The sequence below is a fragment of the Girardinichthys multiradiatus genome, chromosome 11 (genome assembly GCF_021462225.1).
Source record: "Girardinichthys multiradiatus isolate DD_20200921_A chromosome 11, DD_fGirMul_XY1, whole genome shotgun sequence".
In the NCBI taxonomy this organism is placed as follows: Eukaryota; Metazoa; Chordata; class Actinopteri; order Cyprinodontiformes; family Goodeidae; genus Girardinichthys; species Girardinichthys multiradiatus.
This window is the reverse complement of record NC_061804.1, coordinates 36420316-36564494: the sequence shown is the minus strand read 5'-3', so window position 1 is coordinate 36564494 and position 144179 is coordinate 36420316. Positions and strand designations below refer to the sequence as shown.

The 144179-nt window shown below is 39.1% G+C and overlaps 6 protein-coding genes and 1 long non-coding RNA gene across 10 annotated transcripts; 3 read left to right on the top strand and 4 right to left on the bottom strand.

Moving 5' to 3' along the window:
* Positions 1 to 7681: 7681 nt before the first annotated feature.
* Positions 7682 to 30598, bottom strand: arhgap31 (Rho GTPase activating protein 31). Of its 2 annotated transcripts, XM_047379742.1 has the most exons (13): positions 30436 to 30598; positions 30096 to 30268; positions 25562 to 25664; positions 23650 to 23794; positions 20121 to 20203; positions 19902 to 20009; positions 18040 to 18182; positions 17730 to 17937; positions 17504 to 17625; positions 16742 to 16798; positions 14893 to 15501; positions 14654 to 14799; positions 7682 to 11791 (listed from the first exon to the last, which is right to left on the bottom strand). In XM_047379742.1, exons 2-13 carry the CDS (start codon positions 30193 to 30195, stop codon positions 9854 to 9856), a joined length of 3762 nt encoding a protein of 1253 aa, XP_047235698.1. In that variant the 5' UTR covers positions 30196 to 30268; positions 30436 to 30598; the 3' UTR covers positions 7682 to 9853. The 2 variants fall into 2 exon arrangements, with proteins under 2 accessions (XP_047235698.1, XP_047235697.1); XM_047379741.1 differs by having other exon boundaries at positions 30096 to 30598.
* Positions 30599 to 41967: 11369 nt separating this feature from the next.
* b4galt4 (UDP-Gal:betaGlcNAc beta 1,4- galactosyltransferase, polypeptide 4) lies at positions 41968 to 53636 on the bottom strand. 2 transcript variants are annotated; one of them, XM_047379994.1, is made up of 8 exons: positions 53498 to 53636; positions 53229 to 53375; positions 48611 to 49081; positions 46990 to 47222; positions 44794 to 44981; positions 44545 to 44667; positions 44324 to 44428; positions 41968 to 43192 (listed from the first exon to the last, which is right to left on the bottom strand). In XM_047379994.1, exons 3-8 carry the CDS (start codon positions 48870 to 48872, stop codon positions 43063 to 43065), a joined length of 1041 nt encoding a protein of 346 aa, XP_047235950.1. In that variant the 5' UTR covers positions 48873 to 49081; positions 53229 to 53375; positions 53498 to 53636; the 3' UTR covers positions 41968 to 43062. The 2 variants fall into 2 exon arrangements, with proteins under 2 accessions (XP_047235950.1, XP_047235951.1); XM_047379995.1 differs by lacking the exon at positions 53229 to 53375 and having other exon boundaries at positions 53498 to 53574.
* A 3281-nt stretch (positions 53637 to 56917) lies between these two features.
* Positions 56918 to 63713, bottom strand: casr (calcium-sensing receptor). Its single transcript, XM_047379732.1, has 6 exons — positions 63529 to 63713; positions 61389 to 61695; positions 60376 to 61215; positions 60056 to 60286; positions 58604 to 58727; positions 56918 to 58521 (listed from the first exon to the last, which is right to left on the bottom strand). Exons 1-6 carry the CDS (start codon positions 63711 to 63713, stop codon positions 57386 to 57388), a joined length of 2823 nt encoding a protein of 940 aa, XP_047235688.1. The 3' UTR covers positions 56918 to 57385.
* A 3834-nt stretch (positions 63714 to 67547) lies between these two features.
* On the top strand, positions 67548 to 76986 carry zgc:175280 (cationic amino acid transporter 2 family protein). The gene is made up of 12 exons (XM_047379453.1): positions 67548 to 67597; positions 68647 to 69016; positions 71666 to 71821; positions 71924 to 72080; positions 72170 to 72303; positions 72476 to 72698; positions 72932 to 73068; positions 73396 to 73498; positions 74865 to 74998; positions 75090 to 75256; positions 75436 to 75544; positions 75644 to 76986. The coding sequence occupies exons 2-12, from the start codon at positions 68647 to 68649 to the stop codon at positions 75751 to 75753; spliced, it is 1800 nt and encodes a 599-aa protein (XP_047235409.1). The 5' UTR covers positions 67548 to 67597; the 3' UTR covers positions 75754 to 76986.
* Positions 76987 to 79172: 2186 nt separating this feature from the next.
* On the top strand, positions 79173 to 93233 carry kif20a (kinesin family member 20A). Its single transcript, XM_047379796.1, has 19 exons — positions 79173 to 79382; positions 82295 to 82465; positions 82675 to 82782; positions 82899 to 83018; positions 83226 to 83364; positions 83453 to 83628; positions 84715 to 84814; positions 85022 to 85234; positions 85399 to 85510; positions 85626 to 85700; positions 85782 to 85925; positions 86015 to 86183; positions 86663 to 86815; positions 87366 to 87505; positions 88426 to 88528; positions 90376 to 90571; positions 90664 to 90755; positions 90854 to 90991; positions 92312 to 93233. Exons 2-19 carry the CDS (start codon positions 82301 to 82303, stop codon positions 92672 to 92674), a joined length of 2706 nt encoding a protein of 901 aa, XP_047235752.1. The 5' UTR covers positions 79173 to 79382; positions 82295 to 82300; the 3' UTR covers positions 92675 to 93233.
* A 383-nt stretch (positions 93234 to 93616) lies between these two features.
* On the bottom strand, positions 93617 to 103632 carry cdc23 (CDC23 (cell division cycle 23, yeast, homolog)). 2 transcript variants are annotated; one of them, XM_047379797.1, is made up of 16 exons: positions 103487 to 103632; positions 103023 to 103095; positions 100349 to 100486; positions 100206 to 100248; positions 100008 to 100113; positions 99777 to 99909; positions 99467 to 99674; positions 99273 to 99370; positions 99053 to 99134; positions 95175 to 95328; positions 94954 to 95073; positions 94783 to 94858; positions 94622 to 94683; positions 94220 to 94298; positions 93938 to 94057; positions 93617 to 93859 (listed from the first exon to the last, which is right to left on the bottom strand). In XM_047379797.1, the coding sequence occupies exons 1-16, from the start codon at positions 103597 to 103599 to the stop codon at positions 93707 to 93709; spliced, it is 1758 nt and encodes a 585-aa protein (XP_047235753.1). In that variant the 5' UTR covers positions 103600 to 103632; the 3' UTR covers positions 93617 to 93706. The 2 variants fall into 2 exon arrangements, with proteins under 2 accessions (XP_047235753.1, XP_047235754.1); XM_047379798.1 differs by having other exon boundaries at positions 99467 to 99644.
* Positions 103633 to 127569: 23937 nt separating this feature from the next.
* Positions 127570 to 128721, top strand: LOC124876949. The gene is made up of 3 exons (XR_007040412.1): positions 127570 to 127721; positions 127797 to 127864; positions 128426 to 128721. It is a non-coding gene; the product is annotated as an uncharacterized LOC124876949 (long non-coding RNA).
* The last annotated feature ends 15458 nt before the right edge of the window (positions 128722 to 144179 follow it).

The window sequence follows — 144179 nt, the reverse complement described above, 5'->3', positions numbered from 1 at the left end:
AACTTCCAACTTCGACTGAAAAAAAAAAATGGACAAAAAGTTGCTTTTTCAAGAGGGGACACATTTTATTTTAGATTTTTTTTAAATAAATCATTTATTCATGAAATTCACATTTGTTTGTTTAGATTTTTGCGCATGAATAGTTTTTTTAGTTTTGCGTAACGCTGTTTTCTGCCATCAAATCTCGCAGAGGGAATGAGTTCAGAGTTAAAATTGTAGAATAAAAGAGGATACTTGTGGCTGCAAAACAACTGTTTAAATTTAGGACCGTCATCAAGAATTCAGCCAGATAATCCGAACAGGCAGGCCCGTGTTTCATCTTCATGTAACCAACTCGACCTTCATAAATGGATTAAAAGCAGGTTCTGTTCTATAAAATGTTTTTGTTCAACAACCGGAGCAGGATCCTGTCTTGGAGAAGCTGCTGTTGCCGACAAAGTGTTGGCTGCAGAGACAGGAAACAGCTCGCCGCTGCCTTGAACTACGGCTGTTTTTCTGCTGCAACATTTGAACCCACTCAACTGTATATAATCTGTTTAACAGCTAATCAGTACTTTAGGATGAAGGACCGGCACGCAGCTCCGCTTTCCCCCGGTCCCCCCGGCTCTAATTGAATATTCAAGGCGCGCACCGCGCACCCTGCTTGCCTTTTTCAGTGTGCTGGAAATACGCCCTTTTTAATTCTCGGCCCATACACAAGCAGTGTCAAAGGTCCAGAAATAATGAACTGCGCAGACATGGAAGAGACGTTTGGAAGAGCTGCCTCTGTTTGGTGTGAAGGAAAGTCCTCAGAAATATACCCAGATAGTTGATTGTCCAGTTGATTTTATTTATTCCAGCAGACTCAGTCTATTTATGATTATTCTAAACACTTCCTTAGAATAAGATAATCAATGCTTGTTTGTACGCCAACTTGTTCAAAAATAAGAACTTTACTGTTTCTTTGTTATTTTGTAAACAAGGTAAGAAAATCCTTTGCAAAAAAGTATATTTTAGCTTTTATCTTAATAAAGGCTGATATCCTGACTTGCAGGTTCTATAGCTCATTACACTATGCAACTGTGCAGGAAATCAAGGAATGTGATTGATGGCATATAACCTACGTCTTCAATGTAATTTCATTGTAGTAATATAAGGAAGGAGCACATAGTTTAAGGCAAAAAACACAAAAAAAGGAAATAAAATAAAATAAAAAGAGAGGGCACAAATAATGTGACTTCATCCAAGAGCGCACAGCAACCCGTACGCCCACATACACACGTACCATAACCCGCTGCAGGCCTGTTACATGAGAGGCGGAGTCTCTGCCGGCACATATACTCAGGACACCTGCTATTTCCATACAGTGGTGTTTGTGTAGCAGATTTCAGACCCCTAAAGTGTCTGAGAACAGGATTACCCGCTGTTAACAGCGTGATCCGCCTGTTTTCTCCACCTTGTAGGGGGGAAATGCGGCGCAGGAGCGGCACCTGGTGGCAAATACTGAGTTCGTTTAGACCAGTCTGGAAAAACCATAGCTTTTCAGTCCGATTGAGATTTTCTTTCCCAAAAAGTTACTATTTCACTGTTTTTAGAGCTTTTTGTACGATGATTCTAGGTTATAATCAGGTTTACTAATAAAATGAAAGCAGGGTTATCTGCTCATCTTCCTGTGCACAATAAGGTCCTCCACAGCTTGAAGGACATCAAAAATAGAAGATGCAGAATAGGACTGGAGTTCATTAATCAACAGGTCAGTGATCCAGTCCTAATCTACATCCTGAAAGTTTAATAATGAACACTTCATATGCTTTTATTGAGAATTACATTACGTTTATGAAAACTGTCAATATAGGGTAGAAATAAGGGAATAATGGAAAACATATAGAGCATAGCAATATCAGTATGTATGTGTGTAGTTGCATGAATTTGTGAGAATATATTTCACTATTTTGGGAAAGAAAATAAGGACAATGATGGTGCAGGACAAGCTAAGCCTATGCATACTTCCATTCCCTTCAACACTCTTTTTCTACTGAGTCTTCTTCTTGTTTGACACTTTTTAATTTGTTTTTGTTTGCTAATTTCCATTGGCTGAAAAAAGGTTGAAAAGATTTAAATCACCTTTGCTGTTAAAAGCAACTAATCTGCTCTATTTTAGTCAGAGTGACCAAATGATATCAGGTTTCCCGTCCTTGATAACACTTTCCTCTGAGCTGACCATGAGATCCTCGAATTCATACTAGCAGGTCATTTTGTGGCAGAACAGAAACACAGAACAAGGGTGCTTTTTGTGATTTATTTACTTTGCTATAGATTGCCTTTCATTTGATCAATCTTCACAGTAACTGCGACTTAATGCAAGACTTTAGCCATGACTGTACAAAGACTGAAAATTGTGGCTCACTGTTCAGTTTCTGAGAAAGCAAAGCATGGCTCATGAGAACTAACAGCCACACCACATGAAGCAAGGGCCCCATCTGTCCTAGGAGCTCCTAATTAGTCCTTAAGTGAGCTTTTTTATAAATAAGAGGGAGGAAATTGTATATTTATTTGAAACTGTAAAGAAATGTCTACATATATATCCACAGTAAAATGTTATGAAGCTTAGGAAATTATTGTTACATGTTAATAGTTATTTCTAATATCTATTTCTAGCATCTTCAGTGTTTCTTGGGTAAAATGCTTTCTTCTAAAAAGACAGACATAGGTCAAAACCTTTAAATGACAGCGTAATGAGGTTATTGCAATCAAAATAGTATAATTAATTATTTCTGCAACACAGCAGTAAAGAATAAAATGAATGCTTGGTGGAATATCAGTGGCTTACTTACTTTGCTGAAATTTGGACCTGCCAGAATAAAACTATAGAAGTAGCTGTATCAAAAGTAGTCAGTGAGTTATTAGACGGTTTATCAAAGCTGCATAATCTCTGAAGAGTCACCTTGGGACTGAAAAACTAACTCAATGTTGAACGGAGCTAACACCATGAAAAGGGTTGTCAGACATCCACCCATAACAGTCCTGGTACCTTAATTTTGTGATTTCTTTTTTATTTTTGGTGATTTGTAATGTTTTGTATTGTGTTGGATCTTAGTTGAGTCTTTTATTGTTGAACTGTAATTTCTGACCTGTTTCAAACCAAGTTTTTAATTTGGGACAATAAATGATGCTGATGATAACTTATAAATAGCTGGCTAAATGTCTGCTCAAGTGACATGCTTATTTTATTCCCATGTTTAGTAATAATTACTTTTGTGCCTATTAAAATAAGGTTAATGTACAATTTCGCTCTGAAAATAAGGGAGAGAAACTTGCAAAAAAAAAGTATTGCAATAACAATGTCCACAATCAACTTATGTACATTCAATCCAAATGAAATATACAGGTCCTTCTCAAAATATTAGCATATTGTGATAAAGTTCATTATTTTCCATAATGTAATGATGAAAATTTAACATTCATATATTTTAGATTCATTGCACACTAACTGAAATATTTCAGGTCTTTTATTGTCTTAATACGGATGATTTTGGCATACAGCTCATGAAAACCCAAAATTCCTATCTCACAAAATTAGCATATCATTAAAAGGGTCTCTAAACGAGCTATGAACCTAATCATCTGAATCAACGAGTTAACTCTAAACACCTGCAAAAGATTCCTGAGGCCTTTAAAACTCCCAGCCTGGTTCATCACTCAAAACCCCAATCATGGGTAAGACTGCCGACCTGACTGCTGTCCAGAAGGCCACTATTGACACCCTCAAGCAAGAGGGTAAGACACAGAAAGACATTTCTGAACGAATAGGCTGTTCCCAGAGTGCTGTATCAAGGCACCTCAGTGGGAAGTCTGTGGGAAGGAAAAAGTGTGGCAGAAAACGCTGCACAACGAGAAGAGGTGACCGGACCCTGAGGAAGATTGTGGAGAAGGGCCGATTCCAGACCTTGGGGGACCTGCGGAAGCAGTGGACTGAGTCTGGAGTAGAAACATCCAGAGCCACCGTGCACAGGCGTGTGCAGGAAATGGGCTACAGGTGCCGCATTCCCCAGGTCAAGCCACTTTTGAACCAGAAACAGCGGCGGAAGCGCCTGACCTGGGCTACAGAGAAGCAGCACTGGACTGTTGCTCAGTGGTCCAAAGTACTTTTTTCGGATGAAAGCAAATTCTGCATGTCATTCGGAAATCAAGGTGCCAGAGTCTGGAGGAAGACTGGGGAGAAGGAAATGCCAAAATGCCAGAAGTCCAGTGTCAAGTACCCACAGTCAGTGATGGTCTGGGGTGCCGTGTCAGCTGCTGGTGTTGGTCCACTGTGTTTTATCAAGGGCAGGGTCAATGCAGCTAACTATCAGGAGATTTTGGAGCACTTCATGCTTCCATCTGCTGAAAAGCTTTATGGAGATGAAGATTTCATTTTTCAGCACGACCTGGCACCTGCTCACAGTGCCAAAACCACTGGTAAATGGTTTACTGACCATGGTATCACTGTGCTCAATTGGCCTGCCAACTCTCCTGACCTGAACCCCATAGAGAATCTGTGGGATATTGTGAAGAAAACGTTGAGAGACTCAAGACCCAACACTCTGGATGAGCTAAAGGCCGCTATCGAAGCATCCTGGGCCTCCATAAGACCTCAGCAGTGCCACAGGCTGATTGCCTCCATGCCACGCCGCATTGAAGCAGTCATTTCTGCAAAAGGATTCCCGACCAAGTATTGAGTGCATAACTGTACATGATTATTTGAAGGTTGACGTTTTTTGTATTAAAAACACTTTTCTTTTATTGGTCGGATGAAATATGCTAATTTTGTGAGATAGGAATTTTGGGTTTTCATGAGCTGTATGCCACAATCATCCGTATTAAGACAATAAAAGACCTGAAATATTTCAGTTAGTGTGCAATGAATCTAAAATATATAAATGTTAAATTTTCATCATGACATTATGAAAAATAATGAACTTTATCACAATATGCTAATATTTTGAGAAGGACCTGTATTATTATGGAGACTTGGTGAGCAGAAGAGGCTGCAGAACGTTGCTGAAATTTACCAGTCGTGAATTCTGGAGGTTTATTTTCCCACCACTCCCTCCTTCACTGTGCGTGGTAACAAGTGAAGGAGTCCTAAGTTTAGGTCCTAATCCAGCCTTGGTCGTTGGAAAAGCTTTATCCATTTTAATAATTGCTCTGGCTCTATAGGAGGAAATTTAGGTGAGTAGCCATTTTCCTGTAGCTATTTCCTAATATCTGAAGATCAACACATACCTACTTGAATGACCTGTTCTCTTGTCTTTTAAATTTTGAAAAGTGGCAAAGACAAAGGGGCTTAAACACAGACTGAAGTAGCTTTTATCAGTAAGCAGTCAAATGTGTGCAACCAAAAAAATGTCTTCTACAGCATATTTAAACTGCATTCAAATTCAAAAATACTTTATTAATAACAAAGGGAAATTAAATGTTGTTGCAGCTAATATTATGCAGGTTTCCTCAAAGAGCCGTTGTAGATGCTGATGGCTGTTTGCAGGAAGGATCTCCTGTAGCGCTCCGTCTTACAGCAGATCTGAAGAAGCCTCTGACTGAAGACACTCTGTTGTTGTATGACAGTCTCATGAAGAAGATGCTCAGGGTTCTTCATAATGTTCTTCATTTTATGAAGAATCCTTTTTTGCACAATCATCTTACAATCATTGTTAATATTTTACATAATTTCAAAACTGTAAACAATATTTTTTTGGAATACATTGTTTTGTCATCTAAATTTGAGTGCTATTAAATGAAGTAGACATTTATTTTCCTATATACCATTCGTTTAAACTGTTAATTGAGACCTTTTCAATTTCTATTCTATTCTACTCTATTCTATTCTATTCTATTCTATTCTATTCTATTCTATTCTATTGCCCCTGGTAAATAGAATGTGCTGGTTTACTAATTAAAAGTTCCTAGACACTTTGTTTTACATAAACAAATTAAATTACATTTAAGTGATTTAAAAACAATTACTAATATAACTAAAAAATATATCGTTCTTCGTCATCTTCCGCTTATCCAGGACCGGGTCGCGGGGGCAGCAGACTCAGCAGAGACGCCCGGACGTCCCTCTCTCCAGACACCTCCTCCAGCTCCTCCGGGTGGAGCCCAAGGCGTTCCCAGGCCAGCCGAGAGACATAGTCCCTCCAGCGTGTCCTGGGCCGTGTCCTGGGCCTCCTCCTGGTGGGACGTGCCTTGAAAACCTCCCGAGGAAGGCGTCCAGGAGGCATCCGGTATAGATGCCCGAGCCACCTCAAATGGCTCCTCTTGATGTGGAGGAGCAGCGGCTCTACTCCAAGACCCTCCCTGAAGGCCGAGCTCCTCACCCTATCTCTAAGGGAGTGCCCGGCCACCCTACGGAGGAAGCTCATTTCAGCCGCTTGTATCCGGGTTCTCGTTCTTTCGGTCATGACCCAAAGTTCATGGCCATAGGTGAGGGTAGGAACGTAGACCGACCGGTAAATTGAGAGCTTCGATTTTCGGCTCAGCTCTCTCTTCACCACAACAGACCGGTACAGCGCCCCCATTACTGCAGCAGCTGCACCGATCCGTCTGTCAATCTCCTGCTCCATTCTTCCCTCACTCGTGAACAAGACCCCGAGATACTTAAACTCCTCCATTTGAAGAGGGCAAGTCATCCTTTTCCGGTCGAGAACCATGGCCTCTGACTTGGAGGAGCTGATCTTCATCCCAGCCGCTTCACACTCGGCTGCGAACCGCCCCAGTGCATGCTGTAGGTCTTGGCTAGAGGGGGCCAGCAGGACCACGTCATCCGCAAAAAGAAGAGACAAAATCCTCTGGTCCCCAAGACCCCCTCCGGGCCTTGGCTGCACCTAAAAATCCTGTCCATAAAAGCTATGAACAGGACCGGTGACAAAGGGCAGCCCCGCCGGAGTCCAACATGCACTGGGAACATGTCCGACTTAGTGCCGGCAATGCGAACCAAACTCCTGCTCCGCTCGTACAGAGACCGGATGGCCCCTAGTAAAGGGCCCCCGACTCCATACTCCTGGAGCACCCCCCACAGGGCATCACGCGGGACACAGTCGAATACTTTCTCCAGGTCTACAAAACATATGTAGATCGGTTGGGCAAACTCCCATGAACCCTCAAGTACCCTGTAGAGGGTGTTGAGCTGGTCCAGTGTTCCACGGCCGGGACAAAAACCACACTGCTTCTCCTGAAGCCGAGGTTCGACTATCGGCCGGACTCTCCTCCCCAATACCCTGGCGTAGGCCTTACCAGGGAGGCTGAGAAGTGTGATCCCTCTGTAGTTGGAACACACCCTTTGGTCCCCCTTCTTATGAAGGGAGACCACCACCCCAGTCTGCCAGTCCAGGGGCACTGTCCCCGACTGCCATGCAATGTTGAAGAGGCGTGTCAACCATGACAGCCCCACAATATCCAGAGACTTGAGGTACTCAGGACGGATCTCATCCACCCCCAAAAATATATATATATATTAAAATAAAATAATTTCTGCATGTGTTTTTTCATTTCTTGAATCATATTAAAGGTTGATTTCTTTCCAAGATTTTAAAAGTGAGATTATGCTACCTATAGGTGAATTTGTTTTAAGGCTTTTTATTTATCTTTAATAGCAGTGCCAAAATAATTTAAAAGAGAGCTGCATTAATATGAGGTGTTGCATAAAAAGTAACAAGTTCTCAGCTAAGTTCTCACAATGCTTTCATATTTTTTATTCTGATGATTTATAACAAAATCTGAAATATGTACATTTCTGTAGGTGCAATCATCAGAATACACTCACCTCAAAGTCAGATACTTTTTCATATGAACCCATACAAGATACTGAATCCTTGTCAGTCTCAACAAGCATACAGGAGTTACAAAAACTAACACACAAAACGTTAGATGCTCAGTTCATAGTTACACTTAACAATCCCGCTCATTCAAACCATGGTATAAAAAGACAATCAGCTTAATAGCATCCAATGTATGTTAAATATAAAACATCTATCCTGTGCATTTACAGGTGATCCGCTAAACACGTCACATAAGAGAGAGAGAAACAAAATCCAGAGATGGCAACATCTGACTTTTACTCAAAACAACTTCAAGCTCTAAAAAAAGTGAATACAGTTTACTGTCTGATAAACAGCTCTTTGCCATCACTTTTCATAACTACTGAACAGAACATTTTTCATAAAAAAAAAAACCCAGAAAACTGTGGAAGTAATTATGACACAATTGAGATATACATTACACTCCCTCACTTGGTAAATACGGTTATTAAAATGTCAAATATGTAGAAATCTGGAGAAAAGAAATATGCCCATGCCATCAGGGCAAAAAACTGTTTTTATTTAAATATCATTTGAACAAATTCATTTTGACATCACCGTGCCACAGATTTGGTTTTAGTATGTGTTTTTACTATAAAGTTATGGTCAGTTGATTGAAAAAAAATCAAACAAATTACCCCATAAAGACAGTTTTCATTGACATTGGAAGTAGTTTCGAGTGATTATCAAAGTTTTCCTTTAGGACTTCATTTGTGCTTCTTCAGCAGATAAATCTTAAGAATGTCATTTTCTTTACATGTTGTTGTCTTGTTGTAGCACTTTATAAAAACAGTACATAAGATTTTTCTTTGATCCTTTTTAAAAAAATCCTGCTCCTTCCTGGGAACCACCAGACTAGACTAAACTGTGGACATTATGGTGAATATGTCTTTTCAAATGATAATTGCTCTATGTGGTTTATAAATTTTGTTAAGAAAGTAAGTGAGCTTAACAACCGTGTGCTGAAAGGCTAACCTCTGAAAAAAGAGCAATGTGTGATATAGTTCAGTCAGTTCAATAAGTCGCTTTTTGGTTCTGAATTAATTTTGTTTAATATGTGCAAAACGTAGGAAACAACCTGAGTTGTATTCTAAATTTTTTCATGCATGTGTCCAATCATGCCATCTCTCAGTAATGGGTCATATTGCCATCAGGTTAATGTGTTACCAAAGGAATAAAAACACATCTCTTTAGCATTAACTTAGTATAGGTTTAGTCATCAATCATGCTAAGTGCTTTCTTGCATTTGATTTGTTATTAAGCAAATAGGTTGAGTAAAAAAATGTTTGAACTATTCATCAAAATGCAAACTCCACATTTCCCAAAAACTGATCAGGCAAAATGTTATAACCATTCGACTTTGATGAACCAGCATTAAAATCTTCAGCAGTTTAATTTACAGCAGCCTGTAAGTTAGCCTGGGACACCCTTTGCCCCCTGCGCGCATCAATGAACCTTGGCCTCCTGTGAGCCTGTTGCTGGTTCACCGTTTTTCCTTCCTTGGACCCTTCCTTGCAGTTTTGACAGATTCTGACCACTTCAGACTGGGAATGCCCCACAAGAACTGTAGTTTTCTAGCTGCTCTGACCCATTCTTCTCTATGGCACAACTTGTCCCTTTTCAACTCACTTCTGTTTGCACAATTATCCTGCTTCTACCACAACCTTGAGGACACAATGTTCACTTGCTTCCTAATATGTCCAGCCCACTAACAAATGTCATAATGAAGAGAAAATTGGTGTCACTCATTTCCTCCCAGGTTCATTTTGTAACTTAATTTGAAACATTTTCTGGAATTAAAATTATAATTTGATTAAAAAGAACTATTATATGCCTAAAAAACAATAAGGATTAACAGAGAATGAATAAAAATATTTATCTTAGCCTCACATATCAGACAAATCTGAATTACGGCTTTCTCTTTTTGATTTTTGGACGATTTAACTTTACTGAAATCCTATAGATTATGCTCATAATCTTCTCGTTTTTCCAAAGACTTTTTATGCTCTGCATCTATTTACATGCGGTTCCACTTGCAGTCATTCTATCTGTCTGTGACTCCTGCTGTCGAATATCATGGACCTTCTCTGAGGCTGGTAGAAGCAGCTGGTTGATGTTTCCAGTCTCTGTCCGCTTTTTGGAATAGTCATTTTATTCTGCAGAGGGAGTCCCTCTTGGGTCCTGAAGTTCTCAGTCATCTCTTTGGAAAAGACATTCAGCGCGGACGTGTCGTTCAGACTCTTGATGGAGGACAACAGCTTTGCATCATCCCCTGTCGTTGGATAGTCCATGAATGGGAAAGGGGGGCTGAGAAGAATGAGGCTCTGAGGTCTCTGCCGGTTTCTAAAGGACGGTCTTTGCAACAACGCCCCTCTGTTAGGCCTGGGGCCATCTACAAACACTTCCAGACTTGGGGCGTGCCTCCTGGTTATGACTGGCAGTTCTGGAGATGGGGTCTTCCCAGCCTCAGGTGATTTCTGAATATTTGAATGCTTTTGGTGTTTAGGAGCAGGCTCTTTGTTCTCCAGCTCTTCCTTTAGGTCCAACATCATTAGAGGCTGCACAGCCGTGCTTGTGTCTGCACTCGTTTTCGGAAATCCAGTTTCTTCATCCTTCACAGGGCCAGAGTCGCTCTCCTGCTTTGTTTGAGGTATCTGGCTATACTGCACCTGTGGAGGGACCACAGGCACAGCTTTGACCTGGCATGTTTTTATCATATAGGCAGTGCGCACCGATGACACGCTGACTGGGGCAGAGTTTCGGCGGAGAGGTGCCTGTCGATCATTTAGAAACATGTCCAACTCAGTGTGTCCTTTATTCACAGTTTCAGACGAGGCCAGTAAGCCTTTCGGACCAGAGGAAAACTCAGACAAGTTCCGGTTTTGCTGATTTGAAATATCTCTTATGCATCGATGGCCAAGGTCTAAGTTAAGGGAGTAGGGTCTGTGTCTGAAAGAGCCGTGCTCCTCTTTTTTCTCTGGCACTTTTGTCTCAAACGACATTTGCCTGTTGAACCTCTGAGATGACACTGTATTTATTGGTTTTGTTGTGCTGCTCTTTGCTGTTTGAGGTTGGGTTGTGTTACTGTTGGTTAAGCTTGTCTGTCTAGGAACCGAAAGCTGATTGGTCCATTTAATTTCTGGATTAGTGCCAACACTATGAGGAAGGTTTTCAGGAGATGAAATCTCGGAGTTAGGAGTTTCTCCCTTTGAACCAAAGGGGGAAAGCTGGTTAAACAGCTCCTCCACATCGGGTGAGTGGAGAGGACTGGTAACCCACTGCTTGGTGGAGCTAAGATCCTCCCAGGACTCCACCAAGTCCAGCTCATCCAGGTTCCTCCCACATACATCTTCATCGTCAAGGTTTGCTAGCTCCGGTGCGTTTCGTCTGACCTCTAAACACACTGAGAGTCTCTGATAGGCTTCCACCTCAGGAATCAGACATTTCTTTAGTTCATCCTGTGATAATTTTGTGTCCTCTTGTTTCTCAGATTTTCTGTCTGAATTGTCTGAGAAGTTTGCAACCTGTGGGGTGTCCTCTATTGTTAAAGGATTTCTAACACAATCTAACCTGGTTTCCCTCCTGAAAACCTGGCACTGCTTGGTGTAAGCTGGTACATTTTTATGTAAAGGTTGCAACTTCTCTTTTGCATCCAGTGCGCCTGGAAGTTGGACATCAAAGTTTTTGTGAACACAAAACAAGAGGTCTGATTCAGAGGGCTGTTTCCTTTTTGAGTCAGATCTATTTGCATTTACACGCTCACCCAAAGCGGCATTCGATGGCGGCTCCTTACAAAGCAAAGATAGCGATGGAGAGCTGCGGCTTCGCTTTGACTTGATGTCCATTGTTAACTTGGTGCTTGTTGAAGCAAAACCTGGTTTAAAAGTCTTATGCAGCAGATTGATTTCAGGCTCAGTAATTATCAACTCTTGATTGAGGTCAGTACAAAGCTGTTTCCCAGGAGCAGGGCCATCATCCTGAAGGATGAAAACAGACATGAACTTATCACACAAAATGACTTCATCTTTGTCTTTTCACTGTATTTGAGGCAAGGGTTTGGATTTTAACATTTAAACATCTCAAGGTAATTTAGTTTCCTATGAAATAGCATAAAATTATTCATACCACTGGCAGATTTAAAGATAATGTAATGTTTCTTCTGCTGGAAATTATATAAATTATATAAATTAAATAAAGTTACATTTAAGTGATTTAAAAACAATTACTAATATAACTAAAAAATATATCGTTCTTCGTCATCTTCCGCTTATCTGGGACCGGGTCGCGGGGGCAGCAGACTCAGCAGAGACGCCCAGACGTCCCTCTCTCCAGACACCTCCTCCAGCTCCTCCAGGGGGAGCCCAAGGCGTTCCCAGGCCAGCCGAGAGACATAGTCCCTCCAGCGTGTCCTGGGCCGTACCCTGGGCCTCCTCCCGGTGGGACGTGCCTGGAACACTCGTCGTCTTCCGCTTCATCCGGGACCGGGTCGCGTGGGCAGCAGACTCAGCAGAGACGCCCAGACGTCCCTCTCCCTAGACACCTCCTCTAGCTCCTCCTGGGCCGTCCCCTGGGTCTCCCGGTGGGACGTGCCTGGAACACCTCCCGTGGAAGGCATCCAGGAGGCATCCGGTATAGATGCCCATGCCACCTTATCTGGCTCCTCTCGATGTGGAGGAGTAGTGGCTCTACCCCGAGCACCTCCCGGATGGCCGAGCTCCTCACCCTATCTCTAAGGGAGTGCCCGGCCACCCTACGCCGCTCGTATCCGGGATCTCGTTCTTTCGGCCATGACCCAAAGTTCATGGCCATAGGTGAGGGTAGGAACGTAGACCGACCGGTAAATCGAACGCTTCGCTTTTCGGGTCAGCTCTCTCCTCACCACAGTGGACCAGCACAGCGCCCCCATTACTGCGGCAGCCGCACCGATCCGTCTGTCGATCTCCCGCTCCATTCTTCCCCCACTCGTGAACAAGACCCCGAGATACTTAAACTCCTCCACTTGAGGCAGGAACTCCCCTCCAACCTGAAGAGGACAAGTCACCCTTTTCCGGTCGAGAACCAAGGCCTCGGACTTGGAGGAGCTGATCCTCATCCCAACCGCTTCACACTCGGCTGCGAACCACTCCAGCGCATGCTGAAGGTTTTGGCTAGAGGGGGCCAGCAGGACCACGTCATCTGCAAAAAGAAGAGACAAAATCCACTGGTTCCCAAACCAGACCCCCTCCGGCCCTTGGCTGCACCTAGAAATCCTGTCCATAAAAGTTATGAACAGGACCGGTGACAAAGGGCAGCCCTGCCGGAGTCCAACATGCACTGGGAATAGGTCCGACTTAGTGCCGGCAATGCGAACCAAACTCCTGCTCTGCTTGTACAGAGACCGAATGGCCCCTAGTAAAGGGCCCTCAATTCCATACTCCTGGAGCACCCCCCACAGGGCATCACGAGGGACACAGTCGAATGCTTTCTCCAGGTCCACAAAACACATGTGGACTAGTTGGGCAAACTCCTATGAACCCTCAAGTACCCTGCAGAGGGTATAGAGCTGGTCCAGTGTTCCACGGCCGGGACAAAAACCACACTGCTTCTCCTGAAGCCGAGGTTCGACTATCGGCCGGACTCTCCTCCCCAATACCCTGGCGTAGGCCTTACCAGGGAGGCTGAGAAGTGTGATCCCTCTGTAGTTGGAACACACCCTTTGGTCCCCCTTCTTATGAAGGGAGACCACCACCCCAGTCTGCCAGTCCAGGGGCACTGTCCCCGACTGCCACGCAATGTTGAAGAGGCATGTCAACCATGACAACCCCACAACATCCAGAGACTTCATGTACTCAGGGCGGATCTCATCCACCCCCGAATCCCTGCCACCGCGGAGCTTTTTAACCACCTCGGTGACTTCAGCCTGGGTGATGAAAGAGTCCAACCCTGAGTCCCCAGCCTCTGTTTCCACCAGGGAATGCGTGATGGCAGGATTGAGGAGATCCTCGAAGTACTCCTCCCACCGCCCAATAATGTCCCCAGTCGAGGTCAGCACCTCCACACCCCCACTGTAAACAGTGTTGGCGAAGCACTGATTCCCCCTCCTTAGGTGCCGGATGGTTAGCCAGAATTGCTTCGAGGCCAACCGGTAGTCCATGGCCTCACTGAACTCCTCCCAGGCCCGAGTTTTTTTCTCTGCCACCGCCCAGAACGTGGCACGCTTGGCCTCACGGTACCCATCAGCCGCCTCAGGAGTCTCACAAGCCAACCACAGCTGATAGGACTCCTTCTTCAGCTTGACAGTGTCTCTTAGTGCCGGTGTCCACCACCGGGTTTGGGGATTGCCGCCGCGACCGGCACTGCAGACCTTACGGCCGCAGCTATGGGTGGCAGCATTGACAATAGATGCAGAGAACATGGTCCACTCGGACTCTATGTCTCCAACATCCCCCGGTATCTGGTCAAAGCTCTCCCGGAGGTGAGAGTTGAATACATCCCTGGCCAAGGGCTCCACCAGACGTTTCCAGCAGACCCTCACTATGCGCTTGGGCCTGCCAAGTCCGTCTGGCTTTCTCCTCCTCCAGCGGATCCAACTCACCACCAGGTGGTGATCAGTGGACAGCTCAGCCCCTCTCTTTACCCGAGTATCCAAACATGAGGCCGAAGGTCTGATGATACAATAACAAAGTCGATCATTGACCTCCTGCCTAGGGTGTCCTTTAAAAAATCTCTTCTGGGCAAAAAGAACTCTTCTGTTTGGTGGTCAGATAAAGCAAAAACGTATTGTTTGGCCATAATGATGTGGCCTTAATTTGGTATAAAAAACGAGAAGCATTCAAATGACATAATAGCAAATAATTTACCAGCTGTGTATCTTTAGTGAGACAGTGCATGTCTTTCCCAGAAGATGGCGCTGTATCTTTGTCTTCACTTCTTTGTGCATTAGGCAGTGCTTCCAGTTTGGAAATATTTTTTCCTTCAGTTTTCTGCAATCCTTTCTTATCTGAATCTGAAAAAAATGCACATGTTCCTTCATACCAAACAACAAATTTAGCTAAAGAGAAGCCATCTTAAAAAGGTATAAAAGAGAAGATGCCCTCACTCTCTGGTGACACTCTGGAGGTCAGGTCTGTTCCTTCCTGTCTTTTTGGTTCCAGCAGAGGGAACGTGTTGCTCTTTTTGAAGCGGTTGCTCTGCTCTGAAGGCTCTCTGCAAGATTTTAAAGTGGCTGCTTTTTCTTTGTTGAGCCCCCTGCACGGTGTGCTGTTAGAGCTGATGACAGCAGACACACGTAAGGGCACAGACACAGCAAAAGGTTCAGATATGTTGACGGCTCTGCGTTGGTGCCTTGGAGAAGACTCCAATGGGAAGAAGCTGCCTGGGAATGAGGGCCTGGAGGAGCCCGAGTACAGCATCCTCCTGTTTTTTGGAGAACTTGGCTTGTAGCTGCTGAGGTCATCCCCTTTGAACACCTTGAGTTGTTCTGGCATTGTTTTTTGAGAGGACAAGGAAGCTGCTTGTGAGTCTCTTTGGTTAAGGCCGGAGCTCCAGCCGGCCATGGCACCACCTTTCTTTGCTTTAATCTCCCACTTTTGGTCTTGTTCGTGCAGATCAAAGAGTGAGTCAGATTCCAGTGTTCTGGATTTCACATCAGGATTAAAAATACTATTGTGTCCATCCGCTGAGATATTGCTTCTTGCTCCGCCGTCATCTGTGCAATAAAAAAATAAATGTCATGTATCCTAGGATTCCCATTGTAAGCAATACAATAGTTGCATAATTATTTTTTTAAAGAGGCAGTGTTTAAGCTATTTGTTTATGCATACAGTGCTTTGCAAAAGTATTCATACCTGTTTAACTTTTTCATTTTACACTGTTTACATGTTGCAACCACAAACATCAATGTATTTTATTTAAATTATATGAAATGGACTAACATCTGCTTTAATTTAAACCATTCCACCATTTCACCTCAGTCCATTCTCTTACGGCCTCTGATGGCTTTCCTTCCAGGATTGCCCTGTGTTTAGGTCCATCCTTCATCCCATTAGCTCTAACCAGCTTTCCTGCCCCATACTGAAGAAACAAACATCCCCACAGCATCATGCTGCCTCAACCATATTTCACTGTGGGGATGGTGTTTTCTGCCAGTGGTGCAGTATTATTTTCTGCCACAAAAAGGGTAATGCACATAAGCCCAAAAGGGTTTTTTCTTCTCATGTAAACAGAGAAACGTCTTCAACATTTCTGGTGTGTCTCCTACATTGATGTGGCCAACTAAAAAACAGTACTTTGCTTTCATTGAATAACACTATCCTTTTTGCCATTAGTAATTGTCCTATTCATATATTCTCTCACCTGAGCTGTGAATGTCTGCAGTTTCTCCAAAGTAAACTTGGGCCTTATTGTCTGCTTCTCTGATTGTAGTTTGTTTTGCCCGGCCTATCAATTTAGGTGGATGAGCATGCCATAATTTGTAGTTGTGCCAAACTATTCCTGTTTTCAGATTTGAAGAGGGCTCACTGAGATTTTCAAAGCTTGGGTCATTGTTTTATAACATCACCCTGCTTTAAACTTCTCAACAACCTTCTCCTTGACCTGTCTGTGTTTCCTGGTCTCCATTGTGCACTAATGTTCTCTAACAAACCTCTGAGGCCTTCACAGAACAGTTGGAGTTTATACGGAGTTTAATTACATACAGATGGACGTTATTTAAGAGTATAGAGTAAAGGAGGGCTGTATACAAAAACATGCCAAACTTTTCAGATTTCTTTTGTAAAGCACTATTTGCTTTTGATTATTTGACTTCACAGTTGTGCGTTACAATGTTCACATCATTCAGTAAAAATACATTTGTATTCGTAATGTGGCAAAATTGGAAAAGGTTTAAGGAATTTCTTTTTTTTTTGCAAGGTGGAGTTGTGATATATATATATTAGACTTCGGTTCACCTGGTGATGAGGAACACAAGGACTCCATGCTTCTGGAAGGACGAATAGCTGCCTTTTCTGTGAAAGAAAAAAAAAAAAGTGTTCCTAGTAACTTTATAAGTAACTCCTTCAGAAAATATGGACTTGAAATCACTTAAACTCTCAATTTCTTAGTTTGTAAGAATTTTATAGGAGATAACATGCTGTTATAGTACTGTATACATGAAAGATTTAAATGAAATATATGTCATCAGAAGTGTAAAAAAAGTTTTGCATGCAGGGTGGATTTTGAGATCTGGGTTAATTAGAAACCTCTAACCTTTCCACACAGATGTCAGACTTCAGGGGAACTTTCTGCTAATTGTTGTAACTTCAGACTTGGAAGTTTCATCTTTTTAATTAAAATGACACAGATTAATAAAGTGCACCCATTAACGAGTCAACCAGGACCAATGGATATGAATGTTTTGGAGGGTTTTTTAGAGTTCATGAGGCCTTTTTTGAGATGGTTTTAAAATGGTGATAGTTCAAAATCTTAGCTTTTACTGTAGTAGTACTACTACTGAATGTTTGAGAACCACTGCTCATACTTCATCAACTCTACTCACTTTCTGAGGTCTATATAACACTGTTGTCTATTTCATTTAAAAAAGTAATCATATTGTCACTGTCCTTTTCTTTTAATATGTAATAAAGTTCAAAGTCTGTCTGTCTGTGCGTTAATAATTAAAACAGTTTCTGTATGTTTACAGTGGGCTTCCTTAGATTGGAGCAAAGCCTGACCTGACGCCCCCTGTGCTCTGATGAACACACTGCCATTGCGACTGAGTTTTCCCTTGGATTCCACAGATCTTCCAAGGTTAAAGATAGACTTCCACTTCTTGGATTTTCCGGAGAACTTCCTCCTAATCGGTAAAAAAAGTGAAATTGAATAAGTATTTATTTTACAGCGCATCCTTATCCTGCAAGACATCTATCTTTGACGTAAAAGCCTGAACTTAGATCTTACTTGCTATCTGATATTTCTATGACAGTGTGATAGAGCGATGCAGTGCTTGTATCAGGTAGGCTGTTCTCTCGCTGACGTTCTTTGTGCACTGGATGGTTTGGACCTAAGGAGCGCGCCTGAGCTTCTTCTAGACTCATCAGTTTCATCGGCCCACTCCCACCACTGATTGGGAGTGTGGCGTATTTCTCCGCACACATCAAACTTGGTCCTGCAAAAGTATATTCTTAGTATTTCACATATGAGTAAAAGTCACCAACTATTTTAGTCTTGTAACAACTGTGTGTTTATGCTATAGTCTAGCATATCATACCTTCTTTGGGTTTTACTTGATCTGAATCACCACTGAAGATCTGCTCTGTGTGGTTTAAGATAAACTCAATCACTGACTGCTGTATGCGCACCTCCTGGAAGGCCATGTCTCCATTACCAGATGAAGTCTCAATATCCTTAGATCTAAGAAAAACAAGGTGTATTAGGAATAAATTGCTGATTACAAGTATTTTTCAAAAGTAGTGAATTTGCAAGTACCTTCCATTTAAATTTGCAGAAGGCGAAGTAAAAGAACTGCAGTTCTGCAAAAAAGTATTTGTCCCCTTAGATGTCGTTTACTGTGTTTTTTTGACACATTTAAATGTTTCAGATCACCTATAGAAATAGAAACCGGAATAAATTTAATATACAGTTTTCAAATGCACACACCTTCTAAAAAGTACCCGTGTTGTTTCGCCAGTCAATTAATGTTTTTCTGATCTTGGTGATCAAAAATATATTTTTGGCTTATGTCTCACAAACAATGAGCTTCGTTTTGGTCATTAGTGGTTTTCCCCTTGTAACTCTACCATTGATGCCATTTGTGCCTCCTCTGAGCTATCTCTGGCAGACAATGATATCCCACACAGCTGGGAGTTTTTAAAATAAAGTCGGCAGTGCAGGACAACAGGAGGTGTTGTGTGGCATCAATGTCAGCACTACACGTAAAATCTCTGTCAAAGGTCTCTCCATACTGTTTTTTTGAAAAACATAATGGTGAACGGCTGCCACAGTAATGGGGACTCTGTGCCGGTCCGTTGTGGTGAAGAGAGAGCTGAGCCGAAAAGCGAAGCTCTCGATTTACCGGTCTACGTTCCTACCCTCACCTATGGCCATGAACTTTGGGTCATGACCGAAAGAACGAGATCCTGGATACAAGCGGCTGAAATGAGCTTCCTCCGTAGGGTGGCCGGGCACTCCCTTAGAGATAGGGTGGGGAGCTCGGCCATCCGGGAGGGGCTCGGAGTAGAGCCGCTGCTCCTCCACATCGAGAGGAATCAGTTGAGGTGGCTCGGGCATCTATACCGGATGCCTCCTGGACGCCTTCCTCGGGAGATGTTCCAGGCACGTCCCACCGGGAGGAGGCCCAGGGGACGGCCCAGGACACGCTGGAGGGACTATGTCTCTCGGCTGGCCTGGGAACGCCTTGGGCTCCCCCTGGAGGAGCTGGAGGAGGTGTGTGGGGAGAGGGACGTCTGGGCGTCTCTGCTGAGTCTGCTGCCCCCACGACCCGGTCCCGGATAAAGCGGAAGACGACGAGTACGAGTACGAGTACATAATGGCGAACAAACTTACTACAGCGATGCTGTTGTTGGTCGAGCAAATACCTCAAATTTAATTTATGTTTCTCACCTTGATACTCTTTCTTTTATCCCGTTGCTGCATTGGATTGGTCCCTTGAAAAATTACATGGGGAAGCCAAAAAAGGTGCCCTAATCCTGCCTTTAAGTGTTTTGTGAAAGGAATTTTGGTTTATTATGTGTTCTTGAATTTCCTTATTTTGGGGTGTGATATGTTACTTTTATAGATTTTTTAACCTACTTCATGTTGTCAAATAGGTTCAATTTATGTAATTTCTGAATTCCACAGGTCTGGCAGTAATCAGGCCTTGGTGTTGCTAATGACGAGGGTATTACTTCTCAGAAAGGGCCAGGATTATTTGGATACCTTTTTTCCCTTAATAAATTTAATCAGCATTTGAAAACTGCATTTTCAATTTACTTATGTTATCTTTGTCTGATTTTTTTTTTTTTTTTTGATGATAAGAAACATTTAAGTGTAGCAAAAAAAAGCAAAAACCGATACTTTTTACAGCACTGTAGGTTTGAAATCTTTCCAGAATATGTGTGGGTTTAAACTCACCTTAACAGATTTGGAGCCCAAACCAAAGCCAGATTGCGTGTGTGCATATTTGTCTGGGCACTTAACGTGGCAAGGTGGGCCAAGTGCTTCGAAAGGTACTCCAGAGTCCTGAGGACAGTGGATAAAAAGCCTTTTATCATATCTTTCACAGCATTAAAGTCAGTTAAAGCAAACTGGACTGCTGTTTCAGGAGAGAAGAGCAAGAGCGGCCTGATTTACCTGAAGTGAGGGGTAGGAAGTTCTCTGATAACTGTCTGAATGTGTAAAAGTCTGTCTTGATCTTCGTGAAATGAGACAACCTCCTGTGTTGGAAACAGAGATATACACAATGACAGTTATATCTTTTTTTTTCACATCATAATTTTTTAATATACCTTTCAACTGTGTAAGAGATTGTAAAATGTTCTGCAAATTTATATCCAATGATGACCAAATATGAAATACATTTTCTAATCACATGCCATTCTAATATCTGATCTTTTCAAAAATAATTTTCTGTTTACAATTTACATAGATTTATTTGTGACTCAATAGCTCAACTGATCTCAGTGCATGGCCTTACAAATTAACTTCTCAATTCAAATGCATTTGTTTACATTGCACCAACAGATAAAATTTCAAGCTACAAATACGTCCAAATTACACTGCTCTAAAAAAAAAAAAGGGAACACTCAAATAACACATCCTAGATCTGAATGAATGTAATATTCTCATTGAATACTTTGTTCTGTACAAAGTTGAATGTGCTGACAACAAAATCACACAAAAATCACCAATGAAAATCAAATTTATTAACCAATGGAGGCCTGGATTTGGAGTCACACACAAAATTAAAGTGGAAAAACACACTACAGGCTGATCCAACTTTGATGTAATGTCCTTAAAACAAGTCAAAATGAGGCTCAGTATTGTGTGTGGCCTCCATGTGCCTGTATGACCTCCCTGCTGGGTTGTTGCCCTCCTGTGTCCTCCTCCACGTCTCCTGGTGTACTGGCCTGTCTCCTGGTAGCGCCTCCAGGCTCTGGACACTACGCTGACAGACACAGCAAACCTTCTTGCCACAGCTCGCATTGATGTGCCATCCTGGATGAGCTGCACTACCTGAGCCACTTGTGTGGGTTGTAGAGTTCGTCTCATGTTACCACGAGTGTGAAAGCACCACCAACATTCAAAAGTGACCAAAACATCAGCCTGAAAGCGTAGGTACTGAGAAGTGGTCTGTGGTCCCCACCTGCAGAACCACTCCTTTATTGAGTGTTTCTTGACAATCACCAAAGATTTCCCCTTGTTGTCTTTTCCATTTGAACCACAGCTGTGAAATTGATTGTCAATCAGTGTTGCTTCCTAAGTGGACAGTTTGATTTCACAGAAGTTTGATTTACTTGGACTTATATTGTGTTGTTTAAGTGTTCCCTTTATTTTTTGAGCAGTGTATATACAAATATATAAATCCATATCAGTCATAATTCAGTTCAAACCAGTCCAATTCATTCCATTAAAATTACATTTAGATCTGTCAACATACAGTTCAATACAAACCTAATTATTGTGAATTACGATCAAAATATGTTGATAATATGAGGACAGCTGATAACATGGTGTTGGTTCAAGAAAGCCCCTCATATTGCATGCAGTCACTGCAGCAATCTCACTTTCTGAGTAAGCATCTGGACAAAATCATTCAAATTTATACTCCTTGAACATTTAAATAGATCTGCTTCAATGAATGCAATTAAACCAACAAGACTGATGTCTTTGTATGTTTTATTGAACTCATAATGGCATGAAAAAAAACATATCTTCTAACAAAAACCCTCCAAGCCAATTTAATTGATGAGAAATAAAAAGGTTGGTTAAAGAGGTTCACAAAAAAGCATCTGTTGATGTCTAAATATGGTTGAGATGTTGTCAGGGTTTATCAAATGGGTGAAACAAGTCTTACTATAAACATCTTTGTTTAGGCTAAATTCAGACAAGATATACAGGCTGAAAATGTCTAAATCTTTCTTTTGACTAAAACAAAGTCACTAGCTGACCTGAAAAAGCCAAATAAATATATCCATGGATGTCCAGTTTTTGGAGGTAAGAGATTTGTGACCAGCCAGATTTCTGTTAGTGCACCAGGAGAAGGAAAAGTTTTTCAAGCATACTCTAGCACTCAGCATACCAGAGTGCTGGAGCTAAAGGCAGAGCCAGCTAGAGATGTATGAAAGCCAAGGTATGTAAATAGCCCCGTCAAAGAACATAGACTGTTCCACAGAAAGCAGTTTTTCCTCTGGTATTTTTGTACCATTTCTCCTTACTGCAGTCTCTTTCATATCTGTATTCACATAGAAAAACTGTCAAAAACCTTTCTTTACTACCAAATATACAAATTATACAACCTTTACTTTATCTTAAGAGGTTATCAGCTACATTTTGAGTATAATGTCGGGTCTGATAGCATTTTAATGTTTTGAAATGTATCCAATGGTACTGAAGTCATAAGATTTTGCCGTTTAATTTAGGCCTATTGATTTGATGTTTTATTTGTACGAAGACTAAGATGATATCCCTCAAAGCAGTTCTAAATACACAAACAAAAAACTGATCTTAAACATGTCCTGTAAGAATCTGAAACTACAGTATAATAGCCCCGTGTTTTCAGATGCACTGAAAATACCTCTGTTGCTTTGCAAAATTATTGATGTTGCAAACTTCAGTGTGTTTTGGGGAGATTTCATGCAATATACCAACACAAAGTAGTGTATAAGTGTGACTTGGAAGGAAATTATTTTTGTGTTCTTTCTTTCACAAATAAAAATCGGAAAAGTATGCCGTGCATTTTTATTCCACCCGCCTAAATTAATACTTAAAAGAACTTCCTTTTGTTGCAACTTTTTAGAGTCTATCTACCAGATTTGTACATCTAGTGATGGACATTTCTGCCCATTCTCTTTTTCAAAATAGCTAAAGTTCACTCAGACTGAATGGAAGAATTTATTCTAATGCATAAATATGCCTTGATGTAAACCATTCCATTGTAGCTCTGATTGTGTTTTTAGGGTTATTGCCCTACTGGAAGGTGAACCGATGTCCATGTCTCTAATAGGTTTTCTTTCATGTTTGCCCTTTATTCAGCTTCACCGGTCTTCCCATCAACTCTAACCAGATTCTCTGTCTCTGCTGTAGAAAGGCCTCCCAAAACCATGATGCAGCCATCGCCATGTTTTATGGTGAGAATGATAGGTTATGGTCAAGGTGATGTGCAGGGATATGTTCTGCCAAAAATCTAATGGAGGCCAAAGCTTAGAATTTGCCTTGACAAAGGCCAAATCTGGGGAGTGCACTACTAATAGTTGTTCTGTTTACAGTCTTTTCCACTTGAGCTGTGAATCTCTGCAGCTCCTCTAGAGAACATCCACCTTTTGGGTACTTCCCTAATCACTGATCCTCTTGCCCTTGTGATTGCCAATTGACAAAATTGGAAGAAGTTCAAAGGGTACTAAATATGAAGAAATGTAGTAGGCTAATTAATGTTTGTCAAAACAACAAAATGCTGAACAAACAACCAAATGAACTCTGAAGAAATCCTATGACAGACTTATTTTTAGGTTAACATTAAAAACAAAAACAAGGGACCATCTGAAGTTCAGGAATGTCCGTCCCTCTATAGTACATGCAGGATGAATGTTGTACTAATCTGCAGCCATACTATCATAATCAGACAAGATTTCTACATTCTGCAGATGGATCTAAACATACTCACAGTGAATTTGCTGTAGAGCTCGTATGTGAGCAGAGGATTGGGCAGCTCCCTGAAGTAGAGCTTACATAAGGAACCCACACAGTGGATGTCCTGGAGGTACACTTCCTTTGTAAGGTCAGGGCACGCCTCGGAGCAGAATTCCTGCCTACACGCAAACATCCACAGACAAACACACTCAGTTAGCTGAATGGCTGGACAATTTAGCACCTGAGCTCACTTCGGCTGATCCCTGCGGCTCGTCAGATTGAAGTTCATTCGTCTGGTCAATGTTGTTGCAAATGGGGAAAAACAAAAGTAGACAATCTTATTTATCTTGTTTTAAGGATGCCTAATTTTGTTTTTATCTGCAAAATGTACCCAAAGGTCAGAGATTCCAACATTTAGGAAATATCTGCTCATATTTTATCTGACATTTGTTTTTCTATGACTAACAGTGCTGTAAAAAATATTTGTCCCTTACAGATTTCTCTTTGTTTCATTTTTTTCTTGACACATAAATGCTTATGATGGTCAAGCAAATATATAATCAGACAAAAATAAATTGGGAAAAATACAAAATAAATTTTTCAAATGATGATTTTATTTGTTAAGGAAAAAAAGACAGCTGTCCAAACCAACCTGGCAATATGTGAAAAAGTAATTCTTACATAAACTTAATAAACAATTGCAACAATTGTCATGAAGCAGTTATGTTAACTGGCAACGAGTCTTTTGCATCACTGTGGAGTAATTTTAATGACATTTGAATTTAAATCTGGACTTTGACTTTGTCTCTCTTCAAAACCTCCATTTGTTCTTTTTTGTGTCACTCAGAGTTGGACTTGCTGCAATACTTTGGATCATTGTCCTGCTGCATAACCTAAGCTCCCTTGATCTGATGGCCAGACATTATTCTTCAGGATTATTCTTATCAGCCAGAATTTTTGATTTTATTAAGCTAAAGCAAATTGTCCCTGTCCCTGAAGAAGCAAAGCTCACAGACCATCACACTGCCACCACCTTGTTTGACTGTCAGCATAATGTTCTTTTCTGGAATGCTGGAGTAATTTTACACCAGATGTAAAAGGACAGACACGTTACAAAATATCCAAAGAATAGTTGTTTTCCCAAAAGTCCTGGAGATCAACAGTGGTTTTGGCCCTGGAACTCTCCCGTGGATTTAATATAAGCCCAGTCTCATTCTTATTGTTGAATCATGAACAACCATAACTGAGCCAACTGATGTCTGTTCTTTTGTGACCTCCTAGATGAGTCTTTGATGCAATTTTAGAATGATTTTGGTAGGCTGACCAATCCTGGGAAGGTTCCCTACTATTTCATGTTTTCTCCATTTGTGTGTGATGGAAAACAAATCTGAATTTATATTGCGCTTTTCCAGTCAAACTGACAACTCAAAGTACTTTACATTAGAACCACATTCACCTAATCACACTAACAAACATGCACACATTCATACAGGATGCACAGATCAGTAGGCAACTTGAGGTTAGGTACCTAATAGACATATAGCAGGAGAGAGCTGGAATTAAACCCACAACTTTCAGAATGCAAGATGACCACTCTCCACTGAACCACAGTTGTGGTGGTTAATGATTTTTTTTTTCTCATCTGTTCTGGAATTTCTTTAGATCAACCATGAATTATCAGCCATATGATTCATAATTCAACCAGGGGAGGCGTTTACTTTTTCACATACTTGGCTGGTTTCGTTCGATTTTCTTACACAATAAATTAAATCATCATTTTAAAACTGCATTTTACAAAGGTTCTCTTTGTCTGATATAAAATTGTTTGAATGATCTGGAACATTTTACTGTGGGAACAAAGGCTGAAACAGAAGAAAAAAACAACTGTAGGTAGGTAAATACTTTTTCAAAAACTGTATGTTGTCAGCTTAAAGAAAAGTGAGTACCTGAGACGCTGAATGTTTGAGGTGACCCCTGAAAGTCTGTAGATCCCATCCACAATCCCATATCTCTCAATAAACTCTGCACACTTCTGGAGGACCTGCGGAACTTCAGGAAGGAAATCATATGATATTAAAGAGACTTGATTACATGTCTCAATTTTGGCTCTTTGTTGCACTACACATCTGCAGAACGTAGTAAAAATAAACAGCTTTAAAATTCACACAATAACTGTAACAATGCACAGAGGATTGATTCCAAGGTATGTGGTTTGTTTCACCACACGCCTGCTTTCTGCTCCTCAGGGTCGATGACTGTAGGTGGATTTAGGCAGGAAGTTAAAAATGGTTTGTTTGTTTCAGAGGAAAGTTGACACACCCAGTCCTTGTGGCTGGTATTACTTACGACGTTTCCTCTAATAGAAATAGGCTTTTGTAATGTTACCAATGACCTACACACTGCTTTCCTAACAACAGCCCATCTCCCCAGTAAACAACTTCGCAGAAGCCTGCAACAGCTTTAGCTGTGGTTTTTAAAGTGTCTGTTAAATCACATGTCTGATTCACTCTGACCACAGCTTCACTTTTACTAATACCAACTCTAATACCACTGCAGCTCAGTTTGTTAGACTGAATGTGGTTTTGGTGTAGTTGATGAAACAGACCGCTGAGCTTTGTATTAAAGAATCGTACAGTGTTGCATGTGGTTTTTTTGACCGTTTCGAACAGAATAATCAATTTTATCATTAGTTAGTGAAAGGTATGCAAATAAGAAACCGAAAGGTTTGATTTAAAGCCTTGTTATTTGGAGATGCAGTAAAAAAGTTAATCAGAAATCTGAGTTTTTGTCCTGTATTACTGCTGTATGAATGAGTACTAACCTATTTTCTAATAAAAATTAAACGGCATTTCCTTTAAATTGGAAAAAAACAGAAAACATGTACTTTTTTCAATATGAGCTTCAGATTCAGGCAAAGCTAATTATATTGGCTCATTCTTCATATTTTGAAGCATTTCTGTGAAATTTTCAATATTTACTGGTGTTAACTTACATTACATTGGAAACGAACATGCAGAACCCTCCTCCACAAAAATGAACAGCCAAATATTTTTGGCAACAGTAAATTTCTCACAGCTCACCGCAGAAAGCAACAGATATTTAAATTCTCATCTTTCTGACCTAAGTAATTGGATTTCTAATTGCCTGCCTGTGGTCAGACCCTAAAGACGAGCAACCTCCAGGTTGTCATTTAGCCGTTTATGCACTGAGGGAACGTTTCTCATAGACAGGCAACAAATATAGTTGGAAGTTTGGACAGATTTCTGAAGATACAGCAGGACATGTAATAATTTGTGGAGAGCTTTTAAACTTGAAAAAAAGAATTGGCCTCTGGGATCATGTAAAAAATTTCATTTTTCTACAGAATTTGTAGCCGTTTCTTCAACCTTTTAAATCACTCAACAGCTTTACAGTTTAAAACTTTTTGGAATGCCTTAAAAAACACATTTCACAGTACCATACTTGTGTGTTACATTAAGTGACATTTTAGGGCCCGGGACAAACAAAAGTTTAACCTTTAAAACATTTTAATGTAATTAAAGAAAACCAATTTAGGACATTTTCTATTTTGACTGGAAAACCTTTGCATGTGTCTCTTTTTATAACTACAAAGTAACAAAAATGTAATAATAATAAACACAAAGTAATACTATACAATAAAACTAGTTAGAAAATGGAGCTACAACAAACGTTATATTCAATCAAACAGATTTTCCAGGGTAAAGCAAAAATGTTTAAGAGGTTGATATAACTGATTTGTAGTGAAAGTCAAAACAAAATGTTCTTTAATGCATCTATATATCTATCTATATATATATATCTATATCATATATGTGTGTGTGTCTTTCTTATATTCACGTATATGTGTATATAGGAAACACATACACAGATACACATCTCTTTGACCCAAAACTTGATCTGAACATGAGAGATGTCTGCAGCAGCAAAGAACAGGGCAGAAGATCTAATTTTGGTAAAAAATCTTTTGGAAATAAATGTAGATTTAGTTCACAACAACAATTTTTTTATGTCTGAAAAATAACCTTTTTCCTACTATTGTGAATTTACTCTAATCTGTGCCTTAGATCTTTGTTTGATAGAGAACATTATAGATAGCTATTTTTATGTGTGTTTATCTACATTCATCAAGAAAACTTGTGGTTAAACACCCTGGCTGTGCTGTTTCTCTGGTAGAAATAAACTTATCAAAACATACTTCACAGATAATGTCAGCTTGGCTCAGTAGGGAGAAAGTGTGCTGCAAAAGAGCATTGTCTAAGGGCAAACCATTTGGATTACAAGGATTTATCTTTATGTTGCCTTTACATGTTTAAATAATTACATTAAACATATTAGATAGTGTGTTTTCTTTTGAATATGGCTACACACGAACATTTTTAAAAAGGATAGGTAAGATGTTTGGGTTCTGGTTCATTTCAGACCGTTGTCATACCCAAATGTTATCATTTTGTCCCAATCAATGGCTATTTGGTACCAATGTACTTAATCATTTCATATTAGTTTACTTTTCTTGCTAGTAACGTATCTTGATGAGATGTGTAGATATATAATCAACACAACACTTAAATTTCATGTTTGATTTTAATCAGTTTTACAGCTTTTTAAGAAGAGTTTAGAGTGTTACTGTCTATTCCACTAATTGAGTTTCGATCCCTGTTTGGGTCATTTGACTTCTAAAACATGAGACATTATGACCCCTAACCATAGTGCACTGCATGCCAAACACAACCTCAAGTTTCTCTTCACAGTGCTCCTATGTTTACTACAGGATCAGACTTTCATTTTTATTTTGTTTTGCCTTTAGGTAGACATTGATGTTGCCAATTTATTACTGAATAAATCTTGAGAATAGAAACAACAGACTTATCTTTAGTGTTGAGAGGATTTGCAAGTCACAATTTCAAAGCAAAAGTTAGAAAGATATAAACAGATCCACATATTTTGTATATATGCCATGATTTTTAAAAAACAAAATAAGATTACTTTCAATAAAGCAAAGTCTAAGCATTAAAAACCCAAATATCTGATAATTGTAGTAAAATATATTCTCATAAGTGAATATATAATAAGCCCTTCTATTTTGATTAAAGTACACCAATGAAACTGCTTTTTTTAATGGAAATTGGATCTTTTTCCCAAACTTTTGTCCAGTCATCTAACTCTGAGCAACTTCCTGCTGGTGGGCATTTATTGGATTCTCTATAACATCATTTCTTTACAGTAGACTACAGCTGATTGCATAAAAAAGGTGCGTAAAGTAGAGTATAGAAAATATCTTCAAGTGTTGTCAAAGCAGGCATGTAACATCCCAAAGGTGGGTACAAACTAATGTATGGTTGCCCCGTGGTTAAAACTGCAATAGTATTTAATGTTAAGGGGCAGCTTCTTTCTGGTTTTCTCGAAGTATGCACATTTTCAACAATCCCTCTCTCAAATGTTAGATGGTTTTTCCTGAAAATGTTGGCTGTTATATCAAGACTTTGATTGTTGTCAGTGACGGCAATAAGAAATGTTAGTCTCAGCTTCTTTTTTCAATGGGTATATTAGAATAAGGACCATTCTTCACTGCTGTTTATTGTTTAAGATACTTGAAAGTTTATCCTAAAGTTGTAAATTATTAGATTATTTTCTCAAACAATATAGCCACTGAAATTTAAGCAAGCAAGAAAGAACATCCTAGAAAATTAACTTTGTTCTCTAAAGTGACTCCTTTGATCCTTATTTGACCTATAGGTTTTCCACATCCCACCAACAGCTTAAGAAGACAATATGTCGCTGCTTCCATGACACAGGACTTCGACCCACACCTCCTCCCTCACTTCCTCTCTGGACACCCCGCCTCGCACTATAGGACCATCTAACAGGTCTTTCTCAAACATACCTTTAGAGCTTCTGTTCATGTGATTTCTGTTCACTCATTTCCCAAAATATTATAGCTGGACACTTTTAAATATAGGCTGTGGGAACAGGAAGTCAGAAAAAAAGAAACAAAAACTAACTTTTTTCAATTAATTTGATCACATTTCTGTGTTTCTTTTGTATTTCTTCTTTATTTTTGGTTATGTAAAAGCAGTGGTACTATCCAGTCTTTTGTTATGTCAGAAACCTTGTAGTAGGAGCTATATTCAACAGGAAATTTACACAAAAAATCTAAGAGCCCCACCCAAGGTTCATTAAATGCAGCCAATGGGTGAAAGAATGTTCATAATAAATGAAAACACATGTATTCTGATGAAATGCATTTGTAATCAAAAACTGTTTTTTACTTATAACACATATCTTCTGTGTTTTAAAAAAAATAGCATTTGTGTATAAAAGGTTAAAATAGCCAAAGTAGTTTAAAAGGTTTACTGTAAATCTTCTCCTTTGTGTCTGAGTAAAGCAACCAGCAGAGGACATGTTGTTTGGTTTGGTAAGTGCTAATTTTACAATAGCATTGGATTTCAAAGGAAGGGTTACCATCTTGTGCTGAACCCTGGAGATGTTCTGTCAGGTCACAGCCGAACACATTGTCACTTCCTTTCTTTTTGGTCTTCTGCTTGTTTCCTTTATTCTTCATGTGGGCTCCAGTTAGTAGTCCAGGCGATTAAAACAAAAAGTTCCTTGAAAGCACCGAGATTGATCCATATGACCTCAAAAAAAAAGAGATGGCAGGTCAAAAGGCAGCCGCACAAAAAATCCCAGCACACAGCTCCCAAATGCCTGCATCCGCTCGTACCCTGACAGACCACACGTTTGGTGGCTGAGAGCAGCGCTGACGTCACTTTTCAAACTTCAACTTCTTTTAAATTGCCAGTACCTCATCAGATGAGCTGAGAAAAGATGTGGTTGGACTGTCCCTCTGCTGGGACAAGGCACTTGGCTGTATTATGTGGGCTGATTTGCAGAAACGGCATTAGAATTGGTTGGTTTCCTGTTGTTTTTTCCCCCCGTCATACTCTCTCTCTCTCCCTCTCCCTGCTCTTTTTATCTCCTCCTCTTTTCCTTCATTCCACAGTCTCCTCTTCTCACTGGCTTGTTCTGCAGCTGAGACACACATGCATTAGGAACAGAAACTCCCATCACTATAGCTGGTTTTAGTAAAAGAGGCTATCTCAGAATTTTCTGAATTCAGACACAGCCTTGTGGTAGTGATATGGCAGGGATTTTTCAAACGTTCAGACTATGTAAGAGGGAGGGAGGCGAAGTTATGGGAGGCGGAGGAGAACAGCTGACATCTGTTTCTCTCCCAGTTTAGGAATTACTGACTTCTTTTATACTTCATTTCCCAACTATGTTCCCAAAGTTGGAGCAAACGGGGAAACTTTTCCCTGCCTTTCCTGAATGTTCCCAATGTACACACAGTTTCCTGTGCAAAGAGCCCAGGCTCGAAAACAAAAACAGACAGGCTCTGAAGGAAGAGGAAAGTGGGAGGTGACTCAAGTGAGGGCCTAAAGGGCACAGATGGGAAATGAGAGGGGGGTGGGGGGTTGTTGCTCCAAGATGGACAACACGTGGTTCTCGTTACTAACTGGCTTGTATTTTATTGTTTTCCTTTTAAATTAGACTCCAGCTTCAATGAGAACACACCATTAATCAGTGCAATTAGTTGATTTTAAATGCAGGGAGTTGATCATGGTTTCCTCCACAGCTGCCCTCCATGTCTCCAGTAAATCTATTTCAGTTACATCCCTGCACTGGAATGCAGAGCCTGATAAGTTTCATGTAATACTACAGGATATTCCATACATTCATAGCTGTAGAAATGATTCATCTTGGATAAGAAGTGAGGCTTTTCCATGAATCTAAAATTTTAAGGTCTTATTTTCAAGGCACAGCAGTTCCACATTCTGTTCATTAGACTCACCAGTTCCTCACGCCAGCAATCAGTCCTCCTCGTCATTTAAGCTTCTTCTTGTCAGTCACTCCTTGCTGGATTATTTTGCTGTACCAGGTCCTGGTTCTGTTTTTGGGCTTAGTTTTCAATATCCAAATGATCATTTTCTGTTAGAATAAAACCTCTTGACTGAATAAAAATTGTTTCAAATCTAATTCTGCCAGGAGTAAAAAATAGTTTTAATGCTTAACTGTACATGCCTGAAGAATGAAGAAGTTAAGAAGCTCAAAAGGATATTCTCCACATGCTTAGTGGTGTGGTATATTTTATCAAAGAGTGTTCAGATGTCAGTCTGTTTTGATAAATAAGAACACATACACAGTACAGAACAGAACCTCCAGCCTCTCAGATCAAGACTCAATGGTTCATCTAGATCTCAAGGACAAGGGACAATCTTTTGAGGACACTAATGTGCTCACGTTTTAGATACATCTTTCCCATTTGTTTCAGGCCCTTGACGGTTTGGAGTTTGAGACCCCTGATCTATGGAAGGCATGAGATAAGGAGTTGACTCGTCTTTCCAGATAAATGTGACGGAGATGGAATGGACGGCTGAGTCAACAACTGATGTCACCTTAATGGATACGTTTGATTGCCCCGGCATCCTAAAGGCTTTAAAGCCTAGAACTCCCAAATCATGATGAGAAATGACAAAGGCATATAAATGAGAGGTGTAACAACTTGAATCAAGAAAGGAAATCAATTTTCCTCCTATTTTAGCACTTAGAAACACAGTAGACATTGGGCAACATCAACATTAGTTCAAAAAAAGGGATTTCTAGCCCGAGTTGTGTCTAAATCTTAGATCTGGTTTACTTTTACCTACTGGTAATTCCCAGCTCCTCTGAAAAATGTAAAATTTTAGCTTTAAAATGAACATCGGTGACTACCAACAAATTGGTATCATTGATCTGTTTAAAATTAACTATTTTCATTGGTTCTATTCCCTAAAGTCCAAGTTAAACCAACCAGGAAGCAGTGGCTGAAAGCAAACTTAGTTTGAGAGACCTGCAGCTCAGAGAACCTCTGAAGAGATAGCACTGAAGTTACTATAGTGGGCAGAAATGTTGCAATAGAGTTATTTTACATTGTTTACTTTGCTTGTACATTTTACAAGTAATTGCAAAGGTGAACACATTGCTGTCACTACAGGCATTCTTTTCAAGTGCAGTAATGGAAATGGCTGGTTTGTGCCCTCAGCCTTGGAGAGGTTTTGATGCTAAAAGTGTTTTGTGAATGTCACATGGTAGAGCAATGACCAGGCCTACCCTCTGCAAAACAAAGGTTTCTTTCTGCACCATAGGAAGAGGACATGACATCATCCAGCTCATACAAAGCGTCAATATCCCGCTCTTTCTTTGGGCTTGTAAATTAAAAAGATAAAAGAAGACACAGTATTGTAAGGGAATAATAGGGTTTACCTGTGTCTTTATTTTTAGTGTTTGAGAACATGTCTGAGATGTTCTATGTGTGATGCTTTGCCTTTTAGGTTTGCAGCTCATCTGGTGTTCAGTAAAGGTCGTTGTGTGAAAATGATACAAGGAAAGGAGAAAAGAAAATCACTCACCAATACCAAAAACAAAAGAATGAAACTGAGACATAAATGAATAATAATTACAAAACATAAATTTTGCTGTACACAGATGCTCAGTAAATTAGAATATGCATCCAGACAAGGTTCGTTTGTCAGATTTAAAGGAACATTTTGAAAATGACAATCTTTAAGCCGATATTAAACATACATTTTATTAAGCCCACATTTCTGTATTAAAAAGTGTTTAATTGGTCTGATGTAATATACTAATCTTAAACATCATTAGCTGTAAGCAGAAAATCAATATAATTAACAGAAATAAAGGCTTGAAAACATCAGTCTGTGTGTAATTAATCTAAATAATGTGTTTTACTTAGTAAACTGAGTTACTGAAATAAATTAACTTTTCAATAATATTCTAACTTGTTAATATTCACCTGTAAATGGTAGACTGTGCACAACACCCTGGTGAGAAAATATAGAATTGCTACTTTTGGAGAATGTTTCATCAGTTTGTTTTGTTTGTTTTTACTTTCTTTTGGTTTTTAAATTCTTAAAGGGTTAGTAGATCTCACACAAGCATGGATTTATTAATAGTTTTTAATTTCTTAGATTCTTGTTGTTGTAACTGCTGTATTGTATTAGTTTTCCTGTATATGTTATATTTAATTCTTTTTTATGTTTTTATTTCTTTTATTTTATGGACCTGTACAGCGCTTTGGTCACTATGTAAGGAGCCCGTGAGGGGACATGGGGGAATTTTTTTTATTTTCCGTCCCCACGCAATACTTTTGCGTTCGCTCGCAAAAGTTGTTAATCACCTTGAGAAAGCTGTGCATTTTGGAACAGCAGCACATTTGACAAACTGCTCACAAAACAAACAGCACTGATATGGCATTGGTATGGTTTATTTGTCATATGCAGGTTAACACGCAGTCAACAATGCGATTAAATGCTTACGATAAGACGAACCGTTCAAATCACTATAAAAACAAAAGTGGCGTGCAAAAAACGTATACATCATGCAGCAGTAATTAGCAAATAATGTGTCAGATGTGGTTTCGTGCAGTATTATTGTCCAGAGTTCATCAGTTTGACAGCATGTGGATAATAACTGTCCTTAAGTCTGATTGAAGATCCTTTTATTTAAGGCCGATATCAAAATAAAACTCAATAAATCTCAAAAACGGGTCTCCCACAAAGTATTGCAAGACATCGCAAAGTAGCTTCTCCCGCATTGCGTGGGAACGCAAAACTATTGCGTGGGGATGCAAAAGAAAAACATGTCCCCTCGCGGGCTCCGTAACTTTGGATGTTTAAAGCACTTGATAAATAAAGCTTGACTGACTGAGTGACTAATTCATTTAACGCTGCTTGGTGGCAAGGTTAATTATCATCTTGGAAAATGACTTGAACCAAACCTACTTATGGATTGAAGGGGGCATTAAAACTGTCAACAATTTTTAAATTCAACTGCATTTCCTAAAGAGATAAAAACTGGCATCGACTCTGCTCCTTCACCTCACATGTTGGAGAAGTGGAGACTGGAGGAGCTAGTTTTATTCAGGATGTCATATTTATTTATTAATCATTATATGTTTCAATGATTTGGCACCAAACCAACCTTCCAGGATCATTGCCTTGGCTAAGGCAGATTCGGGATTCATAAAGGAGTTATCAATAGTATTTAGCTGTTTTGTCTGCATTTATTTTCTTCTTTAGCCTTCCAAGATGGAGAGCTACAAGTCAAATGGTTGTCATGAGTAATGCTACAACTTTTAATGCTTTGCTGAGGAACTACATGTATAAATTGATGTGCCATTTTAATGAGTCAAGAATCTCCATACCAAGAGCTTTGAATGTTGTAACACGTGATAACACAACGTACACGTCAAGCTTCTATAAACATTGGAACAAGTATCTTTATATATTGATAGTTTCTTCTGCTTGAAGATTGATTTTTACATGTGTGTGTGGACCAGTCCATTGCAGAGTCAGAAAGACTTAGCCAGGACCTTCAGCCTATTTAACATTGTTGTGCGTTTGACAGTATGCAGTGCTGAGATCAAGTAGGACCAAGACAGACCATTTTCCTGCATCAGCAGCCATTAAAACATCATTGTACACTTTAGAAAGCCGGACTTAAAGGGTCAGAGATCTGTAACCTACACAAGGATCTGAGCTGAGTTTCTACAACTGTTCAAATAAAAGAACTACAAAGACTTTCTGTTGCTTTTCAGGTTGGACAGAACCTGGGAATAATTGAGTCAGTAAGGGACAGGAAGACACTGCTTTCTACAATGGACAACCCATTTCAGCCCCTTCATTACACTCTGCAGAGATAACGGACCTCTGTCTCCAACACACTCACTCACCTCTGTTGCCACAAAGAACATAATAGGAAATCCTTCATTCCCATTTACCATCTCAAAGTAAAACAGATCTTCTTTCTGTGACAGGTGATTATTATCCACTGCAATTTATATCTGTAGATATTGTTTTTTAATATGTAAAACCATATTTTCTATAATTATCCTGCATACATTTCTTTAACCTCTACATTGTAAACGTTCTACTGCACTACATTATGCACACACTGTTGTCACCACTTGATCTGAAAAAAAAAAGATTTACCTTACATTACAACAGTGTCACAAAAACGTTATGAGGTATATTTAACAAAGATATAATATTCAGCGGCTAAATAAAATAATTTTTGCATAGCTAACTGAACATCCTCCTCAAGTCATTTTACCCAGAGGCTGTAAAATAAATTTGCATGGTCATAACATTGGCAGGTGCCAAAACACACCTACAAATTCAGTTTTAGACCCATACTGCCAACTGCATGGAAGGTTGTTAATTTCCTCTCCAAATTATTATTTTCATTTGCACAATGTGCGGTTCATGGCCACTTTTTTAATTTTGAAGGACAATTTAAGGAAATGTCCTTTTAGTGTGGTTGTTGAAGGAAATACAAAACTAACAACAGAGTTTTAAGTCTGTAGGATGACACACATGTGATTGTTTCTTTGTGTTTGAGGAACAGAACTGACTGGCACGACAAATTTTATACACCTGATCTCTGCAATTGATTGCGCAAAACAGAGGAACCACAAACATGTTAAATCAGTAATGGTGAAGAACATTATCATTCTTGCTTTGAATATTGCAGCATTAGAATTTGTGGGATAGAACTATTTAGTTTCTTTCATAACAGAACGGGTCTCTCAGCCAACCACCTGTGAGGAATTTTTGTTATGAATAGGGAATGCAAAAGAGAGTAGCTTTATCACATTTTACAAAATATGTTTAAAGGTACAATACTTTCTTCCATTTTTATTGTTCATTTATATTATTTAAATGTATCAATGGTGTTATAATTGATTTTTAATATCTATATGTCCAAATATGTAAAACACACACTCACACACAGGCTAGTGCAGGGGGCTGTAATCTTTACAATCCAAAGACTGCTCCCTCAACCTCAATAAAACTCACTTAGATCTGCAAATATTACATGGTCTCTTGAACATTTTGAAGTCATAATCTTTGATAAATATCTACTGAAGAAAATTGTTTTAATTTTTAGGAACCTCTATTTTATTATTATAAGGTTTTAAAATAAAGAAAAACGTTGGACACATTATCTTCGATGGGATGTTGATATATGTGGAAAACGATGTAAAGTACATAGTTCGCAACCAAGTGACAAGAAAAACAAAATATAACATAAAATATAATACTGGTGCTTTTAGTGTCATTATGCTGTAGAGATTCAATGCAATTATTTCATGAAAACTGAAAATTGCTAAAACCTGCGCTTTTATTATATTTGAAAAAAAAAAAAATGTTCTCCGGAGCCTCAAGTTGCTAGGGTGTCCTAATCTTTTAAGACTGCTTGTTGCTCATGTCAAATTTTGAGACAAAGACCAATAACAAATTATGGGTTTTTTTCAGTTTTAACATTTGGTCCTTTATGCTGGCTTGTACAGACATTAATTAAATATGAGAAAATTAAATAAAATTATTTATTTATTTCAACGCACACTGAAATTCTTATGAAAACATGTCAGATCAACTACAGCATTTATTCAAATATTACTTTTCTAATTTATCATGGACAAAAATAATATTGTTGGTTTCCTTAGCTCACATTTTAGCATTCCGTTAATAAGTGTGGCATTTTTCCACAAATGAAGAAGATTTAAGGACGTTCTGAGCATTTAGCTAGTGTGAAAATGCTTAGTAGTAAAGGTAATTAATCCTAATACAGTAAATAAGGACCTATTTTAAATATTTGTCTACGAGGACATTGTGTCCTCAGTGATCACTCATACACTGCCCCCTGGTGGTAGCACTAGCTCTGTCACAATCTTTAGCAGCTACTATCATATTTACACATTTATAATTACCTAGAAAAATCTGTAATTAAGCATGTCATTTTTGTAATGAGGGACATTTTAACCTATAAATAACTAGTGACACATCGGGAGCACAATTTTAATGGCAGTCAAAATGTTACCCCTGACGAACACACATTTTTAACAAGCCCAGGGGACACTTCCAAGATATGCTGGAAACACTTTGGGTCACATATATTGTAAGTTATGTCAGTAAATCTCAAATACCACAAAAACACAGGTCCCAGTCTCTCCATCCCTATAATGATTAGAGGGTGGGTCACCTGGAATGTGAATGGGGCAAATAAAATAACTTTGCAACCAATGGTCTTGTATTTGCCCCCCTTACTGATTTTATTTTATTTTTTTGCTGTTTTGTCACACTTACAGTTTTAAATAATCAAATTAATTTTAATACCAGTGATAAATATAAAATGCAGTTTTCAAATGATGATTTTATTTATTTTTTATTTAAGAGACAAAACTATCCAAACCAACCTGGCGCTATATGAAAAAGTAATTGCCCCCTTATTAAATAATGATTTAACCACACTTTTTTAAAAGCTAGGTTCAATTTCAATAGCCACATTCAGGTCTGATTACTGCCAGAACTTTACTTAGACAGAACCCGTCACACAACATGAAGTAGGACATCTCAAAAAGACAAATCATAGCCCCATCTAAAGAAATTCAATAACAGACTGGAAACATTGTGACTGACATCCAAAAGCATGGGAAGGAGTACAAAGCTATTTCTAAGGTTGACTCCAGAGTGAGAGCCATTATCATCAATTGGAGAAAACATGGAGCAGTGGTAAACCTTCCCAGGAGAATCCGGCCTACTGAAATTATCCCAGAAAAATCCTAGAAAAATAACTTTATAGATACATTCAAGCACATTGGTGGTGGTGTGATGTTCTGCAGGACCTAGACGACTTGCTGTAATTAGAGGAACCATGAATTCTGCTAAGTACCAGAAAATCCTGAAGCAGAATGTCCTGCTATCAGTTCCTGATTTAAGTCTACAAGTATATGGGTTATGCAGCAGGACAATGATCCAAAACACACCAGTAAGTGTACCTCTGAATTGTTAAAAAACAGATTAGATTTTGGAGTGGCCTAAGGTCCGACTTAAATCCGTTTGAGATGGTGAAGGGTGACCTAATTGTAAAACTCTCCAGTGCAGCTGAATTAAAACTATTCTGCAAAGAAGACTGGACCAGAATGACTTTAGGTTTAGGGGGGAGTAAAATGTTTCACAATGGGCAGGTTGGTTTGTTACTAAATTTTTTGATAATCTGAAACATTAAAATTTGTCAAAAAAGGAAGAAAAAACTGTGTGAGTGTGTGTGTGGAGGGGATGGGTACTGTACAATGTTAGAACTATCTTCATTAAAACAATATCAACAACAAAATAAAACATCAGTAGACCCAAATAAATAAACTACAGTTTTTATTCTTAGCTTGTAAAAACCTATAGATCAGCGTAACAATAGTTTCATTTTTTAAATATCCACCCAAAATCATCAAGCTTTGAAAATAAATGGTTTTAGTTACAATTTTCATGTAGCATCGCTTTAAAATTTAAAATGTCACGTAATCTTGCTAAATGGTTTTCTTTACCATCTTCACATTAATTCTTAAGAAAAAAAAAACAAAGGCGTTCAAGTAACGAGATACTGAAAAAAATCAGAACTTGTTTAGATGGAAAATATGTTGTAAACTTCTAGCTCTAAAGCAGACTGCTGATTTCTGAAGAGTGCAAAACAATTTCTCACACACATATTGTTTATAGCGTAATTAGAGCATAATAATTTTTGGTGATTCTGATACATTACTCCGAAACAAACATAAATGGAGTCATCTGTTAACAACAGTGTTAGCACAGCTACACCTCTTAGTCTTGAAAGTAAAAAACTTTAAAACTTTATAAAAATAACAAAAAAATCATTCAATCAATTTGATGCATTCATCAAAAGCATGAAACAATAGGTCCAAATATTAGAATTTTCCTTCAGTAACTTTTCTTTATATCGATACACTACTTTACTGATTTTCTTTAAAGGTTAGAAAGTTGTATACAATACATAATGGATTAAATCCCACAAATTAAACAGCATTTCAGTCTCTAATAATTATAAATAATTATTAAAATTTTGGCTCACTAAACCCGCTTCCTATAGAAACGTCTTAATGTGATTGGAATCATCACCTAAATTGGTACTCGTACTCGTCGTCTTCCGCTTTATCCGGGACCGGGTCGCGGGGGCAGCAGACTCAACAGAGACACCTAGACGTCCCTCTCCCCAGACATCTCCTCCAGCTCCTCCGGGGGGAGCCCAAGGTGCTCCCAGGCCAGCCGAGAGACATAGTCCCTCCAGCGTGTCTTGGGCAGTCCCCTGGGCCTCCTCCCGGTGGGACGTGCCTGGAACAGCGTCCAGGAGGCATCCGGTATAGATGCCCGAGCCACCTCAACTGGCTCCTCTCGATGTGGAGGAGCAGCAGCTCTACGACGAGCCCCTCCCGGATGGCCGAGCTCCTCACCCTATCTCTAAGGGAGTGCTCGGGGGATGTTGGAGACAGAGTCCGAGTGGACCATGTTCTCCGAGTCTATTGTCGATGCTGCTGCCCATAGCTGCGGCAGTAAGGTCTGCTGTGCCTGTTGCGGCGACAATCCCAGAACCCGGTGGTGGACACCGGCAGTAAGGGATGCTGTCAAGCTGAAGAAGGAGTCCTATCGGCTGTAGTTGGCTTGTGGGACTCCTGAGGCGGCTGACGGGTACCGTGAGGCCAAGCGTGCTGCGGCCCGGGCTGTGGCAGAGGCAAAAACTCGGGCCTGGAAGGAGTTCGGTGAGGCCATGGAGAAGGACTACCGTTGGCCTCGAAGTGATTCGGGCAAACCGTCCGGCACCTCAGGAGGGGGAAGCAGTGCTTCGCCAACACTGTTTATAGTGGGGGTGGCAGGCTGCTGACCTCGACTGAGGACATTATCGGGCGGTGGAAGGAGTACTTCGAGGATCTCCTCAATCCTGCCATCACACATTCCCTGGTCGAAACAGAGGCAGGGGACTCGGGGTTGGACTCTTTCATCACCCAGGCTGAAGTCACCGAGGTGGTTAAAAAGCTTCTCGGTGGCAAGGCTTCGGGGGTGGATGAGATCCGCCCTGAGTACCTCAAATCTCTGGATATTGTGGGGCTGTCATGGTTGACATGCCTCTTCAACGTGGCGTGGCGGTCGTGGACAGTGCCTCTGGATTGGCAGACAGTGGTGGTGGTCCCCCTTCATAAGAAGGGGGGACCGGAAGGTGTGTTCCAACTACAGGGGGATCACACTCCTCACCCTCCCTGGTAAGGCCTACGCCAGGGTATTGGAGAGGAGAGTCCGACCGATAGTCAAACCTTGGCTTCAGGAGGAGCAGTGTGGTTTTCGTCCCGGCCGTGGAACACTGGACCAGCTCTATACCCTCTACAGGGTACTTGAGGGTACATGGGAGTTTGCCCAACCGGTCCGCATCACTTAAATTATTAAAGCTTTTTTTTTTTATAATGCCAAAAGGTATAGATATTTTTGGATGACTTTGGAGTGGTAAAACGTAAAATGGCAACTTATTGTAACCCTATATTAAGACTGTAAGCACAAGAAGTATTTGGAACAACTTAATGGGTTTTCTCAAACATTGGTTTATAAAACCTGCACTTCTTAAACAAGACAGGACAGTATGTCATTAAATTGGTCATGCTCTAATTAGTCATAAATCTACAATATAAAATGACTCTGTTGGTGTTATTTTTAGGGCTTCCCCAACACAGGACCTTCCAAAAGTATTGATACCCCATCTTTAATGTATTTGGTATTTTATGTGATAGACAGAATGCATTATTATAAAGTGGAAGGAAAAAGACACATGCCTTTCTATTTTTTTGACAAGTGAGTTTCTAAAATGTGTGTCATGCATATGTATCCAGCTCCTTTCACTCTGTTACCCCTAAATAAAATCTAGTGCAACCAACTGCTTTCGGAAGTCCCCTAAATTAATAAATCAAGCTCACATGTCTCTAATGCAAACTCACTATATACCCAGCTGTTCTGTGATGGCTTCAGAGATTTGTTGGAAAACATTAGTGAACAACATTAGCGCTGGTATTCTGCATGTTTTAGAGTATTCCCTGATTTAACACACTTATATCAAATAACTGGATCATTAGCAAGGCTTTTGCAGAATTTGATTTTGCTGTGTTGCAGGTACCTATCAAAGGCATACAGGATTAAATTCAACTCAAAAATACCTTATTCATCCCAAAGGGAAAGTAATTGAATAAGGATGATGGCCCTTGAGGACTGGAGTTGGACTGGACACGTCTGGTGTAAAAGAAGGACCTCCAGTCAGATGAGACCAACATTGAACTTATTGTCCAATATGCAAGACATTAGGTGCACCAGAAAACAACCCCCCTTTTTCCAGCAGGGAAATATAATCTTGTCAGAGTTGATGGGAAGCTGGGTGGAGCTAAATACAGGGCAGAATGAAAACCTGGAAGAAAACATGTCAGAGGCTGCATAAGGCTTGAGTCTGGAGCGGGGGATCCCCTTCCAGCAAAAAAACAACTATAAAAATACTGCCAGAGCTACAATGGAATGGTAAAGATTAAAGCATATTCAGGTATTAGGTTGGTCAACACCTAAATCTTCTTAAGAAGCTGTGGCAACACTTGATAATTGATCTTCACAGACAATCCCCATCCGATACGACTAAACTTCAGCTATTTTACACAAAAAAAGGAACACAATTTTTTGTCTGTAGACACACAGCCCAGAAAATCTTGAAGCTCAGGAAATATAAATGCAGGACGCAATTACCAAAACACTTTGAAAATCATTCCACTGCAGAATCATGCACTGCTTTGTGTTGTTCTATCACAGAAAATCCTCCCAGAAACCTTTTAACTCTGCGCTTGTCACTTGATAAAACGTGAAAAGGTTCAAAGGGGAATTTTTACCTTTGTATGGCACTGTAAACTGTCCGGTTAGGTGATGAATGTGTGGTACTTTTTGTATAAGATATTAAGGGCATCAATTCATCCAAAAAAGGATGCATAAACATAAACTAGTCCAATCATTATGACATTGTAAGGTAATCTGTTCAACAATGCTTGCCTCACAGTGTAATCTCGTTCTAACAAAAATGGCATCCTGGCATCTTGATCTATTTATCGTCCTGTTACCAGAGAAACAAATTTAGACTTTGTTTGCTCATACCCCAACTAGTCAAAGCTTCTTAGCTGATGAAACAAGGACTAAGTCAGTATAAAGTGGTAGTGGGAATACAGGCAATTAATAAGGCTTATGTGCCTGACAGGTAGTAACGATGATTCAGAAAAAAACATTTAGACAACTAAAATGACTTCTAAAGGTAATCATTCGTTAAATGTAGATTAAATTCCTAACAACATCTACAAATAAAGCATGGAATGATATGCAAAACTATGTAAAATATCTGGAATTTCACCTGAACGTACTAACAAAGGACATTTAGTTTGTTTGGCAAAAAGTTTCAGCACACGGTGGTCTTGACTTCATCGAGAAGGACTTGTTCCCTTTCTGAGACCTCAACTTTACAGCCGACCGATGTCCACAGTAATATTCACATAGAGAGGATACCTCGCAACTGATAAAGTCTCATATTTGCAGCTGTTGAGTCCATCAGTTCTCCACATCTTTGTCGTTTGTCCTAATAAATTCATCCTAAAACAAAAGGAAGAAATATTGAAAATCAAAATCAAGATAAGCATATTTCAACTGACTGAACAGACTGGATGAAACGCTAAAGTTAAATAAAAAAAATCCTTAAAACCACCATCCCAATTACTCATTGTTACAGGTGAGAATTATTGTTATTGATATTATTATTAATAATAGACAAAAAAATCGATGGAAATGTTTTAGCTGTAATACAAGTGCTTTTCAATCTTAGGGGTAATTATTGTTTGTGATATGATCACTAAAAGGCTTACCAAGTGTAAATAAAATACTAGCAAGTACTTTAATTACACTAAAAAATCCACAAAAATGTATTTAATAGTTTCCCAGGGTTCACACCTCTCATTTTCCGTTGTACCTTCATCACATTGTGGATGAAGTTATGCAGCTTTAAATGAAGAAAGAAATGCTCCATCATCACATCTCTTCACATACTCAAATACTGTAGCAATAGCCCCATAATAATACATAATTCCATGCTATGCTATGCAGTTGCTCTGTATGCAGTGATGAAGGTTAACCCACGTGGGCATGCCGAATGCTCGGAGCGTTTCACACTTCTGAGTAATTCAGCTAGTTATTTAACCATCATTGACTGTGTATGAAGTCTTTCATCCCAAGATGGTCAGGCAAATAAATACGAAAAAAAAAAAAGATGGTGACACCATTTCAAAAAATAACTTACTCAGACCTCATCGATAAATTATAAATAAAAGGTCTGAATTCACAAGTTGTAGTTCCAGAGGGAGAGTTTTTCCCTTTTGAAATAGGCAAGATGTCCTTGACTAACTTGATTAAAAGGTCCTGCTTTTTTCCCTCTTTTGCTATTTTTATCTCTCATCTATTTTATTTAACTCATAAAGTCAAATTTATTAGGTGGATTGGTAAAACACAGCAGGAAACCATGACATAAAGTGAGATTGTCAGATGCAAAAGCTATTAGCTTGACTTACTAGCATAGAATTAAACTGTAGCCATATGTTTTATTTCAGTATTAAACTCCTATTTGAGATTGGAAAACTTCTAAAACCTTCTGTCCCTGTTCATTTTTTTTAGGTGCAAACGAAACTACAGGAATGAAAAAAAAACAACAAATCAAATATAATATGCACTGACCTGTTTCTGTTAACCTGATTTCCACTGTCTCGTTTGTGAAACACCATGGTATAGCGTGCTACATCAGCAGGGGGGCGCAAAATCTTCATTTTCTGAAGTTCAACCCTGTAAAGCAGATCCTCATTAATCAAAGAATAAGTGATTGTAATGGAATATTATCTGCTTCAGATGTAATAGCACACAGATAATCTGTCTTAGTCTAATATTGTAAGATTTCTCACCTAACCCTAAGGTCGTCATCTTCCCCACCCCATCCCCAGTAGCTGTTAGAGAATCCATTTACTTGAAAGAACTGGTCTTTCGTCATGGCAGTGACTCCACCAAAGTAGCCTTTGTAACGGAGCCTGTGGAGAAAAACAAAGATGGTTTACTTGGTAGTAAACCAAGCGAGAAGCAACTCACCAGTCAATACACAACATTGTTTCTTATTAGAAGGTAAGCAGAATGAATATTCGCATTCATGTACGTACTTGTAACCTGTAACATTGCGGCCGACCACCAAGTGTTTGGGCTGCTGGTCACAGATGTATAAATTGTGATCATTCTCAGGAACCAGGTCCACATCATGGAAAATAAAGCATTCCCAGCTAAAGTCCTTAATTGCCTCCAAATATCCAACATTAAGTAACTTTGCTCGGTTAAAAGTTGCATCACCAGCCTTTAACAAAAAAAAGAAGGAAAGAAAAATGAAAAGCCTAAATTTGCTATGTACGTTTTGGGACTTTAAGGTATAGTTTGGACTGAAAATGTCCATTTCTATTACTGTAATCCTCTTTACTTGTCTATATTACAGTTGGATATGACTAAATAACCACGATTATAGGTAGGAACCTACACAGCCCTTATTAAAACAAACCAAACACAGGAAACATAAATGCATTTAGCAAGTGAATTTGAAGAAAATTTAAGTTCCTTTTATTAGGCTAGATTTAAAGTATTTCAGATCCAGTTTTAACAACATATGCATAAATTGAAACAGACCAAACGCTTTAGAAAATTACAGGAAAAACAACACCAAAAATCTGATAGGAAAAAATCATTTAGACCATCCATTCATAAATGCAAAACGATTCCACTCAGTTCATTGAACCTGAACTTCAGGGGAATTTCTCCACCTTTATTTTTTTAAAACACATTTTCATAAAACCACAAATTCATCAATAGCATTTTCATGTTTTCCAGTTTCTAGTATCTGTGAATTTAAAGAACTATATTCACAGTCAGAGTGTTTGACTGTATTGTGTCAGACTTACATATTTGTTTATGGATAATTTGCCTTTAGCAGGTGATGTTGATCTTTTTCGCTTCAACGTTTCCCAACTAAATATCAGTATTGTGTCAGAAACACATATCATGTCAGGCAAGTTTTAAGAGTGATCTGCAGGGTTCCTACACAATTTACATGCAAAAATGCCATACTTAGAAAGAAAGAAAGAAAGAAAGAGATACAACATTTAGACAATGGCATACGGAAAAAAAGTCTGAAAATATTTTTTTCCAGACCAAGAAGACCTAGAAAATATTCAAATCAAATGTCATCTTTTTCCAGACTGCATAGGAACCCTGGATCCAGAGGAGGAACATCTTAATAAGTAGAATACATGTTGATTTAAGTACAATGTCAGGATCTCTCTGTGTGTCCGTTCCACTTTTTTTTTTTTTTTCAGCGGGTTCAGGTGGAGGCTGGAGCAGCGCGCTGCCTCTCACACCTATGAGTCGTTAGGCTCGTTATGGCAGCTTCTTAAGGAGAGGGTCGCTGAGCATTTGACGACTGAGTGTCGTCCTTTGTGGTACCTCAAGCCCTGTATCCTGTTCTTGTTTTACAAGCTCTCTAAGATCTTCTTGTGACCTAGCTCTGTTCCATTTTAAGGTGCCTTCCTGGATCCTTTTGGTATTTCCTGGGCAACCTGTTCTCACTCTCCTTTTGAAGTTCCCCGTCTGGATCGCAGGCTTACCATCACCGGGTTCTAGACACTCAGCTGCCTAACCTGTCCGCCCTCCAACGAACTGCTTACCTTTTGGAAACACGGACCTTCTATCCAGAACTGACCTCCCCTCCCGGACTCCATTCCTGCCAGCAACAGTAAGCCTTCATCACTCAATCTTTCCCTCCTCACTCTGAAACAATACTCACTGTTCTACTTTCCCTCATCAGAGGACGTTTCACCGGAGCTGCCCTGAATTCCTCATTCATGTCATATCCCTTCTGAATAAATTTCTTAAAACTTCATTTGTCTCCTGAAAGTTTCTGCATGTGGGTCAAGAAGCTCGGTAAAACGATGACATACAATCACAATAAATATTGTCAATAAAATATTTTGTCCATAGATTTGGTTAACCTCCATTGTGATCTTTTGTCCAACATATTGGCTGGTTCTCCATCATCTTTAACAAGTGACAGTAAAACCTGAGGGTGATTTTATTTAGAGTGATGTTATTGCATCATTTCGATCCACTGTGCACTTACCCTAATTTTTTCCTTAAAAGACCTCACTGAGGCCAGTTTTCAAATCAAGCAACGTTTTCCTTTAGTTTGTGATGAGACCTCAAATCAATTACGAGGAGAACCTGTAGGTGATGTTGAGGCTTTGAATGCAACCACAACAAACGAACCTCCAAGCATGAACTTACTTCACGCAAGAGCTGCACCATATGCAGAAACGCACCTGATGGATGACGTAGATGGCGTAGTGAAGTTGCTGCCGCTGCAGAAAGGGGTGCAGGTTTTGCAGGAGGTAGAGGAGGTGTTTCTCCCGGTTGCGATGTGGGATGAGGATGGCTACACTGTGCATGGCTTTACAGTCTGAGGGCTCATACTCTCCTTTAGTCAATCCTTTGTTTTCATTCTCTACATCCTTAAGATTCAGCGAAGATTCAAAGGACAGCTTCGAAGCTCCCACTGAAGAAACAAGGTTCACAAGTTTAGGCAGATACTAACGTCTGCTGTGAGCTCTGTTCAGTTCCTGTAGATCGGAAACATTCACAGAAATCAGAACGAATCAGAACGACAAGTAAAAAGTAAGTTGTTACATTTACAGTCATATTCAATAAATTAGAATATGAGGTCCGATGAGGCTCGTTTGTCAGATTAAGAACAACTTTTGAAAATAACATTTAAACAGGTATTAAACATAAAACAACAACACAAATGTTTTTTTAATTTATTGGTGTGATTTAATATTTTAATCCTAAATGTCGCGTTTTCATTAGCTGTCAGCAGAAAATCATCCTGTGTGTAATTAATGGATATAATGTGTTTCACATAAGAAATTGAGTTTCTAAAATAAATGATCTTTTCAATAATATTCTAATTTATTGAATATGACTGTATAATGGGATCATATTTAAACAAAAGACTCTGGTTTTTCAATGTTGTTTCACTTAGTTCTTTTATAGCTTTAAAAAAATCCAACCGGGAAAATAGATGCCATGTTTTACTCATTTCCTACTTGAGATCTTTAAAAATAATTTTATATGTTTTATTCTTTTCCAAGCCTATACAGAAACTCTGGACGACACGGAATCCGCAACTGAAATTCACAAAGGTTTCAATGTTGCAAAGGAAATAATCTAAAGCTGTAGATTTATTTATTAAATGTAGTTTGGAAACTTGTGTTTTTATCAAAAAAACTAAAATAACTGGCGCCATAACAACAGACAGAACTAAATTACATTAAAACAGAATAAATACTGAAATTACTTATTAACATTAGACCCAGTTAGAAAAAAAAATCCAAACCTTTTTGACATTTATTGTGACATATATCCTACACAATTCAATGAAAAATAAACAATTCTAAAAAAAATAAAAATGCTGCAATAATCTAAATATGTTTGCATCTGCTTTGTTGTGACAAGAAAACTACGGTTTACTATTTTCATGATGCTATATATACAATGCTTGGAATGTTTTGTACCCTTTCCCAGACTAATATCTTTCATTATTTATAACTTTGGTACAAACTATGGAGCCAAAACCGAAATCCTCATAGGATAGCTGGACGTTTGTTTTAGGTTAATCAGACATCTTATAACTTAGTGAACTTAACACTCAGTGCTGAAGATAACATTTTTAGTAATAGCTTTTTTTCATTTTCAGTGGAAATGTACATGGAACCCCTGGAATTTTAACAGGGATGGAGACACTTTTTAGAGGCGTGTTATATGACTTTGATCTAGATATAAATAAATAGCCAAGATAAATGGCACAAATCCATTTAGTCAAGTGAAGATGTAGAAAACAAGACATTCATCACTATCCTGAATATCACTTTGGAATATACTTACCTAGCAATGGAGATTCCTCTGGACAATCGACTTTTTCTGCCAAAATGTTTGAGTAACTGGGTGCTACAGTCCATGTGTTGAGTTTCTCCCTCAGTTTTTCTTCTCTAACAAGAGTTTGAGTGGAAGCAGAGTTAACATGAACAGTTGTATCAGTCTCTCCAGAAATGGTGGCTTTCCAAGCCAGCACCGACAACAGGAGACCAACCAGCACAACAATTTTGCCCCTTCGTGAAACCTTTTTGAGGGCTGTACACAAACCCATGACTCTGCCGACGTGACCACAGCAGCAGCAAGTGCAGATGCTGTTACGTGTGGTTTAGGAGATTTCCATGCAGGTGAAACATGCTGAATAATTATAAAGTCAATAAACTGAAGGACTAATCACATTCGCTCATGTCTTTCAAGATAAAAATCCAATAAAAAACAAATCTGTCCCCAGATCTGAAGCCAAACTCAGGAACTCTTTGACAACTGCGGAGAGGTTAAAAGGGAGAAAAATGTTACTAGAGAAGGTTATTTTACATCACAATGAAGTACTGGCATAAAAACTACCAGCTGAAAACTTATTTTGTTAGTCTTCATTTCTGAAAGTAACAAAGAATCATATTTTCAAAAGAAATACAGTTGAAAATGACACATTGGCTGCCTTACTGATTTTTTTCTGCTTTTGTTTTGGATCATCAACAAATTAGAATATCAGACATAAACTGAGTAGATACAAAAGACAGTTTTAAAAGTAATATTAAATTTACTAAAAAGAAATATCTAAAACAACCTGGCTCTGTATATGTAAAAAAGTATTTACCTCCAAACATAACTGGTTGAGCTACACTTGGCAAAAACTGCCACCAAGCTTTTGTGTCCAAAACTGTTATTTTGTCTTTTTTTTTTTTTCTACCCATTTGTAGCTAATTAGTGTGGCTTTTCTTTGAAGTTTATAGCTATTTTTTATTTTCCATGGTTTATTATTTTATTTCAGTTTCAGTTATTACCAATTTTAGCAACTTTAACTTTATGTTCACCTTATATTGCTATATAAGTTGTTAATAATTGTGCAAGTACTGTCATAAGTTTTTATATTATTTGTTTTTCAGATTTTATGGTTTATCATATATGTTTTTTATGTTTCTCTTCATGGTTTTAGGTTTCTATGACTTTAAGTTGTATTTTTTACTTTTTAATTCCTTTTTTATATTAATAATAACACAGTGGTGTGAAAAAGTGTTTGCTCCCTTACTGATTTCTTTTTTTTTTTTTTTTGCATGTTTGTCACACTTACAGGTCCTTCTCAAAATATTGGCATATTGTGATAAAGTTCATTATTTTCCATAATGTAATGATGAAAATTTAACATTCATATATTTTAGATTCATTGCACACTAACTGAAATATTTCAGGTCTTTTATTGTCTTAATACGGATGATTTTGGCATACAGCTCATGAAAACCCAAAATTCCTATCTCACAAAATTAGCATATCATTAAAAGGGTCTCTAAACGAGCTATGAACCTAATCATCTGAATCAACGAGTTAACTCTAAACACCTGCAAAAGATTCCTGAGGCCTTTAAAACTCCCAGCCTGGTTCATCACTCAAAACCCCAATCATGGGTAAGACTGCCGACCTGACTGCTGTCCAGAAGGCCACTATTGACACCCTCAAGCAAGAGGGTAAGACACAGAAAGAAATTTCTGAACGAATAGGCTGTTCCCAGAGCGCTGTATCAAGGCACCTCAGTGGGAAGTCTGTGGGAAGGAAAAAGTGTGGCAGAAAACGCTGCACAACGAGAAGAGGTGACCGGAACCTGAGGAAGATTGTGGAGAAGGGCCGATTCCAGACCTTGGGGGACCTGCGGAAGCAGTGGACTGAGTCTGGAGTAGAAACATCCAGAGCCACCGTGCACAGGTGTGTGCAGGAAATGGGCTACAGGTGCCGCATTCCCCAGACCTGGGCTACAGAGAAGCAGCACTGGACTGTTGCTCAGTGGTCCAAAGTACTTTTTTCGGATGAAAGCAAATTCTGCATGTCATTCGGAAATCAAGGTGCCAGAGTCTGGAGGAAGACTGGGGAGAAGGAAATGCCAAAATGCCAGAAGTCCAGTGTCAAGTACCCACAGTCAGTGATGGTCTGGGGTGCCGTGTCAGCTGCTGGTGTTGGTCCACTGTGTTTTATCAAGGGCAGGGTCAATGCAGCTAGCTATCAGGAGATTTTGGAGCACTTCATGCTTCCATCTGCTGAAAAGCTTTATGGAGATGAAGATTTCATTTTTCAGCACGACCTGGCACCTGCTCACAGTGCCAAAACCACTGGTAAATGGTTTACTGACCATGGTATCACTGTGCTCAATTGGCCTGCCAACTCTCCTGACCTGAACCCCATAGAGAATCTGTGGGATATTGTGAAGAGAACGTTGAGAGACTCAAGACCCAACTCTCTGGATGAGCTAAAGGCCGCTATCGAAGCATCCTGGGCCTCCATAAGACCTCAGCAGTGCCACAGGCTGATTGCCTCCATGCCACGCCGCATTGAAGCAGTCATTTCTGCCAAAGGATTCCCGACCAAGTATTGAGTGCATAACTGTACATGATTATTTGAAGGTTGACGTTTTTTGTATTAAAAACACTTTTCTTTTATTGGTCGGATGAAATATGCTAATTTTGTGAGATAGGAATTTTGGGTTTTCATGAGCTGTATGCCACAATCATCCGTATTAAGACAATAAAAGACCTGAAATATTTCAGTTAGTGTGCAATGAATCTAAAATATATGAATGTTAAATTTTCATCATTACATTATGGAAAATAATTAACTTTATCACAATATGCTAATATTTTGAGAAGGACCTGTACGTGTTTCAGATCATCAAACAAATTTAAACATTTTTCCAAGACAACACATGTAAGCACATGAAGTTTTTAAATTAAAGATTTTATTATTAGGGGGAGAAAAGACAACCTAACCTACTGACCCTGTGTGAAAAAGTGATCCCCGCCAGCATTAAACATAACTTAATGGTGGTTAATCACTCCTGAGTTCACTGTCTCTCACAACACCCAGGCCTGATTGCTGTCACACCTGCTCTGAATCAAGAAATCACTTAAATAGGACCTGCCTGTCTCAATTTTTCCAGAAAACATCTTGATAATGCCCAAGACGTTTGGGAAAATACTCTGTTGACTGACGAGACAAAAGTTGGACTTTTTGGAAGGTGTGTCCCATTACATCTGCTGTAAAAGTAACACAGCATTTCAGAAAAAAGAACATCGTACCAACAGTAAAACATAGCTTCGGTAATGTGATGGTCTGGGGCTGTTTGCTGCTTCAGGACCTGGAAGACTTGCTGTGATAAATAGTACCATAAATTCTGCTGTCTAACCAAAACATCCCGAAGGTGAATGTCCAGCCATCTGTTCGTGACCTCAAGCTGGAACAAACTGCAGTTCTGCAGCTGGACAATGATCCAAAACACACCAGCAAGTCCAGCTGTTCATACTCAAAAACCCTCCAATGTTGCTGAATTACAGCAATTCTGCAAAGATGAGTGGGCCGAAATTCCTCCGCAGCGCTGGAAAAGACTTATTGCAAGTTATCACAATCGCTTGATTGCAGTTGTTGCTGCTAAGGTGGCTCAGGGGGCAATCAGTTTTTCACACATGGCCATGTAGGTTTGGATTTTTCTTCTCCCTTAACAATAAAAACCTTTATTTAAAAACAGCATTATGCGTTTACTTGTGTTGTCTTTTTCCTCGTGTTTTTCATTTATTCCGGCACTCAGGCACATTTTCCTTTGAGCACGTATCTGAACCCGTTTGTCATATTTCCATATTTAGGTTAACTGTCCTCATTCTATGTAAGCCACCTAGAAGACACACAACATGATAGATGACTCATACATGGGTTCATGTTAAAAGTCTTTCATTTTCAGATTTTCAAGTCAATTTTTGGGCCACTTTTGATGTCAAAATATAACAACTTCATTATAAATTACCTAAAAGCAGTTAAGTACATACTCTGAACACAGAAATTAGATAACTGATAACTTATTCTTCCTCTTCTAAATTTCAATTAATATATAACTACATTATAAAAAGATGAACATGGATCCTTGGATTATTATTCAGTAACTTCTAAACTAAGATACTATTACGGCGCAAAACACAACACCTTTATTACAGTCTATAATCTTTTTACCTCGTAATTATCCAAACATGGGAAATACTAAAACCAAATTTCAGTCAATTAAGGACTCTGTGGGAAACACTGGATACAACACTGAGGTTAACCCTAAACCATCAGCTGACGGGACTGATATTCATGTTTTAAAACGACAGTTTAATAAATGATCACAAAGGTATTTCAAAATCGGAGCATATGTCTGTTTCTATCTGATGTCACTCCTTAAACTTGGGCCTTTAAAAACAAATATATAACAGCTAAATACGATTAATCACGCCGTTACTACTACTGCTACTGTTATTGCCGCTGTTACTAAGCCTATATTTAACACACCTTTACCCCAATCTTCTCTCAGGTATCCTCGGTTTTCTTTATTGACAACAGAGACATGCTAGCCTCAGTTAGCTTGTCATGAATGCAAAGACTAAAGCTAGAACATTACCTTTACATCGCAGGTGCCGGGTGTGTGTGTCGTCAGTATTAGTGTTTTAATAGTTCAGCCAGATGAGCTCCGAGGTAGGCTAGCAGAAGAGGGCGGATGTAACATCCTCTACACTCCACTAAGTGCTTCATAAGTTAACATTTAAACCTAATAATGAGAATACAAATAATAAACAGCCGCGGGACCCAAACATATGTTAGCTTACTTAAAGGGTATAAAGCATTTTTGATACAGATATTATTGTTACAGGCTAAAACAGCACGCCTTACCTTCCAAACAACTTTAAACGCAAGTTATCATTAGCAAACAAATACGTGTCCAGTCAACATAGCTACAAGGACTTCCGCTTAGAATATTTTCAAAGTAAAACTAACACTGTTTGTCATTTGAAAACGTTGAAAATGATCGACTTTTTGAGTGTGTTCTACTGTTGTTGTGGTTATTTCTTTATTGCAAAACGTTAGCCGAAATGTTAGCTTTTAAATGTATCCATACGTTTCATATTACATAATCAATTTAGTGTATTGAGATATTTTAAGAGAATTCCCGGTAAAAAGTCACATATTTATGTTCCTGCTTCGTATTTCTTTACTTACACATTCATGTAAATTTTGTTTACGTGACCCACATGTGTTGCTTTAAAATTTAAAGCGTCATTTAAAAATAGAAAACATTTATGTTGCCCTCTGGTGGAGTTGCCCTTGTGTTTCTTTATGTACTTCCGGTTCATCTTTTCCAAAATACGATACTGTCAAAGTTGGCTAAATTTTGTCCCGAACTAATGTCTGCTAGTACATAACATGTTTAAAAAGATTCTGGATCTTTTATTATTTTTATTTTTTATCTGAGCACCCTGAAGTACGTTTGTTTTCATTTTATTTATTTTCTTTGTTGTAGTGTTGTTAATCAGTCAGTACGTGGCCATTTAATGAGATTGGACACCGTTCCACTTTGTTGTAGCTAATCTATTTATAATTGATTTTAGTTAAGAAATATTTATGTAAATTTTAAGATCTGTTTGACAATAAATAAATGCAACTCTATACACTATAAACAGACAGTAGCTTATAACCAATTTATAATGCAAGAAAAAAAATCACGATTACCGTAAGCTAATTAGTAAAATTTAAATGTACAACTGTTATCAGTGTTTCTATAACTCGATGCTCTATCAATCAATCTATCTATCTATCTATCTATCTATCTATCTATCTATCTATCTATCTATCTGTCTATCTATCTGTCTATCTGTCTATATCTATTCGCTTACAGCTAATAAAAATTATACAATAAAGATTAGAATATTACATCAGACAAATACATTTTTTTATGCAGAAATGTAGGCTTAATGAAATGTATCTTTCATGCCTGCTTAAAGGTAGCTATTTTAGAAAGGTACTTTTAATTTAACAAATGAGCCTCATCATTTCGTTTTTCTTCTTCACGTCCTTAAATGTTTGGATGTTAAATTTACGAAATTAGGCAAAAATTATCCACTAAACGCAGTATGTTGCCTTTGTCACACAAACAAATAAATACAGGTCCATCTCAATAAATTAGAATATGATCAAAAAGTAAAATTTTCTGAACACCATACAACTGAACACTATACAATATTTGAGTTTCACTTGAATGAATTGTTAAAATAAATGTGCCCTTCAATATAATTGTAAATTACAAAGATGCACATGTGATGAAGTAAAATTTGATTGAATCATTGTGAGTTTATAACTGATTATGGCACCCCAGAAAGAAATAACCTCAACTAAGAATTAGAAGTACTAATTTGTTTCAAATTTTTACATTACTATTTAAATGTTCATTCATTAGAATGGCCTGTAGCATCACCCAAGCACTGATGGCCTTCTACTCTTGAACATGCAATCTCAAAACAACACCCAGTATTAAACCTTGATAACTAAGATATTTATTTTCTCTGCTCTGATTGTGATAGGCCTTGAGACTGCATGCACGAGTAAGTCACAATAGTGCCATCATTTCTCTGAATATTATGTTTCTCATGCTGGCTCCCATACCGTTCATATGAACTAAAAACTACAGAAAGCTGTCTCTGTGAAGTCTTAGAATCTTTAAATGTTTTTTAGATCTGACTTAAACTGCATAGACCAACATGTACTCACCTGTTCAAGACGAAATTCGACAAATGCTTCTCAGAAAAAACAAGACAGACAAATACCCAACTTTTTTCAGTGTTTGTTGTGAAAATATAAGAAATAAAAAGTGCAGACAAGAGATTAGCGTTTTACAAGAAAGGACTGAGAGAAAGAGCCCATTGGAGCAGTTTTATGTCCTTCCTTATCTTGTTACTTGAAACTATGAACACTCACGCACCACATAACTTGTAAAACTGGCTTCTAACCAGAGCATCAGTGAGAATTTTTGTGATTATCTTCATGTCACAGTAACACATAAATAACAAAACCTCCGATCAAATTTCTAAAACATGACTGAAATGTCAAATGCTACAACAGTGGAAATTAGAAAGTCCTTTTTATGTATATTTGTTGAGACTGATATACCTAAATAATTTCGGTATGTCGTTTTTGTTTCAACCTTTTATAACAAATCATTACTTATCTGTCAGAAAACACCACTTGGAGTTTATTATTATACCCACTTTATGTTCTGAGCCACAGCTTCTCTTCCTCTTGCCTCAGGAATTAGTTACAAACTTGTTTCTCCTTTCTTTCTGTTGGAAATACATGACTGTAGGCTCACTGGAAGAATGACATTCACATGTGAGGTTGACGTTCACTGTTTGCACTCGGCAGAGACTTGTGGTTAGCAAGTGGCAGACAGAAAACACTCCTTGAAAGATCCACACCAAAACAGCACCTTGATATGTGGCATTCATAAATCCCTAAAACCCTTTCCACATTTTGTCACCACAGTACCACAAACTTCAGTGTACTTTATTTGAGTACCATGTGATTGGCCAACACAAAGTAGTGCATACTTGTGAAGTGGAAGGAAAAAATACATGTTGTTTTTACAAACAAATCTGATCTTTCATGTTTCAGTTCATTGTCATGCAGGAAGGCCTTTGCCACCTTGAACAGGTTTTCTTAAAGGAAAGTCCTGAATTTAGATCCATCCATCTTCCCATCAACACTAATCAGCTTTCCTGTCTGTGTTGAAGAAAGGTGTCTCTAGAGCACAATGCTGCCACTGACATGTTTCACAATAGGAATGGTGTGACCAGGGTAATATGCAGTGTTTTCTACCACACACAGGGTTTTGTAAGTGGGCCAAAGAACTGAACTTTGGTTTCTGCTGACCTGAACACCTCCTTCCAGATGTTTGCTAAGTGTTCTCTATGGATTGTGGCAAACTATAAACAAGGCTTTTTAAGACTTCCTTTCAACAATAGTTTTCTCATTCTCCATCTTCCATAGCAAGCAAATCTGTGTGGTTTACAACTTGTCTTGTCAATAGATTGTCCCACCTGAGCTGTGGATCTCTGAGGCTCCGCCAGAGTTTTCATTGACCTGTTGGCTGCTTCTCTGATTAATGCCCTCCTTTCCCAGTCTTTGTCTGTCTCTCGTGAGAGTTCTGGTTTGTACACAAGCTTCTTGTTCTCATGTTATTTTCTGAGCTGAGTCTGTTGCACCATGTGGAGGTCAAGTGAATATACAGTAAACAGTAGTAATGCAAAGAAAATCCACATATAAAAGTCTTTTTTTATTATTTAATCCCACATACATCTTATATTTTGGCTGATTAACAGGGTTTTAAGAAGCTGTGTGATTCAGGTAAAAATTAGTTAAGTGGTTCTGCAGTGAATCTTTGAGGTACCACTGTAAATCATCCATCATTGAGTTCACTTTGTTCAGTGTACACCTGACTCATATAGCTCCAGGTTTTACATCAGTTATTATGTGGACTTCATGGATTATTCTTGAGAACCCACTGTTGCCATCTCTGTGCATGCTTCTGATCCTTATCAGCTGAACAAAAAACTGAAAATTCCACTCTTATGCTTATTGTGGGATGCACTTAAGTTTTCCCAAAACAAACAATCATCCTCTCATCTATAAGTTGCATAAATCATCAGTGTTAGCATTTGTATGAATAACCCATTGTCTTATTTATTGACATTGACAAGGGTCAGGTTATAAATGCTTGTAAGTTCTCGATTACATTAGAGAACTCCTTCTTGACTCCTCAAAGCTCAACGACAGAGTAACTGTTCCACTGCCGAAGCTCACCCTTGGCCTGTGCTTCCCTGAAGTTTCATCACAGTTGTTTCCATTGGTCTTGAGGCTTATGGATGAGGATGGAGTTGAGGCAGATGACCCACCAATGCTGCCTGACTTTTTTCTTGAAGCTGTGTTGTGTTTTAGCGTAGCTTTGGCAGCCACTTTGAAAGCATGTGCAGCGGTGCTGCATCGTACCTCCTCGATGGTGTTCCTAGATGGTTTGAAAAGGATGATGTACACCTTGTTAAAGAAAATGCAAGCCAGCAGTCCAAAGCTGGATGCCAGAATAGCAATAACCTCCACAGCTGATACAAATTTGCCATAGGTACTGAAGTAGGCAGGGATAAAAGAGATCCAAACAATGAAGAATATGAGCATGCTAAAGGTGATGAACTTGGCTTCTGTGAAGTTTTCTGGAAGCTTTCTGGATTTAAATGCAAAAAAGAAACAAATGGCTGCAAGGAGGCATGTATAGCCAATGAGAAACCCAAGACCCATCACTGAACCTTCATTGCATGTGATGAAAATGATCTCATCGATGTCATGGTTCCTGTAGCTTGAAGGAGGGGCATTGTAAAGCCAAACCACACATATCATGACCTGGACAAATGTGAATAGAAACACCAGAAGAAACTGCAGATTCAATCCCCACCATTTACGATGGAGACTTGTAGGGATTTTTGCCTCAAATACCAAAAGCACTCTGTTTGTTTTCACAAGGATGCAGGAGATGCAGAGAACAAAGCTAATCCCAAAGGCGGGCTGCCGTAAGCGACATGTCCAGTCCTGTGGTTCTCCGATGAAAATTAAAGAACTGGAGAAGCAGCAGATAAGCGAGAACAGGAGGACATAGGACAGTTCGCGGTTAGTGGCCTTCACTATTGGGGTATTACGAAATCTGACAAAGACTCCCATCACAAAGGCTGTCAAGACGACGCCAACAACAGCACATATGGCTAAAGCTATCCCAAAAGGTTCTGTCCAAGAGAGAAACTCTATTTCTTTCAGGAAACAGAATGTATGGTTCTCATTGGACCAGGAATTGTTTGGGCACTTGGTGCAGACGCTGGCATCTGTGTAAACCCAAAAACACAATCTGTGTTAAAACCTAAAACAGTTATAGGGATTATCATCAGTGGCATTGCATTATTATACCTCTGTGATTACTGTACTCTCCATCTGAACACTCAGTGCATTCAAAGCAGCATGTAGGCATGCTGTCAATGATTCCTTTTCTTGTGCCAGGTTCACAGTCCTCACTGCAGTTGGAGAACGGCACCTGAAGAAAATGAATAGGTTGCGTGAGAGGGGCAGAAAAATAGAACCCCAGATACAGTGCAGCGAAAACATGGACACACTTCCTCATTAAAAATTATTAGGTGATTGTTTAAACATTTGACTAGTGATGTTATGAATGCAAATATTTTCAAGTTTGACTGCTCTTGTCATTGAGATCAAAACTTTGGTTTGTTCGCATATCCAAGCTTAATATAAGTATGCAATTATTTTTCATTGGTTCATTTATCTTGATTTAATGGTTTCTTCTTCTCTTCCTGGTTGTGTTTGTTTTGGCCCTTTCAATCCCATCGCTATCTACTCAAAGTGACTGATGGATCACAGACAATCCATTACACTGATGATTGTGGAGAATAAGGGGTGACAGAAAAAAAAGGGATCTGCTCATTTAAGTTGTGTTCTCATTAATATCTCACAAAATGTAGATGTTCTGTTGTGTTTTAACCTCTACTTCACTGTCGTGTTTTTGGACAAATAAACTGAGATTATAAAAAACACTTTCCAAAATGGAGCTTGGTTTGTGATATAGACTGGAAATACAAAGGTCAACCTAGTAACCATGAGATTGTCGGAGCTGTTTTTATAGATTATTCCATATCTGTCTGGCTTCATCTTGATTTTCATTAAATCAAAAAGTGCAAGCTAAAGAAGCAAATGGCTGAGAACAAGGTAAAACGTTGCAAAAGAAAATGCATGCTAATGTTATTTTGGAGTCTTTAGCCTTATATTGCATTAGCAAAGTCATATGGACAGCTGCCCAGAGTGGCATTAGAAGAGAGGATAAACAAGAAGCATATTTAAAAAAAAAAAAAATTCATCTGTCATTTGCACCCGGAACAAATTTTAGATTGTTTGAATTGATGCCGAGGCAACCTTTTTCCTGCTTGCTGCAAAGAGTAGAGAGCCCAAGCTCTGTTTGCTGTCACACCAAGCTTAGGCTGACTGAGGTGCAACTAGGAAATTTAAATAAACCATGTTTGCTCAATGTGTGCTTTAGTAAGGGTTAAAGAAGGGGCAGAAGAAAATAATGAGACAAATTGATTAATCAAAAGTTTTGCTCTTCTTTTCAGGTCTTTCGTCTCCACTGCAGATCAGAGCAGCACCCACATTTAGTTAATGAGTTACAGACGCTAACAGAACCACATCATCTGCAAAAACCAACAATGTAAAAAGCAAAGACACCCTCCTTTCCATGACCACACCTTGAAATCATGTTCATGAACACCACAAACAGGATCGAGGACAAGGGGCAGTCCTGGCGGAGTACAAGGTAAGACATAAGTCTACAATAACAATATCTTTATGACTGACCTCTCTACTGTATCCATTCCACAGAATCTTTGTCTTGTCAACGGACAGTTTGGCTCCTCTCTTCGCATGAATATTGTAGTATCCAACTTCCTCAAAGATCACAGAACCGTCTTCAGTAGATCTCTGCCAGTTTATAATGGTATAGTTTGCTACCAAGTCTGCATTTTCATCAAAGTGCATTTTTTCACCCATGCTGTTAGTGTAGTTCAAATGTCTGAGCTGCTTCAGTACCTATGATAGAGACCAACATAATTAGATGACTTACACATCTGAAAAGAAGTTTTTATAAAACTGCCTTAATCATTTACAAAACATTTTACCTGCCATGCTTCAATTTTCTTGATATCTGCACAGGAATTGTTAGCAAATAGTCCATGTCCAGGTGTGCAAGTAAATATGTCCTGCAGGGCCTGTGCAATAGAATAAACTGCTACATATGCATTATAGGAAATACGAAGGTGTGTGTAGTCCAAGTACGGTGTCTCAACACTTGTAATATCTTCTTCCCCAGTACACAATGGCCTGAAACTAGTGCTGCCATTATCACTTTCTTGAAGTCTTGGGCTGTCTTTCAGGTAACAGTTGAAGGTTTCTTCCCAAAACTCTCTGACAAATTCATTATGGCTGTCTTTCTTTGGCTGGACCTGCTGTAGGAACTCTCTAAAGCCGGGTATATGACCTGCTTTTAATGCAAAACCAATAGTTCCTCCAACAACATCTAAATATTCGGGCTTAGCAACAAGAGAGGAGCTTGCCCATGCTTCACTAGCTAGCCAGGTGCGATCTGTGATGTTTCTCCTGACCATTTCTTTGATCAGAGGCTCAATGTCTGGGCCACCAGCAAAAACAACAATTACTTTGGCCGTGGAGTTTTCAATCCTGTCGGCCAGAGCACGGATTTCATGATCCTCAAAGTACTGTGAAATAAGTTCATTCAAGTGAATGCAGATGTCTCGCTCTTCCATTTCCTTTTCAAACTTTTCAATTCCTGGCCGCCCATAGTCATCATCCGAAGCAACAGCAATCACCCAGTTCCACTGGAAGTACTCTATAATGTCTGCCATGCCTGTGGCCTGGTATTCATCTGTTGGAATGGTTCTCATGAAAGACTTGTACTGGTTCTTGTTGCTCAGGAGACGACTAGAAGAGGCATAGCTGATCTGAAACAGAAAGATTTTGACTGTCAGGTTTATATTGTTCAGCCACAGTAACCTTTGTTCTGCAATTCAAATATTCCATATAACTGTATCAATTCTACATTGATTTTTAATTTAAACTCACAGATGAGTTGGATCAATACATTTTGTTTCAAACCTACTGACCAGATACTGACCTGAGGGATATAGAAGAGACCAAGTAGGTTTGCAACTGCAGTGGAGACCGCAGATCCAGCAGCCCCTACAACTGCAATGGTTGATGGGATGTGATCAGTGCAGTTGCAAAACTCATCTAAATTCAGGGAGTCAATCTTGTTTTGAGCCACAAAACTGAGGGTAGCTTCCAAGGCTTTTGACACGGTGTTGCATGTGTCAAATATCCTGTAGCCCAGGGTGATGTTGGGTAATAAATTGCTGCTGTTGTTAATCTCCTCAATGGCAAAAACCATGGCCTGCAGCCAGCGGAAACCCCGGAAATTAAACCTGTAAAATTAAACCAGATGAGTACAACCAACAATAAATTCAGTGTTGAAAAACATTTGAGTAAACCTATATACAGCGCACTTGGTCATTCTGACCCTTTGCCATTTTTATCATTTCATACTTCTGTAGTTTTGATTACGTTGTACCTGACTTTTTTGTTGGCAGCAGCATCTACATTAAATGGGACATTTAATTTTGACGATGTTTCAATTTGAAATTAGATCAAATGTGGGATGTGTTATAATTCCTTTGACAACCTGATTAAAAATAGTTTTCTATTATATACTTATAGTTTACTGCAAAGGAATATTGTTTTGTGACCACAGATAATGATATGTAATTGCTCACGCTCGCTGAGAGTTTTTGGTACAAAAGGCTGAAATTTCTTGGAAGCCAAGTGACCTAAATGGTAATCAGAAATTAGGTGTAATAGACCATATTCAAAAATAATATCTAACTCCATGATATCATGCATGAGATTGGAATATTTCCATAATTATTTGTGAACATTGTTTTTTAAAATACAAAAATAAAGCTAACCAAAAAATTATCCATACTCCAGAAGATTTTAGGGTTGAAGTGATACTTTATGACTGTTATATTATTGTTTTGGAGTGCCTCAACCAAAATCCTGACTTTAATCTGACAGAGAATCTGTGTAGGGAGCTAAAGATTAGGGTGATAGGAGGCATTCCAACCTGAAAGACTTTGAGCTCTTTAACAAAGGAAAACTGTCAAAATACCAGTGGAAACACTGCTCCCCAGCAATTATAAGAAAATTGCTGTAAAGCCAGTCAAGATTTAGCAGATTGCTGAAAAGAGAATAAATAATTTTCCACATTCAATTTTTTTATGAAAAATGTAAATAGGAACTAATACAACTGATACCCCTTTTACAGTTTTTTTTAACCAACGTTTGAGAGAGTCTTGTCTCACTTCCTATCAAAAAATAATTTTTTTTAATTTTGCTTCGTGGCACTAGTGGCCTTTATTTTTTGTTTTTTCCTGAGAGTAGGCAGACACGAAATGGGGTGGAGGGAGGGGGAAGATATGCGGCAAACGTCACTGGGCCAGGACTCGAACCCAAGACAGCCGCATCAAAAGACTAAGGCTTTCATACATGGGGCATGCGCATACATGGTTGGATGAAAATAATTTCAAATCTAAATCTGCCAGGTGTATAAATAATTTGGGGATTAACTGTAATAAAATTGATATGCAACTGTTAGGTACATGGGAACAAAATGTTTTTTTTAAGGGTATAAAATGAAAGTGGGTTCGGACATAATGGCAACACAGAATTTAATAAATGCATTTGTTCATCACAATAAATAAAAAAATATCAACAGACTAAAAAACGTGTGAGGGGGTGAATTAAATACTTAAATGGTTGCTTTTTGAAGGACAGCATTCACATTAAATTAATTCCTTCATATCTTAACCTAACCAATCACTCAAGATTGCTTGTAATAGCACAAGTGTATTTTTCCTCACTCAATATCCTCAGTGCTTTTTGTGGTTAGGTAATGAGATTCGTCTTAAAATCTTTACAAATGTTTCTGTGTGTATGAAATGTGTCTGAATTTTATTAATTTTGCATAAATCTAAATATGGGGAGTGGATGTTGTATGGTTTTCAACTCTTGACATCCTACCTTTTAAAAAGAAATGTGAAGATGTTTTAAGTTTTTTTCAGAATTTGAGGTTTGTTTTAAAGATTTTTGCATTTTTCAAACAAGTGTCAGTCATATCCTACATTTGAAGCACATTCATTAAGTCTTTGTATTTAAGCCAGCATGTTTGGTGTGTTAGTTATAAGCATCAAAAATCTTACCTAACACATAGTGTAGATTCGGGTCGAGCTGCCAGGTCTTGGTCTTTGGATGCAACACCAAAGTGTATGGGGAAAAGACCTCCAAGTAAAATGTCTCCAGTCATCTGTGCTCTCTGGTTGGGCCCATATGTTGAAGTCACATAACTGGACCCCAATATTATTAGGTAATGCAGGAACAGCCTCATCTTCAATTGGGTAGTATTTTTTTCTGTGATTTGCCAGGACCAAGATGTTATTATGCTCTTCTTCCTCCAGTCCCTTTGACCCACTGATTTGTTTTATTCATGTTTAACATGGTAAAAGTGTTCACCTGTGGGAGATGCAGAAATGGGGAAGGCATGTATTACAATGAAATATTTGACAATAAACAAGATCAGTTTAGCCCATATAAATGTCTGGTGCATACAAAATAGAGAGGACAGTAACAAGAAGCCAGTATAACTAAAGACACGTGCAGCAACATGGCCAACAGCTGTATATTTAAGAGCTGGTTGGATAATCAGTCTAGATAGGGACAAAACTGAACATTCCCCTTTTTACTAACAGGGTTAGCAAACTACTTAAAATACATTGAACAGATGCCCAATTTCCACGAGCTGAGTCACACCATAACGACCCTCCTTCCTGCAGACCTCTTGTCTAAAAGCTGTGGCCAGTGAACTGCAGTCACCATGGAGAAAATCTATGGCCGCTCCCCCAAAACCAGTTAATACTGCTGGAAAAATGCTGGAGCAGAGCTCTGATAATGAAGTCCCTCCCGTTACTGAAACTTTTTTTAAAAGTATGGAAGGGTAGAAGAGCTTTTGTAGCATCAAAAGAAATCGTTAATTTAAAATTACTATAGCATTTTAGCTATAACAGTGAATTATGTCCTTTTTTTGTTTGATGTAAAATTTTAATAAAACACAAAAGATTTCATTATTGCTTCCTCACTAACCTGAAGGATATAATTCACTTAATATCTAGTTAAATTCACTGCCTTGCAAGCTACAATATTATTCTCTGACTTAGGCTAAAGGCAGCCTTTGCTGCAGCATTTTTTTGTAATTTTAAGTAATTTTCAAATTTAAAAACAAAAAAACTGAAATATGCATCATGAGGACAAAAAGACTTACCAGCTGAAGTACATTAAAGCAGATAAACCTTGAACAGTCAGTCTGCAGCTTTTCCCAGACTTGAAGCACTTTCTGTGAAATATCCGGGATGCTGAGAGAATTTAAAGCATGACGCTGTTGCTGTCCAAACCACCTTCTGTTGGATAAATCATTAACGGAAAGAGGGATTGTCCATTTCCTTCTGCTAATAAAGTCTGCTCATGGTTAAATCCTTCTAAACGAGTCACAATGTAAAGTGGTCTTTTAATTTTTTATGTTACTGCAACCGTGGATTATTTTTAGGCACTTTTCAAACAGGTAAAGTATATGTATGGGTTAAGGCAAAGATGCAAATAAAGACATTGGTATCTCTGGTAAAGGCTTGAAATAAAGTCATGTTTTATTGCAGAATGACAATATTACATTAAAGTACAAAACTTTAATACATTTATTTGGTGGATAAAAATTTTTAATACATATAACCTTTAACAAAATGTCTGGTAGAACAATTGTTGGTACCCTTACTGCAAATTTTCTGTGCAAGCCACTTTTGCCAAAAGAAAGGCATTATTCCCTCTACCATTTCACATGGTTGGGGAATACAAAGAGGGATTTTTAAGTAACCCCCTTTACACAATCTCTCTAGGTGATCCAGAGTCCTGGCTTCTCTCTTATGCTAATATCCTGGTGTTTCATATACTTCATGATGTCATGCACCGTAATACGGTTCTCCAGGACTTTGGAAGAGAAACAGGCCCACAGCATCACAGATCCTGCATCAAAGAACTGTGGCCATTAAGTGGCTTTGCCACATATTTAATCTCACCTGCAGTGTCTGTTACAGAAATACTAAACCTTACCTCATCTGGTCAAATTACATGGTTTCATTAAAAGTCCCAGTAAGGCAAAGCAAGTTTATTTGTGTAGCACCATTCATGCACAGGTTGATTCAATGTGCTACAGGAAAACAAAGGAAACTAGACAAAATTATATAAAAACACCACCTCGCACATCAAAAAGACATTAAAAAAAATAATACTTTTTTACATAAAAGAAATAAACGTTAAAATGTATACCTGGCCAGCAACTCTGAAATGTATTTAGGCCTAAGACCATTCAGTTCTTTATAAGAAACAAGATTTTAAATGATACCCTTTTAAGAACGGGAAGCCAGGGCAGTAAATTAAGAACTGGTGTAATTTCATCCATTTTCTATTGTTGGTTCGTGCTCTGGCAGCATCATTTTCAATGGGCTCCAGCTGCATGACTGATTTTCTAAAGAGATCTGAACATACCCTATTAAAATAATGTAAGCTACTGAAAATAAGAGCATGCACCACTGTTTTGGTGTAGAGTTTAGCAAACTCCACATGCTGACATTTGTGGTGGTAGGACACAAAGGGCTTTTACCTGGCATCACTCCGAAGCAATTTGTTAGCATATTGATAGTGAGTACATTCTCTCTAGGTTTTTAAAGAGATTCGGTGACCCCAGGATGCCGCTCTTTTGTGCAGCTTTCTATCAGCCAGCTTTTGAGATTATTTTTTGCCCCTTGATCTCCATCCCTCTAACTCTGACCATCATGATCCTTAGGTGTTGTGTTTTGGTTTTTATTTGTGTTTGTGTTCTCATTGTCTCCCTGTTGTTTATTATGTTCTACAGGGTCTTGTTGTATCTTGTTCATTTCTCTGTTATCATCATTGTCTCTAAGGTCCTGCCATATTAGTTTATTCCTTTGTGTTTAGTTTCTTGTGTATTTATATGTTTTGTTCCCTATGTGTTCTAGTTTATTTCCTTAGGTTAGTAATTTTTTCTTTTCACTTTGGTTAAGTGTATACTTATGTTCAGCTCCCTCTGTGTTAATAAGTCGTCCTCCCTCAGTCTTCCTGCTTAACTTCTGCCCAAGCTGAATTTAAAACAGTTCAGGTTTGATAAAAGAAATGAGTTATTATTTTCATTACATTGTTATGGTCACAGTAAGTATTTGATAGAAAACTATTTTATCCTAAATAAGATTTTTCTTTCTCTACCAAAGGAAATTACAAAAATCGTAAGGTCAGCTTACTTACTTTTCAGAGTAAGATTATTGCTCTGCAATTTAAAAAAAAAAGATTTATTTTAAGGCTTTTTCAGGGATTACAATAAATGTGGTCAGCACTGTGAATAGAAAGATCCGGAATCTTAAAGCAAACGTTTTTCTTTCATGATTGCCTTTGCTTGTGTTTGACTTCAAGTGAGCAATATTGAAATCAGGTTTTTCTTCGTAACTTAACCTGGACCATGGTTAGAGGAACCCATGGACGCATTGGATTGCACCACAATGTTCTTCAAACAATGGGCTAGCTCCTTCTGTTCTGCTCTGATGAACCAGTCTTCAAGTTGTTGCTGAGCACACGTACCCAGTGAAAACCATTTCACTTTACAGCATGTTGACTCTTCTGTGTTCCAAACCAGCTTACTATCCATCCAGCACAAGAAACAAAAAATATACCTTAAGCGACTTAAACTTCTTTCTATAACTGCAAAGTACTTACCATTTTATGAATGTATTATTATTGAAAGGTAATACAGACAGCATGTTTTTAATTAAAATAATAACAAATTATGTTAATAATAAATTTCTAATTACAAATTTCACACAAACCAAAGATAATCAGCAATTTTAGACCTAAAGAAAACCTGAACAAAACAAATGAATAAACACATTCCCACTTTAAACAGAGAAACAGGTACATTTAACATTCCGCAAACTGCTTTCTGCTTCATGAAGTGTATCTCATCGCCTGTTGTGTTCTCAAATAAATATTTCAGATCCTGTCCTTTTCCCAGAAATGACACATAAGTTTGAAATGTAGCATGATGTGTAAAAAATGTTGGGCAGTGGAGACTTCACAGCAGATAGATTTATCCTCACACATGGTGAGGACCTGAATGCATCAAAACACAGTCACACTCTGCAAGATTCAGCTGAAAAGGTAAGATCTATTACTCAGAATAATAAATGTAGGAATATACATTATGTTGTATTCACATAAAACATTTGCAACTGAATGTGAATATACCTGGGTAGTTTAGATTATGTAAAACAGTCAAATTAATTAAAATGAAAATGATGAGTATTCTTTAATTGTTATAATGGTGTCAATGGGACAATATTATTAGAAATCTTTGTACCCCTATCTAATTGTTTTAGCAAATCAAAATTTGCTTTGAAGACACTAAAATTTATAATAATCAGTGCTGAATAATGAAGTTCAGGTTTGACCAGTCTATATATTGCAGTTTTCATGTTTGTCTCATTGTAAGCTTGTCCTAGTGTCAAACAAAATAAAAAAATGCAGTTACAAACTTTGCTCTAAAGAATATTTTTTCCATATAAAATAATCCAATCTAAGGTATTTTAAACATTGAAGTAGACATGATAAAATGCAGTCCAGATACCTTAAAGAACTGTGAAATAGCCCTTTAGTACCAAATTGAAGACCTTTAGTCAGATATCAGATGTTTAAAACACTAGCAAGCTATAATATACTGCCATATTTTTTGATTGTGCACTGTGTGAAGCACCAGGGGGTACCTTCTCACAACTGGACATGCAAATAAGAAGCAAAAAAAATATTTTGTGGTGCAACCGACAGCTGACTTTTTAAAGCCCACACGCCACCCCTGATGGGGTGTTGCCCGGTGCAATGAACCATACCAAAAACCAGAAACAATACTTAAACTTTAGAGCACACAGTGTAAAATAATGTTTCTTTTTCTATTATTACATTTCCTGACAATTCTAGTTTCTTTTTGTCTGAAGATACATAATAAATTCAGAAAGAAATTTCTGGTTAAAAAAAGCTGAATTTACTTTATTTGACTGACAAATTTGTGGCAACATGTGCAATTAGATAAAATTAAAAAAGTTTGACCAGTTGAGTGCAATAAAAACTGATCCTTTAATTCTAGGGTAAGTGTTTTAGATGATGCATCATCTTGAAAAATCTTCACTATTAACACAACATTTCTGGATCAACAGATGTCTGGGGCAAAGGTGCTGCTGTTCCTGCAAAGCCTTTCCCGTAGGAAACCTTTGGAGCCTGAAGGCGAAGTGTCCAACTTTCGGCGCTGCCTGACCACCCTCGACCTTGTGGCTCTTGGGGTCGGCAGCACCCTGGGGGCCGGTGTTTATGTGCTCACAGGGGAAGTGGCCAGAGCCGTAGCTGGTCCCAGTATAATTATCTCCTTCCTGATAGCAGCTGTAGCCTCCATCTTTGCAGGATTGTGTTATGCTGAATTTGGAGCTCGGGCTCCTAAAACAGGATCTGCCTATCTCTACAGCTATGTGACTGTGGGGGAGATATGGGCTTTTGTTACTGGCTGGAACTTGCTGCTTTCTTATGTCATTGGTATGTCACAGAAGTAATAGATAATGCATTTATGAAAATGTTTTCATTTTAATAGTCAGTCAGTCATTTTCTACCACTTATTCCATAGTGGGTCATGGGGGAGCAGGTGCCTATCTCCAGCAGTCTATGGGCGAGAGGCATGGTACACCCTGGACAGGTCACCAGTCCATCGCAGGGCAACACACAAACAACCATGCACACACTCATTCATACACCTAAGGGCAATTTAGAGTGACCAATTAACCTAACTGGCATGTCTTTGGACTGTGGGAGGAAGCCAGAGTACCCGGTGAGAACCCACGCATGCATGGGGAGAACATGCAAACTCCATGCAGAAAGACCCCTGTCTGGGAATTGAACCCAGGACCTTCTTGCTGCAAGGCAACAGTGCTACCAACTGCACCACCGTGCAGACCATTTTAATAGTTGTTTTTCTAAAAGACCATTTATTGGAGCGCTTCAAAAAAGTGTTTACACCCATTAACTTTTTTGCACAGTTACAATCCCAAACCTTAAAGCTTAAAGTTAAAGTTTTCAAAATTTGGGCGAAGCCTGACCTTCCTGATGGAAGCTGCACTCACTTGTTTATTAGAGGGCGGGGCTAAAATGATGTCATCAATTGACTGTGGCAACATGTTCAGCATTGATCCCTGACGATGTATACTACAGTTGAAGTGGATCCAATGATGTATGAGGGAGATAGAGCACTTAAAATGTCCTAGGGGGCCTTGTTGATCCAAATTACAATGTAATCCAATAGAGCTGTTTGGGGGCTGATCAACCATATTTATTTTGGAGTGAATCAGACCATGCATGTGCAATTTAGAGCCAAACATATGGCCGTGGCGTGACATCAGAATTCGCCACGCAACCACAGCCACAGCCACACCCTCCAGCCAAACCAGTCAGTACTGGAGACTGTCTTAGACCATCATGTTATCTGTCACTTGGGACAGTTTTACATTGATTAGGTGAAGGACACCAAATATGGACGATCAAAATGAAAAAATGACACTTCCTGTTCTCAGGGGGCGGGGCTTCAATGATGTCAGGATCTGATCAGTGAATATTGTTCAGGGCCAGAGGCAGATCAATCTTAGAAGGTTTCAGGTCTCTGTGACTTTCCTTGTAGGAGCTATATCAATTTTGTCTTTTATGGCGAGAAGTCATATTTTGAGGCTTAGCCACGCCCACATACTTTCATGTATCAAAAACGTTTTGATAACTTTTGATCCCCAATGCCTTAAGAGTATACTGAGTGATTTTCAAGTCTCTAAGTCAAAAGCTGTAGGAGGAGTTCGCTCAGATATGCGGGCTAGAAAGGGCAATACCAGGGTCAAAATGGCAACTTCAATTCAAAATGGCCGTCTTCCTGTTGGGTTTGTACCAATGCTCCAAGAGACTTTTTTGTAGATCCTGAGAAGGTACATATGTGTACCAAATTTCACAATCCTCAATCAAAGCATGGCTTGGGGCAGATTTTTTAAAATGTTCTAGGAGGCACTGTGGACGAATTAGGCCACACCCACCAAATATGTCATCAGATCTCTATTGGGGACTGGACTAGTATCAATCATATTGAATTTGGTGCAGATCAGATGATCTATGTGGAAATTAGAGCCAAACATATGGCCTTGGCGTGATGTCCAACTTTGCCTCACCACCACTGCCACGACCTTTTATGAAAAGTCACTGTGCTTCAAATGAAGTTAGACCCACTAGTTATCAGTCACCTGAAACAGTTTAAAGCAGATTGAGTGTAGACAGCCAGATAACGACCTTTCCCAGTAAAAAAAGTGACTTCCTGTTCTCAGGGCCGGGGCTTAGATGATGTCAGCATATGACCCCATAGGGTCGTCGGTAACCCAAATGTCCTCCTTGCCAACTTTGGTGTGATTTGGCGTTTCTTTGGGGAAGTTATTGCATTTTTTTTACTTTTAGTGGCGCATGCCAAGTTCATGCTCCGGGCACGCCCCCTAAACATGGCCGAAAACTCACGATGATAACTTTTAATACCCCGTGCCTTAACTGCATATTGACCAAATATGAAGCCAATAGCTCAAAATCCCTAGGAGGAGTTTGTCAAAGTTCGAGGTGAGTAAAAGTGAATAACAGCCAAAAATTAGCCTTTGATCCAAAATGGCTGACTTCCTGTCTGCCATTTTGGGCATTTGGGCATTTAGGGCATCCCCTAAGAGACTTTTTTTCTTGTTTTGAGGAGCTCTAGCAGCGTGCCAAATTTCAGATCTCTACGACTTACGGTTTGCTAAGAGGTTTGGCCACGCCAACTGATTAAAGAACAAAAATTTCACGAGGGGGACAATTTTGAGTAAAGTCATACGTGTTTTGGTGTATGGCAAAGTCCCCAAATTGCCCCGCAAAGAGGCACCGGAATAATAATAAGAATAATAATAATAAGAAGAAACCTTACGATTACAATAGGGCTCGAGCCTAATTAGTTTTATGAACAGGTCCGCTTTAAGTAGTGTTGAGTCCTTTGTGTTGGTCTGTCCAAAAATAATTTGTTCTCGTAAATAAGGCAAACTTTAAGGGGTATAAATGTGTTTTCAAGGCACTATATATTGTTTGGAGTTTTCTCCTTGTAGGTACTTTGTTCTTATAAATAGTTTGCCTGTTTCTTTGTTAAAGGAACATCAAGTGTCGCCAGAGCATGGAGTGGGAACTTTGATGAACTCATTGGAAATGTTATTGCCAACTCTCTATACAAACAGGCTGCAATGGATTTACCTGGATTAGCTCCCTACCCAGATTTCTTTGCAGCTGGCCTCATAATGCTCTTGGCAGGTAAATTTCATGATCTATGCTATCATACATCCACATTTTCAACATAAAGTATTCACTGTGAATGTGTTTGAACTGATTACTTCATTGTTTTTCTTTTTACAGGGATTCTTGCATTTGGTGTTAAAGAGTCTGCTCTAGTAAATAAGGTGTTTACAGCCATTAACATTGGGGTGTTGCTACTTGTTATCCTTTCTGGTTTCATCAAGGGCGACATCAAAAACTGGTACACCGATAGAGATACTCTCCAAAGAGCATATGAGTATGGACAACCTTTGGTTTAACATTGTATTTGGGTTGCTCCTGTGTTCTTTAAGCTGCCTGAATGATGGCATGTCCTTTGCTTTTTAGAAACTACACGTTCCTGAATGAAACCAGTCAATGTGGAACTGGGGGATTTTTCCCCTTTGGCTTTGAGGGAACATTAGCTGGAGCAGCCACTTGCTTTTATGCATTTGTTGGATTTGACTGCATTGCAACAACAGGTCATTTCTTTGTTCCCAGATTGCAAAGCTTTGATTATGACTATTTGCACAGAAACATCAGAGCAAAGAGATTGATCTCTGTGTGTATTGCAAATTATACAAAGGAACAACAATAGCTTTGTATTTCTGTGTATTTATGAAGAGATAATATTCATTCTGGTTGTATCCTCAGGAGAAGAAGTTCAGAACCCTCAAAAATCAATCCCACTCAGCATAGTGGCGTCCCTCCTCATCTGCTTCCTGGCTTACTCTGGTGTGTCTGCTGCCTTGACTCTGATGATGCCATACTATTTGCTCAGTGTTAATAGCCCGCTGCCCGTGGCTTTCACATATATTGGTTGGGGTCCTGCAAAGTATGCAGTGGCCGTTGGATCCCTCTGTGCGCTTTCAACAAGGTAGAAATCCCAAGATTCACGTGAGAAACCCACTAATATACCATAATTTAGAACAGCATGTTTAGCTGCAGAAATTCTTTTTTTTTTTTTAAGATTTGGAGAATATGTCACTGTTCTTGGTGGATAAATATAGATGACATTTCTGCGGATATTAACGTAGCAAGAATGCTGCTAGACATTTAAGCACAGGTAAATAATGTTTAGTTAGGTGATGTCTGAGTTTTTTCATTTAGCTTGTTGGGGTCAATGTTCCCGATGCCCCGAGTTCTGTTTGCCATGGCCAGAGATGGGCTTCTCTTCAAGCCTCTCAGTAAAATGAGCTCCAGACAAAGTCCTGTCATTGCTACACTGGCTTCTGGGATTGTTGCAGGTAAATTCATCAGTAATCTAAGGTCTTTGAATGCCTTGTTTCTGAAAACCGCTTTATAAATAAACTTGACTTGACCTGACTTGACTTGACTTGACTTTTCGGCACCGCATAGTCTTTACATGATTTTTCAGTGAAAAATATTTTTTCTAATATTTTTTTCTCAATGCTGATTTTGTCATTTTGCATTATTATTGAAATAAAATGTTTTATAAAAATAGTGAAAACGCATTACAACTTTAATGCTCAAATATTGAACTATATGGATTGGTGGTTAATTCATGCTGAAACTGATGTTACATATAATTTATGTAAATTATGTCTTTGCAGCTATCATGGCATTATTGTTTAACTTGAAGGCGCTGGTTGACATGATGTCTACTGGAACACTTTTTGCCTACACACTTGTTGCCATTTGTGTTATCATACTAAGGTGAAAATCTTTGCACATTTGATGCCTTTTTGTTATATTTTTTGGATTTAAAAATACAAAGATTATTGGAAAAACTGTGTGAAACATCAGGTACACCAGAAGTATATGTAAACCAGGAAATGCAACAATAATAAGAGAATATGGATATGAAATGTTTAAAAATTATTAAACACCATACAAGAACCTGATCAGTGTCCACACCAAAAACAAATTTAGTGATTATATTAGAGTCTCTGACTAAACTTAACACCTAAACTCTGTTGTTAGTGTACTGGGTTTGTGATGCTATGTAGCTACAAAAAACTGTGCGTTCAGGTTTTGACTCTTAGATTTTGAAATATCACGCCCATTTTCATGTGCACTGCCTTCGAAACTTTATTTTTGGGGGGAAGTGGCAGATTTCAGGGAATGGGGGCCCCTGGGATTGGAATGGTTTTGGTGCCCCACCCACATAGGTTTATATTTGGCCTGCAACTTACAATAGATCCATACTGAGGAACACATCCGCTTCAAGATTTTTAGGTCCACAAAGAAGAAGGTATTGAGTGCCTACTTAAAGCTTGTGTGTTTAGGGTCAAGGGGTAGGCGAGAGTTCAGACTATGGCGCGATCATTTTAGAACAGCTGTGCATGGTTCTCCATGGAAAAGTATAAAATATAGTGTTTAGAAAAATATCCATTCATTACAACCTTGGTCTTGCCATGGGCTGCTGTGCCCTTTACTGTGAATGTCCATGTGAAAGTAAAAGCTGTGCTCGGATTTCAACAGACAGATGTTGCTGTTGGGGGGAACATCTCAGAGCACAGCTGAAATACCTATTTTTCTATGTTACAATGTTAAAAGTAAAACGCCAACTTTGTGAAGCAGGAGCACATTTTTTATAGATTTCTCCACACACCATTAACTCAAACTGTCCTGGAATATGCTGCGAGTCGCATTGTGAAGGAGTTGTATCAAAACCAAAAAGAAATGTTGTTAAATTAACAGTACAGCAAACTCTCCTTGAAAACATCAGTAAGAGTCAGATGGTTTCTAAAAACTGGCTGCAAAAACATTGCAACACGTCTCGTTCTCGCTGTAAGGCAATATATATATATAGATAGTTAGTAAACAGGTACTGAAGTAAATTTTAGTCAGGGACTCCCTTGATCAGGACACCAATGCAAGACTTAGACCATTCCAAGTCTAAGTATTACTGTAGAGCATATAATGCTGATTAAATGTAGGGTTGTTTAACTACACTTTAAAGCTATTAACTTTTCAGCGATACACAAGGAATTGATTTAAATAACTTAGCATTGAAATGGCAAAACTACAGACCTGATTGGAACATCCCTAGCTTACTTGCATTTCTTTACTTATACAGGTACCAAGCTGAGCTCAGTGAGGATTCAAGTTTAGGCAAGGCAGAACCTTTCACAGTAGGAGGTGTATTGTGTCCTCCCTTCCAAGCAACCCCACGGACATCAAAAAACGTCTCTATTTTAACTGTTGCTATTGGTAATTCCCTTTTTTGTTATTCTTGCATATACCATACAGATACTTTTTATTGTTAAAGATTGCTTAATCTTCCATCACTTCTCCTTCCCAGTTTTAATGGCTGTAATCCTGAGCATCATAATATCCGAAGGTATAGACTCCCTGCAGGCACTTCATTGGTGGAGTTCACTTTGTGTCTCTGTGTTTGTGCTGATGTTCACCATTACTGTTCTGCTCATCTGGAGACAGCCACAGAGTACAGCCAAAGCTGCTTTCATGGTATGTCATGTTTTCTAATGATGCATGGTTAGCATGCAATATTATTTTTTGTATTTTCAGTTATTGAAAGATCCTAATAAAGTGTTTACATTTTAATATTTATGTTATTAACTTGCATTGCAAACTGATTTTGGCACTTGCTGAGATTTATTTTTCCAATCACTGCTTTGTGTCTACAGGTTCCTTTTGTGCCTTGGCTTCCCACTTTTAGCATTTTTGTCAATATCTATCTCATGGTTCAGTTTGGATCAGACACCTGGATTCGTTATGTAGTCTGGATGGCAATAGGTATGACAAGATGAAATAACATTTTTAGGAGAAGACACGTGAAATGTGAAGATCCTCTCACAATGTCAGCTTGATCACAGGTGTAACCTTTTTTAACAGGTTTAATCACCTACTTTTGTTATGGTGTTCAGCACAGTGTGCAGAAACAAAGGATGGAGAATTCACAGAACAGAGGCAGTTTTCAAACTATCACCACCATGATTGGGTAAAGGCTTTTAACTTTTAAATATTAAAGGACCTTTTATGCAAGACTTGATGCAGTTCAAAGCAAATGTGTTCATTTAATAAACATACTGATGTTGTCTATGAATATTTTATGGATTTTAAATGGATTGTCAATAGGCAACAGGGATTTAAATAAGTTAATGCTTAGTAATATATACATATGCAATGAAATTACTCTGTTTAAGCATGCTTTGCTGTCTCTTTGTGGTTGATAATTATTATTGTTACTTAAAAATGCATTTGTTTCAAAGCTTTTATATGTACATGCAAAATTAAAATAGTCTTTTCAAATGTTTATATAGTAAAAACCATTTCCTTCTAATATAGTAGAGTGCTGTGAAGGAGTTTTCATACACCTTGAACTTTGATACAATTTGTCATGCTAATCAAACATCACTGTTGTTTTTGAAATTCTACATGATAGACCAACACAAGGCATAATTGTGAAGTGGAAGGAAAAAAAATAAAAAGTATAATGTGTATTAAGCTTCCCCGAATAAATAGTTAGTGGAACCACTTTTAGCTGCAATTGCTGTTGATGATCTTTTGGTCCTTTTAGGCTTTGTAAAATATGTTCAGTCAGATTGGACTGTTAACACCAATTTTATAGTTCTGCTACTGCTTTTCAGCTGGATTTAGATCTGGACCTTGGTCAGTTGTTCTCCACACATAAAGCTTTTGCATTTTGGCCAAAAACTGCAATTTTGCTTTCATCTGAAAAACATCTATTTTTACATGTTTGCTGAGTACTCAACATGATTCATGGCAAACTGCAAAAAGGACTTTTTGTATTTTTGTTTTAACAATGACTTTCTTCTTGCCGATTTTCCATATAGGCCAGATTTCTGGAGTGTCTGACAGTTGCACTGTTGACAGATTCTCCCATTGGAGCTGTGGATCTCTACAGCTCTTGGATCCTCCTCTAAAGTAAAACATGGAGATACCTAATAATTAATTATCTCCTGTTCGCCAATTTCAGTTCAGGTAAAAGACCATCTCTTTGTAGGTTTGCAGTTGTAACACACTGTACTCTTTCCATTTTTGAAAGATGGATTGAAAAGTTCTCTAGGAGACGTTAGGGTTTTGGAGATTGTATATACTGCTCAAAAAAATAAAGGGAACACTTAAACAACACAATATAACTCCACTCGTGGTAGCATGAGACGGACTCTACAACCCACACAAGTGGCTCAGGTAGTGCAGCTCATCCAGGATGGCACATCAATGCGAGCTGTGGCAAGAAGGTTTGCTGTGTCTGTCAGCATAGTGTCCAGAGCCAGGAGGCGCTACCAGGAGACAGGCCAGTACACCAGGAGACATGGAGGAGGCCGTAGGAGGGCAACAACCCAGCAGCAGGACCACTATTTCCGACTTTGTGCAAGGAGGAACAGGAGGAGCACTGCCAGAGCCCTGCAAAATGACCTCCAGCAGACCACAAATGTGCATGTGTCTGCACAAACGGTTAGAACCCGACTCCATGAGGATGGTATGAGGGCCCGACGTCCACAAATAGGGGTTGTGTTCACACCCCAACAGCATGCAGGATGCTTGGCATTTCCCAGAGAACACCAGGATTGGCAAATTCACCACTGGCGCCCTGTGCTCTTCACAGATGAAAGCAGGTTCACACTGAGCACATGTGACAGACGTGACAGAGTCTGGAGACACCGTGGAGAGCGATCTGCAGCCTGCAACATCCTTCAGCATGACTAGTTTGGCAGTGGGTCAGTAATGGTGTGGGGTGGCATTTCTTTGGAGGGCCGCACAGTCCTCCATGAGCTCGCCAGAGGTAGCCTGACTGCCATTAGGTACCGAGATGAGATCCTCAGACCCTTGTGAGACCATATGCTGGTGCGGTTGGCCCTGGGTTCCTCCTAATGCAGGACAATGCTAGACCTCATGTGGCTGGAGTGTGTCAGCAGTTCCTGCAAGATGAAGACATTGAAGCTATGGACTGGCCCGCCTGTTTCCCAGACCTAAATCCGATTGAGCACATCTGGGACATCATGTCTCGCTTCATCCACCAACGTCACGTTGCACCACACACTGTCCAGGAGTTGGCGGATTCTTAGTCCAGGTCTGGGGGGTGATCCCTCAGGAGACCATCCACCGTCTCATCAGGAGCATGTCCAGGCGTTGTAGGGAGGTCATACAGGAACGTGGAGGCCACACACAATACTGATCCTCATTTTGACTTGTTTTAAGGACATAACATCAAAGTTGGATCAGCCTGTAGTGTGTTTTTCCACTTTGATTTTGTGTGTGACTCCAAATCCAGGCCTCCATTGGTTAATAAATTTGATTTCCATTGATGATTTTTGTGTGATTTTGTTTTCAGCACATTCAACTTTGTACAGAACAAAGTATCCAATGAGAATATTTCATTCATTCAGATCTAGGATGTGTTATTTGAGTGTTCCCTTTATTTTTTTGAGCAGTGTATATTGAGATAAAATTCCACATGAATAGGTTCTATTAACTAATTAGATGACTTCGAAGGCAATTGGTTTCCATATGTTTTATTTAGGTGTGTCATATTAAAAGGTCAGTCAGTCAGTCATTTTCTACCGCTTATTCCATAGTGGGTCACGGGGGAGCTGGTGCCTATCTCCAGCAGTCTATGGGCGAGAGGCGGGGTACATCCTGGACAGGTTGCCGGTCCACCACAGGGCCATATTAAAAGGTTTTGTGTATAAAATACAAAAAAAAAAATGTATGCATTACACACTTTTTAGATAGTTATCTGTAAAAAAAAAAAATAGAAGTTGGAAGATCCTATATCGCTTCACTTCACTGTTATGCACAACTTTGTGTTGGTCAATCACACAAATTTCTAATAAAATACACTGAACTTTGTGGTGATTGAAACGTTTAATAAGTGACAAAATGTGAAAAGTTCAAGGGATACAAATAATTGTGCAAGGCATTGTATAATTAATGCCATGAAATGTATTGTCATGACATTAGAAACAGAAATAAATTAAGTCTTTCATAAAATCTAGTGTGCTGAGTTGTTGCAATCTTTTTAGTTTATCAAAAACTTTTCCATTTTGTTTGTATAGTTAGTAAAGTCACTAATAGATATTAATAAATATCAAATCAATGATGTGTGTTTTTAAACGTTGGAAGTTACAGTTGGGGTAAATCATTTTTGAGTATTTTAAGGCCAGTTCATCAATACGTTAAAATCCTTTTTTTCAATCTTGTCTGTACCTGAGCACCCCGTCATATAAAAGTAAAACTCAACGTAATGGAGTAGGAACTCAAAAAAGCCGCCTGATTTCATGTAGGCACATTTTAAGTAGCGTACAATGCTTGACAGTATTAGCCAATGAGATGGCAGTACGTCATAAGTCTTAGCCAGTCAGAGAGTCGCTGAGCAGGGGAAGCGCATTGTTCAAAAAACCAAACGTCTTCGGGTAGAACCAGTCAGATGGAGCACTGAAAGGTGAAGACAGGGAACGTGGTTTGCTGTAGGCGCAGACATACCAGACTTAAAGCCAGTGATACACTTTTTATGTAGAAGATAGAGGACATTTAGTGAACTGTTTTTCTAGAATCTAGTCGCTATTTTTTTTTCAACTCTCAAGGCAGACGGACCTTTGCTTTAAAGGTGGGTCATTCATAAATATTAATAAATTATTCAGTCACCTTGGAGATTTAGCTCTGTATGTATGCCATTTTGATTTAATATATTTTAGAAACTTGTTAAACAACCTGAAGAATATATTGTTTGTATTCTTTTTGTTTGTTTTGGTACGGTCGTCAGGGGCGTCTCACTACCCACAAATTTTTGGGAAATGTGAGCGGGGTATTTGTGTTTAATTCATTCAAATGGACGGTTACATTGCACAAATCCGCAGTGTTCTGGACCTATTAATTCCCCTTTCGGATTAATAAAGTATTTTTGAATTGTTCCACATGTTTCATGAAAACCAATGTGAGGTTAGCCATATCTCGAGGCTCACTGGTTAACGTGTTTAAACAGTTCCCAGTGTAATGTTTGTAAACCTACGAGACCAACATGGCCCTTATAATTGTCTCCGATTGCTGACCATTAACATTAGACATGTTATTATAATAGTAATAGTTCTATTTCATCCCCACTCTCCGCCAGAGGCAGTGCTGTAAGCACAGAATGATTATTCTTGCACATGCGCAGGTGGAGTATTTTATGTCAACAAGGTCACGTGTTATCCCAGGTGATACAGGTGTTGCGCTTTAAAGTCACCGATGAGTATTATAACCACGTGACACCGAAAGTGTGCGGCTCCCATGTGTGTATCTGAATACTATTGGGTTTGAAGGCCCTTGTGTATAATCTGCAGCCGTGTTTAGGTTCTGTTATATTATTAGTTCTGTTCAGTCAACATACGTTGTCAGATCGCCATAGGCGTAGCACAGACTGACCACAATTTACCTGTCAGATCAGCCTTACAGAGCTCATGCACCATGAAAATAAAAAACAAAAATATGAAAATAAACTTGGTCACAAATAGCACATTTATTGTAAATGAACAGCCTTTACAACAATAATGTTAAGATAAAGCACAGAGTATACATTATATAAAAACTATATATGTATTATACATTACCACCTTTTAAAACTATGGTTAAAAAAAACGAATTGACATTTTGTGCATTTGAAGACTCAACGAAGTGCCTATAGGGGTCCATCTTGGACAGATGTCACATTGGAGTGGAAAGAAACAAAAACATTAATAAGGACAAATGTGTAATGTTGTAGAAGTATCAAATGCTATAATTGTGTTTTTACCACATCAGTAAGGCTTGGTTCGGCATCATATTGCAACATGTTGCAGGTGAAACAGTCCTCCACGTTCTCTGGAATAAAAAAAAAAAAAGAAAGTTCAATTAAGCATTCATAATCTTCATTACTTTTCTAAATATTGAACAGGAATGAAAGGCTATTCCATCCCTATCTATGTTGTCCTACATAGCTACCTTCATGAAGTAACGGCACGTGCATTTGTCTTTCTGCAGAAAAATGACTCAAAGTATATGGTAAAACTGCAAACCATGCATATGCTCTGCAAATCATGAAGCTTTACAGTTATCTGTACAAAAAAATTATATATATATATATTCCTAAACATATGTTCTCGCTGTTTTTCTTTTTGTCTGCATGCTGAACTGACGCATCACATTCAAATGGGAGAATTATTCTTTGTTGAGCATGTGTGTGCATTCGTATTAACACAATGTGTGCTACTCGGATTTGTATGCTGAGATGATGGAACACTGGCATCAACAAGCAGCTTCCAGACCTGGCTTGTGTGGAACCACTAGTGGCGTGTCCACTAGACCTGGTTCATCGGCCCAATTTGACTCTTTCAGTTGCTGGAGCAAGAGAATGCTGGGAACTCCCTGTAGCCGAGCCTGTTTGGTTTGTCTCCGGCTTGAGGAAGGGCATGGTCGAGGATCTTACAGTAGCAGCCTGCCCCGACTGCTGGGCTCTGCAGGCAATAAAATGTTCTTGGAGTCCCAAGAAAGAGGTCCAAGAGGAGCTTCGATGGTCTGTCTGTGAAGGTGGACCATCTCACCTCAGAGTGTGCCCATATGAAGGCACTCTTTCAGATCCTCCGGAAAGCAGATGGCCGCATTTTGGCCAGGGATCCTGAATCAGGGTGGGCCACGTGTTCAGGGACCTCTGCTTTTGGGGAAGATGCAATTTTCCTGGCAGTATCTGTGACTTATTTCCAGGAACAATTTGATACTAGCTTGCGTGTGTCATACAAGTGTGGGGCTCGACTGGGAGGAATACTGCAATTGCTCTTTTGTCGAGAGATTGGCACCTATTGTCTACTCTGGTCCAGGCGTGTCGTTAGGTCTGGCTGGCACAGTCCCCCACCGATGGAAGGCTGTAGAAGGACACTGACCCCTTCAGCTCCAAGGTGTTTGTATCTTTCCCTCTCTGCTGTGGAGACCATGTTCCCCGTGCAATCTGTCATTACCATAACGGCCCACACTGTGGTGGATGCATCGGTGTAAAATACCTCTCTCTGAGACATCAGAGAGCCTAGAGGGGACCCTTTTCATCATTTATGCCTTGTCTTTTCAGTGGGTCAAGGATACCCTGGATGAGGGGAAACCTGTTACTTTAGTCAGTACATCATATATTAACACATATTTGTCTCTTAAAGCAAATGATAGAGACAAGCTATTTAATGTCATTAGGAGTTTGACTGTTTTATTTTGCATATTTCAGAACGCTGACAAGGATTAGTCTGGCAACTTTGGTCTTTGGAATAAAAAGCTAGTTTTGCCCTTTTTGTCATCTCTCACTTTGCATCACGAGGAACCATATTATGTGCTCATTGTTTTTACAGTAAGATGGTGCCTGATTAGAACATATTCTCTCTCTAAATCTGCTTTAATACCTAAAATGAATTAAGTGTTTTTAACATTAGTCGTCAAACAAAATAAAAAATTATTATTTCAGATGAGCTTCTATTTGCACATCACTGTAATTCCAAACAAACTCATGATGATTTTCTGTCACAGGAAAGCATGGCGCTGTCATTGTCCCCATATGGGTGCCGCTCTGATGAGGAGGAGGATATGGCTGTGTTTGAGTCCACAGCAGCAGAGCACGGAGGCATGGCCAGACCACGTCTACCTGAGATCTCTGTTATTTCCCCGGGACTCGAAGCCAGGCTGACTTTTTTGCAGCCGGTGAGACTCCAACAAAAGCATGTTGCTGTTTTTTCTTCTATTAGTCACAATGTTGCTGGTCTGTCCTTAAGCTGTACCAATTTCCCCAATAATGTTAAAGCAAACCTTTATTTTAACCTTTATCTATTTTACCTTTATCTAAACGTTGTCCTGGTGGCAAACAAAGATAAAGCATCAAATCGGTGAATCATATTTATTTTTCCGTTTAGAAAGTTGCTGTGAAACCTGGTGGGGGAGAACCTGGGGGGACCTCAGAAAGGGTGAAAGTTTTTTTGCGCATTCGCCCGCTTACTGACTCAGAAAGAGGAGAGGAGCAGGTAGGAAAGTCTAGTGTTTGTAACTGTTAGCATTTGAGTTTTGGTTTTTCATAAATGCACATTTAGTACTTATGAATCACCTATTATAGTAGTAATTTTTTTTACTTTTCTTCTAGGGCTGTGTGGCTATCCAGGATGAAGAGACGTTGCTGCTCAAAGCTCCGAATGAGTCTCAGAACATGAGGACAGCAGAGAGAGGCATCACCCAGAGCATTCACAAGTTCAGTTTCTCAAAGGTAGGAGAGACAGGTTTGCCTGCTTTTCTTAAGCAAACTGTGAGAGAGTGAAACCAGGTGGACTGGTTTGGACAATGAGGTTGGACACAGTGCTCTTTTGACCTGAGATCTAGGTCTGGGTCAGTAATGCACCAAAAAGAATAAGAAAATCATCATAATTTAAAAAGAGGGTGATCTAAATGTTTTTCTATCTACTTCCTTTCATAGATATTTGGTCCAGAAACGACTCAGCAACAGTTCTATGAGGGCACAATGAAGAAGATGGTGACTGATGTCCTCAAGGGAGAAAATAGGCTCCTCTACACTTACGGCGTCACCAACTCTGGGAAGACTTACACCATTCAAGGTACATTTGTTCACTTATGTAGATGTGTTGTGTTGGCTGATCATATAACTAATCAGTTAAACATTAAAACTGAAACTTTTCTCTTCAGGCAGTGGTCGAGAGACAGGCCTGTTGCCGAGGGCTTTGGTGTCTCTGTTCAGGAAGGTACAGGGTCGTCTCTATGGTGCTATGGACCTGAAGCCAGTTATGTCTCAGGATGTGAGACAGCTTGACACCGGTGAAATCGAGGCGGAGGAAATCCGGAGAAACTCCCTCCTCAAGGAGGTAACAGACATTTTCACCACACGAAGAACAGTTGTTGGCACTCCTGGTGAAATGTCCTAAAAGCTTAAGGAAATGTGTCTTTTATTTGTTGTACGCTATAAATGTTGGTATGTTTTCTGTGTAAACGTTTTTACATCCTGTAACCATCCTGCTTACTGTGTGTTGGAGGAAGACGTGGGTCCTTGTCCTGCCTCGTCACCGTTTCAGTCGTTTAGTATTACTGTTCTTACTGTAGACATGGGCAGATTCAGCAGAAGAGCTGTTTTCTTGAAGGCATTACTAAACTTATGAAAATAAACATATAAGGGCTGCACCTAACGATTATTTTTGCCAATCAATTAATAAGTTGACAATTTTTTTGATTAACTGATTAAAAGTTGGATAGCAAAAGGTGCTTAGTAGGAGATTTTTTGCTAAATTTGAACCAGGTGAAGCTAAAGCTAAGCCACTTGAGGATTTCTGGATAGAGCATATTTATAGATAAAACGTTTTTCATCTTAAATGTAAAATGTGTATATATATTTTTGTACAGTTTTGGCCTAATTACAGCTTTGAGTGGGTTCTTTCAGCAAATGGCAAATCCTTTTAGAGTTTATACTCTAGTTAACTATTACTCCATTGCAAAATTAGTTGACAATTATTTCAATAATCAATTAATCACAGTTAATCTGATTAATTGTTTCAGCCCTAAAACAAACATCTGGCTTACTTGAATTGCATGTTTTCATGTCTTTCCCATTTTGAAGAAAACCCCTGATTAGAACTTCCAAGGTGCTCTAAGCAATTTAAAAATGTTAAGTCTAAATAAAAAGATGCTATAGTTTCCTTTTTTAGGAAGCCTTTGGCACTGGTAAATTTTGAAAAAAACAACTACTTGTTAACTCTTTTACGACTGTACTATAATTAAATGCTAAAGTTCCATTATCCGACTTCAATGAGGTTAATATACTTAGTTTTTTTACACATCTTTATGAGGCAAGCCAGTGTATGTAGGGTGCACTGAATTTGTGGCATAGTTTAGACTCACAGCTCTTTTAAATGAAAAGGTTTGGCAGATATGAACTCATAAACCACTCTGTGTTACAGGATGAAAATCAAACCTCTCGTCGAGCTGGTACCACCACAGTCTGGGACAGTGGCATTGGAGGGCTTTCCTCCACCACACACACTGCCACTCAGCTTGAAGGTGAGAAATAAAGATACCTTAGTTGTGTTTTCTTTTGAACTTTTGTAGATTTTTTATTTATTTTTTTATCAAGTGCAATGCATATTAAGTAAAAAAGCAGTTTCTACATTAAATAAAACTGTCAGCTATGTTTTTTTTAATCTGCAAAATCAGCTGTTCTAATGCACCAAAAAGGCTCATTAATTCATGCTTCTCCTCCATCTACAGACACTGACAGCGTGTGCCTGGATCCCGACAGCCTTTCGCTCAGCGGAGGCAGCGACCTGGAGGAAGGGGTGCAGTTTTCCATCTGGGTCTCCTTCTATGAGATCTACAACGAGTTCCTGTATGACCTGCTGGATGCTTCGCCCTCCCAGCAACCCCGAAAAAGAGTTACTCTGCGGCTCAGTGATGACAAGCAGGGCAATCCCTATGTCAAAGGTCATTCTGATTTATTCGCCATAATATTACTTATATTTAAAGTATTTAAAGTAAATATTTAAATATGTGTTAGACTTTAGGCCTTCCCCAAGCTTGTTCTGTGATTTACCTCCAATATTTCTGTTTAAATGAGGTAATTTTTTTCTCCTCTGTTGTCGCATCAGATCTCACTTGGATCCAGATCCGCAGTGCTGAGGAAGCTTGGAGAATCCTGAAGGCTGGGCACCGTAACCAAAGCTTCGCCAGCACTCATCTAAACCAAAACTCCAGCAGGAGGTTGGACTACGTTACACTTTTCTCTCAAGTTTTCTTTTGACATGTTTCCACAATTTAATTTAAATTTCACTTGATGCTTTTTTTGTTTCTTATCAAAACTTGATCCCTTATTTAGCCACAGCATCTTCTCCATCCGTGTCCTTCATGTTCACGCAGAAGCCACTTCAGGCCAGGCTATGCACATTAGCGAGTACGTATTAACCTAATTTTTGAAACTGGCTTGCTTTAGAGTTTTTAAAAGTAGTAAAACCAAGCGTTGTCTCTTTTGTAGACTGACTGTGTGCGATCTGGCCGGGTCTGAGCGCTGTAAAGAGCAGCGTAACGGTGAGAGGATGAAGGAGGCCAACAACATCAACACCTCCCTCCTAACGCTGGGACGCTGCATCGCTGCTTTGAGACACAACCAGAACAACAAGTATGACATTAGTGAGGAAAACAACATATGAGTGCCAAAATGGTCAAGAGTGTTTTTGACTTTAGTGATGATATAAAATGCGTTAATAGGTCAAGACCCCCTCAGGTGGTGCCCTTCAGGGACAGCAAACTGACCCGCGTCCTGCAGGGCTTCTTCTGCGGCAGAGGAACCTCCTGCATGGTGGTCAACATCAACCCATGCACCTCCATCTATGATGAGACCCTTCAGGCACTAAAATTCTCAGCCATAGCTACACAGGTGATAAAAATCTCTTGTATTTGTAACCATAAACATCCTGAGATAAAAGTGTGGCTCCACATTCAAAGAGATGAAAGTAAAAAAAAAAATAGATGTAGATTTTCAGCTTTAATAGCCCTGATTTGTGAACAGCATGTAGAAAACTAACAACTTGGATTGTTTACTGATCAGTGAGGGCACCGTGCTAAACTCTTACCAGGACTCACTGACAGTAACACTCTTTGGTGTGGAACTTGTTACCGAGTGAAGACTCGAAGCTGGCTTGTTTCACAATTAGAAGGTGTTTAAAAATGAATCCAGGGGAAGTGCAGACATGTAAGAAGCTCCTTCAAAGCCAACTGCATTTTCAACAATCCGTTGACCTCTGCACTTCATTGCAGCTGTGCAAAGCTATAAAAAATCTTTTTCATGAATGTTCATATATCTTTTTTTACTTCTTAAAGAGAAATCTGAATTTGGTCAAATTGGTTTCATTTCAGCTTGTCCACGGCCCGTCCACAAAGACCAGAGTGGCCTACATTCTGTCCCTGCTCCGAGAGCCAGCAGCGAACAACGCTGAAGGCTCCCTGATAGAGGAGGAGGAGGATGAAAGTGATGTCGAAGATGGAGATATCACCTTGTTGAATACAGAGGTAATGTCCTTCCTCTTTTTTACTCTTTTGGATCGAAAAACAAATTAGATTTCTGGGAAAAATATTGCCAACTAAAGAATAGAGCATAAAGTGCCACAAAGTAACAAATATATCATTAACAATTATTTATTATCTCCATTATTGTTTGAATGTGTGAAGAAATGAATAATTGGTTAAACTGTATTTTACACCATATATGTTGACCAGAGCAGTGTTAGCTCTGCCCCCTGAAGGGGGTTAGACTGACAAATGAAATAAATCCATAAACTTCAACAGGGCTTGACCATAACATTTTTATTTTTATTTTTTTTTTATCAAAGACTGGTTGTTTTACAACAAAGCTTAATCCAGGTTTTACAATAAGAAAAATGTCTTTATTAATTATATATTTGTTTATTTTTTATTATTAAGTCTAGATTTTTTATTTATTATACATTTAAGGATATGTTTAATTTGGGCAGTTCTGGGAATCCATAAACAAATTAAAATGGTATAATGTGAAAGAGACCCTCACAGACCCTAATCTACCAGTCATCTGTGTGTTATTAAGTCTCTACTGCAGGCCATCGATGTCCTGAAGAGAGAAGTGTGGCGCCAGCGGGAAGAAAAAGAAGTCCTCGAGGCAAATGTGAGAGAGCAGGTCGTCTCGGAAATGATGGAAGTCATCAAAGGAATGCAAGAGGGATTCACGTATGTATGCTTGGTCTATGTAAGAGTTTTTGTTTGAGTTTTAAAATTCCAACAAGTCCATCGTTTTACCTTTTTCTGAACAGATGGGGAACATCTGTTCAGAAAGCTTCTGCTTTGACACACATGCGCTATAGAAACCCTTGAAATATAAGCGATTATTTACCTACACTGTCTTGTAATGTTTAATATGATCATCTTTACCATTTTACTTGAATGAGTATAGAACGTTGCTTAAGTTACTAGACTTTCCAATTTTGGAGTTTATATTCCATTGTCTGTCTAAAAAAAATTTATGTAAAACAATTGGCTTTTTAGATTTATTTTATGTGCAAGTGCCATCCTTTCACACTTTAGCTTCCCGTTCAAACCTTTGTTGTTTTTGAGTCATTGATAGAACCCCCAGATAAATATGCACTCATTAAAAGGACCTTTTGACAACTTTTTGTCCTTTTGCTCCTCTTAGATTAGGGTTTTGAACTGGCCCTGCACTGTCTACTTCACATGCATAAAAAAACAAAAAATTAACATTAAAATTTCTTTATGAAGGCATCCCAAACACACAAACCGTCTTTAATAATGATTTGAACCCAGATTTCACAAATCTGTTAAAGATTTTGAGAGATTCTGAGTTTGTATTGTTTTTTAATGGATGAATAAGCCCAACATGTTAAATGTTTTTGTACTAAAATGTATAGCTAAAGGTATAAAAACTGATTTGGAGTCTGGAAAATGAATTAACTTTTAAGTGGAAAATTCAAAGGATCCTACCTTTTGATACAATTAAACTTTCCACTACTAATGTAGTACAGTAGAACTAAAATGATCAGAATTTACATTAAAGAGTAACATTAGGATAGAAAATGCTGAACTGGAATGTGATGGACATAGACGATGAGTTGTGGCGTCTTCATGTCTGACAGTGAGACCTTGGAGGCCGAGAGGGCTCTGATTGAAGAGAGGTATGAGGACAAAATAAGTAACCTGCAGAAACATCTCAAGAAGTTCTACAACCAGGAGCTGAAGGTAAGAGGTGCTTTGCTATATTTTCAGGAAGTTTAGAGTGTCAAGGTAAAGTTTTCATAGGCCCGGACGTTTTTCACCACAAACAAAATGTATTTTATGTGATAAATGAAGTCAAAGCCAGGCACGATTGTGCAGTGGAAGCACAATGATGCGTGGTTTTTAAAATCATTTTTATTAATAAAAATGTTTGGTGAATTTGTCTTCCCTGCCTGCCCGAGTCAATACTTTGTAGAACCACATTTCACTGCAATTGCACATGCAGCTCCTTTGGGGTACGTCTCTGCCAGCTTTGCCCATCTAGAAGGTGACATTTTTGCCAATCATGTGTGTGAAGAGCAATTTTAAAATCTTGCCACAGATTCTCCATTGGATTTTGGTCTGGATCTTTTTAATGTTTTGGTGTAACCCATTCCATTGTAGGTCTGGCTCTGGATGGTGTGTTTTGGGTCAAGTGTTATATGGATTTATTTCCCCTGTAGGTCAAATTGTTTTCGGTCTCAGTTTCTTCCGCATGTTAACACTGTCCTTTGAATGGCTTGTGGAAAACTTTAACCTCGTTTCTTATTGTTTTCCTTTTGCCAATACTCCATGAAGGTCAAAATTGAGGAATTCATAACTAATAGTTTCACAATATATTGAGCTGCATTATATATTGAATCACAGTTGTCATCGTATTATTTGGTGTGGGCAATATTACAATTGCAAATGGCTGTTTAAACACAATATTTGGTTGACTATTACATTTCAAGTGTCAGGCATTCATGTTCTACATATCAATAATATATTTGACAAGTAGTATGGACTTGAACTGTTCTTATTTTCCACACCTGATCTACAGACCCATTATTGAAATCAGAATATTATTGAAAAGTCCATTTATTTCAGCAACTCCATCAATAAGTAAAACTCATTTTATAGATTATTTACACACTGACAGATTTTTTTAAGCTTTTATTTCTGTTAATATTGTTGACTTTTCCGCTTACAACTAATAAAAATACATTTTAAAATTAGAATATTACATCAGATCAATAAAAAATATATATATTTTAATACAGAAATGTGGGCTTAAAGAAAGTATGTTTAATACCTGCTTAAAGGTTATTTTTAAAACGTACTTTTAATTTGTCAAACGAACCTCATTGGAAGTTGTATTCCAATTTATTGAATATGAGTATTTATCTTGAATTCCGACTATACTAAAGCACTCAGAGAGAGGTGGGTAAAAAAAACAAAACAAAAACGTGTAAGAATAATGTGGGTTAGCGGTAATCAATATCGTCTTCACTATTTTTAGCAATAGCTGCTTTTCAGATCAATGTTCCCCTCAGTTCGGTATCAGTTTGGGTGGACGGCCATGTCTGGGTAGGTTTGTGTCGTACACGCCAGCTTCGAATAATTGATCAAACTGCTCTTTGAAGTGTTTAAAGCAGGACTAGCTTGTAAAACAATTACCAAGGTTTTAACTTCTCCCTGACCTCTCTGCTGTGCTTCTTGGTCTTCGTGATGTTCACTAATGTTCTCTAACAAATCTCTGAGGTGAGGATTTGTACTGAGATTAAATTGGCTCCATTTACTAATTAGGTAACTTCTGAAGGCAGTTGGTTGGACTGGTTTTGGGGTTTCACGGTAAAGAATAAATAGGCACCATACACTTTTCAGATCATTAAGAAAAATTAAAACCATGTATTCTTTGTCTTCCACTTCACAAATACTACTACTTTTAATATAACTTTTTATCTATCACATAAAATCCCAATAAAATACATTGGGGTTTGTGGTTGTGATGTATGTAGCACAGGATCATTCAAATGTTTGAAAAGTGCCGACCGCGGTGTGTTTCATAGGAGCGTGATCAGGAGATTGAAGCTTTGGCTGCTGCCCTTGAAGAAAAGAGGAAGGAAGATGGCCAGCCCACAACGGCACCACTTGTAGAGTCGGAGGGGCCTCGGCGTTCTCACCGTATCTCGTCCCAGACAGAACTGAACAGGCTGCAGGCTGAACTTGACCAGTCTCGCGCTGAGCTTCTCACCAAGACCCAAGGTACAGTCTGACGGCAACAATGCTCCATTTATGTGTTGATGTTAGGTTGTTGTTAGCAGCCATTGAGGGCGTTGCTCTGTTTGCCTGTGCAGAGCTGGTAAACCTGAGGATGAAGCTAGAAGTGCCGGGTTCAGCTGGCGTCCTCACCACCGCAGCTGATCGCAAGCTGCAGGAGGGTCAGCGGGTCAGTTACAGCTACATCACTACAAAAGCACTTTTTCTTTTTGCTACTTCTGTTCCCTTTAACCCCTAACAGAGACTAGGCATATATTTCCTCAACAGAACCTGCGCCAGCTTCGACTGGATCTGCAGAAGCTGGGAGTGGATCTGCAGTCTGGTGAAAGAGCTTGTTGCCGCAATACTGGAGGGAATAAACTGCGCCACACACTTACCGCTGCAGATGAGACACTCGCCAAACAGGTAAAACCATGTAGAGTGTAAAAGAATTGATTTATAAAATAAGTCAACCACTTAATAGTTTAAGTACAGGTGCATCTAAATAACTAAGAATATAATAGAAAAGTTACCTTATTTTGGTGAAATTTGTAAATTATTAAGATGTATTACACACACAGTAACACATTTCAAGCATTTATTTCAATTCATTTAGAGGTTTGTGGCTTACAGCTGATAAAAACACAAAAAGTTCCTGTAAAGTAGAATCTTGCATAAGACCAATAAATACTTTAATTAAAGCAGTGTTGGCCTACTGAAAAGTTAGCTGCTCTAACTGTGGACCTGATAAACTCAGTGAACCGACACCAGCAGATGAGGTAAAATCCTCACAGTGGAAGTTTCATGCATGATCTCCAGCAACATGGATTCTGTGAATCCATTCTTCCTCTGGACTAAGATTTCCGAATGAAATGCAACATTTACTTTAATTTGAAGAAAGGACTTTGGACCACTGAGACACAGTCCAGTCCTTTTTTTTTCCTCAGCCTAGTTAAAACATTTCTAAGCATATCTCTGGTTTCAGGAGTGACTGAAAACAAGGAAAGCGACAGTTGAAGTCCATGACCTGGATTCAGCTTGTGTGTCTGAAATAGGTTTTGCCTCACAATACTATCTAGACTGTGTGTGAACCTTTTCTTTTTACATTTTGTATCAAACTTCTTCATTCCACTCAACTTTCCATCAGTAGTGCTACAGCACTGCATGAACAGCCAGCTTCTTTAGCGATTACATTTTGTGGTTTCCCAACATCAACTGAAAAACTAAATTCAGCTGTCTTTCTCATAAGTGAATAGGCCCAAACACAAAATTTCTGCATTAAAAACCTTTTTTTCCCCTTAATATTACATACAACCAATTAACATTTTTTAAGAAAAATAGCTTTTATTAGCTGTAAGCCATAATTGTCTTAACTAAACACTTGAAATCTATAATTGTAAAATTATAGTTATATTTTGAGTTAAAACCCTGTAATAAGGTTTTGATGATGATCTGATTTTTTAATATCCACCTGTACAAGCAGTAATAAATGCTTAGTTTGATATGTTTTATATTTTCATTTCTCATATTGAAATACATTTTTTCTCTCCTTCTCCTCACATTCTTGTTGCACAGCCAGCTTTAAAACTGACTTCAGGTTTCTAACATCCTCACCAGGTGATAACTGGGCTGGAGCACGTTGCATTGTACCTCACTCTGTCTCTCTACCTCTAATCATCACCAGTCTCATCCTCCACCTCTCCCTCTGTGATTGCTGTCTAACCCTCTCCACTGACTTCTTCTCAGAGCCAGATCCTGCTGGAGCTTCAGAACGACCTGACGCTGGTCAAAGCAGACTTAAGGCGAAAAGCGGAGACCCTGGCAGGGCGCGCCCAGCTGCCCACTACATTCGCTACACCCACTACTCCAGGCTCTTGCACAAAGAGGGGCTGCGTGGGCACCACGGCGACCAACAGCGAAAACCGGCCGCCACAGAAACGCCCCTTTTTCCATTCTTTGTTCCCGACGCGTACCCCATCGAGTAAATACAACAGTCGTGCAGCCGAAGAAACGAGTCTGACTCCGTACTCACGGATCTTGCGATCTCGCCAGCCCTCCCCACCCCCCAGCCCCATCCCAACCCCACGGAGTATCAGAGGAAAATACTGAGGTTTTAAGGCATCAAGCTTTCTGATATGCAAAAACTAATTGCTGCCTACCTTTATATTTTTATACTGTTTTCTTTTTATATTTACTTTTTGCAGTGCAGTTCACTCACCAGCATCCAAAATATGGTTTTACAATTATTACCAGTTAAATAAATGATTTTAAGATTTTTCTCAGTGGCTATAGGACGGTAAGGTCAGATTTGTGCATGTTTGTAAACTGGCTTTTTGTGATGCCTTGGCTATACATATTTCACCTAACACCACAATAAATTTGTAATGTTTAAACTGTACCTCATTACAATGGGAAAACTCATGCACAGCAAACACAACTAAACTGCTAAAAGTGTTCCCTTGCTGCTTCTATCTATATTTGTCTTCTTGTCAATCTGTTTTAAAATCATTCTAGAAATGATTCTTCTGTCTTGTCCCAGTTGTCTGGGCTTCATGCCAGAAGTTTTCTGTGTTCACTTTAAGTTTGTGGATTTTATGTTCCGTTTCAGATCGTAAGCTGAAGGGAATTTTTGTTTAAAAAATAAAATGCCATACACTGGTACTTTAAATTGGTGTATTTTTTTCCCAGCACTAAATGTACAAAGAAATTAACAGTGCACTGAAAGGAAAAAAAGAAGTCATGACTTTCTAATCTGGGTTGATATCATGTGCCACAAGAATGAAGATGGTCAGTTAGGTTTTGTAAATGCTAGCAGGTGCCTTTTAATTGTACAGCATATAAGAAATGTAAAAAACAAAGGGGGATTGTTGATTTCTATTTATTCTATCTATTTAAAAATAGCACTAGCAAGTTGTGGCCAATAACTTTTATATGTGCAAGTAATGAAAATGTGCTTAAACAATTTTTACATAAAACTGAAACAATCGATTATTTAATAATAGATAAAATAACAAAGAATGTTTCACTTTTCTTATAAACTGACGAAAAACATTCAAGTCTGAAACAAATTTATTTTCTGTTTCCTTTCAGTATAGTCAAGCTTTTCTGTCACCATATTGTCCATTTTCAGTCCAGTGAATATCATGGTGTGAAGGAGATCAGGTTCAGAGGAGACACCCTCCTGACGGGTGTGTTGTTGTTTGAGAGCGGAGTGTACAGATCTGCTGAAGGCGTCTCGACTTGATCTCTGACCTGTGAGATCTGCCTAAGTAGAGCCTTCCCCTCTGCTCGTGCCTACGGAGCGATCAAACAAAAAGTCAGTATAATAATTGTCTTCACAGAAGTATGATCACCGATTCCATGAACACTTACATCATTGTAGTCGCAGCAGCGCTGAGCGCAAAGGGAAGCCTCATCGTAGAGCTTGTTCTTGAAATAGTACTGACCCAGGTACCGCAGCGCTGTGCTCACCTCGGCATGCTCCAGTTGTTCCTGACAATATTTTAGTTGGAAAGACTCAGAATGTGTTCCACAGTTATTCAGTGTAAAACAAACTGATTCTAACACTAAATGAAATCCTTTTAAGAACAAAGCTGAAAGCATTACATGGTACAGATCTTTGTGTACTATACATGTACTTAAAAACACGCTTACCCCACAAGAGAAAATGTCTTGAATGTAAAGCATGTAGCACTGAGCAGCATCGTCTGACTCGTTCAGCTGTTCGTGGAGCCTGTGGAGGGACAAGATTACACTTAAAAAGCTGAAAATCAGCCTAAAGGTCTATATCCGGGATTCTTACATCACATTTTTGCCCAATATAAATGAAAATTATCCGTAAAGTTACAGGCCTTACAACAACCAAGTCTGTGAGGAGGGGGATAGGGACAGATGCAACAGTATAAAAATGGGAAAGGGAATAATGCTGTTTCCATAAATATCCACCTTGAAAAACTTTTAAAATTCCAGACTTTTCCAAACTAGACAGGAACTCTGAAGCTAAATTAAAACAATAGCAACAAAATGCCTCTTTTTGGAAGGTTGAGAAAAACTTACTTTGCCAGTTTGAGTAGAGCCATTTTTTCCACATCGCCAACAGAATAAGCCCTCCAGTAGCACTGCAAGAAAAAACAAGTGTTTCATACAAAAACCCATAAAAAAACAGTCAAATATTTACAAAAGAAATTCAAAGTTGCTGATAGCAGCAAGATGTCTACCTTCTTGGCTTCAACTTGCTGTGACAGTTTTTCATAGCTTTCACCCAGTGCAACCAACATGCGTGAGTCGTTGGGTCTAAGAAACAAATGCAATCAAATCAGTAACTCGCAGTATAATGTGTTTAGTTTTAAAACACATAAAAAAAAATAGTTTTTGTTTTTAATCCAAACCTGAGCTGATGAGCCTTTCGGTAATAATACAAACAGTAAAAAGGCATCTTGAGGATCTCGTATGTCTGACCTAACCCATACCAGGCACGATAATCCCGCTTGTTCACTTCAATTGCATGCCTGTGGGGGGTCGAATAAACAACAACAAAGGAAACATTTAAAGCTCTACACCTGCTAGACAAGTTCCACACTCAGCTAATCGGTGAGACACGATGTCTGACCTGTAGGCCTGGATGGCAGCTGAAGTGTTCTTCATTTCCATGTACTCATGGCCCATGAGGGTCCAGGCTCCGAGACAACGAGGGTTCAGTTTAAGAGCGCGCTGGAAGTACAGAGCTGCCTTTTCATGCTGAGAGCGTAAGCTGTAATAGTTTCCTATAAATGAGACATGGTTCTCATCAGAAACCCCCAGGGGTTTAGGTCTTTAGTGAACAAACGGCTCAAGAAGAAGGAATGTTTTTTCAGAATCATGTTTAAACTTACAGTCTTAAGTCTGATGACTTTGAACCTCAAGAAAAATGCAGTGCCTTGCAAAAGTATTTACACCCCTTGAAATGTGTTACATTTTGTCACACTGCAACCATGAGCCTGACTAGAGTTTAATAGGATTTTATGTAATAGACCAACAGTACTCCTTGAACCGCTACCTTAACGTGTTTGAGTGCTCGAATAATCCTAGAGGCTATGTTGTCTGGGGCTTAAATGCTCCTGGTAGGGTCTGCACTGGGTGATGGGTCAGACAAAGAGTGACACCTTCATGAGGACCACACAATCAAGGTACGCAACGTCGCCCGGTACGGCGGAGCCAGGGTCCTACCCTGTAGCCAGGCCTGGGGTCGGGACTCGTCGGAGAGTGCCTGGTGGCCGGGTTGCTCCTCGCGGGACCAGGCCAGGCCAAGCCTCCATGAAAGACGTGAGGCCATCCCTCAGTGGGCCCACCACCTGCAGGGGGAACAATGCAAAGAGGATCGGGCGGGAGACGATGGTGGAGACCATGGCGGCCCGATCTCCGGATGCTTAGGCTCTAGGGATGTGGAATGTCACCACGCTGAGCGGGGAGGAGCCTGAGCTTATGCGGAGATTGAGAGATATTGACTAGAAATAGTCAGGCTCACCTCCACGCACAGGGTGGGCTTTGGAACCCATCTCCTCGAGAGAGGCTGGGGGAAGAACTGCTTCCCCCCTCAGGAGGGAGAACCAGTGCTTCGCCAGCACTGTTTACAGTGGGGGTGGGGAGCTGCTGGCCTCGACTGGGGACATTACTGGGAGGTGGAAGGAGCACTTTGAGGATCTCCTCAATCCTGGGGTCACGCATTCCCTGATGGAAGCAGAGGCTGGTGATTCGGGGTTGGACTCCTTCATCACCCAGGCTGAAGTCACCGAGGTGGTTAAAAAGCTCCACGGTGGCAGGGCTTCGGGAGTGGATGAGATCCGCCCTGAGTACCTCAAGTCTCTGGATGTTGTAGGGCCGTCATGGTTGACACGCCTCTTCAACATTGTGTGGCGGTCAGGGACAGTGCCTCTGGACTGGCAGACCAGGGTGGTGGTCCCCCTTCATAAGAAGGGTGACTGGAGGGTGTGTTCCAACTCTAGGGGGATCACACTCCTCAGCCTCCCTGGTAAGGCCTATGGCAGGGTATTAGAGAGGAGAGTCTGACAGTCAAACCTCGGCTTCAGGAGGAGCAGTGTGGTTTTCGTCCCGGCCATGGAACACTGGACCAGCTCTACACCCTTTACAGGGTACTCGAGGGTTCATGGGATTTGCCAAACCGGTCCACATGTGTTTTGTAGAGCTGGAGAAGGCATTTGACTGTGTTCCTCATGGTGCTCTGTGGGGTGTACTTCAGGAGTACGGAGTCGGGGCCCTTTATTAGGGGGCCATCCGGTCTCTGTACAAGCGGAGCAGGAGTTTGGTCCGCATTGCCGGCACTAAGTCAGACCTGTTCCCGGTGCATGTTGGACTCCGGCAGGGCTGCCCTTTGTCACCGGCCCTGTTCTACCTTTTATGGACAGGATTTCTAGACGCAGCCAAGGGCCAGAGGGAGTCTGGTTTGGGGACCACTGGATTTTGTCTCTTCTTTTTGCAGATGCGAAGCATCTGGGATAAAGATCAGCTCCTCCAAGTCTGAGTCCATGGTTCCTGACCGGAAAAGGGTGGCTTGTCCTCTTCAGGTTGAAGGGGAGGAGTGGAGGAGTTATAATATCTATGGGTCTTGTTCACGAGTGAGGGAAGAATGGAGCGGGAGATCGATAGACGGATCGGTGCGGCTGCCGCAGTAATGGGGGCGCTTTGTCGGTCCGCTGTGGTGAAGAGAGAGCTGAGCCGGAAAGCGAAGCTCTCAATTTACCGGTCGGTCTACGTTCCTACCCTCACCTATGGCCATGAACTTTGGGTCATGACCAAAAGAACAAGATCCCGGATACCATCGGCACAAATGAGTTTTCTCCGTAGGGTGGCCGGGCACTCCCTTAGAGATAGGGTGAGGAGCTCGGCCATCCGGCAGGGGTTCGGAGTAGAGCCGCTGCTCCTCCACATCAAGAGGAGCCAGTAGAGATGATTGGAGCATCTATACCAAATGCCTCCTGGACGTCCGCTGGACTTCCTCGGGAGGTGTTCCAGGCACGTCCCACCGGGAGGAGGCCCAGGAGACGGCCCAGGACAAGCTGGAGGGACTATGTCTCTCGGCTGGCCAGGGAACGCCTTGGGCTCCTTCCGGAGGAGCTGGAGGAGGTGTCTAGGGAGAGGGACGTCTGGGTGTCTCTGCTGAGTCTGCTGCCCCCACGACCCCTTCCCGGATGAAGCGGAAGACGACGAGTACGAGACCAACAGAAAGTACTGCATGATGGTGAAGTGGAAAGAAAATGAAATATGGTTTTCTGAATTTCTCAAAAATAGAAATATGAAAAGTGTGGCATTAATTTCAATTTAGCTCACTGTGTTAATATTTTGGAGAAACATTTTCCAGCTCTAAGTCTTTCTCAGGTATGTCTTCACCAACTTTGCACAAGTAGTCACCTAAAACCTGCCCTTTTGTTTTTTGCAAAATAGCTAAAGCTCAGTCAGACTGGATGGAGAGTATCTACAAACAACAATTTCAAGTCTTAGGACTTTGAATGAGCCATTTTAACATCGATATGCTTTGATCTCAACCATTCCACTTTAGCTCCTGCAGTTTTTGAGTTGTCACCATGCTGCAAGGCGAAACTGTTCAGCCTCCAACGTGTTTTCGTCCAGGGTTTCTCTGTATTCCATCCAACTTCCCATCAACTCTGATCAGTTTCCCTGCCCCTGCTGCAGAAATGAATCACCACAGCATGATGCTGCTACTACCATATTTCACTGAGGTGATAGTATGTCCAGGGTAATGGACAGTGTGGTTTCTGCTACACATAGTAATTGCTTGAATAATCAATATTGGTCTCAACAAACCATAACACCTTCTTCCGCATGTCTGCTGGTGCTTCTTCTTGCCTCATTTCCTAAAGAATAGATTAGTTTATAACTCATGTTGTCTGGTTGAAAGACATTCCCACCTGAGCTGCAGCTCCTCTAGAGTTACCATGGGCCTCTTGGCTTCTTCTCTGATAATGCCAACACTGCCCGGCCTGTTTAGGTGGATGGCCATGTTTTGGTAGGATTGCAGTTGTGTCCTACTCTTTACATTTTCAGATGACTGACTGAACAGCGTTGTGTGAGATGTTCACAGTTAAGGTACTAATATACACCGATGGACTCCATTTACCAATTAATGGGACGCCTGAAGGGTTCTAGCTAGCTGAATTTTATTTAGGGGTATCAGAATTAGGGAGACTGCATACAAATGCACGGTATAGTTTTCAGATTACTAGTAAAAATGAAATAAATACTGCATATAATTTTCTTTCCATTTCACAATCATGCATTATTTGTGTTGGCCTATAGCATAAAATGTCAAAATAAATTGACTTGTGGTTGTACGGTGACAAAATGAAAAAAGTGTTTTGCAAGGCCCTGTATTTTTCTCAAGGACTAAAATGTTAAAACTCAAGACTATAAGTCTGAAGTTCATAATGTCCTGATGTTCCTTTATATTCTCAATGGAATTAAATTATTGCTTACCAATAACACAGCATGTCTCCACTCTATACTTATCAATCTCAACCAGGTTATGGGCCAGATAACTTAATTCAGGTTTCATACTCTGTAAGGACACAAAGCACTGACTCAATACACAAAGGGACCCCTGGATGTTCATGAAATCCACTTCAATCTCTATTGATCACGTTTTTGTACTGTTTAATCTCAAATCTGAGGCGACACGTACAAACTGCTAACTTACTTTGACATATAGCAAATTAGAGAAGGTGTCCATGTTGTCGATGCGATACGGATCGTGCTCCCTCAGCTCATTAAACAGCGCCAAAGCTTGGTCGATATCTTTAACAAACAGAGACAGGTTGCTTTTAGATACTTCCTGCCCACACAGCATTATCTAGACATTTAAAACTGTCCCGAAAAGAAGGTTGGAAAAACCTCTTATGTTGTGGTAGGCCACGGCGATCTGCGAGATGATGTAGGTGCTCTTGGAGAAGCCGGCCTCAATGAGGTTTTGGTACTTCTGCAGTGCCTCTTTGATCATCTGGAGCTCGGTGTACATGTGGGCCATGAAGAAATCTTTAATCCAGCAGTCGGGGAGAGACAGGGACTTCAGCTGTAAAAGAGACAAGAGGCCAGAAAATCCCTATAAAATAGATTAAAGTTTGTGATTATAACGTGACAAAATGTGCTGGAAATTATTTAGCTGTAGATTTACAATATCCTGTGTTGCCAAAAGGCTTGTTACCATTTCGATATTCGTGATGAGGTTGCTAAGCTCGAGCCATGCACCCCAGTGAAGAGGAAGGGCTTGAATTGCCTCCACAAACACTTCCACCGCCTCCTTCAGCAGATCAAGTTTTCGTAAAACTACCCCATACCTGTTTTCACACACACACAAAATCCTAATTATTTTTAGTCCACTCTTTCCTTTATAAAATGCCCAACGAGTGAACGTTTTTCCAAAGGAAGCATTTACAAATATAGAGTGAAGCCATCCAGCTCTCTTGCAGTGTGCTTCTTACTGAGCTCAACTCTCAGTTCTCGCAAAGCTTCGTTCCGGACCTGACCCTTTTCCAGAGGACCTAAAACCACGCAGAAACAAACAAATGGTTCGCAGAAAACTGGGAAATTAACTCCTATGTTCTCTCATTGCTGTTAACTAGAAGATCCTTACCCAAGCTGTCCACAGTCTCATCATCCTTCTTTTTCTCGCCCGACTAAAGACAGGACAAGCATCATTTAATGAAAAAGCCTCCAGAACAGAGCGATCTAATTGACACATTAATCAGAGACAGCCAAGTGTTTACAGAATCTTACCAGATAGCGAGAATACATGTAGAGGAAATAAGCCTTCTGACTGCAGCAGCCTTTCAGAAAGTAAGCAGCACGGTCATACTCTTTCAGGTCAAAGTAAGATTTGGCCAGCGTGAGCGCATCTAGGTCTTGAGCATCTTCCTGTATGTGAGGTAGACAACAATAGCCAATCATACTGATTACATGAATTCATCAAAATTTACAATTGTAAATGAGTTTTTTATTGTTAAATCAGATTTGATGTTCACTGTTGTTTCAAAAATCTGTCAACAGGGGCAGCATATATTTTAAGAGGATATTCTATACAGCCTTATTGAGCAACCGTGCATCAGTAAAAGTTTTTTTTTATTTTGTTGCAGGTTAAAGACCTATTGATATTAAATGCAAGAATGTTTTTCTTATCTTTCCTACTGCCAACAAAGCCTACAGACAGTCATAACTAATTTTTAAATAATCTTAAAAACAAAAACTGCCTTTAAAGGAACATGTCAAGAGACACTAAATATAGGTGAACATATTGTCTCTGGCAATCGACTTTTAGAGCTGAACAATATATTCAATCACAGATATCGTCATGGCAATACTCAAAAATCAAACGGCAATGACATGTTTTTCTAATATCGTGCAACCCCAATAACCTGGTATAGTAACTTATTGAGTAGGAAGACTACACAGTAGTACCTGCTACTACATAGTAGTCAATAGGAGGTTGTGAGCTTGATTCCCCACTTGGATGAACTTGACTTTGGTATAAAAAGCGATTTTACTGGTTGATAAAACTAGAAAGAGCTATATGGGTTCAGTTTATTCTCTATGCTTTATCCCTGTCTTTCAGTGTTTAACCCTTTCTCTCTCCTAGACATGGCGATTGACTGAGCTTTTACTGTAACTAATTATATGTGCTCTCTTTCAGACTCTAACCTTGAAAACTGGCTCAGAGTTTATCTGTTCTTTCTTTCTAGGTGAAACGACTAAAGGAGCTACATCCATTAACATTTACTTTTCTTTCCTATAGAAAGGACTCCTGGATCAGTGCTTCTTTGTTCTCTTTGTGTCTCTGCTCTGTTCTCTCAAACCCCCAGTCGGTCGTGGCAGATGGCCGCTCACACTGAGCCTGGTTCTGCTGGAGGTTTCTTCCTGTTAAAAGGGAGTTTTTCCTCTCCACTGTCGCTACATGCATGCTCAGTATGAGGGATTGCTGCAAAGTCAACATCAGTGACTGCCCACTGTCTCTACATTCTCATCCAGGAGGAGGGAATGCTACAAGTCACTGACTGGATGCAATCTGCTGGGTTTCCTTAGATAGAAAAACTTTTTATCCAATTTGAATAAATAACTGAATCTGACTGCACTGTTCAATGATTAGGATTAATTGGAATGTATGTACCTGACTTTTGTGAAGTGCCTTGAGACGACGTGTGTTGTGAATTGGCGCTATATAAATAAAACTGAATTGAATTGAATTTATTTACAAGTGCATCACTAAGCGAATCAAATGGTGCTTATCATTTGGTACTTTAGCAGTTTGGGTCTTTTTATATCTGAGCTATTTTCGGTCCGATGATGACACAGGATATTTTATAATGATCTTTCAATACGGACTTGCAATGCAGATGCTTCTTTTGATGCTGAAAGTAATTTCTACAATCTAGTAATAGATCACTGTAAGAAGCTGATTATTTGACTCTAATAAAACAATCTATCTACAGACAGGAAATCACTCAGGGTTGAGTAACCAGGCGTCCTAATCTGTCATATTTAAAAAGGTTCATTGGCAAATCCACTGATCAGAACCACCATCAATTAAAATATAGTGTTAATATATAACCTTAAAGTTTTATACAACTAGATTAAAGCCTGGCAATTGTGTGCATTTTTCTGATTATTTCTCTTTAAAATTCCTCAAAAGGGGATACAAACTAATATGTGACGCAGAGGTATGAATATGGCTATGAAATGGTTTGCATACAGGTTTAAAATGGAAGCACATAGACCTAAAATGATACAAACTGAGAAAAGAAGTACAAAATGCCAATAAAGCCGTTTACACTTAATGTGATTTAAAAGAAGGAAAAATAAAAATCATAAAAACTACAACTTGTTGACTAATGAAAATCTTCAGTAGAACCTAAAGGCTAAAAGGTGAGACTTTTTTTTTTTCTAAATCTAGAGCAAGAATATTTATTGCTTGCAACCGAGATGCAATATATATAATAACAATTGATATTGCAAACCCACAAGGCTGCTTTGATGCAATATGTCCAGTGCATCGCATAACAGTGACATATTTGGCCTGTTGCATGGACTCTCACAGTCCTCAAAGGCCACATCACTGCTAGAGATTTTACCAGCTCAGATGATACAGCTCATATAAAATCTAATGACAGAAAAGGCAGAGAAGAGAGAAAATGTGGTTCAACTGCAACCAATACAATCATCGCATCACATCATTCTAGCAATTGTAAAACGTTTTTGTATTGTTCAGACCTGACTGGTGGCTGCTGTGACCAAAGCAGAAATACAACCAGGAAGTTTCTGTGTGGCAGATGCCTTAAAAGCTGGAATTATTAAATTGATGTGGCAGTTGCTAACCTCTTAATACAAAATACTTCCAGCATAAAGTTACTCAAAATTAAAACAAATATTCTGCAATCACAGTTCCTGGCCTTTAACTAACCTCGGTGAATGGTGGTGTTGGGGGTAAATCATCCTTGGGGAGAGGATCCAAAGAAAACGCCAACTCAGAAGCCCTGAAATGTAAAACCAGCTGGCGTTAGTTTGTATCCCGCTTATTTACTCATCGACAGAAATATATAGAAAGATAAATTAGGATAATAACTGACTGACAAACACCGATAGAGTTAACCTGAACAGTTCCCTTGAATCTATGTAGTGCTTTCGTTTTAGCTTCAGCTAAAATTATTATTAAAGATCTTGACTGCAACATTGCAAACAGACAGTCTCCTCCTCAGTGTAATCACTACACAAATATCTAAGATGCTGCGTTAAAACAAAACAATGTTTATCAACAGGGCTAATTTAGCCAACACCAGATGCCTGGCGTTTATTCAGGTTATTTTTTCCGAGTCAAACTGCAAGAAGTCACACATTTGACGGCATAGTATCACCTCCCAGTCTTACCACTTCGCGCTATGTAAAAGTCCTCTTTCTTTACACAACGAGATGACAGATATTAGATGTTTCTTGATTTGTGCTAGATCTCCGAACTCACTACACAGAGCCGCCATTTTCATATTTCACCAATCAAACAGGTGATTGGTGGAAGAAAGAAGTTATGACGCTCAACTTCCTCTTTCCTGTTCCTTTCAGAATAAAAGCATAGCTTTCTGACAATGAAATAAACTTTTTTGTTTCTATCTATGGAAGCAAATCGTTACCATATTTCAAATGAAAAAGCATTTTCAGAAATGCTTTTTCATTTTAAGAATGTGGCTGCATTGTTTGACTCATAAATGAAATTAGTTATCAATAATCCTATTTGCATTTTAATTTTCTTCTTCGAGACTGCTCATTCTTTCACTTAATTAAAATGAAAAAGAAAAAGACATTTGAGATTTATTTTTCAAAATGTACCCCAGCAAATAGATACCAAAATTCAATTTGAAATGTAAAATTTAAAAATGAAAAAGCATTTCTGAAAATGCTTTTTCATTTGAAATATGGTAACGATTTGCTTCCATATCTATCTGTAGGTATTGACTGACTGTCTAAAGGTTTTGCGTTACTTCTACCTTTTTTATGGTACTTTGTGATTTGTGTTTCAAAAGGTGCTATATAAATAACTATTTACTTGTTTATTCATTCATCTTATCATGAGAACAATAACAATTTACTAATTCGATCATCTAACAAGTAAGAAAACATACATAGTTGTGATAATAAATGTATTTAGAATTAATTAAAAAAACAGCAAACTGGTATGAATAAAAAACATGATCAGATCAACACACATAATACCTCACACATACAACAAAGTTTCGAGTTCTGTTCTTGCTTGTATTCTCAGTATCAGGATGTCTTTATGGTTGTATTAGAATGGATTTAATTTATTCAGAGAGGAATCCTCATTGATCAAAGGTTATTCGGAGTACTTGGAGGTTCAAGTCCATGTGTGAACAACTGCAGAGATTCTTCAAGGGACACAGGCAGGTCCTGACTCAGACTGACTCCTGTTTGCCTTGGGCTCAGAGCTCTTTTAGCTCTGAGCTTACAGTTATTTCACACTCACTTCAAAAGCACTACCATAAACCAAGGCTTGACCCAGTCCTGCTGCAGGGTTAAGCCCAGGCTTTTTGAGGATGGCAAGTGTCTGAGTAATAATAACTGATGATGAAGAATGAAGTTAGAGCAAGGCAACAAATGCTCTCTGTCCAATGAAATCCTTTCAATTTAACCAAGCTGAAGAGTGTGGGATTTTTAATGACACTATTTTTAACTTACTGTGTCCTATGCTTTTTATCAACCGGGGGTCAATTTCAGGTGAAAAGTGTTTTTTTTAAATATGTAAACACTTACCTACATCCCGATTTATTAACCCGATTCGGCACCATACTTTAAACAGTTTGGCACCATACAATAATACATGCATTCCTGTGACAAAGTTAACATAACAAAGAAGACAAGTAAATGTTAACAAAGGTTTTGTGGAGTTTTCTACCAGAGGCTCAATGACAATTATGACAAATCTTTCCCAAATGCAAAAGTTCAAACCTTAGGAGTGAGAGGAATTCTAAGTCAATCCCTGTCCTTTCAAACTGATACAGTGACAAAGTGCTGAGCATATTAAATCCAGGACCTGCCTGTGTCCTTGAAGCAGCTCAGCAGGTGTTCACACAAAGTTGCCTCTAGAACCTGCGTGATGACTGCAAATCCCCTTTGATCAATGACGATTTTTATCCAAATAATATTTGGATAAGATCCAAACTTTCTTTCCGGACACAGGGATCAAACTAAGTAAAATTATTCCCATGACTAAAGACCTAATTTTAATGCTTGAATTTTAGTAAGTGAAATATAAACAGACAACAATGAATCAGCAGTTACTTTGTTATTTTATTTTATGTTATTTTATATTTGTTAAGCTTGAATTTGTTGACATACTACCAGTCTTTTTGAATATGCCTTCAGATCATACATTGTCTTGAACTTCATACCCCTTGAACTTTTTTACATTTTATCATGTTTGAACCAAAAACTTTGGTGTCTTTTGGGGGGACATTTTATGTGATAGACTAACACAAACTAGTGCACAGTTGTGAAATGAAAAGCAAAGGAATTCACATTTTTGAGCATTTGTTACATATAGATTTTTTTAAACGGTGCCGTGCATTTATTTTCAACCCCCTGAGTCAATGCTTTTTAGAATGTGAATCTTCTACTCAACTCTGACCGGTTTCCTTAAAGCATGATGCTGCCACCACCATATTTTGTTGTAAATATATTGTAGTCAGGGTGGTTTGCAACGATAGTTTTCTGACATGCAAAACAGGGTTTATGGCTTTCTTCTGAATGAATATGGTTTTATTTATTTAGGGATATCAGTGTAGAGGAGGCTGAAAATGAATGCACACCACACTTTCTAGATATTTATTTGAAGATAATTATTGGAAACTATGTTTTATTTTTCTTTCACAGCTCTTTGAGCGCCTTGTTGCTGAAAAGCGTTATATAAATAAACTTGACTTGACTTGACTTTCACTTCACAGATACTACACGGTGTTGTTCTATCACATAAAATCCCCAATATACACCGTCTGTAGTTGTAAAGTGACAAAATGTGAAAAAGTTCAATGTATATTAATACTGCAAGCACCGTATGTAAATATATAATTTGGGAAGAAAAATAATAATGGCTAGCGGTATTGAAAATAAAGATGCATTTACATTCTGGTCAAAGAGAAGGAAACAAAAAACGTATTTGGGGTGAAGCTATAACAATGTAAGCAAAAGCTCTATGAAATAAGTGAGTACTGAATTTTGCCAGGGGATGGCGCTATATAACTTGATCAATAAATCAAAAAAGTCAGACCTTGATTACATGTTTTTGCTAATTTTACAATAATTTTTAAATACTCTCATTGAACAACATCAATTTTTGTGCCATCTTCCAGAAATGATAGGGCCTCTAGGATTAATAATAGTCTATAAACAAGTTGAAGGTGACTATCCTCATCATTCTGCAGGCTACTTTTACTGAAAAAACCTCATTTGGTAGCTTGTTTGAAACGTCATTTTTAATTGCTGGAATTGGAGATCTACGCTTGGATTCATAAGACGAGCTAAATTGTCTTCGGTCCCTGATGACTCCTTAAGCGGATGAACGGATGACACAGTTGGAAATATATAGACAGTGAAGGAAGAACAAGTCTGCAATATGAAGTTTTGCATGACACCGAGGCTCTGTTTGGGAGGTCTGATATATGTCATGTAAATTAAAAAGAAACTTGACATGTCTGATGATACTGTAATTGAATATTCACTCAGAAGACAGCAAAATATAATTCCCCTTCATTTTGATGCGAAGCAGTGTCATTGTCTGCCACTGACTCACTGTTGGACACCATCTGTCAGAGGTGCTGCTTATTTTCTTCAAAGAGCAAAACTCACTTAGAGAGACAGACAAAGTTATCAAGGAGGGCTGTGGTTTGCAACACTAAGCACACAGCCCACTGAGCAGGTTGGAAAATGTGGAGAAAGTGGACATGTGGTCCATCCCTTCTCACTAGTTCTTTCTCACATTCACATATACAGTTAAGTGGAGGTCACATTTTTCCAAACATGGAGCTGAACAATGCCATTCGAATGAAATATGAAATATGAAAGATTTAATTTGTGGTTTTACATTCAAACTTTAGGTATTTTATGTTGAAAGAGCCACAGCATTATTTTCTCGGGCTGAACTGGTTGATAGCTCTCTCTGTGTGTGTGTGTGTGTGTGTGTGTGTGTGCTTCCCAGCAGCTGAGATGATGTTTAGCTGTCAGCGCACATGCGGGCAGTTTTTGCTGTCTTTGTGAGGACCCATGTGGGTAATGTATGCTTTGCTTTATATGGATGGATCTTAATTGAAAGCTCAAGCACTAATACTTAAAACCAGTGGGTTAAACTACAAGGTTTTTTTTTTGTTTGTTTATGGATGTGGACGTGAATTCTTCTGAAGGATGATCTGGTGCAACACTGGCGGCTCAGCTATTAAAGATGTATAAGAAGGCTAATTATAAATGTATCTTTGTTTTCGTTAGCATGATTTCACTCAAAATTATTTTTGAAAAATTCCTATTTTATTTGAGTTCATTTATTCAGTTAGGACAAATTTCCGATGCTGAGGAAGAAGAGTTTAACAAAAATATTGACACCAGTACAATCACTTTTATGTTTATTTATACTTTCCTTTTTGAAGTTATTCTTGTGATGTTAGACCCTACAGCTACCTTTGACACTGTACAACATGCAGTTCTCATTTCCTGTTTGGAACATTGTGTCGACCTGCGTAGTCCAGTGCTTAAATGGTTTGTTTCATATCTGACCAATAGATCTTTTTCATTGATGATCGATAACTTCCCCTCTACAATAGCCCCTCTGCCCTCTGGCGTCCCACCAGGCTCAACAAATTCAGTTCTCTCTCTACCTGCTGTTGACTTTTTATTTTTACACTGATGATGTACAGATTTACATACCAGTGAAACAGAATGTCAGGAATGTTCTTGGCTCTTTGCAAATTGTCTGTCTGATATCAGACAACGATTTTCAAAGAATTTTCTGCACCTAAATGAAGGGAAAACTAAATACATTGTCTTTAGTCCTAAGCTACCTTGACATGGCCCTAGTTTTGGCTTCTTTTTCCCTCTATTCCCTAATAACCTAGGGGTAATATTTGACGGTGCCCTTCAGTTGGACAAACAGGTTAACCCAGTGGTCAGGGCAAGCTTTTTTGAGTTAAGGCTCTTATCAAAACTCAATCCCTTTCTATCTTGGGCAGATCCTGAAAAAGTTATTCATGCCTTTGTTAGCTCAAGGCTGGACTACTGTAATGCCCTCTTTACTGGAACCAGTCAGTCCATTCTCCACAAGCTTCAACTGGCACAAAATGCAGCTGCCCGAATTCTCCCCAGTGGTCCTAAACACGACCATATCACCCCCTCTTTGTCTTCTCTCCACTCGCTTCCAGTATGCTTTAGGGTTGAATTTAAGATCCTGCTGTTTGTTTTTAAGACGATCAATCACCTTGGCCCAGCTTACTTGTCTGAACGTTCAACTGTTCGGCACTACATCATGGCTTTGCGCTCATCTGAGCATACAACTTTACATGTCCCCAGAACAGGATGTAAAAAATGGGGGGGATAGTTCATTTGCTATTTTTGCTCCTAAACTGTAAAATTCTTGACCAACAGAGCTGTGTTCCAACACTGAGATAGGAGTTTTTAAATCACAGCTAAAAACGCACCTCTTTAGAAGGGCATTTCACTCATAGTGTTACTTAGGTGTGGTTGATGTTGTATATATCACTCATCTAGATGTTTCCATCACTACATCTTTTACAGTTACTTTATATATTTTCTAAAATCTTTTCTAAAATCTTTTTATCTCTTAATCACTTTTACCTCTTTTTGTCTGTTGATGTTTAAAGCACTTTAAGCACCGGCTGGACTGTTGAAAAGTGCCTTTTAAATAAATTTTGATTGAATGATTGATTCTCACAAACATGGTTCATCCAATTAGTAATTCATAACTGCCAAATCAACAGTAATTCATATAGCCAAATCGACACAAAAATGGTTTGCCAAACACAAAATCAACCAAAATCACCATCTTTCAAGGTATTCCCGAAGACTACGATCTATTCTATTGCCAAAAAGGTGGTTATACTAGGTATAAACCATTTGGTGAACCAATAATTGTGCCACTAGTTATATAAAAATTTTTTATGTGTTTATGGCTTCATGTAAAAATCTCTTCCCACACACTTCACCTGCAGGTAAGGGGCAACAAAGAGCGATACAGTTGCTTTGTAACTCAAAAAGAGGACATACAAATGAACTTGACTGAACTTCACTATACTGAGAGTGCCTGTACCTTTATCCACAAATACTGTTTTTACCTTTTATAATAAGCAGTGTCTACCCATGTAAGAAGTCATACAGTGGAGTTCTTATGCTCCACTAATCTGGAATGAAAACTTTGTTATTCACAGTTGACTGTGCTATCTAAACATTATTAGTCAAGTTTTCCATCCAGCTTTCCTTTCATTTTCTTATCCATTATTTTATCATTAGTTTTTTATTTTTCATCTTTTTGATTATCATCTTATCATTTTAATTATAAATTTTTTATCTCTTTACTTATTTGTGTTCGTTAATTATATAATTACCTTTATGCCACTGTAATGTACTTTTCCTATTATGTCTCCTTTTCTTTTTTTTGTGTACAGCACTTTGAATTGTCTGGCTACTGAAATATGCTATATAAATAAACTTGCCTTGCCATACATTCATTCTCCATCTGTAAAAATATAAACGATCATCCTCCTCTTCAAAGATTAAGATCGAAGCTTCAAATAAGCAAGATTTTGATGTTTCACATTCATAAAATAAACACTATAACCTTCAGAAAAAAGAAAAACAGTTTTCTTTCTAGTCTCCCCTTGATATTTTTCACTGCAGCTGTATATAAAATAGCACTAGAAGGAATAAAATGAAACAAGCAAATGTCTGGGTCAAACTGAGAAATATTTGCAAAAATTATGCAATATTTTTCTGCAGTACATCTGTTCTGTTTGTGTAAATAAGCATGAAAAAAGCCTTTACAGGCATGCCTTGTCCCAGTGGTTTTGATCTTTAGGGCCCTGTACAGGAGCCTGTGATTGGTCACTGATGATGTTGTTTAGTTGGCTTGAGAACAGCCGACGGCCACGTGTCATTAGGGCAGCCACCACCTGAGCACTGGGCATCGGATCACATTGCCTGCAAGGGGACTCAGCCTCGCACTGCTTTTCAATGGGCTTCTGTGCAATCACGCAACAGTGAAGTATACATCTCATAGACAGAAAAACATGCTATTCAGGTAATGACACTGAGGCAATTTCAAGGTTTTAAGTCTTCTTTCCACCTCACAGTCCACAGATAGGTTGTCAACCGCAGAGTAATCTGACATTTGTTCTCCTTTTTTTCCTGTTCCCGACCGTGACAAAAGCATTTTGATTGAGGTGGTATGAGGAGATAGGAAAGGAAGACCGGGTGAGGGAAAAAGAGAAGTATTATAAACTCTATACTGTCCATCACTGAGAATAAATTATGCAAAAAACACAGTCTCCAAGTCAAAGGGCTGTGTGATTTGCTCCAGAAGCATGTCAGGCCGTGGATAATGGTTGAGACAGATGTGTCATGTCTGTGCACAGAAGTGGAGAGGGGGGGATATGTGTTGCTTATGAGATTAATTTGTCTTTTGGGACAGGTGCTGTGGGGAGCGGGAAAAGACACAATGAGTCTAAGGTTACATGGAGTCTGCTATCAACTTCTAACCCCAGCCATAAAGCTCCACGAGACACTGGTTGCATACAGTCCTATGAAACAGAATTTGCAGACTTCTAGATTTCTTCTTTTTTGGTCACACTTACCGGTAAATGTCTCAGATCGCCAAACAAATGATAAGATCAGACAAAGATGACCTGATTAAATACAAATGCAGGAAAAATGCATGGAAAAATTCAGTAAGGGAAACCTATCTAAAACAAACAGGTTCTATGTGAAAAATTAAACATTTGTCCTCTTGTTAAATCATGAATGAACCGATTAACTATATTTTTTAGAAGGCTTACTTCAGCTTTATTTGCCACACCTAGACATGATTACTGCCAGCTTGTAGAATCAATAAAACCCTTAAACCAGAACCTGTCAAACAACATGAAGTAGGATAAAATGTCTCAGCCCCTATCTAAAGAAATTCAAGAACACACCAGATATAAAGTCATTGACAAACACCAAGAGCCATTATTCACTAATGGAGAAAACATGGAGTAGTAGGGAAGCTTCAGAGGAGTGGCTGCCTACCTAAATTACTCCAAGAGCACATCAACAAATTATCCAGGAGGTCACATATGAACCCAGAACAACATCTAATGCACTGCTCATTTGCTTTACTTAAGGTAAGTGATTCATGTTTCAATAATAGGGAAGAGAATGGGCAAAAAAGGCATCAATGGCAGAGTTCAAAGTTGAAATCAATTTTGCTCTTTTAGGATCTAGACGAGTTGCCGTAATTGATGGAACCATGAAGGACAATTTCTGGCCATCAGTTTGTGACCATATGCAGAAGTGACAATGATCCAAAGAAGACCAGCAATCTACATTTTAATGAGTCAGTAAAATAAATTATGGTTTTGGGGTGGCATAGTCAAAGTCTGAACCTAAATGCAATTGAAATAATGGCCTTAAGCCCCTCTTCCACACAGACCCCGAATAACATTGAATCGGCACTAGTTTAATCGTAATAATTTCCCATATTCGTAACTGGTTCATTTTTCATTCTTAGACAGTTCTTACAATTTGTGAAGTGTAAAAAATCCACATTAAATTGTACCTGTTTTTGAGTGGTATTCAACATATTGTTATCTGATTCTTAACAGATGACATTTGTGCAGTTCTCTAAAAAGATTTTTATGATCGTACTGAATTCTTGGCAATCTTCATGCAAATCAAGCCGAATCTCATGATTTATCTGTCATACCTGTGTCATAGCTGAATATTATGACGTCACAGATAGGACCAGAAAATTCCAGAAATCCTCACGAATGACACAATTTCGTAATTCTTGGCGATTTGTGTTATTCGTGGTCTATGTGGAATAGTAGCCTTAAACAGCCTGTCCATGTTCAAAAACCATCCAATGAGGTGAATTAAAACATTTCTGCAAGAAAGGGTGGGCAAAATGTCTCAAAGTGATGTAAATTGCCAGTTATTGCGAACACTTGATGGCAGCTGTTGCTGCCAAAGGTGCTACAGCCAATTATTAGGTTTAGGGGGCAATTCCTTTTTATACCGGCTTGGTGTAATTTTTCTCCTTAATAAATACAATCATCATTTGTAAATTGTATTTTGTATTTACACGGGTTATGTTTGTCCAATATTAAAATTTGCTAGATGATCTGAAACATTTAGGTGTGACAAAAAAAAAACAGAAACAGAAGAAATCTGTAAGCAGTCGAATACTTTTTCAGCACTATGTAGCTTGCTAATTCATCCGGAAAATCTCTGTCAGCAGTATGCTTTTACACCACTCTTATTACATCCTGTAATGCAACACCGTTCTAGATTTTGGTCTTGGCAGATTTTGGCTGGCTCAGCTAATGCAGCCAGCTGGTCAAAACAAATTATACAGAGTCACTCTGAATCACCCTTGATCAAAACCAGACGCTCCATCATAATTTAACTGACACACAAAAAGGAACCACCTGTCAGATTTCACTGAGCACAGGTCTTATAAATTCAAGTTGTAATGATTTCACATCAAAGCTCCTGTGGTCTGCTCCAGGAGTTATGTTGCAAGGATTAATATGGACAAGGAAAAAAATAAAGTCGTATGTAATTATAAACAGATGTAATTCAGGTCAGAAATGACAGCGAAGAGTGTGGATGGGGATGATGGGTTGCTGCACCCAGGGCTACATAAATACATTATTTAATATTGAAGGAATCATGGTTTTATCTATGAATTCTGATATAAATTCTGCTTCCTCCATGAAACCTTGAAGAAATATTACTAATTCATGCCGGGACATTGTGTTCTCTGTTCTCTCCAACTATTGTGCACCACTTGCTAATAATTAGCAAGAAAGGACTGTTTTGTGCTGAAATCGCTTGTCATGTTAAAATTTGATGTGTGCTTTTTACCCATGACTGCATTGACAGTGCTTTGCAAAATCATTCATACTCCTTGTAGTTTTTCACATTTTGTTATTCTATACATCAACAAACTTCTATGTGATTTTCTGTTATAGATCAAAGTACCACATAACTGTCAGGTACTTTAACTTTTTTACCACTAATACATGGGGTCCATGTGTATTCAGTCCCTACTGAGTCACTACTTTGCAGAACCACCTTTTGCTGTAATTACAGCTTAAAGACTATTGTGGAATGTCTCTACCAGCTTTAGAAATCCAGAAAGTTAATATCATGTTATTTTGTCTTTGCAAAATAGCTTAAGCTCTGTCAGATTGGACAGAGAGTGTATGTGGAAATCAGTTTTTAGGTCTCCGGTAGAAGGCCTAGACTTCTGTCTTTATATTCGTGATTTTCTTACTAAAAGATAAACCTCTTCTTTAGTCTTAAGCCTTTTGCAGTCTCCAACAGGTTTTCTTCCAGGACTACCCTGTATTTAGCTCCATCCATTTTCCCAACATCTTTAACCAGTTGAAGAAAAACATCCCCACAGCATGATTCTGCTGCAGCTGCATTGTTTCTCTATGTAGATTCAGGCTGATGATATGGCCAGGGTCTGATCATGTGACCAAATAGCATTTTTCCAAATGTCTCTGGTTTCTCCTACATGTCTTGTGACAAACTACAAACAATACTTCTTGGCTTTGTTCTAAAATTTGTTTCAGTGGATTTTATCAATCCATATCTAATGTTATGAATGTAATAGAACATGTAATAGGACAAACTGTGAAAAAGGTTAAAGGGGATTAAATATTTTTTTACAAAGCCTTTTATGCAATTTTTCCTTCACTATTTGGAAAAACACAGTAGAATGTATGTCTAATCTGTACAAAGATCCAGCAGCATGAATGTCAAATCAGTTCATACCCCTTACTATTTCTCTTAGTAGAGATTCTCTTTATCTAGCCTCTGCAGCAAGCATTGCTTATTTTGCTCTTCATAATTCAGTGACATGCTGGTGCCCAACTCTTGGGATCTGCAGCGAAACATTATTCATCTTCCATTCACTATTTATATTTGCTCATATAACCAACATTTAATTTAAAGTTTATGATTCCATTTTTGTAAGTCTAGAAGTGGTTTTTGGCTTTCTGCCTTCGTGATAAAATAAAAACTCAATAAAACTCAATAAAAACTCAGAGCCTGTTTTTCTTTTAGCTTACAAAGAACTAAAGTTGCCAAACTACATGCATTTGAACATGCAGCTTCTCAGGTTTTAGAATGAATTATGAAGTTATTTAACTGGAAACACCTGTGCCTGAGATCAAACTCACTCCCACACTCCACTATTTTTCATGCTGACAGGTGACCCACAGCAACCATTAATTCTAAAGGAGAGGTCCTTGGCGCCTGTTGTTATGCACTGCTGCTGCCGTATCTCCACACTGCATTTTCCAGTTTGTTTGTTACCCTCACTGGAAGCTCAAACTGAGCCCTATTGTTCCTTTGTGAAGAGTTCACATCCATTGCTTCGACCATGTTTACTTGGACCTGAAGGTCCTACCTTCTCTTTGAAGTGGCTCACCTTGTGTCATCAGTGGAAGCGTTCCCACGCCTAGCATTGCTGCTATGTTTGGTAACAATAACCCACACCAATCTGCCTTATGAGCTCCCTACTGACAAGTAGCAGGTGACGTGTTTCAGTGGACAAAACATTTGAGCAGTGTTTCAGGCCAAAAATCGTTGCTGACTCTGTTGGGACCAGCTGACTCTCCCAGCTGACTCGTGTAGCTCCCTCTCTGGGAGTGTTTTACTTGTGCAGACTGGTTTGTGTTCACTGCACCATGCTTCAGACACATGAATTCTCTCACAGTCGCTCAGCAGAAAAAAAAACCCTGCAAAGCTCCCATTTGGTCACATATTCATTCTGTTCAGATAGTCCTTGGCATTTTTTGACACAGATTCATGGTTTGATCCCCTAACAGTTGAAAAACATGAAACGTTCAGTCAGAAACCAAAAGAAAATCCATCTCTCTTGCCTCCCTCTGTCTCTGCCTAACACTTCATGCTTTTACAGAAACAAAGTAGACTTGAAACAAATTAATTAAAAAACTTGGATTAATAATTAAAAACTGATGAGAAAGAGGACAAAGGAATAATTAAGATAGCTAGACAACGTTTGATCTGCAGCTGCACATCAAGTTATATTTTAATTTTGAGTGACATCTCCTACTTATTTAGCAGGCTTAAAATGACTAAAGCTTTTGCTCATAGTTTTATCAACAAAGATACCACTGCATCACCATCAGAGACGGTACCATTTCTATTTTAATGTTCTTTTTTCAAACACTTTTTTTAGATTCAGATATAATTATTAAACATTTTTGGCAATTGTTAAAGAGAGGTGCCAAATTTTATTTAACAATGCTTCTACAGCATGCAGCATTCCATAGAATTAATAGTTTTCTATACTAATTTAGTTAAACAGCAATCAAATACATAGGAATTGATTGTTCTCCCAACAGAACCCCTCTTTTAAACTGCAGGGTGTGAAACAGTTTGGGTTAGCAGAACCAATTCCTGGGTCAAACGTGGATTCTGGGTTTCTTTAACACAAAAGTCTTGGCTTATGTGTTTGACCTGGCATACTGGGTTAAGTTCTCAACCCAAAAAATGGGTCAAAGTGACTATTGTATAACACTAAGGCTACTAAGGAGTAGGTTGAAAAGAATAAACTATAAAATGATTGATTTTTCCAAGTTTTATTTAAGTTCTGCGTCACAAATTATCCGGTTAAAGGAGATTCAGACATCAAACTGACAATATTTAATAAGATTTTTATTAACAAATAATTGAATAGATCAAAATAAACAGATGTCACCTGCTAGCCACAATCCCAAATGCTTTTTTGTAACATTGTTGTAAGCGTATGTGTTAAAACAATGCTGCACAAAGTTTTTTTTACCTGATTAAAAAAGGTTCCCGTTAAACAGGCCATTAGCAAGTAGGTTACTGGTGAAGATTCTCAGTCATCCAGGACAAAACAAGGTTAAAACCAAACCTACTGGACTTCAGTTCTTGTAGTTAAAGACGTGTCGATCCTCATCGGGGAGGCTTCCACAATTCAAAGCTAGTGAGGAAGCAGTTTAAAAGTTGTGTCAGAGCAAGTTGGTCCTCAAACCCGACTCAGTTACGTCAGTTTTGTCAGGAGGAATAAGCCAGAAAAAAGAAACCACGAAGCCATAACATCTTCGTCATGTTGGCTTTTCCAAATTATTTAAAGGCACAATAAATAGAAATAAATTTGGTAATCCTAACTGATCTTAGAAAGGAAAAATCTTGTACGATTTAAGGTCAGATAGTGAAAGAAAATGGTTCTATGTATTTCTTTACAGTGTTGGACCACTTGTTTGCTGAATATTGGACCATTTGCACGTTGTTGGATGCCACTATGCCTTTCCAACGTCATCGGCCATTTTGTACCACAGGATAGTCGGTCCTACAAAACCCAGCGGCCCCTGCGAATGATAAGACGGGGGGGTTGCAGCCCTGATGCCACCGTCAACTATATAACAGAGGATGAGAGGACCCACCATTTGCTTTTCACGCTGGAAGCCGGACCAGCTACTGAAGCGCATCTATTTCTGGAGAAGAGTCCCAAGTGGATTTCATTTATTCTCCTTCGTTGGCTAACGAAAAATTTATGAACGAGGTTTCTGGAATGAGAAGGCCAGAAATTTCACCTTGCCGATCGAAGACATGAGTTTAACACGTAACCAAAACCATGGAGTTTCAAGGAGACGCAACTTTCCCTCTTTGCTCGATTCTAGTCGACTGCTGATGGTCAGATCATATTTTTCTTTTTTGCCAAGGACGACAAAGGACGAAAATTGACCGCTCTTCCCGAAGTTAACTGTGGACGCACATTAACTTCCAACTTATTTTTTCCTCTCTTCAACTCTGCTCAGAAGGAAGACTTCAACAAAGTAAAATACATCCTTTTATTATTATTTTTTTCTTCATTCTTTATCTAGAAATAGCTTGGGCAGGGTAGAGGAAATTTTAGTGTGATTAGAGTCGCCATTTAGAGTCTAATGTGTTCTGAATTGTATGTGCATGCCATTGTTTTGAAACTTGCTGGTACTTTCGGAGACCGCCGTGTCTCACAAGTGTGTCTTTACTGTGTAAACACCTGTGTGCAGGTGCGCTGTGAAACTGAACTGTTATAATAACCTCATGGGGAAATTCACCGTTTTCTTTGTCTTCAACTTTACGGCTTACTAGCTTGCCACCAAAAGTTTTATAAGTCTTTGTGTGCTCACCCCCTCCCAGAGTTGGGGGATGTTTTATGACTGAATATAACCGAGTTACAGTTTGGGCTACGCTCCCAACCGCTGCTCACCACCACATCCCTTTGTCATATTATCATTTTTGTCATAACTGCTGGTTTGATCCCAGACACATTCACTGCTGTTTTGTTTTATTTTGTTTAGTTAGATATTTTACCCCTTTTGTGTAGAACTTTGCATGTTTGATTAGGTGAAGATTATTAAATCGGAAGAGCGAATTGTATCAGGCTGTGATTTAATAAATATTCACATAGATAAGAGAAGGTGTTTTGTGTTTATTTTGTGCAAAGTGATTTGTCAGTCAAAATAAGGTTAAAAGTTCCCCACGTTTCGGCAGAAACGGTTGATTAAACAGTGACATCTCTGGTAATAGTAATCAATTATTACTGAGTATTTAACGGTTGTAATTATCAAAGGCATTGAGCCACAGTTACAACACCAGAAGACATCTCTGGTCTTCGATTCATAAATGAGGATTTTGGTTAAGAAATTCATTTTGTCAAATTATGATTGTTAATTTTAATTCTTGATAAATATTAATTAATCAATAATCATAATTCCAACAACAGCGTATGAAAATATTTGCTTTCAGCTCTAGCTAATGTCACCATGGGAGAGAGTTTTTTCTCACTAGTGACCTAGAACAGGCTTAAAAGCTTGCTTGCTATCAAACACATTTTTGGTCATTTCTTTTTAAAACAATAACAAACATTTGAGTTTCAGTTTTAATAAAACCTCAGACAATATTTAAACTTAAACAGGGCATTCAATCAAAAACTACTATGTCCGCATAAAAAACACACTTCCAGGGCTCCTCTCTTTTCAGCGCTTAGTAGAATTTGCATCTTGAAAACATAACACAACAAAATACACAGTAATATGCATTATGTAGTCATTTAGTTCCTTTTTCACAATTCTAAAACAGGTAACACTTTTTATTAGCGTTTGCAAAAGGTTTTTTAAACGGTTCATCAATTTCCACTTTTTTAAATGTCTTGATTTTATCCCAGTATGTGTTTTCACTCCCTTTTTTCCATTTCTTTGCCTTTAATTTGCTTGAAATACTGATAAAAGAGCAGCCACCCAGAGCTGACTGACTAAATTAATAAAAATAATATAATCATAATCATAGTAAAGTTATCTAAAAGTCAGGGTGTTAAAATGGGAGGCACACTGGAGAGTGCTTGGTATTCTGCCACATCTCAGCATCTATACTCGCTGCTGCCGTCTGGCCTGTCTTCATCTAATTGCTTCAGATAGAGAGTTGCAAATTGTCTTGAAGAGCCCTCTTGCTTTTTAATTTGTCTCAAACAAAGAGAGAGAGAGATTGGATTGTTTGTGTCTGCTATTTTTTAACATTTACTGCTGGAGATTGAAATGAACAGGGATTCAAAGTATCTTAGGGTTTAAAGCAAAGGTTAATTTGTGTTTGATATTTCCAAGAAGAGTTTATTCTGCTGTGATTACATACCATACCACTTTATTTATAAAGCACATTAAAACAACAACAAGGCCAACCAGAGTGCTGTACAATAAAATGAACAACATAAATGGACAGAATTTATATTGCGCTCTTTGTCATTTTGAAAAACTCAAAGCGCGTTACACAAGAGCTGCATTCACAAACACGCATACATTCATTCGGAGATCAGTAGGTTGCTTGAGGTAAAGTGCCTTGCCCGGGGGCACATCAACATGTGACAAGATGAAGATGAAATCAAACTGACAACCTTCAGAATTCAAGGTAACTGCTTTTCCCACACTGAGCCACTATCTATCTATCTATCTATCTATCTATCTATCTATCTATCTATCTATCTATCTATCTATCTATCTATCTATCTATCTATCTATCTATCTATCTATCTATCTATCTATCTATCTATCTATCTATCTATCTATCTATCTATCTATCTATCTATCTATCTATCTATCTATCTATCTATCTATCTATCTATCTATCTATCTATCTATCTATCTATCTATCTATCTATCTATCTATCTATCTATCTATCTATCTATCTATCTATCTATCTATCTATCTATCTATCTATCTATCTATCTATCTATCTATCTATCTATCTATCTATCTATCTATCTATCTATCTATCTATCTATCTATCTATCTATCTATCTATCTATCTATCTATCTATCTATCTATTGAGGACAGTTAAGAAGTTTATTGTTAGTCTGTTTTATTTACCTACCTTTATTATTACCCCACTCCCTTTATGCAATTCACGCACCTTATTAGCAATGAATAGACCTTCAGCAAAATGCTGCCACCACCATGCTTGACAGTTGTTTTAGGTTTCTAAGATTTAAAAGTCTCACATTTACTCCCCAAAATATAGATTTTGTCATTATGGCCAAAGAGCTCAAGCTTTGTCCAGTCAGACAGTGAAACTTTCACCAGAAAGTATTCACCTTGTCTATGTGGGCAGCTGCACATTTCAGTCAATACATCAAAATTGCTTGTGGAACAGATTAAAACTGGCTAACATTAAGCTTTTGGACTGGCCGTGATTTGAACCCTGTCAAAAATTTGTAAACTGTAGTTCAATGTTTTTGCCAAGAAAACAACCAGTTTAAATGAGTGCTACTAATTCTGCCAGAAAGAGTTATCAAATATTCATCCAGAATTTTGCCAGAATTGTTTTGGTGGCTACAAAAAGCATGTTATTGAGGTACAATTTGACATTTTTTAATATTCATTTTTCATGACATTTTGGAACTTGTTCTGAAACTAAAAACAAAACGTATCTGAAACAAATACCTTCTCCTCAGCCAGTATCAGCACAAATTCATCAACCCAGGAACATAAAAAAGTTCAGTTTGGTTTGTGACATTATGGTAAAATAATGCTTTACTGCATTTAATTTGTGTTGTAAATTTTGATTCATGGTTTTAAGGCAGCTGCGATGGACTGGCAACCTGTCCAGGGAGTACCCCGCCTCTCGCCCATAGACTGCTGGAGATAGGCACCAGCTCCCCCGCGACAAAGCATGGAAGGAGCGGGTATAGAAAATGCATGGATGGATGGATGGATGGTTTTAAGGCATGAGGTTTAAAGTGCGCTGGAAAACAAGCTCAATGACCTGCTAGCCTTTATTGTGGAGACACTGGAAGTCATCTCATATTAAGGAAATGGATCAAGGAAATGGTGACAAGTTTGGCTTTGGGGAAAGAAAATTTCCACCTCTTATATTTTTTTAAATAACTCAACTCATTAATATCAATAAACCATGCAAACCAAGTAATTAAGTACCTCGTTTCCCACTGCTAATGTTGATTGTCATGTGAAAGATGAGAACGAGGAAACCTAATTGGGCCACAAAAACAAATGTATGCCCAAACATTTTTAGAATCAGACATTAGTTCCAATAGGTCATTTATTTGTAGCCTTCCAGTCTATACATTTCCCTCTAACATTCATCCTCCAACCAAACAAAACCTCATAGTCAAAACACTGCATTAAAACAACAAGAAACAACAAAGTAGGCAATAATACAACAAACACTATTTAAGATAGATGGTATCATCTACATTCAGCAACCAAATAGCTGAGGAAACGAAAGAACTGGCATTAGTTTTCCTCTTGGTCCTAGTAAAAAGACAGCCAGAAAATAAGTGGAGGAGTTAATATCCATACATGCTCCTTTAGCGGGTTCCCTGTGTTAAATCCTGAGTCACATTCAGGGGGATACCAACAGCTATTCTACATTATGTCTGACTGGCATGAAGTTACTTGCTCATTGCTTCTAGGCAACACAGTAAATTTACGAGGTTGACTGACTTCTTCCAAGTTTGATATGATTGCGTTGATTTTCCAGTTGTTCCTTGTCAGAGCAACTACTGCGTAGGAGCCATTGCTAATGCTTGTCAAAACACATTAACCCCAGGATCCTGACTGCTCTGAACCTTTGTGTTCTGACTAGTTGGATTCTCTCATGAGAATGATTGAGTGAATCTCAAAAACTATCCAGTTGCCTAGCGAGGTAATCACATTACAGTTCTTCAAGTAAAAGGTTAATAAAGTGCTTAATAACCAATGTTTCCTCCCTGCATGTGGGGTATTACATTTTAGATTTTTTTGGAAACCACTGTTGTGATTATGAATATAAATATCTTATTTAATATTTAATATTAATATTTTATCAAATAATATTTTGGTCTGTTAAGGGTTGTCCTGTGAATACCAGCCCAGTAAGGCGGTGGTATTAGGACAAAATCGAAAGGGATGAGCCAAGCTCTGACATTATTGAACTGCAAAACTCTGTACACACACATGGAATAAATTCACACAATTTCTTAAAATATAAAAATAAGTAAACTCAAAGTCAAACATATTTCAGTCAACAAACTCTTCACGATGCTAAGACAATCCAACTAAACTACCAAGCAAAATTAAAGAATAGGGAAGACTAATGGGCTATGTACAATATAAACAAGTTGATTAAAGATGCGTGAAAACCATGACCGAAAGAGTGATGCAACATTACCACAAAATGTTTATGTTTGAGAACCAAGGATTATCTTGAAGAACCTGGAAGTGAAGTTAAGTTAGTCTTGGGACCAACTTAGGCAATGATCGGCAGACGTTTAGACAACCATTCACAGTGCAAGATCAGATAAAATATTATTTTAATAAAATAATGTTTTAAAGAATGATCTGCTGAATAAAACCAACCTTCTGGATGACTAATTCTCAACGGTGTCTCATTAGCTGCCTTTATTTATTAAAATAATATTTAAAGAAATATTATTTAGGAAATAGTAAAATATTTAAAGGAAATATTTTGGAAAAGAACCAAATCTTTCTGGAGAAATGGGGCTTAATGATGTTTACCTTGTAATCAAGTTTAGCAAAACAATGTTTAGGGAAATATTTTACTGGATTGAAAACTAGCAACCTTTTTGGGTAAATGATCTTAGATTAGCTGTAAGCACACGTGTTCTTAGCTGTTAGCAGTTAAAGCTAACAAAAGAAGCTGATAGTTTAGCACCAGAATCAAACACATACTTTAAAATACCATTAATAAAAGGGTTAAAATGCATAAGGGCGGACGGCGCGTTATGATCAATCTTCTGTGTTTAAAATCACCCTTCAAGTAAAGTTTGTCTTAATTGTAAAAACACACATACACAGAACACCAAACTGAGCACTTACTGAGCAGATAGCCTGCTAGCACTAAGGTAGCTGAGTTTCAACACAAACAAAACCAAACTTCATAAAACGAAAAATGTTTAGATTATTTCATTCTAAAATAGTTATATCACTCTGTCCAAACCTAACCTCGTGTGAACTGTGCTGAGGAAAACTTGTCCGGGCAATGACGAAGTTTGAAGAAAGCTCTGTGAACAAAAGATTAGCTTCAGCTAATCTCCGTAGCTGTTCGGTGGGGCGGCTCGTTCTGTCCGCCGACCAAACTGCACAGTTACTGCCATAGCCACGGTGATGCGTCCCGTTGTCCTTCCTTTGGGAAACTGCTTCACTCGGCTTGCTGGGAACTCTTTGGAAACAGTTCGCTTCTGCAGATCTCAGAGAGAACGTCAAGCAACGCTTGTACCTTAATTACCCCTTTTTTTGAATGAATACCGGATACACAAACAGCAATTCATTCGTACTTAACTTAGTGCATATGATTGGCTGATCGTATGACACTCTTGGATCCAGTTTGAACAGTTATGTCTGTTTGCCTGCAAAGAGACATTAGCGCGCTGTGTCCCTCCTGTCCCAGTCATCACCGGGACAGGAGTGTGCAATGAATCTAAAATATATGAATGTTAAATTTTCATCATGACATTATGGAAAATAATGAACTTTATCACAATATGCTAATATTTTGAGAAGGACCTGTAATGGTTTAAAACTGAACTTGTTTGCTTTGAAAACTGCTTTGCTTAGTATTGAAAATTCAGTTTGATTACTTTCACCTTCAGGTCTGAAATTCAATTTCAGTTCCAAAATTCAGTTTTTTGTGTCACACATCCGGGTTCTTGAAGCCAGAGATTAATCGAACACAGATTTACTGATTCACGGATGTCATTCACTATTGCTGTGTCCAAATTCAGGACTGCATCCTTTGAAGGACACATTTGTAGGCCGATAACGTCCTGGATGAGAAGACTAATGCTGTCCAATCTCAAATGCGTCCTTCTTTTCCCCAGATTTGAAGGATAGGTCCGGTGTATCCTCCGTGTCCCACCCTATCCCATGATGCATTGCGGGTCGAAGTAGATTGTTCAAACGGAAGTAGCAAAGGCCGGAGGAGAGAGAAAAGTTTTGAACAAAATTGGATATATTGCGCATTCTGTGAAACAACTGAACTTTTACAATGTTTTTAGACGAGAATGTAGTTGTGTAAACCTAAAATATCTGATCTGTTTATCAAGATATCCCTTAATTACACAAATGCGCCGATGTGTTCGTCAGCTGCCCAACCAGGCGGCTCGCCAGCTGTCAGCTGACCGGGTGGTTGAGGTGTGCTAAACCCCGAGAGAACAGCTGACTCCCGGCACATTGTTTTCAAAATCCCGCTGGGTATCTCCAATGGGTGGAAGTTAAACATATATAATTCAGTCAGATGAAATCTAATATTAATGTTTGGTTTATTTATTATAACAATAATACATTTTATTATTATTATTATTATTATGCTCTGCAAATAAACTGATTTTAAACTTTGTTTCTAAAGTTAATATGTTAGTGTTTAAGTTGTTGAAAGCTTTACAAATAAATTAAACAAATGGTATTTGTCATCAATGTATTTTATCTAGTGTTAGATTTTTATATCTATGAACACAAACAATATTTTCAACATTTTAAATGGCTTAATAATGAACAAGATCATAAAATAAAATTTTATAACTAAACACCATTATAAGCCATCAGCAATATCTAAAAGGGTAATAAAAACCGTTTAGTTATTTACAGTAGAGACAGCGGTATTAACCTTCAGGCTCCATTTGTTCGTCTTCACAACTCTCTGCGCTTCACGCTAACAAGGTTGCTAGGCAACAGAAGTTACGCTGAGGTAAGGGCAAGAGAAACGCAGACCAACATAACACCGGCGGCACTATGCTAATCTGGCATGTTTAGCTAATAGCTACAGGTAGCATAAGTGTGACTGTTTGACCATCATTGTTTACATGACGCTTCTTATAGATGCTCATTTGTCTTGGTGATTGACATCCACCAAGCTCATGTATGCTGCACTGCTGCAGCTCAACATGCCGTAAAGGAAGTTTAACCTGATGTGAAACGTAAATCGATGAATCTGTGTTTGATTAATCTGTGGCTATCCTCAAGGACCCGGATGTGTGACACAAAAAACTGAATTTTGGAACTGAAATTGAATTTCAGACCTGAAAGTGAAAGTACGGTAATCAAACTGAATTTTTAATGCAAATAAATACATTTTAAAAGCAAATGAATTCAGTTCAAACCATTAAATTAAGTTTCAGTTTAGTGAAATTCATTTTCAAACCAATGCATTTAATTTCAAATTACACAAATTCAGATTCAGTCAGAGCAATTCAAATTCAGTTTCTGATGGCACAAGTTTCTTCCCATACAACTGGCATCAAACATCTGTCCATCCATCCATTGTCTCTACCTGCTTATTCTTGCAGGGTCGTCAGGGGGCTGGTGCCCATCTCCAGCGGTCATTGAGCGAGGGGCAAGGCACACCCTAGACAGGTTGCCTGTGTCCTCACAAGGCAAACTCTGTGGCAAACAACCAAACAACCATGTGTGTGCACACTCATACTTAAGAACAATTTAGAGAGACCAATCAACCTAAAGGCCATGTTTTTGAACTGCTGGAGGAAGCCAGAGTACCTGGTGATAACCCACACGTGCAGGGCGAACATGCAAACTCCATGCAAAAAGACCCCAAGTGGGGATTCAAACCCAGGACCTTTTGCTGTAAGGCAACAGTGCGACCAACTGCGCCTCTGTGTATCAATAATGTAACTCAGTACTCTGCATGTTTCAAACTACGTCAGAGAAAACTACTGATGCCATTGCTTATAAGTGGTTTTACAGTTGCTGGACCAATTTCATTTTAACCCAGCAAGAGTCTTTCATTCATTGCCTATTCCCACTTTTCAGCGCACGGTTGGCTGCTTGTGCCTATCCTCAGTGGTCATTGGGAGAGAGATGGGGTACACCCTGGACCGTTTGCCAGTCTATCACAAATACCTTCAAACTTTAAGATTATGCGCTTATCTATATTATTTGTTTAAGAAGAAATGGCTAGAAAATGAAATATATTCTTGATCTAAAAATCATCTCTTACTTAAACTAGAAGAATCAAGCTTGTGGCATCTTTCTCAACATGTCACATGATTCTATCACTCATTGATTGTCTTTACCAGCTTATTACTGCAGGGGGGAGGGGCCGGTGCCTGTCTGCAGCGGTCATTGGGCGACAGGCAAGGTAGGCTCTGGACAGGTTGCCGCTTCATCACAGGGCAGCAGAGAGACACACAGAACAAACTCACATGATTCTAGGATCTTTCTGAAACTTCCACGTCTTGCTGAAGCTCAGACTCACCCTGTTATTAATTTCCATGTAGAGGTATCTCTGTTCATTTATCCACAGGAATCTTGTAAATAATAGGTGTTTGTGGAGGAGAGCAACAGTGTGAAAGAGTCACAGATATCCAGTCTATTAACTTGTTGACACTTTGGGGTCGGTCTGACTCCAGGCTAATGTGGAGTGTGACCGAGCAGAACCATCTTCATTATCTTGGCGTAATGTTTCATTGCTTTGGGCTCGTGATGGGCGCCAACCCACCCACTTCTATGCCCCCATCCCTCCCCCTCCATCGTTCCATGTTTGCATCCTCAGTAAATGTGCAGTTATGAACAGCCGCTTGCTGCCCCGCGTTTCTTAAAAGCATTTCTTTCCCACCAATTTCTTGTTTATTTCACTCCCTCTGTCCATTCATCTTCTGCTCTTTCTGCTCAGTCTTTCTCTGTAGAGTTAAAGCTTTATTGCATCATCTTTCTGTGGTGCACTCATAGTCATATTTCTTCTTCTCATTTTGCTTTGCCTTCAGATGCTGCCATCTGTCTGCTTCGGCTTCCCTGGTTCGTCTTGTATTATTTGTATGTTTTCTTCACAATACTTTGAAGCTAAATCACAGCTGAAATTTTGTTTCTACTCTGACCTTGTTGCAATTTCACTTACAGTTGATTTTTCACTTTTTCCTGGCAAATTTCAGGCAAGGCCAACAGGTAGTCTCTTGATACACAAAAGAATTTGTGACTGAGTGCAGCTTGAAAATATTAGATTTCCATTGGAAGAGGTATTTTTGCATTGGTTCTAGGGAAAAAGCAGACCTATAAAGCTGAAAACTGCTTTTAGCAGTAATGATATGTAGTTTGTAGCTGTCAGAGGGAGTCAGGGGAATCTAGGGACTTTTTAAACATGTCCCCATTTTATTCTATTTGCATTTTTGGTCCTCCATGTAAATAATTCCACATCTACATGAGTTGTGCCAATTAAAATTTGAGGAGGTAAACAGCTGCAGAATCATTAGGTGTTAAAGGCAGAACACGTATTATGAAACTCCCCATAAACATCTCTCCTCGTTGTTTTGCTTCTGCCTCAGATCTTCAGCTTGCTCTGCCAGGAGCGCCTTAGTAATTTTTTAGTAACAGTTATATACAGTACAGACCAAAAGTTTGGACACACCTTCTTGTAACCCAGTGTTAAAAACACAAGAAAAAATGAATGATGTTGATTTAATGTTTTCTTCTACAACAAGAATAAAAAGTATAAATGGATTTCATGTCTTATTCTACAATAAGAGTTGAAAAGTAATAAAGTTAAAAATAAGTTAATAAATATGTTCATAAGTATAGATAAGAAATGCTAAAAATCTTTAAAAACTGTGAAATATGCCTTTAGTGATTGCTTTTAGTGACGGATTAAACAACCAGTAGCTGGCACAGCCTGATTTCACATCAGCCAATAAGGTTGATTGGCCCGCCCCTTTAACGGCTGTGCTGAGATTTTGCTCAGATTGTGTTAGACACGCTTGAGAGCTCAGAGCTGACGGTTGTTTTCGCTAATAGCCTGGAAATCTTGTCAAATTCGATGAAGAATCTTGGAAATAGGTAAGAAAAACAATGTTAAAATAGTTTCGCAAAATATATAATTCAAAATAGTAAATCCGTTTTATTAAATCTCAGAAAGCTTCCCTTGTGAACGGCTGAAGCCCGAAAAAATCCCCGTGTAGTCGTGTAGCATCGAAGCATCGGTGAGTGATCGCACGCGCTCGGCAGTTGGCTCGGTAAAATTGCTGAAAATTGGCTAAAATACCTAGTAACTGATCAAATTTAATAAAAATATAATTGTATTGTAAGTTTTTGTATTATTATTTTTATTGTGTATGTTGTATTTTTTCTATGCAGTTACACTTATTTTTCTATTAGCGCATGTTCTAATATTTCAATGGTGCTAATTTATGGTTCATGGTGCTGTAATGTGCTTTTCTGTTGGCATTGCTTGGGAACTTTCTGTTCTGAGTAAGTCAGAGCTAATATGAGCTTCAAATTCACATTCTGATGTTAAATATAGTGTTATAGATGTACCTCATTGGCACTTTTAGATTGAAATATATATATATTTTTTACCACATATAAGCTAATTTCTTTAGTTTATTGATATGTTGGTAATATTGAACTCTGATAACTTGAATATTGTTGTACAACATGAAAAAAACTTGAGAAATTATGAAAGATCTCTTTGAAATGTAGCTTAAGCTTTATTGATATTAGCATCCTGTATTTTAAGATGCTTTACTTTGGCCTTGTTCCAGGTCAGGTTTTTTGGTTATAGTCCACTTTTGGCCTGTGGTGCCTCGAAACCACCAGATCATCCTCTCCTGAACTGGCGAGCCCCAGCCCAGAGGACCGACTGAACTGGTAGATTGTAACCCGACCGGTCACTGGCTGTGAGACATTGAATGAATATTTGACAGATGTATCGAAAAGACTGGGTTATTAATGTTATTTTATTTTGTTGTTTTTTTTTTTAAAACAAAGTGCGCAATTTTTGTTTATTTGTAAATGTGGATCCACAAATGTTCACTATATTAAACTACTCTTTTTCATAGACATTGTGTGTTCTCTTCTGTTGTTACTCACACCTAGGCTCCCATGAATTTAGAAATCTTCTGATCAGGCCCAGTTTTCTCTATGCTTGTGTAGTGTTGGTATTAGTCATCAAAGTAAATTGATTTACCTGCCATCTATTATTATCAGGTTTAAATAAAGTAACCCTTCTAGTGCTGGTTACATTCTCATTCAAAGAGTTTTCTTTATTTTCATGACTATGAATATTGTAGCTTCACACTGAAGGCATCAAAACTATTAATTATATACTGAACAAAAAAGTGTGAAACAACTGAAAATATGTCTTATATTCTAGGTTCTTTAATGTAGCCACCTTTTGCTTTGATTACTGCTCCACACACTCTTGGCATTCTGTTGATGAGCTTCAAGAGGTAGTCTCCTGAAATGGTTTTCCAACAGTCTTGAAGGAGTTCCCAGAAATGCTTAACACTTGTTGGCCCTTTTGCCGTCACTCTGCGTCCAGCTCACCCCAAACCATTTGGGTTCAGGTCCGGTGACTGTGGAGGCCAGGTCATCTGGCGCAGCACCCCATCACTCTCCTTCTTGGTCAAATAGCCCTTACACAGCCTGGAGGTGTGTTTGGGGTCATTGTCCTGTTGAAAAATAAATGATGGTCCAACTAAACACACACCGGATGGAATAGCATGCTGCTGCAAAATGCTGTGGTAGCCATGCTGGTTCAGTATGCCTTCAATTTTGAATAAATCCCTAACAGTGTCACCAGCAAAGCACCCCCACACCATCACACCTCCTCCTCCATGCTTCACGGTGGGAACCAGGCGTGTAGAGTCCATCTGTTCACCTCTTCTGCGCCGCACAAAGACGGTGGTTGGAACCAAAGATCTCAAACTTGGACTCATCAGATTTCCACTGGTCTAATGTCCATTCAAGAAAAGAAGAAAAAAAGAGCCTTCAGAGAGGGAGACAGAATTATTGAGGAGTATACAGAAGCAACTTAAAGTAAAAATAAGAGACAGCAAGGAGGTGTACAAGAAGAAGCTGGAGAGCAAGCTCCAGCAAAACAATATCAGAGATGTGTGGACAGGGATGAAGAAGATCACAGGCTTCAAGCAGAAGGAAGATCGGACCAATGGAGGTCTGGACAGAGCCAATGAATTGAACACATTCTTCAATAGGTTCTGTTCAGAAACAAGCTTCGCATCCTCCTCTCCTGCTCACAGCCAAACAGACATTCCACCTTCTTTTGACCCACAGGACCCACAGCTGTCCAGTAACACCTCACATTTTTTATCTTCCACCTCAGCCCTAGACCCTTCTGCTTCTACATGTTTGCCTTCAACCATATCAGAAGATGCTGATACTTCCTTTGCTTCCCCCTTCCACCTGTGTGTCTCAAGAAGTCAAGTGAAGAGACAACTGGAGAGACTGAATAGGAATAAGGCTGCAGGTCCAGATCATGTCAGCCCTAGAGTCCTGAAGGCCTGTGCAGAGCAGCTCTGTGGGATTCTGCAGCACCTCTTCAACCTTAGCCTGGCCCAGAAGAAGGTTCCGGTGTTGTGGAAGACCTCCTGTCTTGTTCCGGTACCAAAGAAAACTCACCCATCAGTCCTCAATGACTATAGACCTGTTGCCCTGACATCTCACATCATGAAGGTCCTAGAGAGACTCCTGTTGGCCCACCTGAGTAAGCAAACAGTAAACCATCAGGACCCCCTTCAGTTTGCTTATCGCTGTGGAGTTGGAGTTGAAGATGCCATCATACACCTGCTTCAACAAACCCACTGTATTCTGGACAAAGCCAGTAGCACTTTGAGGATCATGTTCTTGGATTTCTCCAGTGCATTTAATACAATCCAACCTGATTTGCTTTGTCAGAAACCCCAGAAGACTCAGGTGGAGGCCTCAACAATTTCCTGGATCAAAGACTACCTGACAAACAGACCACAGTTTATGAGACTGAAGGATTGTGTGTCTAACCAGGTAGTCAGCAGCACAGGAGCACCACAGGGGACTGTACTCTCACCATTCCTTTTCACTCTGTACACATCAGACTTCCAGTACAAGACAGACTCCTGTCATCTGCAGAAATACTCGGATGATTCTGCAGTCATGGGGTGGATCAGAGATGGACAAGAAGCTGAGTACAGGAAGGTGGTGGACCGCTTTGTGGCATGGTGTGGAAACAATCATCTCATTTTAAACGTGACTAAAACAAAGGAGATGATTGTAGATTTTAAGAGAAATAGGAATAAGTCAAAAACTAATTCTATCATGGGAGAAGAAGTGGAGGTGGTGGAGGAGTATAAATACCTCGGTGTTCACCTGGACAACAGACTAGAGTGGAGATGCAACTGTGAAGCCATCTACAAGAAGGGACAGAGCAGACTGTACTTCTTGAGGAAGCTTAGGTCCTTTGGTGTCTGCAGCAAGATGCTGCATATCTTCTATAAGTCTGTTGTGGAAAGTGTGATCTCTTCTACCATCATCTGCTGGGGAAGCAGCAACAGAACCACGGACTTAAAAAAAGCTCAACAAGCTGATGAAAAAGGCTGCCTCTGTTCTGGGGACTCCTCTGGAACCCCTGGAGATCATTGTGCAAATAAGGATTCTTCATAAAATGAAGAACATTATGGAGAACCCTGAGCATCCTCTTCATGAGACTGTCCTACAACAACAGAGTGTCTTCAGTCAGAGGCTTCTTCAGATCTGCTGTAAGACGGAGCGCTACAGGAGATCCTTCCTGCCCACAGCCATCAGCATCTACAACGGCTCTTTGAGGAAACCTTCATAATATGAGCTATAACAACATTTAATTTCCATTTGGGATTAATAAAGTATAGAAAATAATTACCGAACCCGTTTTGTTTACATTTACTGTATATGATTAATGGCATATTCCTCTAAATAATTATAACCAATGGAAAAATCTGTATTTGTATTACAACAATCATTCCTTTCCTATAAGCACTGAACACCTTTTAGCATGTTTCCACTTGTATTTTGATGATTTATCTTTGGTGAAGAGCTCCACGTCTTTGATTCTAATTTCCCCTCGGGGATCAATAAAGTATCTTTGAATTGAATTGAATTGAATTGAATTGAGGTCGGAAGGTCTTCTTGCCATCCCCCTAATCTTTAGTTTCCCAAACAGATTCCTTATCAGATTAAAGTTGGAACTCTGGGCCACTCTCAAAGGTTAATGTTACTACCAGTCAGAAGAAACATGTTGACAAAGTTAAAAGAATACCTTAAACTTAAATCTGCCAGGATTATTAATATTTTGGGACTCAACAGTACAAATTCATTGTTTAAAGAAAACAAGAATTGAATCCACAAATCTGAATTTTTTGTGGAAGTTTCCAATCTACACAGGTTCAAAGTTATCCATACTGGCTCAAATATATATTTACTCCCCTACTAATATTTGGACAATTGTCCCCAAGCAAATTGGAGAGAAACCAGACATTTCCGTAACTGGTAACAAGCTTGTGGCATGTTTCTTGACCACTATTATTCCCAGAACTGGTAAGGTTCCTTTTGTGATGACATGACCGTCTTTGCTTCCTGACATCCTGTATTTCAGGTAAATGTTAGTGGCTAGATGTCATCTGGTGACTGGGAACACATGGGCCCAAGGTTCCCAGTCCATTTAAACTTAGTTGCTGCTCAGGCCCTAAGCTGCTGTCATACTTGTGCCACATTACAGGCAGCCGTGGGTTTGTTAATCTGTATTGTTTAGTTTGGCTTATTCTGGTTTGGTATTTTGGTTTACCCTACACAACACCTGCATATTTATCCACTCATACACATCCACATCCTTCATCACTGTTTTGCTGATGCTCATACTCCATATTTTATTATGTTAGATAATTAAATCTGGGTAAAATTTGAATAAATCTAACAAGGACACTAAATTGAGTGTTGAAATTGGCGTGTCTTCTCTTTCTGTCCTTACCTCATGCGCCAGGTTATGACAATTCAGATTAATATCTTTTCGGGTACAGACTCATCTTTTAAGTTCAGTTTATATTATTTTATTTTATTATGCTGCATTCTGTGCAAAGCACAAGTAGCACACTCACTCAAAGAGACTTTTAGCATGATGCTACCACCACCATGCTTGAAAGTTGGTACAGTGTTTAAAAGCTTTGTCCTTGCGGGTATAAATAGAATTTCAATCACTCATGAAGGTGTCAAGTTTAGAGAAGGGGCTTTCATCTTGGTTTACACCTTTGAAGTTCATGTCAAACTTACTTCACTCTGGACAGTGACTCTGTCATTCAAATATTTTCTAATAACTGACAGGCTTTAGTCTTTTTTCTGGGTTGTTTCTGGACATCCTAAACACTGTTTTTTTTTTAAAGTCACAGTTTGGGTCAGTGGTTTGAAACTTAGCCACAATAGTGCTCCAGCAGAGCAATGACCCCAAACACACATCAGTACCTGGCTCTAAATGAATAAAACAGGTTCACATTTACCACTCAAAATGGCTCAGTCCTCAAACTTAAATGTATGGACCAGGAAACTAACAACTTTTAAAGAGCTTTACCCATTCTGTCAGGACAAGTGGTCAAATATTCAGGAATAACAATGGCAGAAGTTTGTTAAAGGCTACACACCTTACTAAAGATTAGAGAAATTCTAAAATAAATTTAGTATTGTGCACAATGTGGGTTTAAGGTATAAACATTCCTGTTCAAATGCATTACTCTTCTATTATTACAGCTCCTCTCCTCCTTTCTCCAGAATTTTCTCGTTCCGTTTCTCTCATGTCATTTCTTAAGACATAATTGCTGCATCCTTATTTTATTGCCAAACCTTTTTTCCTGTTGGATTCAATGAAGTCAGTGGAGAAAGGGACAAAATAATGGGTCTATTAAACTTGCTTGGTTTTCATATCAAAGAAATGTCGGTCCTTAATGAGAAACAAATCAGAAGCAACCTGAACATAGATGAATTGCTAATAAGCACTCAGAGAAGACAAATTACTGATATTGGGTGTTTCACAGCCATTCATCAAATAATGTTTACGGTGTCTGAAAAGTCTAATCCAATAAAACAAGACGTGAAATTTCAGTGGAGATTTGACACAGCAGAGTGGTGCTTTAGATATGAAAATTTCACTGGGGTGTATTTGTAACAAATAGCTTCTGTTACTCTGTAGATCATAGTTAAAGTTTAATATTGAGCTACACACCAATCAGGCATAACATTATGACTAATAGTGTGTTGGTAGTCCTTTTTTTGTCAAAACAGCCCTGGTCCATTTAGGCTTACACTCCACTGGACCATTTAGGTGTGCTGTGCTATCTGTCCTGTGCAATCAGATGTTTGCAGCAGATCCTTTAAAGTCCTGCAAATTGTGAGATGTGTTCTTTGTAGATCAGAATAGCTTCTCCAGCATATCCCACAAATGCTTGACTTGATTGAGATTATGGGAATTTTGAAGTCAAGTCAAGACCTCGAGTTTGTTGTTTTGCTGCTCAAACCATTGTTGAACTATTTTTGCTTTTTAGCAGGGAACAATATCCTGTTAAAAGAGCCCACGGCCATTAAAGAAAACGGTTTCCTTCAAAGAGTGTACATAGTCTGCAACAATGCTTAGGTAGGTGGTAGTCCAATTAACCACAAGGATGGCAAGCCAGAGGTTTTCCTGCAGAACATTGCAAGAATCTTCACATTGGTTCCACCAGCTTGCCTAGTTACTATAATTCATCCATCGTGTGTAATACTCACTCACTCACTCACTCACTCACTCACCCATCCATCCATCCAACCATCCATCCATCCAACCAACCAGGCTAAACTTTATTCATTGCTTTGTGGTCCATTTCTTATGTTAACATGCTCATTGTTGACACTTTTGGTGGGGAACTGGGTCATCACCTTAGTGGCTTTAAGCAGCCCCATACACAATGAATTGTGGTTCTCTGTGTATTCTGACACCTTTTTATCAGAAACAACATTATTTATTTTAAAAATCTGACCTCATCTGTTGGATTTGACCACACGCAACAGCATTCACTTTCTACATGTATCAATGACTCTGCTGCCATTTTGCCACTGTTTGTTCATTGAATTGAATTGAATTGAATTCGGTTTATTTATATAGCGCCAATTCACACCACATGTCGTCTCAAGGCACTTCACAAAAGTCAGGTACATGCATTCCTATTAATCCTAATCATTGAACAGTGCAGTCAGATTCAGTTATTTATTCAAATTGGATAAAAGGTTTTCTATCTAAGGAAATCCAGCAGATTGCATCCAGTCAGTAACTTGTAGCATTCCCTCCTCCCGGATGAGCATGTAGAGACAGTGGACAGTCACTGGCGTTGACTTTGCAGCAATCCCTCATACTGAGCATGCATGTTACGACAGTGGAGAGGAAAATCTCCCTTTTAACAGGAAGAAACCTCCAGCAGAACCAGGCTCAGTGTGAGCGGCCATCTGCCACGACTGACTGGGGGTTTGAGAGAACAGAGCAGAGCATTGGACAACTCTTCACAGATACAGATCAATGCAGACTTGGAACAAGCCACAACAACTGTTGTTTCGGACATGTTCTGACCCAGTTGTCTTGCCATCAAAAGTTGCACTTTCTCAGACTTAATCAAATCGTTGCAGTTGCTCTTTATATCTGCTTCAAACCAGGGATTGGGATTCCAGTCGTACAAAAACAAAGACTTCAGCCTAGATCAAAAGACTTGGGATTTGACTTGGAGCCTATTTGCTTCTAACACATCACCTTCAACACATAAGGACTAAAAAGTTTTATTTCTGCCCAAATAAACAGTAGCATCTACCATGATGAAGAGATAATCAGTGTTACCCAGAGATGGGTAGTAGCTAGTTACATTCACACAGTTACATTTACTTGAGTAACATTTAAAAAAAATGGAAGTACAAAGTACTGTACTGGAAGTACAGTACTTTGCACATGTGTGCAGTACATACTGTAAGTACTGGTTTTAAAGGTTTTATGTTGTGGTTATTTTGTAATAATGTAATTTCTTGGATCATTTTCACAAATTAAATCAGATTTAACAGTCCAATGCAAATACTCAGTACTTATGTAGCCCTTTTACCAAATACCTTTTTACTCTTACTTGAGTCATTTTTTGGATGACTACTTTTTATTTCTACTTGAGTAAAGATATACTGTAGTAGTCATACTTTTACTCGAGACCAGTTTTTTGCTACTTAACCCACCTCTGGTGTTACCTCACCTGCCAGTAGTCATAATGTTACGCCTGATCAGTGAAACAACTAAAAAAAACCTTCTGTCTAAAACAGCTTGCTGAGTTTGTGTGTTTTCTTTACACTACATTTCCTAATACCAATAAGAATATTTTCAAAAAGGCTTTTGTTTCATTGAGAGCAAGAAGCTGATAATGAAAGAAAACCTGAGGATGTTGAACCCACAGAGCCACTCAGTGACCCTGAGGTTTTGTAACAGCTGGACACAAAACATCAACACATCGACCCTCTGGTCCTCCGAACACTCCCTGAGATAGCAGTCAGTGAGTGCGACTGACATAAACCATCCTCCTGCTCTTTACTCTGATTGGACGCGGTTGCTGCCTGGTCTCCCTCGAGATCAGTCTTGTTGAATCGTCTTTAGAAGAGGGTCAGCTGGATCACGGAGAAACCAGGGGACTGAGTGACCTTAATCTAAGGGTCAGTTTTTCTCACAAACAGAACTGTTTACAGAAAAATATGTGTAGGCGCACAAAGATGATAGCACTGGCAATGATGTGTCTTATATCACCTTTTTATTAAACAAGTTTTTTCCCTAAAGCTCAATATTTATTCAATTTGGTCTTGGATTCATGTTCATGTAATGTTATAGTTAACGTAGAGTTTTAGAGCGAGCACCTTTAATTATATTCTCATTCTAAAAGAAAAAATATTTGGCTGAATGCATCTAAAATCATCACAAAAGGAAAGGAAGTCACAATATGTGCTCCAGAAACAACCTATTTATACTTAAACCTTGTAATAATCTTTTCTACAGGCATGAAGCAATAATTGCAGAGGGCATTGTGATGTTTCACTTATTTTCACTGGTCGATTTAATTTTTCCACAAGGAACAAGCTTTTAAAAAGCATCATCTTGCACCAGGGGCATCAAATACATTAAAGTGTACCAAATACTTCACTAGGTTCCTTGAATAACAGGTTTAGAAAGTTTAATGATATAATCTAGTGTCGGGATGCGACATTTTGGACTCTGTGTTGGTTTTGTGTTTGTTAATTCCTTCAGTTATTTTGGTGTTAGTTTTGTTCTCTCTCCTGCCTCCTACTGTTTGCGGTTCTCTCTCCCCTCACTCATAGTTCCTTTAGTTGTTGTTGCTTTCTTATTTATTATTTAGAATGTTTTTCTCTTTATTATGATTATTATTATAGTTCTCTAGTTTTAGTCTCTATTCTTTCAGTCCCTCCTGATAGGTTAATTTTACTTATTGTTTACATTTTGGTTTGTATGTATTCTAGTCCTCACGTTCTCTGCTTCCTTTCCAGTTATTTCAGTCAGTGTTGGTTTAGGTTTCTTTACTTTTGTGGTCAGGGTTTCTTTATGGTTTCTTTTGTTAATTCTTAGGTTGCCAGTTTCTTAGATCTTAGGTTGTTGCGTTTCTTCTGTTCCCTCCAGTTTCTCAGTTTCCATTAGTTCATGGTTATTCCTGATTCATTTCATGAATAACCAAATGAAGCATTTCATTCATGCTTCATTTGGTTATTTATCTTTGTTTATAGTTTTGCTGGGGTATTGTTTATTAGTCCCTTCTCCCATGCTTTAGTCGTTGTATTAGTTTCACCTGTTCTTTCAGTCTCCCTGCTTCCATGTCACACCTGTTCCTAGTTCTTTTGATTACCTGCCTTTGTTACCCTCTGTATATAAGTTGGCCTAGTTTCATTGTTCGTGGCTGGTTTGTTGTGTCAACTTCCTTGCGTCAAGTTCCCTTTGTTTTTCGTACACTGTCAGACCTGGACTCCTGAACTCTCTGTTTCATCCTGGTTGCCTACCTGTGAGTTTTGCCTTTGTTTTGATTTAAATAAATTATCGTTTTGCCTCGCCATGCTGACTCCTCGCCAGTCTCTGCACATTGGTCCGTAACAAAATTCAATTCAATTCAAATTCAATTCAAAAATACTTTATTAATCCCAAAGGGAAATTAAATGTATTTATAGCTCATATTATGAAGGTTTCCTCAAAGAGCCGTTGTAGATGCTGATGGCTGTGGGCAGGAAGGATCTCCTGTAGCGCTCCGTCTTACAGCAGATCTGAAGAAGCCTCTGACTGAAGACATTCTGTTGTTGTAGGACAGTCTCATGAAGAAGATGCTCAGGGCTCTCCATAATGTTCTTCATTTTATGAAGAATCCGTCTTTCCACAATGATCTCCAGAGGTTCCAGAGGAGTCTCCAGAACAGAGCCAGCCTTTTTTATCGGCTTGTTGAGCTTTTTTAAGTCCCTGGCTCTGATGCTGCTTCCCCAGCAGATGATGGTAGAAGAGATTACACTTTCCACAACAGACTTATAGAAGATATGCAGCATCTTGCTGCAAACACCAAAGGACCTAAGCTTCCTCAAGAAGTACAGTCTGCTCTGTCCCTTCTTGTAGATGGCTTCACAGTTGCATCTCCACTCTAGTCTGTTGTCCAGGTGAACACTGAGGTATTTATACTCCTCCACCACCTCCACTTCTTCTCCCATGATAGAAATAGTTTTTGACTTATTCCTGTTTCTCTTAAAATCTACAATCATCTCCTTTGTTTTAGTCACGTTCAAAATGAGATGATTGTTTCCACACCATGCCACAAAGCGGTCCACCACCTTCCTGTACTCAGCTTCTTGTCCATCTCTGATCCACCCCATGACTGCAGAATCATCCGAGTATTTCTGCAGATGACAGGAGTATGTCTTGTACTGGAAGTCTGCACAGCGATAAGCAAACTGAAGGGGGTCCTGATGGTTTACTGTTTGCTTACTCAGGTGGGCCAACAGGAGTCTCTCTAGGACCTTCATGATGTGAGATGTCAGGGCAACAGGTCTATAGTCATTGAGGACTGATGGGTGAGTTTTCTTTGGTACCGGAACAAGACAGGAGGCCTTCCACAACAGCGGAACCTTCTTCTGGGCCAGGCTAAGGTTGAAGAGGTGCTGCAGAATCCCACAGAGCTGCTCTGCACAGGCCTTCAGGACTCTAGGGCTGACATGATCTGGACCTGCAGCCTTATTCCTATTCAGTCTCTCCAGTTGTCTCTTCACTTGACTTCTTGAGACACACAGGTGGAAGGGGGAAGCAAAGGAAGCATCAGCATCTTCTGATATGGTTGAAGGCAAACATGTAGAAGCAGAAGGGTCTAGGGCTGAGGTGGAAGATAAAAAATGTGAGGTGTTACTGGACAGCTGTGGGTCCTGTGGGTCAAAAGAAGATGGAATGTCTGTTTGGCTGTGAGCAGGAGAGGAGGACGCGAAGCTTGTTTCTGAACTGAACCTATTAAAGAATGTGTTCAGTTCATTGGCTCTGTCCAGACCTCCATCGGTCTGATCATCCTTCTGCTTGAAGCTTGTGATCTTCTTCATCCCTGTCCACACATCTCTGATATTGTTTTGCTGGAGCTTGCTCTCCAGCTTCTTCTTGTACACCTCCTTGCTGTCTCTTATCTTGACTTTAAGTTGCTTCTGTATAATCCTCAATAATTCTCTGTCTCCCTCTCTGAAGGCTCTTTTTTTCTTGTTAAGCAGGTCCTTCAGGTCACTGGTGATCCAAGGTTTGTTATTGGGGAAGCATCTCACGGTTCTGGTGGGGATGATGTTATCCACACAGAAGTTCATATAGTTGGTTACACACTCAGTCATGGCATTGATGTCCTCTCCATGTGGCTGGCACAGTGCGTCCCAGTCTGTAGCCTCAAAGCAACCTTGCAGAGCTTCTTCAGCTTCTTGTGACCATTTTCTCACAGTCCTCTTTATTACAGGTTGCCTCTGAACAAGGGGCTTATACAGGTCCTTCTCAAAATATTAGCATATTGTGATAAAGTTCATTATTTTCCATAATGTAATGATGAAAATGTAACATTCATATATTTTAGATTCATTGCACACTAACGGAAATATTTCAGGTCTTTTATTGTCTTAATACGGATGATTTTGGCATACAGCTCATGAAAACCCAAAATTCCTATCTCACAAAATTAGCATATTTCATCCGACCAATAAAAGAAAAGTGTTTTTAATACAAAAAACGTCAACCTTCAAATAATCATGTACAGTTATGCACTCAATACTTGGTTGGGAATCCTTTTGCAGAAATGACTGCTTCAATGCAGCGTGGCATGGAGGCAATCAGCCTGTGGCACTGCTGAGGTCTTATGGAGGCCCAGGATGCTTCGATAGCGGCCTTTAGCTCATCCAGAGTGTTGGGTCTTGAGTCTCTCAACGTTCTCTTCACAATATCCCACAGATTCTCTATGGGGTTCAGGTCAGGAGAGTTGGCAGGCCAATTGAGCACAGTGATACCATGGTCAGTAAACCATTTACCAGTGGTTTTGGCACTGTGAGAAGGTGCCAGGTCGTGCTGAAAAATGAAATCTTCATCTCCATAAAGCTTTTCAGCAGATGGAAGCATGAAGTGCTCCAAAATCTCCTGATAGCTAGCTGCATTGACCCTGCCCTTGATAAAACACAGTGGACCAACACCAGCAGCTGACACGGCACCCCAGACCATCACTGACTGTGGGTACTTGACACTGGACTTCTAGCATTTTGGCATTTCCTTCTCTCCAGTCTTCCTCCAGACTCTGGCACTTTGATTTCCGAATGACATGCAGAATTTGCTTTCATCCGAAAAAAGTACTTTGGACCACTGAGCAACAGTCCAGTGCTGCTTCTCTGTAGCCCAGGTCAGGTGCTCCTGCCGCTGTTTCTGGTTCAAAAGTGGCTTGACCTGGGGAATGCGGCACCTGTAGCCCATTTCCTGCACACACCTGTGCACGGTGGCTCTGGATGTTTCTACTCCAGACTCAGTCCACTGCTTCCGCAGGTCCCCCAAGGTCTGGAATCGGCCCTTCTCCACAATCTTCCTCAGGGTCCGGTCACCTCTTCTCGTTGTGCAGCGTTTTCTGCCACACTTTTTCCTTCCCACAGACTTCCCACTGAGGTGCCTTGATACAGCACTCTGGGAACAGTCTATTCGTTCAGAAATTTCTTTCTGTGTCTTACCCTCTTGCTTGAGGGTGTCAATAGTGGCCTTCTGGACAGCAGTCAGGTTGGCAGTCTTACCCATGATTGGGGTTTTGAGTGATGAACCAGGCTGGGAGTTTTAAAGGCCTCAGGAATCTTTTGCAGGTGTTTAGAGTTAACTCGTTGATTCAGATGATTAGGTTCATAGCTCGTTTAGAGACCCTTTTAATGATATGCTAATTTTGTGAGATAGGAATTTTGGGTATTCATGAGCTGTATGCCAAAATCATCCGTATTAAGATAATAAAAGACCTGAAATATTTCAGTTAGTGTGCAATGAATCTAAAATATATGAATGTTAAATTTTCATCATTACATTATGGAAAATAATTAACTTTATCACAATATGCTAATATTTTGAGAAGGACCTGTATTTCGAGCAGAGAAAAACAAGATTGTGATTTGATTTGCCTAGAGGAGGTCTTGCTGTAGAGATGTATGAGTCATTGACATTTGCATAAAACAAATCCAATGCTTTGTTTTCTCTGGTAGAGCAGCTGACAAATTGTTGAAACGTTGGAAGTGTAGCAGAGAGTGAAGCATGGTTAAAATCACCAGAAATTGCCACAAAAGCATTGGGGTTTTGTGTCTGTAGCTTAGCAACAACTGAGCTGATGGCATCACATGCAGTGTCAGCAACAGCGGAAGGTGGAACGTAAACTGTTGCCAAAATAACACTGGTGAACTCTCTGGGTAAATAATATGGACGAAAACTTACTGCCAACAGTTCAATATCTGGACTGCAGAGATGACACTTCACAGTAACATGTCCTGGATTACACCATCTGTTGTTCACAAGTACTGCCAGTCCACCTCCTTTACATTTGCCGCTCCTCTTTAAATCTCTGTCTGCTCGTATGGTTAAAAAGCCTGGCAGAGAGACGCTGGAGTCGGGGATATGATCCTGCAGCCATGTCTCAGTAAAACACATGATACTGCATGCCCGGTACTCTGGCTGGGTCCTTTGTAGGGCTTGGAGTTCATCCAACTTGTTTCCCAACGATCTCACATTGCCCATCAAAATCGACGGAAGAGATGGTTTGAACTTCCCCCTTCTCTCTCTTCTCTTAGCTCCTGCTCTGCATCCTCGGCGTCTCCTTTTCAACTCCTCAGGGATTTGGGGTTGTAGCTGAAGTATTATTTGAGCTTTTGACATATTAATCAGCTGCTCCCGGTTGTAAGAAACAACCCCGTTGCCATGGCAATGCATCATAACAAATGTCCAAAAATAGAAAGTATTAAGAAAAATCCTCCAAGCTGCACAGCATCCGACACTGGAGTGGACGGTCATCCAAAAAAAATCAACTGTATCCACCACAAGAGGAATAGTTCCCAAAAAAGAATAAATCAGAATCAAAAGTAACAGAGCTACTCCAACCTGCTGCCACCTTGAGCGGCGCAATTCTAGAAAGAAAACCCCCACATATGACATCTAGATATGTATTAAAAACAATCTCCTGACATTACGGAGGCTAAAAGAAAGTTTAAGCTTTTCTTTTTACCATTACTGCTTTTATATCTCTTGAAAGAATGCAGAGGTTCTGATAAAACTTTATAAGCACTGAATATCTTACTTACAGCAGAACACATAAATAAATCTCTAGATGTGTTACCCTGTAGAAAGCAGAATGGCATAAAGTATAATATTCTATAAAAAGAAAACCTGAAAGGTACTGTTTAACTGGAGCTAATTCTATATTTTTGCCTAGTCAGTCAGTCATTTTCTACCGCTTATTCCATAGTGGGTCACGGGGGAGCTGGTGCCTATCTCCAGCAGTCTATGGGCGAGAGGCAGGGTACACCCTGGACAGCTCGCCAGTCCATCGCAGGGCAACACACAAACAACCATACACACACTCATTCATACACCTACAGTCAATTTAGAGTGACCAATTAACCTAACAGGCATGTCTTTGGACTGTGGGAGGAAGCCGGAGTACCCGGTGAGAACCCACGCATGCACGGGGAGAACATGCAAACTCCATGCAGAAAGACCCCAGGCCGGGAATTGAACCCAGGACCTTCTTGCTGCAAGGCAACAGTGCTACCAACTGTGCCACCGTGCCTAAGTCTATGTATAGTACAGAAATAATAAATAAATAAATAACAATTACTAACCAGTTTTATATCTTTAACAATAGGTCATATAATTTTCGCAGCAATAGGAATTGTTCCTTCTTTTTTTTTTTTGACAAAGCAATATCATGTTATAAAATTTTGGTTTAAATTTGTGTAAATACAGGAAAACTGTACTATTTTTACCTAGATGATCATTCAATGGGAATTTTATCCCACCCCATGCCTTTTTCAAGCTTGTCACTAAGTGGATGTTCGCCTGTTTAAAGTTTGCTCATTTTTCATAAAACCGTGTTGAAATTGCACATTATTTAAATCTTTCTCCATTTTGGTTTCTGACTGGTCTCTTTGCAGTCATTCCCAAGAAGAAGACCAACAGATGGTTGCTTTCAAAAGTGGAGCATTACGCTATACTAACGCTATTTCAACCTGGAAAGACTCATATAACGGAGAAACAATAAGAAGACAGTTAAAGAGTTTATTAATGAAAGATTATTTCTTTGGCGCTCGGACCCCTGAGGAAGACGTAAATGCTTAGGATGAAGTGGGTTTGACTAAACATCTTAGGATTATGATTAGGTACGTCTCCCCCCCCCTGGGATCAGATCCTGGTGGTGGCGTAGGCCTTGGTATGGAAGGAGTTGGGAGCCTATGGTGGAGAAGAGGTGGAGGAGGGTCGAAGCTCAGCAGAAGAGCGGTGTCTTCCATGCAGAAGGTCTTTAAAAGTGATGCCCTGGAAGATGATTGGCCGAGGAGGAGTGCGGACCTGCTATTGATTGGAGCAGCCAGTGAGGAGTGATTGGCGGGGTGGTGAGTCTTCCATGTTGAATTTTCATTTAAACTCCATAATGCTCTTCTTGATATATATAAACGAAACTTTATTTGAAACTGCTTTGGGATTATTTCAATTGCAATGGACGCAGAGATGGAAACAAAAAGGAAAAAAAAAAGCAAGAATGGGAGAGAGGTGCTTGTTTGCCTGTTTTCTTGACCTGAAAATGTTTTAATGCTAAGTCAGAGACTAAAGTTTGCTCCTTTTTCCTAAAACTGTGTTGAACTTGTGCATTATTTAAATCTTTCACCATTTCGGTTTCTGACAGGTCTCTTTGTAGTCATTCCCTTTGTACCGGCCCTGTGGCTAATCATCTTCGC

Bases quoted from the DNA above. Each gene is read 5' to 3' on its own strand.
- b4galt4 (XM_047379994.1), bottom strand. From the start codon at position 48,872: ATGGGTTTGTGTACAGCCCTCAAAAAGGTTTCACGAAGGGGCAAAATT. The intron at 44,982-46,989 runs GTGCGTTTCTGC...TTTTTGTTAAAG, and splicing joins CCATCTACGTCATCCATCAG to GCTGGTGATGCAACTTTTAA. The intron at 43,193-44,323 runs GTCAGTGCATAT...CTTTTGTTTTAG, and splicing joins AATCAGGTTAACAGAAACAG to GATGAATTTATTAGGACAAA.
- cdc23 (XM_047379797.1), bottom strand. From the start codon at position 103,599: ATGAAAATGGCGGCTCTGTGTAGTGAGTTCGGAGATCTAGCACAAATC. The intron at 94,684-94,782 runs GTAGACATCTTG...TTTTTCTTGCAG, and splicing joins AGCAAGTTGAAGCCAAGAAG to TGCTACTGGAGGGCTTATTC. The intron at 94,058-94,219 runs GTAAGCGTGTTT...AAATATTGTCAG, and splicing joins AAGACATTTTCTCTTGTGGG to GAACAACTGGAGCATGCCGA.
- zgc:175280 (XM_047379453.1), top strand. From the start codon at position 68,647: ATGTCTGGGGCAAAGGTGCTGCTGTTCCTGCAAAGCCTTTCCCGTAGG. The intron at 72,081-72,169 runs GTATGGACAACC...TTTGCTTTTTAG, and splicing joins ACTCTCCAAAGAGCATATGA to AAACTACACGTTCCTGAATG. The intron at 72,304-72,475 runs GTCATTTCTTTG...TTGTATCCTCAG, and splicing joins TGACTGCATTGCAACAACAG to GAGAAGAAGTTCAGAACCCT.
- casr (XM_047379732.1), bottom strand. From the start codon at position 63,713: ATGAGGCTGTTCCTGCATTACCTAATAATATTGGGGTCCAGTTATGTG. The intron at 61,216-61,388 runs GTCAGTATCTGG...TTTCTGTTTCAG, and splicing joins GTCTCTTCTATATCCCTCAG to ATCAGCTATGCCTCTTCTAG. The intron at 60,287-60,375 runs GTAAAATGTTTT...TCTCTATCATAG, and splicing joins AGAAAATTGAAGCATGGCAG to GTACTGAAGCAGCTCAGACA.
- kif20a (XM_047379796.1), top strand. From the start codon at position 82,301: ATGGCGCTGTCATTGTCCCCATATGGGTGCCGCTCTGATGAGGAGGAG. The intron at 82,783-82,898 runs GTAGGAAAGTCT...CTTTTCTTCTAG, and splicing joins CAGAAAGAGGAGAGGAGCAG to GGCTGTGTGGCTATCCAGGA. The intron at 83,365-83,452 runs GTACATTTGTTC...TTTTCTCTTCAG, and splicing joins GAAGACTTACACCATTCAAG to GCAGTGGTCGAGAGACAGGC.
- arhgap31 (XM_047379741.1), bottom strand. From the start codon at position 30,195: ATGAAGAATAAAGGAAACAAGCAGAAGACCAAAAAGAAAGGAAGTGAC. The intron at 23,795-25,561 runs GTACTCACTTTT...GTTTGCGTGTAG, and splicing joins TCAAACATTCAGCGTCTCAG to GCAGGAATTCTGCTCCGAGG. The intron at 18,183-19,901 runs GTGAGTTTAAAC...TGTTTTTCTTAG, and splicing joins TGGGCTCCAAATCTGTTAAG to ATCTAAGGATATTGAGACTT.